This window comes from Notolepis coatsorum (assembly GCF_963971535.1).
Source record: "Notolepis coatsorum genome assembly, chromosome: 13".
Lineage (NCBI taxonomy): Eukaryota > Metazoa > Chordata > Actinopteri > Aulopiformes > Paralepididae > Notolepis > Notolepis coatsorum.
The window spans coordinates 8,038,054-8,182,232 of NC_140177.1; the positions used below are offsets into that span (position 1 = coordinate 8,038,054).

The 144,179-nt window shown below is 45.1% G+C and overlaps 3 protein-coding genes across 4 annotated transcripts in view; all 3 read left to right on the forward strand.

Moving 5' to 3' along the window:
• Positions 1-13,854: 13,854 nt before the first annotated feature.
• LOC311238881 (uncharacterized protein) lies at positions 13,855-66,509 on the forward strand (the record flags this gene model as incomplete). The annotated part of the gene is made up of 6 exons (XM_084327080.1): positions 13,855-13,936; positions 25,089-25,161; positions 30,827-30,894; positions 37,702-37,893; positions 44,272-44,378; positions 66,382-66,509. 5 exons carry the CDS (start codon positions 13,855-13,857, stop codon positions 44,319-44,321), a joined length of 465 nt encoding a protein of 154 aa, XP_084183206.1. The 3' UTR covers positions 44,322-44,378; positions 66,382-66,509.
• On the forward strand, positions 66,408-101,549 carry LOC311238754 (uncharacterized protein; the record flags this gene model as incomplete). Of its 2 annotated transcripts, XM_084326931.1 has the most annotated exons (15): positions 66,408-68,032; positions 68,214-68,387; positions 68,871-69,044; positions 69,179-69,352; positions 83,131-83,304; positions 93,091-93,264; positions 94,515-94,688; positions 95,796-95,969; positions 96,102-96,275; positions 96,361-96,407; positions 96,710-97,337; positions 97,455-97,628; positions 100,101-100,274; positions 100,360-100,406; positions 100,716-101,549. In XM_084326931.1, the coding sequence occupies 15 exons, from the start codon at positions 66,492-66,494 to the stop codon at positions 101,252-101,254; spliced, it is 4,542 nt and encodes a 1,513-aa protein (XP_084183057.1). In that variant the 3' UTR covers positions 101,255-101,549. The 2 variants fall into 2 exon arrangements, with proteins under 2 accessions (XP_084183057.1, XP_084183058.1); XM_084326932.1 differs by lacking the exons at positions 100,101-100,274; positions 100,360-100,406; positions 100,716-101,549 and having other exon boundaries at positions 66,492-68,032; positions 97,483-97,620.
• Positions 101,550-134,829: 33,280 nt separating this feature from the next.
• Positions 134,830-144,179, forward strand: part of LOC311238882 (uncharacterized protein) — a gene marked incomplete at its 3' end in the record, with an annotated part of 15,818 nt that continues 6,468 nt past the window's right edge. Inside the window, exons 1-3 of the mRNA XM_084327081.1 lie at positions 134,830-134,954; positions 141,044-141,121; positions 141,225-141,335. Coding sequence (XP_084183207.1) covers positions 141,091-141,121; positions 141,225-141,335 — 142 coding nt within the window. The 5' untranslated portion in view covers positions 134,830-134,954; positions 141,044-141,090. The remainder of the gene's footprint in view (positions 134,955-141,043; positions 141,122-141,224; positions 141,336-144,179) is intronic.

Sequence of the window (144,179 nt, forward strand, 5' to 3'; positions counted from 1 at the left end):
CGATTAGTAGCTAGCTAAGTTAGCCAACGTAGCCCAGCTCAGCCCGGCAGCCAGAACTCTAGAAACTCACAACAATGCCCGATCCAAAATGGTTATCTCCTCTTTGTATACCTTTGTCCTCACACGTATTCTGCCAGGGAACTTATGGACACGACAATAGTAGTAGTTATAAGGTGTTTGAGATTGTAACGTTAGTTAGCTCATAGCTATCGTGATTGACGCACCGAGTGGGGCTAAAATCGTATCAACATGCTGGGATGTGTAGCTTGCCAGCCGGCACGACGTGCGCCCCACAGGTCAGAGAAGAGGACCCGCACACCCCACTCGTTCCCCAAACTCCTCTGCATGGCCCGATTCAAAATGATTTTAGCCCCACTCGGTGCATCAGTCACGATAGCTATGAGCTAACCAACGTATACAAAGAGGAGAGAACCACCTCAAATCGGGCATTGCTATGAGCCTCGAGAACTCCGGCCACCAAGCCAAGCCACGCCAGCCAACCTAGCCAGCTACTAACACAATATGTACACATATGTAACACAATGATTTACATTATTACAAATAGTGGTTCGCTTTAGAGATGAATGGCTATGATCACGGAGCAGAGACTAGCTCCTCGGCTAGTAGTAACAAGAAGGCTCTCTGCTTCCTGCCGTCTGCCTGTGAGTCTCAGAGCCCCTGCTGCCCTGTACCCAGCGTGACGTCATCATTAAGAGGACACACGCACGTTATGAAACCATGGATTAAAATATGCATGTGCGTGGAGGTTGTGGTTTGGTCGACAAAATGTTTGATTAAAAACGCTAAAACTGAGTCAATTTCGATACTTTTTTCCCCCTCTTCATGAAAGTCACCGTTGCCCTAGTCACATTGTTTATTGAACAAAAATACAACCTGCAAGTTGGCCTTTAACCAACTTCGAAAGAGCGCCTAAGCTTAACCAGTGTAGACACTTGCGGTCCCACGATTGGGCGTACATGTCACATGACCAGAAATGACCTGGCCTTGGCCAATCAGAGACGAAACAAACATTTGTTGTCGAAAGTATTCAGGCATCCGGGGCTGCAGCCAAACGCTACGCTGCGTTATTTCTAAACCTAGCCGCATTTCTGGCAAGACGCTCTCTGATTGGCCGACGCCTGTTTCTACACTGGTTAAGCTTAGGCACTCTTCGAAGTTGGTTACGGTTAGAGTTTTTATTTTTAGAGCATGGCGATAGAACGCCAGGTAGTTTGCAGGCTGTTTGACGTAGAAATGGGCAAAGACACAGCTCGTCACGCGATTGGGCAAACGCGTCAGTGGCCAATCAGAGAGCGTCAGTCAGTGCCAATCAGAGAGCGTCTGCCAGAAATGCGGCTAGGTTTAGAAATAACGCCGCTACGCAGTGGCGGCCGGTACATTCTTCTCGATGGGGGGCGCTATACCAAACATTTTGCAAACATGTACCACGCATTGGCATGTCACTGGCAGCGGACAGCTGACCAAGCGAACACTGACTCGCCACAACACTACCAAACCACCAACAACACACAACCAGTCAAATAAAGTACAGTCTAATTCACAACTTGAAACACAATATATAAATAGAAAAGTTAGAAACAAACTCGCTCCGTCTCCAAACACACGCATACGCAGAGAGAGAGAGAATCACGTTAGTTAGAGAGAGAGAGAGAGAGAGAGAGAGAGAGAGAGAGAGAGAGAGAGAGAGGCTTTAGCTGAGTGGCTAACAGCGGCTAGCGTTAGCTGAGTGGCTAAGAGAGAGAGAGAAAGAGAATTAACTCACTTTGTTTAATTGAAACGTGGTCCAGCCGGAGGGCTTAATAAAGTGTATGTCCACTGACTGTCCCCCAGACTGTTGTCGATGTATATTCCACTGCCCACTGTCCAGACTCGAGACTGCATCACAACACACAGCATCGAACATCCGGAAAACTACCTGGCGATCTACCATCCACTTTTCAAAACCGAGAAATGCGGCTACGGAAAAGTACTGTCGTCGCCGCGTCGGCCAATCAGAGAGCGTCTCCGCGAAATGCGGCTACGGAAATAAAAAAAACTGCTAAGGCTGCTTGCCTAGACCGCTTCAAATCGCGCCCGGCTTCCATCATATACATCATATTTCAACGCACAGCGCGTTACGCACTGATTGGTTGCGACGGATACAGCGATGAAACAGTGACGCTCACTCAGAGCGCTATTGCTTCTAGCCCGGGCCAGTGAGTCACCGGGCCAGTGCGACAGTGAGTCACTTCATATTCAGGAAAACGATTTTTTTAATTTGATATATTAACGTTATATTGTGCATTGGAAACACAAACATACTTAAAATGAGTAAATATTATTCATTTTAAACAGGTTTATATTATTTATAGGGCTATAAAACAAAAATATATATTTCTTCTTCTTCTCTCTTTTAACAGGGAGGGCGGCGCCCTAGCACCCCCAGTGGCCAGCCGCCACTGCCGCTACGCTCCCTTGGTTGAAAAGAACCCGATGGTTGTTGACGTCACGTCAGTATCAGCGCTTCCTGAAATTATTGATTGATTGAAAACTTTATTAACAGATTTCAGAATGGGTGTCCTACAGTACAGTACAGCTCAATACATACAATTGTTAAGGGGATGCAGACCAGAGAAAGACTTTCGTCTTGTTTACATCAGGGTCCCCCATTTTCAATTCATCGTAACATATATGACATATATGACATACAGATAGACAGTACTGCTACACAGGGATGCAGTCGTGCACACACGCGGTTACACGGCGTGTTAGTAGGTCACTCAGGGCAGAAGTGCGCGCAATGATGTGCACGCGCGCACTCGTCGCGCCGTGTGATAAGTACCCGGCCGTTGTAGAAAGCAATGAAGCAAGCCGGCCTACCCGGCCGGCGGCCGGCACTTATCACCTAGACTTTGCATAATAATAGGATACCTACGAGAAGTGCCAAAACAAAATACAAGCCCTGGCTGTAGGCTACCAATTGGTGGGGGGCTGCTTGATCTCCAGACTGGAAGGATGTGCCGGATGTCCCGCGATGATGTCGGGGAGTTCGCGACCCTCTCTGCGCCACCCCCTATCTCCCTGTCTCCGGCTGTCCCTGAGCAACGACCGGAGTGTTGAATGTCCCGTGACTAAGACGGGGAGGACGTGACCCTCTTTGCGCCGCCCCTGTGCCTCAAATAGATCCGCTATCAACTCTATCTTTAATCTTTCAAAATGTTCAGTTGCTATCGCTATTAGCTCTATCTTTAATTTTTCAAAATGTACAGTTGCTATTGCATGCACTCATCTGTGTTTCACCACACACATGAGTGCATGCTTACCAACTGTCCGTCTGCAACACTACTATCACCAACATCTAAGAAGGGAGATCCCCCCTTGAATGGCCCTTCTAAGGTTTCTCTCCTCCACACTGCCTGTGGAGCATTTTCCCCTATTGTTAGGTTTTAATGAGTTTTTCCTTACCTTCGCGTGGGGTTTGATTGATTGATTGATTGAAAAGTTTATTAACAGATTGCAGAATGGGTACAGTACAGTACAGCTCAATACATACAATTGTTAAGAGGATGCAGACCTGAGAAAGACTTTCGTCTTGTTTCCATCAGGGTCCCCCATTTTCAATTCATCATATGACACACATGACATACAGATAGACAGTACTGCTACATCTATACATTTATGACATACCAGATTTTCAAATACAGTACTGTTTGTGATACTAAAAAAATCCAGAAGAAGAGTATATACATTTGACATAGAAACTGTGCATTGGGGGAGGTTGGGTAGGTGGGGTGGGGCTGTACATTGGAGGTGGGGGGGGGGGGGTTGGGTAGGGGGGGGGGACACTGTACATTGGAATACTGACATACATTTGACATAGAAACTGTACATTGGAGGAGGTTGGGTAGGTGGGGTGGGGTTGGGTGGGGCTGTACATTGGAATACTGACAAAGCCATGCTTGGTCTTTATTGTACAACTGGGTTAGGACATTTGTAGGGGCCAGTTTTGAATTGCAGTCTCCCGTAGATGTTCTTTGAGAGTGTTTTTGAAGGTGGGTAGTGATTTACATTCCTTTACAGCTTTGGGTAGGGCGTTCCACATTGTTGTGGCATAATTGCGAAACGTGTTTAGTCCCTTGTTTGAGCCGAATCTGGGTTTTACATGATTTGTGGAGCTCCCTCTGGTGTTGTGATCGTGGTATTCACTGACCTTTGGGAAGTATTTTGACATGTACATGGGTACCTTGGTCGTGTAGTTTATCTTGTAGACCAGGCCCATTGCAAGTTGCTGTACTCTGTCGTCTACTCTAAGCCATCCTAGGTTGGCAAAGTGTGCAGGGGTGAGGTGGGTTCTAGGAGTCAGGTCAAGCAGTAGTCTGACTAGTTTGTTTTGAGATGTTTGTAATTTGGTTTTTAGTGCCTTTGAGGTGCTTTGGTACCATGAGGTGCAAGCATAGTCGTAGTACCCTTGAATGAGTGCTCCTGCCAGAGTCTTCAGGGTATTCTTGTTTACCAGGGAGGAGATCCGGTACAAGAATCGAGTTCGTTGATTGACTTTTTTTATTACATTGGATGCCATTTTGTCACAGGAAAGATTAGCCTCTAGGATGGAACCCAGGTAGGTAATTTCATCTTTCCTTGTGACAATATTGTCACCCACTGTAACTGAGAAGCCGTCTGTTTTGCTGAGTTTGTTATTTGAACCGAAGAGAATGGACTCTGTTTTGCCCATGTGTAATGATAGTTTGTTGTCGGCGAGCCATATGCAGATTTTGCCTAGTTCCGAGCTGAGGGTTTTTTCAACCTGTAACTTGTTCTTGTCAGAGACCAGCAGGGCTGAGTCGTCCGCAAACAGGAACAAGTTGCAGTCACAAGCTGACGACATGTCATTTGCATAAATTAGGAACAGTAGTGGTCCTAGTATGCTTCCTTGTGGAACACCACTGTTGCGGCAGTAGACTGTCATAGACAGATAGTGCCGAGGGGCTGAGCGATGGAGTTCAAACAATTGACGCGCGACATGAAATAACTCCGTTCCACGTCCAGGAAATACTTTTAAGGCATTTATTCTTTCGCTTCATCATGAGACAAACAAAATACGATTTGCACTTTGCGGTATTGCGTTATTGCGGTCAAAAGATAATATGCTCTCCTAACTCTCACCCCCTCTCTCCGTGAGCTGTCAACCTCTGTGAACTGTCAACGTGAAAAGGTGAATGAAATTCCATAAGACGCTCCCGTTAGCGCCACACCCCCGTGAGCACGCCCACCACCTAAAGTGACAGTACAACTAATAATACAACAAAACTAGAATACTGAATCATAATAAAGAGACCTCCATTACGGCGCCTACATACCGGCCCCTAATTATTCAAATATAATAATTACACAATTGTAAAATATGTAGGTGCCTACAAGAAAAAACATAAAATTATTCAAACAATAGTTATTTTTCGTTACCGGCCCCTAATTACTCAAACAATAGCTTCTTTCGTTACCGGCCCCTAATTATTCACATGTAATAACTACACAATTGTAAATTATGTAGGAGCATACAAGAAAAACATTAAATATAAGGCACAATTATTGACAAATCGATTTTTTTTTATAATTTTCTCGCAAATGTCCTTTTCTTCTTTCTTAATCGTATCCTAGGGCCAGAGGTTACTAGCACATAGCCTTAAGGAGGGATCTTTATGATCGCTAGGTCAGTCAAGTCAGAAAAAACAAAAAACTGTAATCCAAAGTGGCAAAGTCAGTTTATGAGTGTATATCTCCATGTATCAGTCTATGGGTGTATATCTCCATGTATCAGTCTATGGGTGTATGTCTATGTATCAGTCTATGGGTGTATATCTATGTATCAGTCTATGGGTGTATGTCTATGTATCAGTCTATGGGTGTATATCTATGTATCAGTCTATGGGTGTATGTCTATGTGTCAGTCTATGGGTGTGTATCTATGTATCAGTCTATGGGTGTATGTCTATGTATCAGTCTATGGGTGTATATCTATGTATCAGTCTATGGGTGTATGTCTATGTGTCAGTCTATGGGTGTGTATCTATGTGTCAGTCGATGGGGTTCAATGAATATGAACATCCTATGTCCTCATGGCTCTTCCGCTTCCTGATGAAGTTCATTTTCTGACGTTCTCACGGCTCTCTATTCTTTTCACCTCTCTTTCCTGTTGAAGGCAAACCTTTTGTCTTTGAGCCGGCACCGCTTCCTCTTCCTTGGACATCTCTTCGTTTTAATTTGGCTCTTATAGCCACGGGGCATTTCAGAAGTAGTGTCATCGTTTGCTTTGTCCCTAGAGTCAGTTGTGTATGAATCTTCAACTGGCCATTTCGATTTTGGACTCGCCAGTGCTTCCTTCTTTGATTCTCTTTTAGCTCTGAATTTCTTTCCTGTATCGATGTTGTCCTTCGATTTTTCCTGGGACACAGGCTTGAAATCCATGTGATGGTCCTCAGAATTGTTGCTTTCAAACTTAATGTTATTGTCTACGTTTCTGTCACGCCGCCTCGCTCTCTTGGAAGCAACAGAATCGTCTGTTTGCTCTTCTTTCTTTTCCAATTTTCAATTCAAATCCTCTTGTAGTTCTTTCTCTGAAGTGGCAGCTTGTCTGTCCTCTGCTAGGTTTGATTTGTCTCTTGCCAAACTCCCGTTCTTTGGACGATTCTGGTTGTCCAATTTTCTTCCGAGAGGTCCGTTCACAGTCCAACCCAACACAGTTTTGACTGCGTATGGACCCTCGTCCACACTCCTTATAACTCGCCAAGGCTCCAATGCCTTGGGAACGTTGGCTCCTATCAACAGGTCAATCCCAGAGTCAATCTCAGAAATGTAAACATGTTCCAAGTGAGGCCATCTTCGAAGGTCTTTCTGTCTCGGAATGTTGCCTCTGTGGACTGGCATGCTTTCCTGTGTGTAAATGTCAGGGAGTTCATAAAACCAGTCACCATCTAACGCAGCCACTTCCAAGTCTGAAATAATGTGGCTTTCAACCACTTTCTCCTGGCCCATAGTCCTAAGGAGAATACTTGTTCTTCTTCCGGTGACGTTCAGCTTGCTCATCAGCCGCTCAGTGCAGAAAGATGCTGAGCTACCGGGATCCAGGAAGGCATAGGTAGTCATTGTAACATGTCCTTTTTTAGATTTGACCTGTACTGGTACTATAGAGAGTGTACAGTCCTGCTCACCGGCCCCTGTAAGACCACTGGATTGTACAGAGATCGGAGCACTGCCCACTGCTGTCTCCGATTCTCTTTTGGCTGGCCTTTGATCTGTTCCCTCCTCCTTGTGGTACATGTGAAGTACGCTAGGGTGCCTGAGATTGCATATTTTGCAATAGAGGCGTTGCCTACATTCTTTACTCAAGTGCCCAATGCACAAACAGCCAAAACACACATTATGATTCTTCAAGAAGCCAATCTTCTCGCTATGCACCCTCCTTTCCAATAGAGAGCACATATCCAATGTGTGTCCACCTCCGCAAAACCAACAAGTCGTTGTACTAGATGAGCTTCTCTCCATCTTTGTTCCAGGTTCCTCTTTCCTTTCAATTGTTGCAGTGGTGGTAGCATAGCTACTTTCCTTTGCCCTTGTATATGGTTGATTGCTGGACTTCCTCACATCCTTAGGTGCTGCTGCTGATGGTGTGTCCTGTATATTGCCAAACACTGGATCACTTGCAATTTTCACCTGTCGTTCAACGAAGTCAACAATGTCAGGAAATCTAGCTCTATGGCCACGCCTTTCCTGCAGGTCACAGGCCACAGTTCTCCATATGTCTCTGTGCTTGTAAGGTAATTTTCTAATGATGGCTAGCATGTTGGCAGACATGTCCAACTCGTACATCATTTCCACTTCTTCCATGGCGTTGCAGCATCCTCTCAAAAAGAGACTGTATGCTTGCAGAGCTCTGACATCTTCTGATTTTATTGGTGGCCATGAAAGAGCCTTTCCCATGTAGGCAGAAGCAATTCTATGTCCATTCCCAAAGTGCTCATGTAGCAAAGCCTTAGCTTTCACATACCCTCGGTCATGAGCCATATGCTGACAGCTTCTGACAAGCTCACGAGGCTGCCCCCTAGTGAACTGTTCAAGGAAGTACAGGCAGTCCATATGGTTGTCAGTCTTCTGTTCAATGCTGTGCTCGAATGACTTTATGAAGGTGTGAAAATGTAAAGGGTCACCATCGTAAATTTGAATGTCTCTTTTAGGCAAGAATGAAAGAGACTGTTGTTGGACTAGCAAAGCTGTTATTTCATTCTGTTTCTCTAAAACAGTGATTATGTTGCTGCTGCTGATTGCTTGTTGTGGTGCAGGGTGAACGCTTTGGTGCTGAATCCGTGGCTGTGCTTGAGGGCACTGTAACGTCCTTTGTCCCTTGACCCCTGTGTGTCTTGACAATTCGGGTTGTGGTTGTAGATTCTGATCTGTGGTTGTAGCGGTTTGTGCTTCAGTACTGAGTGTCTGAACATTCCTTTGTCCTCTTCGGAAATAAGAGCTCATGCCATCAGATACAACAGACATATTAGTTGAAATACGAGATCCTCCAGAGCCTCTTAGCACATTGACTTTAGCCTCTGCTGAGGCTATTTCCATGTCAAGTTCAAGTTGCTCCTTCTTCTTTCTTAGTTCCTCCTTTTTCTTCCTTAGCTGTTCCTCTTGCTCTTCTTCCTCTTTCCTTCTTTGCTCCTTTTGCTTCCTTAGCTGTTCCTCTTGCTCTTCTTCCTGCGTTCTTAATTGTACCCTTTTCTTCCTTAGCAGCTCCTCTTCTTCTTCTTCCTCTTGCTCTATTGCGTGCTTATCTTTTAATAGCCTTTGTTTTGCAATTAGAGCGGCCATGTCAGATTCAGCTTTGCGTGCGGAAGACGTGGTTGAGATGTTAGACCTAGGCCCAGCAGAGCTTCGATAGGCTGAACCTCTGCTTCCAGAATTTGACACACTGTCACTTGGTTTGATTTCATCATCATCAGCTTTAATTACATCACAGTGTTCATCAGGTATGGGGGAATCATGTACACAAACATTGGCACTTGTACTGTATTTTTGTCTCCCAGTTTCAGAAAGCCACTGCCTTACATCATCCGTGAATCCCTTTTTGCATTTTAATATTGTTTCAAACCATTCGTTTTGTTTTTCATGTTCCTCTTCAGAAATTAAAGAGATTACAGATTTGTGTAACAGAGTGGTATCTTCAACCATTTGGTTCAAATTGTCCAATTCAGACTGCACCTGTGAAGCATTGTCATTATCGTCCATAAGCTGCTTTAATACCTTCATAAGACCTTTCATTTTGCGAACATTTGCGTGACGTTCACTATGAAGTGTCTCCAATTTATAGGCCATGCCTTTGGCAGTGAGTTTAATTTCTCTTTTCTTCCCATCCGTTTTTGATGAGCCATTAGTATCAACAATTGATCCTCCCGATGCCATTTTTCAATGTGCTCAGGTGCAATTATTCAATAATCCACAGTCCTCTTTAATGAACAATCAATCCATCAATCAATTAGCTGCCGCTTAGGCCGCGCAACGTCCATGAGCGCAAGACGACGCAGCCAGTCAACAAACCGATCCCCAATGGACGAGCAAAGTAACTAATTCACACTGTGTTCTTTAACACGAAAGGCTTCACAGTTGAATAAAACAATTTACTTAGCTTCTTATTGCTGGTCTGCGTGTCAAGCATTCAGAAGTGATGGCGCGCTCCTCCAATGCAGCGATGATCCAAGCGTCTCAGTGATGCCCTCAAGATCAGCGCCCCGAGGCAACTCGAGGAATCCGTAATGTCAATATTGTCGATTTCCTTTTATCAACGCTTTTGTTTGCTTGCTTAATTATCTTTTGACTATGTTGCGGCAGTAGACTGTCATAGACAGATAGTGCCGAGGGGCTGAGCGATGGAGTTCAAACAATTGACGCGCGACATGAAATAACTCCGTTCCACGTCCAGGAAATACTTTTAAGGCATTTATTCTTTCGCTTCATCATGAGACAAACAAAATACGATTTGCACTTTGCGGTATTGCGTTATTGCGGTCAAAAGATAATATGCTCTCCTAACTCTCACCCCCTCTCTCAGTGAGCTGTCAACCTATGTGAACTGTCAACGTGAAAAGTTGAATGAAATTCCATAAGACGCTCCCGTTAGCGCCACACCCCCGTGAGCACGCCCACCACCTAAAGTGACAGTACAACTAATAATACAACAAAACTAGAATACTGAATAATAATAAAGAGACCTCCATTACGGCGCCTACAACCACAGTTCACTGTGAGGGGGGGGGGATAGGGTACCGTTTACCTCCACCATCTGTTCTCTCCCCTCCAGGTAGGATTGTATCCAGCTCACTGATAAACTATCAAAACCAATTGCTTTTAGCTTGTCAATCAGAATGGTGTGATTGACAGTGTCGAAGGCCTTTTGTAGGTCTAGCATGACCATGCCGCAGTATTTGCCCGCGTCCACCTCTTGCTTGATGTGGTCGTTCAAATAGAGAAGGCATGTGTCAGTGGAGTGGGATGTTCTGAAGCCAGATTGGAATTCGTAGATTAGATTTTTATCCGTAAGGTACTTTTCGACCTGTTCGTATACTATTTTTTCCATGACTTTCGAGATGGATGTAAGGATAGAAACAGGGCGGTAGTTGCCTGGGTCTAATTTGCTGCCCTTTTTGTGCAGGGGTGTTACTCTCGCTATTTTGAAGTCCTTGGGGACGTGTCCCTGTTTTATGGAGAGGTTTATTATGTGTGTGATGACTGGGGTGATGGCGGCTGCTGAGTCTCTGAGGAATTTGGAGGGGATGTTGTCATGGCCAGTGGCCTTGTTCGGTTGGAGGGCGCTCAGTTTATTGAGTACCTCATCTGTAGTTACCATTTCCAGTTTGAAATCGTCTTTGTGGACGCCTAGGTTCTTGTAGTATGCTACTATGTGTTCTACCCCATACTGCCCTGAGTGGGAGGGTAGTTTGTTTACCAGTGTTGTGGCTATGTTTGTGAAGAAAGTGTTTAAGTAATTGGCTACATCCAGTTTGTCTGTGATGAGCGTGTTGTCCGTGTTTATGTTTATGTTTGAGAACCTGGTTTTAAGTTTTTTACTGCAGCCTAGTTGATTATTGAGTAATTTCCAAAGTTCACATGGTTTATTTTTGTTTTCCTCAGTTTTGTCATTGATGAAATTTTTTTTTGCAGTTTTTATCATGGAGTTTACGTCATTTCTTAGTCTGTTTCTTTCTAGTTTGAGTTCAGTCACGTGGGCTTGGAGTTCACTGCTCGTGCTTTTGGTAAGCTTTGACTGACTTTTATGAAATTCAGAGCATTTTTTGTCTCTGGCTTTCATAGCGGTCAGTATTTCAGTGTGCATCCACGGCTCAGCGCGATTTTTTACCCTGGCGGTTCTTAGGGGCGCCATGTTGTTTAGTATTGTTGAGAATTTGGTTTTGAAGCTGTCGTGGAATATATTATCATGTCATTATGAGTCTCTGTTATTTTATCATGTCATACAGCTTGAGTTTCAGTCCAACCAGATTTACTGGTTAATGTGTGTATGTCTCTTTAAGATTACTCTATCATTCTCTCAGTCGTAACGAAGTTGCTGTTTCTACCAGCCATAGAGCCATAACCCAAGGTCATGGGAACTGTAAGATGGAGCTGTTTTTCCTTCCAGGCTTAGCCATAACATAGTCGTATTATTAATTTCTCTAACCAGCCATTTTGTTTTCTTCTATGTAATTTCATGTATTCAATTGTATGTCTGACGAGGCCTCTAGGTCAGTCCCCTGTCAGACGCTAGGGGGTAAACATGTCTGTCTCTGGCGGGTGACTGGCCTGGCAGCGTGGCCACGCTGTCATGAACTTTCTTTATTAAATAAACCTTCTTATTATTATTAATAATGACTCAGAATGATTAATGTAAACGGCTCATCGTTTGTCCTTTAATAATTCCCATTACAGATGGCGACGAGAGATGTTTTTTTTTTAACCGATGGGTGTCGAGGTCGGCCGCCAAACGGACTCTGCAGAAAGGGTGAATCCTGGAATTCCGGGGGAGCGCTGTCTCGAGGCTCCTCCGTGCGAGACACCGAGGGGAGAGAACCAGCTGCGCCGTCCGCTTGGCTGTCACCTCCGGCATGAACCTTGGGGACGCGTGATAAGGAACACTCGGTGAGCTGTTGACATTCTGATTTCTGTTTAAAACATTTTTTGTTTTTAAATTTATAATTAGAGGTCTAAACTAGAACATGGTGCCGGTCAGAGCTATTTTTTAAATGTATATTACTATGTGCTCTGCAGTGGTTGTTTTTTTTCATTGTATTGGTGTATTACTGTGCTTGGTAGACTGGCGATGGTTTTTTCTATAGTTTCTCAATCTTGGTACGTCCCGAATGTATTAGGCAGGGATTAGGCTCGTGCCTTATAGACGGGGTGCGGGGGCCTACCACGAGTATAATAAAATATGTTGACGACGAGAAGAATTATGGGGTATTTTCTTTAATTAGGTTAATATATATTTTAGAGCGATGGGGGTCGAGTTGGCCGCGAGCCGAGGCGCTATGCGGGCAGGTTGAAATCTTGGGTTTCAGGGAAAGCGCTTTCTTCTCCTCAATACTCCCCCGCATAAATTATGGGAAGGGAGTGAGGAACCGCCTGCTAGCGTCCGTTTGGCTGCCAACTACGGCTAGAATCCATGGGAGCGCGTGGAGCATTCTGTTTAGAAGCGGTTATTTATAAAGTAGCCATTCTGTTTAAAAGCGGTTATTTATAAAGTGGCCATTCTGTTTAAAAGCGGTTATGTATAAAGTAGCCATTCTGTTTAAAAGCGGTTATTTATAAAGTGGCCATTCTGTTTAAAAGCGGTTAAGTATAAAGTAGCCATTCTGTTTAAAAGCGTTTTTTGTTTCTATCTATAAAGTAATTATGTGAGTGGGGTATTGAATATAGGATAATGTGTGTAACCCCCCTGTGTTTCCTTGAGTACTGGGATTTAAGGGGTATGTTCGGGCTGTACGCTGTTTACAGAGCTTTTTGTCTCCGAGTGCTCAGGAGGAACCAATTTTTGGGGGCCACATAATTTGTACATAGTATTGTTTTTTTTTGGGTACCTTTTTATGGTTTTCCTCTGGACACTTTAAATTAAGAGGTATGTTCCGATAATTAGGCGTGAATTACATTTGTATCCGAAATAACAGGCGTGTGCAAAGTACTGTGGGTATAGTGGAAAGGGCAAATAGTTTTAGGCACTGATTCTGGGTTTTTTGGTTGTTGCACTGTTTTTGGGTTATCACAAAGAGGCGGGAAGAGGGTCCGTGCGTGAGGATACCAAGTGCGTGGGATGCCAAAAGATAGGGGGACAGGGCTTATGTCGTGTGATTAGTTTTCCACTGCCTTATCTGGTCATACTGCAGTTTTTCTGAAAAGAAATAGGATAGGGGCATTGTATCCGAAATAACAGGCGTGATACGTATCCGAAATAACAGGCGTGATACGCTACTCCACAGAGCTTTTTTCTCAAAAGTGTTCAGAGGAAACGATTTGTCTGCCACATATTTTATTGTGGGTGTTTATTTGTTGTCTTTTATTTTCTGTTTGGTTTGTGTTTACCTAGAAAATGGAAAATGTGGACAGTTTAGAGGGGCCAGAAAGGGGGGCCTGTGGGGTCATGACGGGAGAAGCTAAGAATCTGTTTTTCTGTCTTTTCTCCCACGGTGTGCCCGGGGCTGGATTTTGGGCTCGGTGTCTTTCCGTGTGCGTCACCGCCACCGGCCGTCCCGTCTCCTATCCGCTGGTCTCGCCGGCGACCATCAACTCCGGTGCGCCGGGCATTGGTGTAAAGAAAAAAGCACAATGGCGTGCGGAGGTGCAGGACGGGACGGGCCCACAGCGCATTGGCTGGACGCACGGCGGGGAGACATCGACCTGAGCTCAGGCAAAGTATAGCGCACACTCACATGCACGCACACAGATCGATGGAGATACAGGTACAGCAATATATTAAGGCCATGTGAACAAATCACTGACAATGGGCCTTCTGAAATTTGTATTAGTAGCTCCAAAGTGATCATAAAGTGTATAGGGTTTAGGTATACCTTTGAGACTGGGATTTAAATACATTTCAATATATACCCTGTTTTGAATCAACATAAAAAAAAAAAAAAAAGAGAGCAGCCATAAAGGCACAAATATGGGTAATTATTTTTATTAAATACAGGATAGAATAAAACAAGTGCATACTGTAGCACAGGCTGTGCACGCTGTTATATTACATAGAAATATTTTCCTCTGTCTGTGTAGGCACACACACACACACGTTTACATGCACGCACGCTGTGATAGGGGATAAACAATTTGCTATTTTATCTGCATCGTTTGTGTTTATCTGCATCGTTTGTGTTTATCTGCATCGTTTGTGTGTGTTGACATTGCCATGGGTGCATTTACGTCAGTTAGTATCTTGTTATTGACAGTAGAGCTGGACTGTTTTTGCTCATCATCACATTGTATCAGCCACCAAAATACTCATCAATATTTACATAGATTGACACTTGTGTCTGTGATCAATACATAGCTACTGCCGGAGAAATTGGGCTGCTAAATGAGGATTAGAGATCAGTAACGTTTTGGTGGTGTTCGTTCAGTGATAACAACATTGGCTAAATAGCTAACAAAATGAATACAACATATAGCGTGGCTAACGACACAGAATAACGTTAAAACAAGTGCATGCATGATTGTTTACAATAAGCGGGTGGTCAAAGGACTGACATAACGGGTAGATTGCCTGCACAACACGGGGCACACAGGGGTTCCGCGAGGTGCCTGATGGGAATGTTTCTTTAAGAACAACTATTGAACTAAACAAATAGTCTATCTAGTGCTTCATGTGTATACAATAAGTGCTTAATCTAATAACATGAACTAAAAAAAAAGAAGTCGATCAAAATGTCTTCACACGTTTCGTAAAGTTATTATAGGAACTTTATCAACTTGACGTCCGCGGCAGGCGTCATTGCTTTTACCAACAGGGTTCCCAACGCGGCTCTGGTTCGTTATCGTTTACAAGGGAATACAAAGCGGCTGTCGTGATAATCACACAACAATACTTCCGGTCCGGTCGGTGGGCTTCATAATAAAAGTCTAGAACACCGGAAAAGACGGAGCGGTGGGCTTCAAAATAAAAGTCTAAAACACCGGAAAATAAGTTTATTTTGTACAGCGTTTTCCTCCACGAGTACTCGAGTACATCATGTGATCAATCGATCTGGATTATTTTTGCCCATCCCTAGTTTATCCTGTGCAGCAAGTCATATTGTTTATTGTTGAAAAGGATCCCCATTAGCTGTCGCCTGAGCTGAAGTCTCCATTCCAATAGAGATAGTGTATATTTTGGTCTTTATTTTGCTATACATTGTGGCGAGGGGAAGCCACTGTATATATATATATGTATATATATATGTTATGTGTATATATATATATTGGGGGGAGAGACAGGTATAATGGGGGGGCAGACATCATTATCAACATCAGCTCACATATTTAAGTAGTGCATTCTTAGGTGGTATTTGAAAGACACTTTACTATTCAATTTACTTATGTTCAGTGGGCAGTTATTCCAATGATTGATGGCACGATGAACAACAGTCCTCTTTAAAGATTTTGGTATTGTATGAGAGGGCGCTGTCATCAGGTATCAGCGTAGTATGTGCGTTTCTCTTTAAGAGAGGCACACATTAGCCAGTCAAAACAATTTGGTTATGATCTATGTTGATCCTTGCTATAAGGCCATAAGTGACATTGTTATGGGATCCGTTCTGTTTTCCTTGTAAAGCAGCCATAATAGTCATTTCAGCCAATCCTCAGGGTGATGTTCCAGCTCCTTCCACGTCATATGTGTGTATTAACTGTCTTGCCGAACGAAAGATCGCTCTCACTTGGTGATCGGACATTTGTTTACATGGTCTGATTACCAACTGCGCATTCCTTATCAATTGATCAGTGTGAGGAATTAAAACTATCTTCCATTCCTTATTTCAAACTTTGGCCTCAGAACAAGTTATTGCTCATAGATCCGTTTTGTTTTCCTTGTAAAGCAGCCATAGTAGTCAGCCTTGCCCGCAGAACAGTACATTTGTTCCTATAATTTGCCTGAAAGAAAGCCAATGTTGAGGGTCTCCAGAACGAAGAAGGTCATCTAAAAAAATGATTCGTTGATAAAAGATTTAAAATTAAAACTGTGGGGCAATGGTCACTTATGCCTAGGTAGAGAACCCCACTAGCTGAGATCCTGTCATATTTATTGAAAAGGGAACTGGGAAAGCAGCAAAGGGCGATAGAAGGAGTGGTTCAGAGGCAGGATGTTTAGCACACTGCCAGCGAGAGTGGGTTTTTTATTTTTTGTTTATTTGGTTTGTCCAGTTCTATTCATATCTGATTTGGCATAGTATGGAATTTTGCCATAACAATGACTGAATGGAGTATATTATGATTTATGGAGTGATAAAAAGAGATATCCAAAATCCCCTTTGGCTCTAATATGTCGACAAAATGGAGCTATAATTTTGAAAATGGCTTTATCCAATGTTCAGATTTCTGTCCTGGAATTATATGCAAATTAGTGCATATTTAAGTAGATCAGGCCTCATGTGCATGTTTGAACATACAATTGTGATAAAAAAAAAAAAAGTAGTGTCTTAATGTAAGTAGTGAACTGGGGAAGTTTCAGTGTGATATATATTAGTTCACCTGCAGTGTCTCCCCTTTAAGTTCAGTTCAGTCTTAGACCTGTCCTCTGGTAAGGAGGTGAGAACTACAACATGTCACCCCTGAGTGACAGTGTGATTGAATGACCTTCGTCCAGCTTCAGAATACAGTTTTTTTTATTATTAATTCTTTATTTTCTTTCTCTCTTTAATCTTATTCGTATGTCACAGGAGTGCACGTGATTGTGTTCAGTTGTGTTTGAGCCATGTACTGATAACATTACAAGTTATTGCTCATATTATATTATAAATCTCCCATAACAATAAGTATCAGAAAGCCTAGGTCAAAAACCTCAGTTGTATTTGAGCTATGTACTGATGGTTTTTTCTTTCTTTTTTCTGTGGTGGGGTCGCGCTGAACGGTCTCTTCACTCTCCTTGCGGTCCGGGCACCCATCTCTGACCAAGAGGAGGACGCGCAGAGGACCACTGTCTGTACCAGGCTTCTGCAGTTACAGCGGTGACACATGGACAGTACTCCGTGACCATCAGATCTGTGAGACGGTTTCCAGCAGAACCTGACGGGGGAACCGACTACAGCTGATTACGGGGAGACAAGCTGGCCCAGCTAATCTACTGGACCAGAGCTCCACTCTGCAGCTACAGCATGGACACTGAGACAGTTTCTAGCAGGCCTGTTCCATCAGGGCCACAACCAAGGGCCTGAGTGGGGGGACCGACTACAGCTGGTTTCTGTGAAAGTAAGCTGTCCCAATCTGCTCCAGAACTAGGAGGCAGAGGGCCTATCGGCTAGTGAACGATGGGGCGCTAAGACCATCAACCGACAGCTGACTCCAGTCTGATAGGATCAGTGGTCCTGAGATAAAGATCTTAGAGACAGTTTCCAGCTGGTCTAAGCCATTCACCGGACAGGCTCCTTGCATCGGAGGGGAGGATCATCAGGACCGAGCCACGGCATACATGGACTGCAGAGGGGGGGTGCTTGGACCAGCGACCGGGGGAGGGAGAAGAGACCGTTTCCGGGATGAGGCAAGTTTTACCCACAATGCTTAGGTTTGAACCACAATACATGCAGATATTACAGTATCGTCCTAAAAGATGTTAGGTAATGGTGTAATGAACTTTCTTTGATTCAGGTGGAGATTTTTTAATGTGTTGTGCATTGCAATAGTAACCAGTTATTTTTTCATTCTTTGTGAGGAGTCTGCAAATTGTTTTTGTTTTGTTTTGGCTATCTCCCGGAGAATGCAGTCTGTATTCTGTTTTCGCTATGAGTTTTGTGAGAATGTTTTTGTCTTCTAGTAATGCACCCAGTGTTATATTTCGTGAGCGCAGTCTGTCTTGCAAGGTACTGCCCTGTGTTTTCTTTTGTGATTTCAATTTTTCAGCTTGGTGGTGGGAGAAGTATGGCCTTGACAAAACCAGAGGCTGGACTGTACCCTTGAATCCTGCAACCAGGGCCGCCTGGGAGAAATGCGAGGCCCTGTGCGAGATTTAACGCGAGGCCCCCCCCCCCCCCCCCCCCCCCAAGGTAAAAAAATAAATAAAAAATTATATATATATATATATATATATTTTTTTTTTTTTTTTTTTTTATACAGTCAACATATTCTTCAATAATAGCGCTGCCCGAGGCGGGGCATGATACAGTCAACATATAGCAAAAGAGAGAGCGAGAGAGAGCTCCCGTTCTACAGTCAATATACAGTGTACAGAGAGAGAGAGAGAGAGAGACACATTGGAAAGAAATTGAAATGCTATTTGGCCCTAAACAGAGAGTACACAGTGGCAGAATACCTGAGCACTGTGACTGAAGATCCTTGAGCACAGCCTAGCCATCGAGAAAGGCCGCCATAGGCAGACTGTGTGTGTTAGAAAGAGAGAGAGAGAGAGAGAGAGAACATGTGTGTTTGTCATGTGTGTGTGTGTGTTAGAGAGAGACTATAGCATGTATGAGAGATTCAAAAGGACAAAGATCAACACTTAAATCCAACAAGAAGAGGGTCAACAGAGAAACCAAAGCAACAAGGAGCCAATGGCCGACATCAGCTAAATAGGCTAGCCAGGTACTGTGACACCAGGCCACGTGACACACAGCTTTGGCCAACGGCCCAACGCTACCCAAGCTACACAAACGACCATTCACACACAGCACATGTCGTATCTCCAAATGTTGTGAAGTAGCATATGTTTTGCCTGGAAAAAAACATCGTTATTAACAAAACATTCGGGAGGGGAAGGAAGGAAGAGTGGGGTAATGTCATCATGACATTTTCATTAATCCAAGTTACCTGCACGATGAACGCAGGGCGAAAGGCCGCACAGGTCTCCACGTTGACGAAAGGCCTCTCGCTGGCGGGACAAAAAGAAGCTATGGCCAGAGCCTTGTCATGGTGCAGGCCCGACTACATCTTCTGTCAAAGGGCCTGCTATTCTCAAGGCTAACTGATAGCATCAAACGAACGTTCCCAGCTGACGCTAAACAGCTAACTGGCTAACAGTTAGCTCACACAGTTAGCTACTAGTAGTATTAGCTAGTCGACCAGTTTGGCTCCAGAGAGAGAAAGAGAGATAGGGTCAGGTGACTCAGGTCCACGGCGGGTATATAATCATAAGTTGACTCACCATAACGCAGTATCAACGTGGAAGGAGACTTTCTTGGCCCCACGGTGTAATTTCGGCGTATTGCTGCCTAACAGATTTATCTGCTCACAAGTTCTCTTCTCCTTCTTTTGAAAAGACATCCACTCGCCTCGCCTCGCTAGGTTAGCTAACGCTAGTTAGCATTTAGCTAAGCTAGCTACTAGCCGACATGGCTATACCATGAAAGGCTCTGGCCATTTGTCCCGTTAGCGAGAGGCCTTTCGTCAACGTTCCTTGCTGACCGACCGACTGATAATGACCGACCTCTTTCTTCGTCTTGGCTATTGGGCATAACTAAGCATAGTCAAAAGCTGCACGGGCGAAAATGTCAAACGCAGCCGACTCACGCTGCCGGCGTACTACACTGTCTACACATGATGTAAGTAAAACCACTCCCTTCGTTGAAACCAATGCTGCTGCAGAACTCCAGAGGCTGAGCTCCAATAGTGAGTATGTCTGCAGCTGCAGGACTGCAGACCCAGGAACAAGTCAGACACATTCTACAAACGTGTCTAATGTGAAATATATAAGCATATAAGCAAAACTAGATTTTAGGTCTGTGATGAAAAAGGGCCTCGCGGGAAGGGGGGCCTCGCAAAAAAAAAAAAAAAAAAAAAAAATAATAATAAAAAAAATGTATAAAATTTTTTTTTTTTTTTTTTTTTTTTTTTTTTTTGCGAGGCCCCCCTTCCCGCGAGGCCCTGTGCGACCGCACTGCTCGCACACCCCCTGAGGCGGCCCTGCCTGCAACCACCGTCTGGGCATTTGCAAAGAGACGCTAATGATGGCTGCTGTTATGACAACTTCTCTTTTGCACGTGACACGGGGTCTATGCAGAGGACCTTTTGTTTTTTAGATAATAAAAATAGTTTTTGCTGGGTTATTATAATCTGTGTTTGAATGATAATATTTTTTGTTGTCTTTATGAAATGATAATGATTGTGATTAATAATTATCAAGAGGAGGGAACTGTCGTGGAATATATTATCATGTCATTATGAGTCTCTGTTATTTTATCATGTCATACAGCTTGAGTTTCAGTCCAACCAGATTTACTGGTTAATGTGTGTATGTCTCTTTAAGATTACTCTATCATTCTCTCAGTCGTAACGAAGTTGCTGTTTCTACCAGCCATAGAGCCATAACCCAAGGTCATGGGAACTGTAAGATGGAGCTGTTTTTCCTTCCAGGCTTAGCCATAACATAGTCGTATTATTAATTTCTCTAACCAGCCATTTTGTTTTCTTCTATGTAATTTCATGTATTCAATTGTATGTCTGACGAGGCCTCTAGGTCAGTCCCCTGTCAGACGCTAGGGGGTAAACATGTCTGTCTCTGGCGGGTGACTGGCCTGGCAGCGTGGCCACGCTGTCATGAACTTTCTTTATTAAATAAACCTTCTTATTATTATTAATAATGACTCAGAATGATTAATGTAAACGGCTCATCGTTTGTCCTTTAATAATTCCCATTACAAAGCCAAGCCAGGTTTCTTCAACCAGTGTACCATTGAGTTCATCTGACCAGTCCAGGCTCTTCAGTTCAAGGTTAAAGGCCTCGCTAGAGTACGTTTTGAGGTCTCTAGATGTGACCGTTTTGTGACAGCCAGCCTTTTGCTTTAGCTTTTTGCGGGAACAGAATATCATATAATGATCACTTAACCCGCATGCTATCACCCCTTTATTGGAGATCATGGACTTGTCGGAGGTCAGGATGAGGTCAATGGTAGTCTGGGTTGATTCACACACCCTTGTGGGTTGGGTGATTAGCTGGCTGAAACCGTGCAGATCAGAAAATCTACTGAAGGCCTTGAAGACGGGTGCTGCTTTACGTAGCATATCCGTGTTAAATTTTTTCTATGCCCTCCACCCCAGTTAAGCACCCATCAAGTGTGTCATAAAAGCCACTCTGTTCTGGTGGTCTATAGATTGTGCCTATTAGTACTGATTTTGCCCTTTCAAATAAGATTTCAATCCATACAGTTTCAATCTCGTCATGGTTAAGGTCAGTACGGTTGCTGAATTTGGTATCTTTGTGTATATACACACAGACACCACCTCCATACTGGTTCCTATCCCTCCTGATGATTGAATCTCTTTGTCTGGGTATGTCTGGGAGTGCTTGCATTCTTTCATTTATTTGCATTAATCTAAAAATGTTTGGACCTTATGGTGTTCTTGTTCTGTTCTTGACTTATTGTTATGTTTTCTTCTTGACTTGTTTAAAGAAGACCTGTACGGCCCATGGGGACATTAACGTGTGTTGTCGGGCCCTATAAATAAATTTGATTTGATTTGATTTATGAGACAAGTTGTGCTTCAGTCTGTAAAATATCTCTAAGTTACATTGTTAATTTAGTTTGTATTTACTTTTCTAGTTTAAGTTAATTCAATTAAAGAAATTGTAACTACAATTACATTTAAAACATTGTTATGCATAATAATCATCTGTTCTGTGCGCAACTGAGGGCACGTGTATGCGCGTGCGCGGGAGCGCGCGTGCACGTGGCGTGTGGGCAGTTCCCATATTACGACTGCATCACTGCTGCTACATCTATACATTTATGACATACCAGATTTGCAAATACAGTACTGTTTGTGATACAAAAAGAGTCCAGAGAAAAAGTATATACATTTGACGTAGAAACTGTACATTGGAGGTGGTTGGGTGGGGGGGGGGGGGGGGGTTGGGTAGGAGTGGGGGGACTCGGGGGAGGTTGGGTGGGTGGGGGACACTGTTCAACTGTACAAGCAAAACTGTACATTGGAATATTGACAAGACCATACTTGGTAATTTTTACTGTACATTGGAGGGGGTTGTGTTAGGACATTTACAGGGGCCAGTTTCGAATTGCAGTCTCCCGTAGGTGTTTTTTGAGAGTGTTTTTGAAAGTGGGTAGTGATTCACATTCCTTTACAGCTTTGGGTAGGGCGTTCCACATTGATGTGGCATAATTGTGAAACGTGTTTAGTCCCTTGTTTGAGCCGAATCTGGGTTTAACATGATTTGTGGAGCTCCCTCTGGTGTTGTGATCGTGGTATTCACTGACCTTTGGGAAGTATTTTGACATGTACATGGGTACCTTGGTCATGTAGTGTAATCCATTGCAAGTTGCTGTACTCTGTCGTCTACTCTAAGCCATCCTAGGTTGTCAAAGTGGGCAGGGGTGAGGTGGGTTCTAGGAGTAAGGTCAAGCAGTAGTCTGACCAGTTTGTTTTGAGATGTTTGTAATTTTGTTTTAGCGCCTTTGAGGTGCTTTGGTACCATGAGGTGCAAGCATAGTCGTAGTACCCTTGAATGAGTGCTCCTGCCAGAGTCTTCAGGGTATTCTTGTTTACCAGTGAGGAGATCCGGTACAAGAATCGAGTTCGTTGGTTGACTTTTTTTTATTACATTGGATGCCATTTTGTCACAGGAAAGATTTGCCTCTAGGATGGAACCCAGGTAGGTAATATCTTCTTTCCTTGTGATGTCCGGAGGGGGGGTGGGGGATCCTTTGATCAAGGTGGGTGTCCCGCGACGGGAGGGGGGTGGCTGTGTTGTTATTATTTGGTCCGTGTGTGGGAGGGGGGGGGGGGGGGGGGTGGGTGTGATTCTTTGTCATGCCCTGGTTCATCTGCTAGCGTCTGTGTTGATTCCGTCTGGTGGTGAAATTCCGTGGGGAGGGGGCAGGGGCCAGGGGCTGTGTTGATTCCATCCCGCCGGCTCCCTGCTGTGGTAATGTCTCGCTGACCGGGTGGCTTTCGGTGGGGGAAGGGTCTCGGCTGCTGCCTCCAGTCCTCTGTGCTGCTCATGTCCTCTAGGTCTAGTGGGACTGACTTGTGAGCCCCGTCCTCCTGGTCAGTGGTGCAGTCGCAAATTGACAGTAGGTCAAGCGCTCCACGCGCGTGCGCGCGTGCGCGCGTGCGCATGCGCAGTTTTTTTTGGCACAGATTTTTTTTTTTTTTTATGCCTTGAAATAGAGAAGCTGAAAAAGGTAGCAGCGTATGAAACTTTTGTATCACAAACAGTACTGTATTTGCAAATCTGGTATATGTCATAAATGTATAGATGTAGCAGTACTGTCTATCTGTATGTCATGTGGGCGGCCCGGTGGTGTAGTGGTTAACACTGTCGCCTCACAGCAAGAAGGTCCAGGGTTCGATTCCCGCTTGGGGACCAGGTTTCCATGATGCCAGGTACTCAGGTGGGGTATCTCCCAGGCCTTTCTGTGTGGAGTTTGCATGTTCTCCCCGTGCTCGCAAGGGTTTCCCCCCTGATAAGATAAACCCAATGGAAAAACATGCACAACAACAGATCGCTAACGCTGTGGCGTCCTTGACGAAGACGGACAGAAGCACTTGGATTGGTCCCCTGGCGCGGCTCACGTTGACGCCTGTCTGCTCCCGGCTGCCCTTGGGGGGGAAGGACGACGGGATGGGTTAATCGCAGAGACGAATCGCATCGGCGATTCTAAAGAGACAATGCATGCGTGTGTGTTCCGGTGTGTGTGCTAAAAAATAAAAAATAAAACTAACCGCTGTGTGTACCACTAAAACATTGAGTGTCGTTGCATGCCGAATAAAGACCTCTGCAACAGGTCCTGCATTATATTATATGTATGTCATATATGTTATGATGAATTGAAAATGGGGGACCCTGATGTAAACAAGACGAAAGTCTTTCTCTGGTCTGCATCCCCTTAACAATTGTATGTATTTAGCTGTACTGTACCCATTCTGCAATCTGTTAATAAAGTTTTCAATCAATCAATCAATCAATCAATCAATCAATCAATCAATCAATCAATCAATCAATCAATCCTGCAGTGCAATACTCCAATTCAGCCATTGGGTGGGACGGTCATGTGACCCAAATCAGCCAATGGAAGCAAGGGTCCTAGTGTGGGTCCTTAAAGTGTTGCGGTCCTGAGAGTATTGGTGCTCTCGTCCTGCAGCTGGATACTATTGCCTCACAGCGCGGCCGTCAGCGCGCGGCCCAGAGAGCGCCGCTGGCTCTGCGGCTCTGCAGCTGCATGCTTCTCCGGGAGTCCGGTTGGATAATGCCATGTAAAAAGTCGCATGCCTGACATATCGGCATGTAACTCGAGAACCGAGGCACGGATTTTGGCGATCCAGATGGCATTCGAACGGCAACGAATAGCGCTTTATTCGGTAATTTATATGTTCGGCGAAAAATGCAGCCCCGAGCCTTCAGATGCTCGCAAAGGGCCGTGAAACTGAAACTGAAAAACAGTGAAACCCCGGACATTTCGATGAATTAATAAACCCCCCCCCGGACGCCCCGGACAGGGCGTGAAAAGAGGACATGTCCGGGCAAAAGAGGACGTTTGGTCAGCCTACAGTCTACCTGTGCTTTTGGTATGTAAAAACGGTGGCCGCGCCGAGCCGGTACTTAGTTACAACGAATGGGAACAGCGGATTTTTGTGTGCGTGACTGCGCGTACACGCGGGAACATTTCCGTGCGCGATTGCGCATACTTCAGCCTCAGTGAGCGAGGTATAACGCCGTTATACCGAGTTATACCAGCACTGCAACACTGCTCCTGGTGATGGAGGCTCGTCAGGTAGTGACTGACATGTGTTTTCTAGCTGCATGAGAGTGTTTGAGAGGAGTTCTACGCTCTTACTGCTTCTTTGAAGTGAATAGTTTTATCGCCGGCCACTAGAGGGCAGCGTCTCACTGCTATCGCTGACCGGATATGACGTGCTTGATCCAGTGTTGCCGAGCGGCCATTTTAGTTTTAATTCTTTCACTCCGCCTCGAGTCGAGACGTGCATTCACTCTTTCACGTGAGATTGTTTACATTACTATTTACTGTGTATATACTTGATATATCATTATATATGTGTGTTGTGTTAGTGATGACATGTATGTAATACGTTGTCAGCTTATCTGCTGTACTGTTCTGTTCAGGGTGTCCGTTTCAGGGCTGTACGTTAACTTTTTTTGCACATAGCTCTGGTGCTACAGAGGTTGATCGTTTAGTAGCACAGGCCAAAATCTTGTAGCACAAGTATAAAACGTGTTATATTTGTAACAGTCACAAATGTGCCTGTTGTATTTGTGTTGTTTAGTTGCAGTGCCATGTTTGGTTGTCATTTTCCTGCTGACAAGTTGACGTTACACACCCAGACACATTACGTGTAATTCGAAACTGGCCCCTACAAATGTCCTAACCTAGTTGTACAGTAAATGACCAAGTAAGGCTTTGTCAATATTCCAATGTACAGTGTAAAATGTGTGTGTGTCCCCTTCCCAACCCCCCCCCCACCTCCAATGTACAGCCCTCACCCAACCCCACCCCACCCAACCAACCTCCTCCAATGTACAGTTTCTATGCCAAATGTATATACACTCCTTTTCTGGACACTTTTGTATCACAAACAGTACTGTATTTGCAAATCTGATATGTCATAAATGTATAGATGTAGCAGACAGTACTGTCTATCTGTATGTCATGTATGTCATATATGTTATGATGAATTGAAAATGGGGGACCCTGATGTAAACAAGACGAAAGTCTTTCTCTGGTCTGCATCCCCTTAACAATTGTATGTATTGAGCTGTACTGTACTGTACCCATTCTGCAATCTGTTAATAAACTTTTCAATCAATCATAAGGAATTATGGGATTTGGTGTTGGATGTATGGACTCGAATCACCAGTTTCATCACGATACAATACGATATCGATTCTTTGGACAACAATACGATATTTGCCGATATCTGCCACGATACGATGCAGGTGCCTGCAATCGATATGAGATGATATCATAAGCCAATTTAACACAATCAGTAACATTTAGATCAACTCAAAAAAGGCAACGGAAATATCATTTGACATTTTTTTTACCTCTTCCAGACTTTTAAAGGAAAAACAATCTATTGTTTTTAATACAAATATACCTCCTGTTCACTGTAAAGTGCCACGTTTTGATATATTGAGCTTTAAACTTTAATTAGGTATATTTTCACTCACAACATGCAACCTAAAACCCCTTCCCCTCTCAAACCGTTCCTGCAATTGTTTTATGTTGCATGATGATCATGAATACATTTATTATGTATTGTATTTTTTATGTTTAAATATCAACATTATCTGTCCACCCATAGTACATTTACTATCAATATAATATACTCTGACTTCATCTGATCTTTCCAAACGCACACACACAAAGAAGGGAGAATGCCTGCCTCCTCCCCCCTCCTTCCCAGTCCTCACTCTGCCCGTCTGCTGTTCTCTCTATATGGCTCTGAACAGCTTGTTGTTAGTGCCTTACGCTAACGTAATGTTAATTTCGATCTTTAACACGACGTGGTCATAAAGGAATGGTGAGGATTGCAAAGCATGTTGGATGCATTTGACCCCCTTGCGGAATAAAACAGCAGGGATTTGTTTTGGGTCGCGAAATAGTCACACTAGCCTTGATATGTTGCAATGTGTGTTCCAGACGCTACTGCGCTGTGCTGTGAGCCGAGCGGATACGACTCTCCCATGGGATTTTTAAAATAAGAGTATTGATATGAACCAAACGTTGTTGGCTGCCGGAGCCATAGATATTATGGCTGGAGCTGCGCTTCTGCGGAGATGAGACTTGCCACAGGATTTTCAAAATAAGAGTATCGATATGAACCGAATGCCTATCGCACCAGTGCTACTGAAGTAAATCCATTTATCGCACAGACCGATGTTGCTGTAGCACGTGCAACATATATCTCGCACTGTACAGCCCTGCATTGAGGAGTGTTTCTTAAAAAAGGACCCTAAAATATCATTTGACATTTACATTTTTGAGCTCTTCCAGGCATGTAAATGAGAATCTATTTTTTTAATACAAATCGACATTTTAAAGTTAAATGCATCAATCTGGTGCACTTTGAGAGCAAAATAAAGAGGCTAGATCTTTGTGCTCAAAACACAAAATCGACTAGACTTTTGCTTCCCAATCCTCTCCTCGAAGCACCCCAGCCGTTCAATGTATTTGTTAAATTGAATTCCACCACCAGCACCAGCGTTTCCGTTAGCCGGTAATTACCGGTATTTGGCCGGCAAAATCTGTTGAAGTCCGACATATTTAATCTCTCCGGTCATAGTGTCCGGTGAAAATAGTTCCCTCTGGGCACAGTTTGATTATTTGAATTGTATTTGGATGGGCTGGAGTTGGGTGAACGAAACAATCATTGCGTTTGTTGTCGTTGCTTCGCTCAGCGAGAGCTTGCTGCTGGATTTGCGGAAGGCATGCAGCTGCAGACCCACATAACCCACCAGCTTTGCTGGCACAGTGCGGTCCCCAGACCTGGAAAGCTGCTCTGCGGGTCTGCAGCTGGATGCTTCTTGCAAACTAACTGCTGCCGGCTCGCGCTGATAACAGCTTTCATTGTTGGACCGGCTGCTTGGTGGAGCAACGATGAAACGAATGTAATGAATCGTTCGTCGCATGGGCTATTTAATTTTGGCCTGTTTTGGTACGGTTCGGGTGATCAAGTTGTGCTTGGAGGGAGTTGTTTTCACCGGACATTATGACCAGCACCAAGTCGTTGGGAGGTGGAGAAATACATCACGCAAACCCGGCCACGATAACGTTGCCGTCTCTCTCTGCAAAATTTCTGTTCTTCGCTTGATATAATTAATACAAATGTCCAATATAACGGAATTCGTTAGCTCATAAAAATGTGATTATAACAGACTGCTGTTTAGTGTCGGACCGACTGCCCACATACGCGGTCTATTTTATTTCAAGTCAGCAGCAGCACGGAGTATCGAGGGACTTATTTTATTTGGAATATATTAATGACTGTATACGCAAAAGTAGCCTAGTTTTAAATAATAATATTATAAATCTACATGCCTTGAGGATGACATTCTTTATATAGTCTGCCTATAAATTGTTTTAAAGCTCAATAAACTATGACCGGAATTAATCTCATTTGTCCGGTAGATTGAAATCTTGCAGGTCACGGAGACCGGCAACAATTTTTTCTAACGGAAACCCTGACCAGCACACCTGATTCAACTTTACTAGCCCTTTATTAGTTGAATAAAGGTGTGCTGGTGGTGGAATTTAACAAATACATGGAACGGCTGGGGTGTCTCGAGGAGAGGTTTGGGAACCACTGGACTAGAGCATACATTTGAGCCATCAAAGAAATTAAGCAAAAGTGGTTACCTGTGTTGAACTGGTTATTATTATTATTATTTTTAATAAATTCCCTTCCTTTTTCCGATTTTTCTCCCATCCCACTGTTAGTCGTTATGCCAATTCCCAACCCCCTTCCTGGTTGTTGCGCACTCCCCCCTACTGTTGGTCCGGGAGGCCGGAGACTGTCACATGCTTTCCTCCGACGCATGTGCAGCCAGCCGGCAGCCAGCCTGGCAGCGCAGATTCTCACCGGGAGAGTGTAACGTGTGGAAGGTCACACTACCTCCAGATCCTACCCTCGCTGTGCAGGCGCCCCTACCGAACTGTAGGGGTCGCTGTCCACAACGCCCAGAACCCACCCATCAGCTTTCCCACCCCTAACACTGCCAATTGTGTTAGTATGAACGACCAGCCAAGCTGATAGCAACACCGAGAGCTGGACTCGAACCCAGCGTCTCCGGCGTTGATGGCGAGCGCCTTGCCCACTACACCACCTAGCCGCCAACTGGTTTATTTTTTAGAAAATAAAAAAATATAGTGGATTACTATTACGACTACTACCACTGCCAATACTACTGATAGAAAAAGGGGGTAACCACTGCGCTCAGACAGGTGCGTAGTCCAACATTAATTAAGTTGCAAAAAAAGGAGGTAGGGACCGCACTCGGAATATCGTTGTTTTTATTTTCAAGTTGTTAAAGGGCACAGAACTTTTTCAGCCATCCGGCCTTCATCAGTGTGCAAATGACAAATGTGACAAACACAACTTAAATAGGCTGTACTTGACAACAGGTGGGAACAATCGGCAATCAGTTAACAGGCTAGGTTGACGTCATGATTAGTAGCAGGGCTAGATTGACAAGTAGATATCACAATATCACATAAATGTGTATGATGGTAATATATGAAAACAACAAATTGATACATATTACAATATTTACAGACCTGTATGGAATAAAAAAAGACAGTACATTGGGGTGCATCAGGTTGTTAAACCGTTCATTAAACAGTGTACTAGTTTCTCTCTCATACAGTAGATAACTTTGGATAGTACCTAAATAAATGGAGCTCATATAGTAGATAACTTAGGATGGCATCTACAGGAATGGAGCCAAACTGGACTCTTCATTCATCCCAGATGGAACACATCGATTTGAGCCGATGTCAATACAATATATAATTTACAACTCTGTATGGAACAAAAAACACAGTACATTGGGGGTATCAGGTTGTAAGACCGTTCATTAATCAGTGTACTAGTTTTTTTGTTTATACAGTAGATAACTTATGATAGCTAAAGGAATGGAGTCAAGTTGAACTCTTCATTCATCCCAACTGGATACATATCTACTTGTCAATCTAGCCCTGCTACTAATCATGACGTCAACCTAGCCTGTTAACTGATTGCCGATTGTTCCCACCTGTTGTCAAGTACAGCCTATTTAAGTTGTGTTTGTCACATTTGTCATTTGCACACTGATGAAGGCCGGATGGCTGAAAACGTTCTGTGCCCTTTAACAACTTGAAAATAAAAACAACGATATTCCGAGTGCGGTCCCTACCTCCTTTTTTTGCAATACTACAGTACTGATACATCCATATTGGCAAACTTTATATTAAAAAAAAAAAAAAAATTAAAGGAAACTTGAAATTGGAACTCACAACCTAAAACCCCTCCCTACTTCTCTCCCAAACCGTCTCTACAACAATTGTTTTATGTTGCGTGATCATGTATATCATGTACCTGCACTTGTCCAGAAGCTTATGGGGATAATCCCCTCAATAATCAAATGGTTCTGTGGCGGCTACGTGGCGTAGTGGGCAAGGCGCTCGCCATGAAATGCTGGAGACGCTGGGCTCGTCAGTTCGAGCCCAGCGCTCCACATTTGCTTTCAGTTTAGCTGGTCGTCCGTACTAATACACATTGGCCGTATTAGGGGGTGGGAAACTGATGGGTGGGGATCGGGCGTTGTGGACAGCGACTCCTACAGGTCGGTTGGTGCGCCTGCGCAGTAGAATCAGGAAGTGTCGGGGGGGAGCGTGAGCCTCCCACACGTTACTCCTCGCCACTGAGAGATCGAGCTGCGCAGGTGAAAAGATGCGACTGCTGTTACCTTGAGTACCGGAGGGGACTTGTGCTATGTATGACTTAGTCCACATTGCAGCCGGCTTGTGGGAGGCAAGAAACAGCGTCCGTGACAGGGGAGGGTTGAATTGGATGATACGAAATTGTGATGGGAGAAAATATAGAAAATGGGAGAAAAAGTGGATCAAAAAAAAATAATCAAATGGTTCTATTCTCTTCTTACCAACAGGACACAACAAGTCAAGGTGAATGACACACTCTCTGAGGTCAAATTCTGCAGCACCGGGGTGCCTCAAGGTGCGGTGAGCTCCCCTCCTATTTACACTGTACACCAATGAGTGTAGCAGCAGTCGGCCTAACAATCATGTCTGGACATTTTCAGACGACACACTTACCGTAATTCCTCTAATAGTAACCGGGTCTCAAATACAAGCCGGGTCTCTATTAATGGCCGGGTGCGCTCTTGAGCTAAGCAATTATAAGCCGGCCTCCTAATACAAGCCGGGTTACTAATATACTGAGCTGCATACTGAGCTAGTTACTTGATTTCACTTTGAAAATGTTGAAATGAGCAGTGACCACCTGTAATTGCACTGTTTACTATTTCATACAGTACTTGCTTTCAATAAATGAATCCAGTACATTTTACTGGGTTCAAACTGACACAAAATGTTGATTTATTCATTATGATCCGTTTGAAAATTTGAAATATAGGCCTCCCTCTTATACAGGCCTCCTCCTAATACAAGCCTGGTACCCGCTACAGTTGAAACAAATACAAGCCGGGGTTACTATTAGAGGAATTACGGTATTCTAATCCTATTGAAGGCTGGCGACTGCCCCTCTACCCTCAGATCTGAACTAGGCAAAATCTGCACCTGGTTCGCTGATAACAAACTATCATTACACCTGGCTAAAACAGAGTCCATTCTCTTCGGTTCAAATAACAAACTCGGCAAGACCGACGGCTTCTCAGTTACAGTGGGTGACAATATTGTCACAAGGAAAGATGAAATTACATACCTAGGTTCCATCCTAGAGGCAAATCTTTCCTGTGACAAAATGGCATCCACTGTAATAAAAAAACGAACTAGATTCCTGTACCGGATCTCCTCTCTGGTAAACAAGAATAGCCTGAAGACTCTGGCAGGAGCACTCATTCAAGGGTACTACGACTATGCTTGCACCTCATGGTACCAATACCAAAGCATCTCAAACGTGCTAAAAACAAAATTACAAACATCACAAAACAAACTGGTCAGACTACTGCTTGACCTTACTCCTAGAACCCACCTCACCCCTGCCCACTTTGACAACCTAGGATGGCTTAGAGTTGACGACAGAGTGCAGCAACTTGCAATGGGCCTGGTCTACAAGATACACTACACGATTAAGGTACGCATGTACATGTCAAAATACTTTCCAAAGGTCAGTGAATACCACGACCACAAATCATGTGAAACCCAGATTCGGCTCAAACAAGGGACTAAACACGTTTAGCAATTATGCCACATTAATGTGGAACGCCCTACCCACAGCTGTAAAGGAATGTGAATCACTACCCACTTTCAAAACCACTCTCAAAGAGCACCTACGAGAGACTGCAATTGGAAACTGGCCCCTGTAAATGTCCTAACCCAACCCCCTCCAATGTACAGTAAATGTCCTAACCCAATAATACACGAGACCCTCTTCTTGGGACCAAGTAAAGTTTCGTCGCTAATCCAATGTACAGTTACCCCCCACCTACCCAACCACCCCCCCCCCCCCCACCCACCCAACCACCTCCAATGTACAGTTCCCCACACCTACCCAACCCCCCCCCTCCCACCTACCAACCTCCTACCTACCAACCTCCTCCAATGTACAGTTTCTTCGTCAAATGTATATACTCTCTTTTTTAGACTCTTTTTGTATCACAAACGGTACTGTATTTGTAAATCTGGTATGTCATTAGGGATGGGTACCGTACCGTTACCGGTACCTGTGAATCGATACCGGTACCCAGCGGTACCTTTTTTCTGTACTTTAGTCTCTAAAAATGTAATCTACCTACCTCAGTCGTAAAAAAAAAAATCCAAACTCAAATAACTACACTTTCGCCCGTTTTCGGCTTGCCATTGCCCCGACTGCTTTGTTGTTGAATCAAGTCAAATCCTAGGTAAGCGTATATTGTGCGTGTGAACGTTGACATGAAAAGAAAAAAGGTTTAAAATATCTATATTTGTTTCTCTCACGTGAATCGATACTCTGTAGTAGGGCTGCAACGATTAGTCGACATAATCGACGATGTCGATTATGAAAAATCGGCGACGAGATATTGTTGCGTCGATTAGTCATTTTTTTTTTTTTTTTTTGCACTACCTATCTTTGTGAAAGTGGCTTCTCAGCTCTGGTCCAGCCAGCTGAAGACTTCTTAGCTTAACATAACAGACCGACAGTAAGTTTGGGGGAACTAATGGGATAACTGGGCCGGGATGTTGTTTGGTCCTGACAAGAGTCTCAAAGCAACTCTGAGGTCATGCTCAATGTCCAATCTGTTCCTCTGCTCTCTTCAGCTGGACCAGAGCTGAGAAGCTAGGTAGTTATAAAAAAATATATATATATATATATTTTTTTTGTTGTTTATATAATTGGTTTTCGATTAGTCGACTAATCGAAAAAATAATCGACAGATTAGTCGACTACCAAAATAGTCATTAGTTGCAGCCCTACTCTGTAGTACCGACGTGTTTCGGTAAGTACCTTTAAAAGTACAGAATTCGGTACCCATCCCTATATGTCATAAATGTATAGATGTAGCAGTACTGTCTATCTGTATGTCATATATATGTTATGATGAATTGAAAATGGGGGACCCTGATGTAAACAAGACGAAAGTCTTTCTCTGGTCTGCATCCCCTTAACAATTGTGTGTATTGAGCTGTACTGTATTGTACCCATTCTGGAATCTGTTAATACAATTTTCAATCAATCTACTTACTTTAAAGAGATCATTCCTTTCAGGTCTGGTGTGAGAGACATCATCTCATTCTCAATACGACCAGAACTAAAGAGATGATATATGACCCCAGAGAAGTGAGTCCATGACCCTGTGGTAATTGGCGACTGTGATTATAGAGCAGGTTGCATCATATAAATACCTAGGAATCCACGTAGATAATCGACTGAAATGGGATGTACATGTTGATGTTCTGTGTTCCAAACTAGCCCAACGACTGCACTTCCTCCGTAGTCTCAGACTGTTTGGTGTGTGAGCACAGCGATCGTGACCACATTTTATAAAGCTGTCCTAGAAAGCCTGATGAGATATGGGATGGCAGCATGGTTTGGTACACTCGCAGTACAGTGTAAGTCGAATATTGAAAGGCTAGTGAGAGCAGCTATGAAGGTGACCGGAAACACCATGTATTAGGGGTGTAACGATGCATCGATTAATCGAAATGCATCGATTCTAATTAGGGCTTATCAGTCAGTTTATCGCGTTAATTAATTACACAGCAAATTATCGCGTTATGAAAATTAACTCAAAATTAATTGCAAAATATATATATATATTTAAAAAAAATTATAATATTATTTTTTTTATCATTCATACCATAAGAACGTAGAATACACATTTACAGACTTTTTTTTTAAATGGTCCATTTGCATGTTCTTGGTATCTGATTCTAGGGACATCTATGGATCTCAGGGAATGTATTCCCAGTGTCAGAAATACTGTGTCTGTTACTAGGCTTGAGTAAATTGTAATGAACCAAATGAGAATATCAATAAAAATATTTTTATCTTTGACTGTGAATAACACCATGCTCAAATTGACCAGACCTGAAAAATAATTTGTTTAAAATAAATCAGAAAAAAACGAATGTAATCTCTTTGAAAGAGATGTCCTTTAAAGGTTCATGCTTCTCCCCATCTCTGGCTGACATCACCATTGTGATGCATAATGGTTCGGCGCTTTGTGTTTTCCTCAAGTGAGGGATTCTCTTTTGTCAGGTCAGCAGCGTTTTGTACTTGCTGAAGCTTCTCTCTGTATAATAATTTTTTAAGTTTAAATATTATTATTTTTTAAGTTTACAGGGGTGCAGGCCTCTTATCCTGGCTCCGTGATGGGGTGGTAGCCCACAGGGGTGCAGGCCTCTTATCCTGGCTCCGTGATGGGGTGGTAGCCCACAGGGGTGCAGGCCTCTTATCCTGGCTCCGTGATGGGGTGGTAGCCCACAGGGGTGCAGGCCTCTTATCCTGGCTCCGTGATGGGGTGGTAGCCCACAGGGGTGCAGGCCTCTTATCCTGGCTCCGTGATGGGGTGGTAGCCCACAGGGGTGCAGGCCTCTTATCCTGGCTCCGTGATGGGGTGGTAGCCCACAGGGGTGCAGGCCTCTTATCCTGGCTCTGTGATGGGGTGGTAGCCCACAGGGGTGTAGGACTCTTATCCTGGCTCCGTTATGGTGTGGTAGTCCACACGGGTGCAGGCCTCTTATCCTGGCTTATCCAGGCTTGCAAGCCCCAGGCCACCGCCCCGCGAGACTTGTTTCCCGTGCGACTAAAATTCTACCTGGTCTCGTCCCGTGGGGCTCGCGGGGCGTGGTCTGGGGCATGCAGGACGGTGGTCTGGGGCTCGCGGGGCGGTCCACACACCGCTATCAGTGTTCTTCTTCCCCGCCAATGAAGTATTCACCCAAAGACCCAATACCGTGGCAACAACTACCGCACTACCGGTAGAATAAGTGCCGAGAACCGTGGGAAGTGATGCAAACATACATGACATCATGACATAGGGACATACATGACATAATAGTACTGTTACATTTGTGACATATACGATAATATGCAAATATTAGGGATGGGTACCTTTCACATTTGAACCGATACCGGTACCGGTACCTGTGAATCGATACCGGTACCCAACGGTACCTTTTTTCGGTACTTTAGTCTCAAGAAATTTAATTTACCTACCTCAGTCGTAAAAAAAAAAATCCAAACTTCAAATAACTACAATTTCGACAGTTTTCGGCTTGTCATTGCTCCGACTGCTTTGTTGTTGAATCAAGTCAAATCCTAGGTAAGCATATATTGTGCGTGTGAACGTTGACATGAAAAGAAAAAAGTAAAGAAAAAAAAAAGTTAAAATTTTTTTTTATTTAATTTTCTTTTAATTTTTTTTTCGGTTTCTCACTTGATTCGATACTCGGTACTACCGACGTGTTTAGGTTCGGTACCTCAAAAGTACAGAATTCGGTACCCATCCCTAGCAAATATACAGTACAGTACAGGGGGTTTGGATGGTGGCCAGTTTCAAATTGCAGCCTCTTAGGTGCTCTTTAAGAGCGGTTTTGAATGTGGGTAGGGATTCACATCTTTTTACGGCTGTGGGTAGGGCGTTCCACATTGTTGTGGCATAATTGCGAAATGTGTTTAGTCCCTTGTTTGTGCCGAATCTGGGGTTGCACGTGATTTGTGGAACTCCCTCTGGTGTTGTGGGCGTGGTATTCACTGACCTTTGGGAAGTATTTAGACATGTAGTACATGGGTACCTTAAGAACCTTGACGTAAGTGGTTGTAGCTACCATAGATGATCCAATATACTTTCATAATAATCTCCTGAACACGGAGATACCAATCTCATGTCGATCGGCACTTTCTCTATTGGATCATGTCTCCAGCACCCCCACAGCCGTAGCTACAACCACTTAGTTAGGTTAACTTACCACCACCGTAAAGCGGACAAAGGGCACTAGAGAACACTTATAAATCCACACACTTTAATGAAGCAAACAAATGCCTTAATAATCAAACTTTATTTGTATAGAACCTTTCATACAAGAGTTGCAGCTCAAAGTGCTTCACAGCAGTAAAAAAAGACAGGCATAAAATTGGCAGATCAAGAGCAATGCATAACGTGCAGACTAGGCCTGCCGCGATAAGCAATAAATCGATTAATTGCCGCGATAATTAAAATGAATGCAATGATTTTGACGGGCGCGATTAATTGCTACTGTATTTGCGCGTTTGTTTGAGGCGGAACCAGTGCCCCTTCTCAGTCACTGTCCGTGTTGGGAGGCGGGCCGCTGGCTTTACTACAGAGCACAGCACAGGATGAATTAATGAATGAAAACTTTATTTAACAGATTGCAGAATGGGTACAATACAGTACGGCTGCTCCGTGGGGCTAACGTTACCCCTCATTGTGTCTATTCTACTAGCATTAACGTTACTCATACAAACAATCAATAGCGAGTTATATTGATCACGCTATGTACGATAGCCATGCTAAAACGCTAGCACAACATTAGCACCTAACCTAACAACAAGCCTTAACAAGTCAGCGATCTTTTTGCGAGACTAAACTCTCCGCTCGGTGGCAAATTGTGTTGATGTCGGTTTTGTTTAATCAATAAATGAGGCAGAATACACAGTGACTGTATCCTTTGTTTATTGCACTTGTGCCTGCTGCAAACATAATGATTATGAAATCCTATGCGGCGTTCTGTTTTGGTTCAGACTCCCTCAGACTATCCAACGAGCGACGCGTCTCTATTCTGACCAATCAGTGGTCTGCAGTGTTTCACGTGACTTTTCTGGTACCACTTCTACCAATAAGATGCATGCATCTCACTCGCTTGGAACCACGACAGAGCAGGGACTAAAAAAGTACCTGATAATTACAACAATACTTCCGGTCCGGTCGGTGGGCTTCAAAATAAAAGTCTAAAACACCGGAAAAGACGGAGCGGTGGGCTTCAAAATAAAAGTTTTGGGAAATAAATTTCTCAAAAAAAAAATTATCTAACCGGTCGCAATAATATCGCTTATCGCGATATTTTCGGTGGCAATTAATCGCCCAGCAAAATGTGTTATCGTGGCAGGCCTAGTGCAGACATAAAATAAGCATAGATTAGTTGATTAATCTAAACCATTAATTTACCAGAAAAATCAACAACAATTGATTATATTTGCAATTTAATATTTCAAAATGTTTAATGAGTAACAGCCTAGGGTGTAGGCAATGGAGTCAGAGTTTAGAGTTTGTATGGTTGCAGACGAGCGCAAAGTGCCCATAGTGTGTATCTGTTCTATCTGTGATCGTCTGTCTTTGTTCAGGTTCCATCAGGAGAGACCAGTCTCCCCTGTACCCAGCTGTGTTCATAAAGAGAGACCAGTCTCCCCTGTACCCAGCTGTGTTCAGGTTCCATCAGGAGAGACCAGTCTCCCCTGTACCCAGCTGTGTGTTCATAAAGAGTGACTGGTCCATGGATAAACCAACTTCAAAGATGGACACCAGTCACAAGAGAGGTCAGATCTCATGACATATTCAGTCTCTCAGTTCCAGATGTATTTCTATAAGGGACCAGTGCTCTGCATGCTGTACTGTTTACCATGTCTGTTTTCTGAGAGTTTCACATCTGTGATTGAATTGACACTTTCCTCAGATGTTGTTGATATAGTGTATTAGTAGTAGGGGTGTAACGGTACGTGTATTCGTCACGTGAATTTACGGTATGGCATTACGGTACATCCAGGCATACGAAGAATACGTCTCATACCACTAGGTGAAACTAGGGTTTCACATTTGACAAATGTATGCTCAATGGGCCTCATTCAACAATACTCTTATTATTTTTCTTATATTCTTGCTTACCTGTCTGTTAAGAGAACAATAAGAAAAGCCACCGCCACATTCATCAAGCCGTTCTTAACGTGGAAATCTGTGCGTCCCCAGGAGATTTGCATGATGAATCCCACTCATTCTTAAACTCAAAAGCGCGTGACGTTACTTAAGTAAACATATTAGGTTAGTTATCTTATACACAGTTTGCTGAATGGAGAGAAGACGGTGAAATAGGCTTTCCCCCCAAGACTCCTAGTCAGGGGGAAAATGAGTTGGTAGTCTACAACAGATATTGAATTAACCCATTGTTTTATTTTCTGAGGCCCAAGCGGAGAAGAGGAGCACAATAATAAAGGGATTAATCATTTTGACAATAATGAATACATGGTTTCTGATTATCTGGTCCATTAAAATGACCTCACACTACAATACATTCAAAGAAGATAGTACTCACACATAAATCACATTGTCATCTGAAGAAATGGTGGCGGAGGCTCAGAATCTCGTCTGGCCTCCAGATTTTTCCCCTGTCTGGCTTTTTATAAGAGAGATGACCTCACTGAGTTGCCTGTGACTTGGCCAATCAGAGATATATCCAAACATTGTCTCTACCAATCATGTGGTCAAAACAGAACATTGTCTTTACAGCCTTGATGTCCATATATAGGCGTATGGGGATCTTCACCTCAGGGGGTCTCCTGTCCCCTTCTGTGGCATCTGGCTGAGGTGGCATCCGGCCCCCCGGAGCCACTCCTCTCTCCAGTGTTTGACACAATATAACATCTTCTCTTAGTGTTTTTGCTCTATATTCAGAATTAAACCAGTTCTATTTCAAGGGTTCTAATGTAATATTAACCGATATATTTAAAGCTACAGTTCTTACAAGCTCTAATGGCATAGTGTGAAATACGTGATAATCAGTTGAAACGGTTAATACCCCAGAATCTAACACTTATAGATATGTATATTCTACATGTATATTCTCAGAGAGAGATAGACAGAAAGATCACACCTATATTAAATTATATTTTAAGAATAGCCTTTGTCCAATATTCACAGTATGCTTTAAACCCTGTAAAGTACTGAGCTTTATAACTAAAGAATACCTGTTTAACACAGATTATCGTTCTCAGTTGTCTCCTTTGATAGTACAGTTCTACACATTAATGTCCTGTTCCAAAGAGGCACGTCAGTTCCATTTGGCCTCCCGTTCACTGATGCAACGCTCACACCCCGGAATGTGGTCACTGCTTACACAAAAGAGCAGTTGCTGCTAGGGATGTCCCGATCACATTTTTTTCCTCCCAATCCGATCCCGATCATGTGATTTTGAGTATCTACCGATACAGATCTTTCCCGATCCGATCAAAAAAAAATTAATTGTATTTTTTTATTTTTTTATCCCAATTTCTCACATTACATTCACCCTGAATGTTGACGTTATCCGAGTGAAAAGTTAACTTCATTCAAGCGAGGCATTGCAATCCTTGACATAAATCATTTGATGTATAATTAAATCAAAGGAAATGCGTTTGGGTCTGAGAGTGTGGCTGGTCTGCCGTTCTGCAGCTGGATACTACTGGTTTGTTTTGGCAAAATTCTTCTGCTCTGTGTGACAATAAATAAATGAATGATGATATGCAATTTAAAACCAAAACTAAGGCTTCAGTATGAGTTTAAGACGTGAACATGGTCATGTTTGTTGAATACATTTTTTTTTTAACACTTTAATCGCCGAAAACGTCTTTCCTAGCCATGCTCATTCTGCCGAAGACGCCGTAACTCGTCTTTGATATCAATATTTCAAAAATCTGTGATCGGAATCATATTTCCCCTCCGGAGCCCTGACACACACTGCTGATCTCCTCTCAACCCTCTAGCGCAGGGGTGGCCAACCCGCGGCTCGCGAGCCGCATGCGGCTCTTTGCCTGTCAATGTGCGGCTCTTCCATCCAAAAAAAAAAAAAAATTACCTTTTTTTTTTTTACTTTTTTTTTTATGTCACTCATTCCATAAGGACGTATAATAAACATTGATTTTTTTTAAATGGTCCATTTGCATGTTCTTGGTATCTGAATCTAGGGACATATATGGATCAGTGTCAGAAATAGTGTGTCTGTTACTAGGCTTGAGTAAATTGTAATGAACCAAAGGAGAATATCAATTCTATTTAAAAAAAAAATTATCTTTGACTGTGAATAACACCATGCTAAAATTGACCAGACCTGAAAAATCTAAGCAAATGAATACAGGGAAGATGATTAAACAGGTTTTGTAGATACAGTACTGAATTCTGCCATCTTTTTTATAATGTAAATTTCTCCACCATTTTTCATCATATTGCAACACCGTTTTTTGCAAGACGTTCACAGAAAGGTAGAGAAACTAACTGCGTTCTGTTTTATGGCAATAACGTTCAGGTTTGTGGGAGATAATCCCAAAAAATAAGAGAAATAAAAAAGTAAATCCAGAAGTCAGATGATTGACAGGGGCTGGTGTGCCCTGAGTCTCTTCCTTCAAAAGACTACACTCACTTTTGGATGTGCCACTTCCTCCTGTCAATATGCGCCGGTTTCCGACTCAATGCCCTGAGATTTCTATAATCTTATATTTCACTAATAACAGTTAAAATAATTGGTAAACAAACGTAATGCTGAAAATATACACTTTTACTGTATATCTCGGGCTTAAGAGGTTAACCCTGTGAGGCCCAAATTAAAAAGACATTAGCAACTTCAGAGGCCAGAGGGTGGGACATATAAACACATTTACTATCAAATAGCATTGTGAGGCTGAACAACAGGACCAATTGACTATACATGTGCTTAAAGGGGAACTATCTTATAAATGGCCTTTTTCAGTGTTTACCATTGTTTCTTAGCTATGTGGACTTATACATGCATTAAAGCATTCCGTCTCCAGACGGATTTCCGTCAATTTGATTGGGGAGATCCGTCCATTTGATTCGCAGTCTGACGGAAGTATTTGCATGATTTGTAGATGCATACAGATTGAAACAAAATTGAGCCAATCAGAGGCGCCAAATATGGAAAAGGGCTTTTTTTTCCTATCGCGCCAAGCAGTCATCATCACTCAGCGACTCGAGAGACAGGTCGCCTTTTTTGCAGCCTCACGCGTCAACTGCTTGTTTACCAACGTCACAGCCACCACGCTGCTTGCACTCGCTGCTATATACCGATTAGCTAACGTTAGCTTAATAGCGTCTGTTAAATGGAAGGAGTAAGCCGGCCACTAAAAAGAGAACCCACCGCGGGGTTCTCAGATGAAAAGGATGAGCGGGACCACCTAACAAAAAGTTTCGAGAGGAGAGGACGTTTGAAGAGACTGGCTAGGCAGCGCTACTGGGGGCTGTAGTGGTGAGTTAACTTGTTCCGTGTGCCGCAACGATGTCAAAAAGAAAAACAGAAACAACACGTTTGTCATTGTCGTGTTACTTCACAGTACAATATGTGAGTCCCCTGCTGTGGTTGTGAGTATACGTTTATTAGCTTAACTCCGTAGCAACATCACACAGGTGTATCTGTAGTCAGTCTCCTCCCCACCGTATATATTCTCTCTGTCAGGATCTATGGGTAACATTACTGTATATTTGCATATCGTATATGTCACAAATGTAACAGTACTATATACCTGTAGTATGTCCCTATGCCATAAATGTCATGATGTCAATGTCATGCATGTCATAAATGTCACTGAATTGAAAATGGGGGACCCTGATGATGTAAACAAGACAAACGTCTTTCTCTGGTCTGCATCCCCTTAACAATTGTGTGTATTGAGCCATACTGTATTGTACCCATTCTGCAATCGGTTAAATATTGATTGATTGTTATAACGGATTGCAGAATGGGTACAATACAGTACAGCTCAATACACACAATTGTCAAGGGGTTGCAGACCAGAGAAAGACTTTCCTCTTTACATCAGGGTCCCCCATTTTCAATTCATCATAACATATATGACATACATGACATACAGATAGATAATACTGCTACATCTATACATTTATGACATATCAGATTTACACAGTATTGTTTGTGATACAATAAGAGTCTAAAAAAGAGAGCATATACATTTGACGAAGAAACTGTACATTGGAGGAGGTTGGGTGGAGGGGGGGGGGGACTGTACATTGGAGGTGGTTGGGGAGGGAAGGGTTGGGTAGGCGGGGTGGGGGGGTAACTGTACATTGGATTATCGACGAAACCGAAACAAGTAGGCTCCCTTAAAACGCCAACGCTATTAAAAAGAAATACAGTGGAGGTTAAAATAAGAATATGACTTGGCCTGAAAAAAATTTCAGTCAGGAGATTTTTTTTTGCTTTAATCCCTGCTTATATTAATAGGATCTATGTCTCTAATTCTCATATTGGCGCATTCTTCCAATTCTCCTCTCACAATATTCACCCTCACTGAACTGAGTCATCTGAAAATGTGCATATCTGTGATGTCAGAGATTTCTCAGCTGCATAATAATGTGGCAGTTGATGTGGCAGTTGGCACCAGGCCACACAGTGGTTGGAGCCCAGCCTCAAAACGGCTTAAGATCTTGAGGTTGAAAAATGCGGTTTTTGAGTACTTGATTAGAAATACAAAACAATGCATTTTAATTTTTTTGAAAAAAACCTAGGTGTTCCATAGACTCGCAGGAATTGTGTAAAAGTGCCCAAATAGTGAAAGAAATAGTCAAATAGTTCCCCTTTAAATTTTTTTAAATAAACATTCTTTTTTTAAATGGCTAGAAGTGATTTTGTAATTTTGCAACCGTGGGTCTCACAGGGTACTTTTAACCCTGTGAGGCCCAAATAAAAAAGACATTAGCAACTTCAGAGGCCAGAGGGTGAGACCTATAAACACATGAAGGGTGCCGTGACTGAAAAAAAAGGTTGAGAAATGCTGGTATATGGTGTGGCTCTTTGTGATACCACAGTAATTTTTGTGGCTCTTAGTCTCTGACTGGTTGGCCACCCCTGCTCTAGCGGTTCAAGAGCGCCATCTGGTGGCCGATCGGCAGATCGAAACCGGATATCAACCTTTGACCCGGCAGGACTCACTCCATATGGGGTCCGGGCACTCGCTAATGTTAGAGAGACTCCGTCTTCACACAGTGAACATCGATCGGTGGAAATAACTCGAAAAAACAACATGATTTGGACGTATATACTATTATACAACCTGGAAATAGATCGGGCATTTCAACATCCCATAATCGAAAACTGTCTACTCCACGCTGATCGCCCAACGGCCCGAGGAGACTGGGGTGAGTTTTAGCGTGTAGTATTACCGTGTTCGATATAAACTGCTATGATGAACATATGACCCACAGTTGAAATTTATTATCTGGCACCGATCGCTACCAAACTGTATTTCATCATCAATATAATGCATTTGGAGCTATAAATCAAGTTCTGGAGAAAGCTGCAGAAAAAGATAAAAACATTCTTATACTTTAGACCATATTTTAGTATGAATATGTGAATGAAAAAGTTTAACGTTGATACACCCTGAACAATACATATAGGACATTGAATGGGCCCTAATAATGGCAATCTAGCAATAGAATTTAAAAAGTTATAGCCCTGCAAAGAAGGGGAACTTCTCCATGTTAAATAGAGCTGGCAAGGGATGGTATATCATGAATTTTAATGATGGCGATCAAAGTGTTAAATAAATAAAATATCCCGATAATTTTTTATTTATTTTTTGCCGATCCCGATCTTCGGAAAATCACGTGATCGGGGCAGCTCAAAGTGCTTCACAGCAGTAAAAGAAGACAGGCATAAAATTGGCAGATCAAGAGCAATGCATAACGTGCAGACATAAAATAAGCATAGATTAGTTGATTAATCTAAACCATTAATTTTATCAGAAAAATCAACAACAATTGATTATATTTGCAATTTAATATTTCAAAATGTTTAATGAGTAACAGCCTAGAGTGTAGGCAATGGAGTCAGAGTTTAGAGTTTGTATGGTTGCAGATGAGCACAAAGTGCCCATAGTGTGTATCTGTTCTATCTGTGATCGTCTGTCTTTGTTCAGGTTCCATCAGGAGAGACCAGTCTCCCCTGTACCCAGCTGTGTGTTCATAAAGAGTGACTGGTCCATGGATAAACCAACTTCAAAGATGGACACCAGTCACAAGAGAGGTCAGATCTCATGACATATTCAGTCTCTCAGTTCCAGATGTATTTCTATAAGGGACCAGTGCTCTGCATGCTGTACTGTTTACCATGTATGTTTTCTGAGAGTTTCACATCTGTGATTGAATTGACACTTTCCTCAGATGTTGTTGATATAGTGTATTAGTAGTAGGGGTGTAACGGTACGTGTATTCGTCACGTGAATTTACGGTATGGGCGTTACGGTACATCCAGGCATACGAAGAATACGTCTCATACTACTAGGTGAAACTAGGGTTGCACATTTGACAAATGTATGCTCAATGGGCCTCATTCAACAATACTCTCTTATTATTTTTCTTATATTCTTGCTTACCTGTCTGTTAAGAGAACAATAAGAAAAGCCACCGCCACATTCATCAAGCCGCTCTTAACGTCGAAATCTGTGCGTACCCAGGAGATTTGCATGATGAATCCCACTCATTCTTAAACTCAAAAGCGTGTTCGTGCTAAATTCATTTGCATACAGACACGCCCACATATCTCCTTATAAGGCGAATGAGGCTGGTGTAAAACAGCAGAGTTTCGCCATCTGATCCCTGTCTGATATATTCAACAGGAAGCGCTTTGCGATCTCAAAATGACACACACACGTCTCACGACTTGCAACTCAGTGCATGTGTGTGTGTTCCTGTGGGTCGCTCATCGCATGTGTGTGTGTGTGTGTTAATCTGATGACAAATAAAGACTTATACTTGTACTTATACGTACTGTATAGTGCGAAATAAATCTGTCAAAAGTAGGCTTTGTCAATACTGAACGACTGGCTGCGCGCTTGTCAAGAACCAATCACGGCGCACAGTATACTGATATATATATGCCGCTGATCCATATGCTCTCTCCTTTCAGAGAGAGATGTCATCTCTCTCTGAAATGTCCGTGGCTAAAACTCAGAGTGCGCTCAGAACTTTAGGTGTGGAGTGGAGCAGAGTTTTGATTGATTGAACATTTTATTAACAGATTGCAGAATTGGTACAATACAGTACAGCTCAATACACACAATTGTTAAGGGGATGCAGACCAGAGAAAGACTTTTGTCTTGTTTACGTCGGGGTCCCCCATTTTCAATTCATCATAACATATATGACATGCATTACATACAGATAGACAGTACTGCTACATCTTCATCTATACAGAGGACAGGTTGTAAATATGCGTTATATGCGTACGGCCTGGGCAGCCAGCATCTAACTGTTCTAACAGCAATATATAATCCATTTCAGAAGCAGAACGCACGCAATAAGTTATAATAATAATAATTATTGAAAAGTTCAGCATGGGTTTATAAAGTCGTATTTGGGGGTACTGTATTTGGGGGCAATTGACCAATGGTTTGCTTTCAACCCATGAACTCCTTCCTCTCTCACCATTTTATATATATTTTTTTATTTTATCTACTAAAACTGTATTGTATTATATTGTTTGTTTTTGTAAGGTGTCTTTGAGAATTACCAAGTGTTACCACGTCATTCCTCGCCATGCGTAATCTGCCAATGACGTTTTACAGTGTCTTTGAGATCAATATTTCAAATTTCTGTCATGGTATTCATATTTCACCCACGGATCCTTGACTGGTGCTGTAGATCTCCGCTCAACTCTCCAACGCTTCAATACCGCCACCTGGTGGTCGATCGGCGAGTTGCCAAAACCGGAAGTGGCCGGAAGTGCTTGGTGTTTCCCCTATGCCGTCCGGCCACTTGCTATCGCTCGCGGGACTCCATCTTGACACACTGGATAGCAATCCGTTGCCATAACTCAATAAACAACATTATTTGGACGTATATAGTATTATACAACCTGGAAATGGATCGCATAGATCAACATCCCATAATAGCGATCTTTTTGCTCCACGCTCATCACCCAATGGTAAGAGGAGACCGGGGTGAGTTTCAGCGTTTTTGTTTACCATTTTCGATACAAACTGCTCTGATCTATATATCACCCATACTACCTAATGCTTTAACGTGGGCCACGGAATTATAAATGACCCCCCCCCCCCCCCCTCCGGTCAACATCAGATGATAAGTCATAACGTCTAGGACCATGTACAGTTGACATTTTTAATCTGGCGTCAATCGGTATCAAACTGCATTTGATGATCTAATATATGCATTATTGCTATAACTCACGTTCTATGAAATACTGCAGAAAACGATAAAAACATTTATACTCTAGACCGTATTTTTTTGTGTGAATGAAAAAGTAAAACGTTCCTACATCCTGAACGATAGATAATTGATGTTGAATGGGCCATAGTAATGTCAATTTAGCAATACAATTAAAAAGGTTATAGCCCTGCAAAGAAGGTGAACATCTCCATAGACAAATAGAGCTGGCAGAGAGGCTACAAGGATGAGAATAAGCTCCGGCAGATAAAGGGTTAAGAACAAAATCTGTTCTTATATCGCTTCATGCATGAGGCCCAATATCTTTACTTTTACACTGGCTTACTAACAGTCTTAACACAGAAGGTCATTAATTTAACGTTGAATATCAAGCTTGTATTGCCACATTTAGATGATGAATAAAACGTTGAAGCTTGTAAAGGCAGGATGACAAGCCGACATAACAAATTAACCGCACACTCTGCACCAGTGGAGGTTTCTCTATAACAACACGTGAAACACAAATTCACTCATAATTCATCATTATTATTAATTTACATATATATATATTTTTATTATTTATATATATAAAAAAAAAAATTATTATTATTTTATATTTTTTTATTAGAAAAGTTTTCATCTGTAAAAGAAATGCCAGTGAATTATTTTTTCTTCAAAAATGGCCAAAATTGACAGCTCTGAGCAGGCCTGCACTGCAGTAATGACTGCAGTAATATTCGTGCAGAATACTTCACAGGTTGACCCAATGTTAAATAAATAATAAATAGCAGCCAATCAAAATAGGCTATTAACTTCATCTAAGCACGGTCTGTGCAGTTAAACTCTTGCCATTGAATGGAGGGTTGAATGATTGAGCCTTTGACATCCAATACACGGAGGTTGAATATGCTTGGCAGCCTTGCAAATCCAATCAAAGATTGCTGCATTGCAAAGTCAAAACGGGTCCAGCTGCAGGTTCGGAGGATTGGTTTAGCTCGGGCCAATCTCAAGTTTCTTAAGTTTCTTTATTAGTTGTCATACAGAAGTACAGAATACTTTTATACAAAATGTAACATAAAGAAGCATTTTGTATAAAAGTATTCTGTACTTCTTCTGTATGACAACTAATGAAGAAACTTGAGAAACTTGAGATTGGCCCGAGCTAAACCTATCCTCCGGACATGCAGCTGGACCCGTTTTGACTATGTGAAAGGGCAAGCTAGAAGTTTAGTTGTTTAGTAGTTAGTAAGCTGTACAGCTATAACAAGTCAAGTCAGGCTAAATTAAACTTTGCGCCAACATTAGGACCGAAGTATAAACCAGCAACTGAGCAACATGAAGAAGTGGACTTATGCATCTGGATCAGAAAAAACGTTGTGGATGAAAAAGTAAGTAGGCTACAGTGTTTGTGAAAGCTTGTATGCTAACAGTAGCTAGCCACCTTAGCCTACATCACAATGATAATCACCAAGCTAACTTACTGTACACACTGTAGGGCTGGGCAATTAATCGAAACAGAATCGTGATTTCGATTCATAGACCTATGCAATCTCATTTCTAAGTTATGACTATTTTTCTTTTATTAATTTTTTTTTTTTTTTATAAACTTTTTAAATTTTATCTGGGTTGAACATGATTTGTGGAACTCCCTCTGGTGTTGTGGTATTCACTGACCTTTGGGAAGTATTTCGACATGCACATGGGTATCTTAGTGGTGTAGTGTATCTTGTAGACCAGGCCCATTGCAAGTTGCTGTACTCTGTCGTCTACTCTAAGCCACCCTAGGTTGTCAAAGTGGACAGGGGTGAGGTGGGTTTTAGGAGTAAGGTCAAGCAGTAGTCTGACCAGTTTGTTTTGTGATGTTTGTAATCTTATTTTTAGTGCCTTTTGAGGTGCTTTGGTACCATGAGGTGCAAGCATAGTCGTAGTACCCTTGAATGAGTGCTCCTGTTAGAGTCTTCAAGGTATTCTTGTTTACCAGAGAGGAGATCCGGTACAGGAATCTAGTTCGTTGGTTGACTTAGTTTTATTACATTGGATCCCATTTTGTCACAGGAAAGATTTGCCTCTATAGGATGGAACCCAGGTAGGTAATTTCATCTTTCTGTAGCAGTCTGGAAAATATGGTATATTATTCAGAACTGCTGACTGTGTTTATATCCCTTTTTGTACACAAAGACATTCTAACTAGTGTCATTGATTCACACGAACAATGACACAAACGTCCCCGGCCAAAGAGCATTGGAACACGGATTATGAATTACAGTATTGATTCATAATATTCTACAGTGCGTCCCCCTTGTGACTGGCAGGCGGGACCAGCAGGGGGCAGTAGCAGGCAGAGAGTGGCGGAGAGAGCTGAGAGATGATAAAGGGAGGAGGCCAGCGGAAGTCGCTCTCTTCTCGGCAGTGAACTTGACCACGAGAAGTCACGTCTAACGGGGGAGCTCTAGACAGCCCCGTTGCTGACGTTTATGCCGGAGTGCCCCGGGAGAGGACAACGGGTGATAGGAAGTACTGGCTAGTGGATACGATATCCTAGCAGTACCAGTGTTATGACATGAACAATAAGTGCAGAGTCAGGCACTAACAGTCGAGTTATACCTAGTTACAGTGAGCGGTATAGGTAGCGTGCGGCTAAGGATCACAGTAGCATTGCTCGTGTTATACTTAGTTACAGTGACGGTATAGTCTGCGTGCCAGAGACGTGCAGGACCTCCAAGCAGTCTGCCCGGGCGTCAACAGCTGTCTGCACCGGAGAGCAGCAGCACACCTGCTCCAGGCTGCCTGCAGGACACGGGGAGTTCTTTACCACCAGCAGAGTTCGCCCAGCACCAGCTCAGCCAGCACTGCCTCTCTGCTATAGCTCCGCCTGCTAGCACCTGCGGCGCGAGTGTTCGACGCCATCTTGCCACCAGGACGGTGGTGGAGCGGCGCGGCCGCCATTTTGGTAGAGTAAACATTAGGGCTTCGGCGCCCAGGATCCTATCGTACATTACACAGTGTGTCGCAGCCTACGGGCGAAGCTGGTGTTTGCTAACCACAGTGCATAGGGGTACCCCATAAACATTACATGCCGGCATTAGCATAGGGCTTTTGTTTTGGTAATTGTGGGCCCACACTTTTGGTTTTATTTCCTTTTCTTTGAGCGTGATACAATGTGTGTGTAATATTACTTTCCCATCTATTTAACTAGGGGTGCACCGATATGAAAATTGGCCACCGATACCGATACCGATTGTTCAACTAACACAATCGGCCGATACCGATACCGATACCGATAATTGTGGCAAAAAACAAGTATTTTTAATTTTTTTTTTAATTTTTTTTTTAATTTTTTTTTTTTTTTTTAATGAAACTACTGTATATTTGTATGTGTGTTTGTATTTGTAGGCCTCTTTACTTACTTAAAAAAGGAAACATCAAGAAATATGTTTATGGTATCACTGATCCCTCTCCCAGTATCGTCTGGCGGCCTGCAGAGGGATACTATTTTCTCAACCAGAGCTTTCAACCAATGCAATGGAACCATTCTGGCGGCCTGCAGCGGGATACTATTCTCTCAACCAGAGCTTTCAACCAATGCAATGGAACCATTTTGATTGACAGTCGATTCGGCCAATTACGCCACACCGCTAGCACCCACCTCCTGCTTACCACCAAGCGTTTATTCATTTTTCTACTTCGGGGCATGCCGCCATTGATCTGCTTGCGAGAATGCGAGTCAAACTTAGAACCACAACAAGCTAATACGTTAGCTGCCCGGCAGTGCCCGCCGACCAGCGCGCTCCACAGGATGGCCAAACGAGACACAATGATTTTACTGCAACAAATTTTATAATAAAACAAAGCCTTTCTATACATTTGTCTGGTTGAAAACTTTATTAACAGATTGCAGAATGTGTAGTTGGGTACGGAATGAGCAACGGAATGTAACCGAGCTATGCACGGCTTGCTTGCTATCTTCGGGTAAATACTATGCTGATGTAATTGAACGTGTAACTAACTATAATAACGTTAATGCCACAAAACGAATGTTTGTGTCATTTTAACAGCAGATACTTTCTTAAATGCCATCCTCCCGACAGAGCGGTGTTGATGGGGAGCTCTGATGGATTCGCTTGGTTGTGTTATTAACATTGAACAGCTAACCGAAAGCTAGGGTTAACTAATGTTAAAGGTTTAGCCATAACGTTACGTTGGCTAAAGTTGGGGCTATTCTTAATCCAGTAATAATGGCTGCAGACCTGCAAGCAAAGTACAGCAAGTTGGCAAAGGAGTATTCCAACGTAAATCACATTTTCACCAGTAACGTTAGTCTTCTGCCTCCCGGCTATGAACGGACTCGGAGTAATGCCTTGCTGCTATGGGTAATAATAATATGCTGATGTTATTGTCCGTGTAACACTAACTATATAACGTTAATGCCACAAAACGAATGCCTTGTTAATCATAAATAGTAACTTTGATGCAGTAGCTTGTGTGTGTGTGGGGGGGACGGCGGGCGTTGTGCAGGTAGGTCGCGAGTGAATTTTTTTTTTTTGCCTTTTGACGCTACACAAATGGATGGTTAGTTATCGGCGACTGCTATCGGCACATTTGAGCTTATCGGCCGATAGGCCGATAGCAGTCAACAAGGCACTTATCGGCCGATACCGATACCCGACCGATATATCGGTGCACCCCTATATTTAACCCTTCCCCTCTTGGGGGTAAACGTAACGCTGCCATATAAGTAAAGCCTAAGAAGAGGTATTATTATTGGTACTAGCCCAGACGTGGGTAAGGAGTCAAGTATATTGAAGTCTACAATATCTGGGTCTATTAACTTTGGGTCTGCAATACCTGAGTCTATACTGTGTGGGTGTACAATATAAGTGTTTGCAAGGTATTGAATTACAACTTGAGTAATAGTAGAACTACCTTCCGTGGACCCATTGCTATTAAATATTTGTAGATGACCAGTCTTTAAATAACAGTAAAGGATGTAGATGGGAGTCTTGTGTGTGTGTCTTTCATTATTTCTAACCCTAACCCTAACCCTTTGCTACGGGTAATATATGTAATCGTAACCCCTTGCTATTCTACCTTTTCCATTTCCATTGTAAGGGTTCTGGTCGTCTCACATAAGGGAGGGTACTGCTTGCGGGGGGAACCCAGTTATTTCTCTACCATCCGGTCAGTAGGTGTGGGAGGGAAAAAGGGGCAACTGTGGAGGGTGAGGGTGTGTTGGGGAGTACTGCGGACTACTCCAGAGAGAGGGAGGAAGACCAGAGTACCGGACCAGGTTTGTAAACCCTGGGCCTCATTCACCCCCACTACCAGCCTCCAGTTGACGCTCCGGACCCCAAAGACGGAGGTGCAGCTGGCCAGGGTGCTACTGTGTCTCGCTACCTATTGACCGCACCCCACAGTTCCCACGAAGCAGGGATAATCCACCCTGCTACATTTGGCGTCACGAACAGGATCAACATCCTACTCCACTCCCTTGTAAGTGACGACCCAGAGACCTGAGATGTCGGACAACGACACCCCGAAGCCCGATGCCAAAGCCGGGCCGTCCCGGGTGACGCAAGGAGGTGACTCGCCGCCCCCGCCCAAAGAGGAAGAGAGGGGAGCCGAGACGGTGCAGACCTTGACCGCCGAAGTGGAGTTCCTAAAGGGTCAACTCCAAGACCAGGCGGAAGCCCTAGACCACCAACACGAACAACTGGAGCAGGCCAGGCACCGAGAGTCGCGTGCCTTGGCCCAAGCCATGATCCAACAGCTTCCTCCAGCGCCCCTCCCAGTGGTGTACGTCCAACGAGAGCGGAAGTGCAGCGAATTTGGAGGGGGGAAAGAGAGAGGAGAGCCGCTGGTGGACGACTGGATCCGAGACATGAAGGTGCATTTTCGGAGCAGCAGAGTGCCCGGTGACGAACAGGCGGAGTTCGTACAGCAGCATCTAAAGGGCGCGGCTAAACGGACAGTGCGCTTCGTGCTAGAAGGGACCGCCCCGGAGCCGGACGCCGTGTTCCGGGTGCTGCAGGAGACGTACGGAGACAAGACCTCGGTCAGTGCCCGCCTGAGAGAGTTCCTCGACCGCCGACAAGGAGATGGCGAAACCGTGAGGGAGTTTGCGTATGATCTACAGGAACAGATGCGTCGCATACAGGGCCGGGAACCCCAACGAGTCGCGGATCCTGCCGCCCGGCTCCAGGAGCAGTTTGTGGTAGGCCTGAAGGATGGGATGCTGCGACGGGAGATGAAGAAGTCCATAAAAGAGAACGGGGAGCAGACGTTTCTCGAATTGATGATGGCGGCGATAGACTGGTCGGAGGAGGAGATGGTCCTGCCCCTCCCTAGGGGTGGCGCCCAGGCCCTGGTCCACGCTGCAGCCGCAGAAGGACAAGAGGCCCCGATGAGCGGAGACGCAATACAGGGAGCTTTTAAGCGGCTCTTCGCAGGGCAAGAGCGGCTGGACGCACGTCAGGAGCAACTCTTCCAGGCCGTCCAACAGACGCGGGACACGACCCAGAGAGGCGGCCCCGGACGGCGACGCAGAGACGACGCGCCCGCCGCTAAACGGGAACTGCCCCGCCGGGACGAAGAGGGCAGGTTGATTTGCTATGCCTGCAATCAGCCGGGCCACATCAGCAGGGATTGTCCCCGCCACGCCAGCGAGCCCCACCCAGCCCCTGGCCCCACCCCCGGAGTTCCGGGCTCGCCAGGGTACCGAACCGGATCCCGAAGGGCAGTCAACGGCGTCGTAACCGGAGTCGCCGACTCGGCCGCAGGGGGCACTAAGACGCAAGACATGGGGGAATGTCTCACCTTAGACGTCCAGATTGACGGGGTCGAGACCTGCTGCCTCTTCGACACCGGCGCCGAAGTCACCACCATGACCGAAAGCCACTTCCGCAGACACTTCCCGCGGTCGCGGTTGACCCCCTCCAACTGGATCACTCTCTTCGCCGCCAACGGGTTGGAGATCCCAGTGGTGGGGTGCCTCTACGCCGAAGTGAAGTGCCTGGATATGACATTTCCGGGGAAATGCATATTCATACTAAAAGACGATCCAGGCCGAGTGGCCACAGGAGACGCTATCCCGGGACTTCTGGGCATGAACGTGCTCGGCGGGGTAGATGGCCTGTTCAAGGGGATCAAGGGGATGCGGCCGGCGACGAGAAGACGTGTCGACGCGGGGAGCGTCGCCATCCGCCGTGTGGTCGCCGCCATGGCCCAGGAAGCCCGAGAGTGTATCGCCCCGGGGAGGATGGGGTACGTCAAAGTGGCCGGCAGGGAACCAGTGGTCATTCCCCCGCACAGCGAAGTGGTCGTCTCAGGCCGTTGTGAGACGACAGCGGGGATGCGGCGTCCCGTGATGATAGAGCACACGCCGAGGGCCAACCTGCCCCCCGGACTATTGGTGGCGAACGTGGTGGCATACGCCCGACAGAGGAGAGTGCCTGTGCGGGTATTGAACCCGACCAACGTCGAGATGGTGCTCTGACCCCGGGCCAGGTTGGCAGAGATCCACTGCCCCCGTCAGGTACGGCCTAAGGAGAGAGTGACCGTGAAGGAAGTGGACGGAGGCGTCCGAGTGACGGCGATTGAGACTCGGGACCGCCCGCCAGAGGCGGAGCCGGACGGGAAGACCCGCGGGCTCGCCGTGGACGTACAGGCGAACCTGCAGGATCTCACACCGGCCCAAGTGAGCCGGCTGAATCAAGTATTGGAGAAACACAAGGCGGTGTTCTCCGTGGACGACGGGGACTATGGCTACACAACCACGGTCACACACTACGTTCCCACTGGTGACGCACACCCGGTCAAGCAACGGCACTGCCGAATACCGCCCCACGTGTTCCAAGAAGTAAAGAGACACGTGCAAGATCTGGTGAACCTGGGTGTCCTGGTAGAGAGCTGCAGTCCGTGGGCGTCACCAGCCGTGATCGTCATAAAGAAAGACGGCTCCGTGCGGTTCTGCTGCGATTACCGCCGCCTAAATAACGTGACGCACCGGGATGCCTACCCCCTACCTCGTATCGAGGAGTCCCTAGACGCCTTGGGGCAGGCCAAGATCTTCTCCTCGCTCGATCTCACCGCCGGCTACTTCCAGGTGGCGGTGAAAGAGGAAGACCAAGAGAAGACGGCTGTCACAACGCCCTTCGGCCTCTACCAGTGGACTCGTATGCCCTTCGGACTGTGTAACGCACCCGCGACGTTCCAGCGGTTGATGACCGCCGTGCTGGGGGACCTGGCCTTCGACGTCCTACTCGTCTACCTAGACGACGTCTTGGTGTTCGCCAGCGACTTCGAGAGCCACTGTCAGAAGCTGGACCTGGTGTTTGGACGGCTTCGGGAGCATGGACTCAAACTCAAGCCCCGGAAGTGCTTCCTTCTGAAGACCGAAGTCAAGTTCCTGGGACACGTCGTCTCCGCGGCCGGCATACAGGTCGACACCGACAAAGTGAAGGCGTTGGAGGACTGGCCGGCGCCACGCTCAGCGAAGGAAGTGAGGCAGGTGATCGGGTTCCTGTCCTATTATCGGCGGTTCGTGCCCCACTTCGCCCAAGTGGCCCAGCCACTGCACGCCCTGATGGGGAAAGAAAAAAAGGGGTTCGCCAAGGGCCGGCCCGAGGCCTTCAAGTGGACGCCGCAGTGTCAGACGGCCTTCGATCATCTGCGGCAGTGCCTCTTGACACCCCCGGTGCTGGCCTACCCCGACCTCCAGCTCCCCTTCATAGTGACCACCGACGGGAGTTACTTGGGACTGGGAGCGGTACTCAGTCAGGAACAGGAGGGCGTGGAGCGAGTCATCGCCTTTGCGAGCCGAGGCCTGCGTGGGTCCGAAAGGAATGACCAAAATTATAGTGCGTTCAAGCTGGAACTCCTCGCCCTGAAGTGGGCGGTCACCGAGAAGTTCAGAGACCTCCTGATGTACGGCCAGTTCACCGTGATCACCGACCACAACCCGTTGAGACACCTTGGCACGGCCAACCTGGGAGCAGTGGAGCAGCGGTGGAACGCTCAGCTCGCGGAGTATGACTTCGTGGTGCACTACAAACCTGGTCGACTCAACCAGAACGCAGACGCTCTGTCTCGCATGCCGATGCGATCAGAACCTGAAGTGGAAGACACTGAGAAAGACTTCCTAATGATAGCCGCGGCTGGCACCCACACCCGTCAGGGTCTCCAGGAACGGGCCGCTCCATTGTCCGTCCCCGCCCCAGTCGCCCGCGAGGGCTACGTCATGGTCCCAGCGGAGGAAGTGCGGGCCCTGCTGTGCCCTGGGAGACCGACAGAGACGCGGGAGGTCTCGAGTGTCGGCGCACGACGGATAGCGGCACAGAAGGGGAACAGCGGATATGACTGGGCGGAAATGCGACAGCTCCAGGCGGACGATCCCGAGTTGGGTCCGGTGTGGCGGGCGGTGGCACAGGGGGTCCCCCCCACTAAAGTACAGCTGAAGGAAGGAGACCCGAAACTCCGCAAGTTATACGGGCAGTGGGAACGATTCCGTCTGCATCAGCAAGTGCTGTTTCGGCGCGTAAGCGATCCCCGGGATGGAGAGGAGGTTCTCCAGCTGGTGGTGCCCACAGCCCTGCGAAGGAGGATCTACGAGACCCAGCACGAAGACGCGGGACACTACGGGGGACAAGGGACGGTGGTCCTGATGAGGCGAGGTTACTACTGGATCGGAATGGCAGAAGAGGTGAAGCAATGGGTGAAGCAATGCAAGCGATGTGCATTAGCCCGCGACGTGTTCCCTAAAGCCCAGGCACAGATGACCTGCACTAACGTGACGGCACCCATGGAGGTCCTGGCCATGGACTTCACCGTGTTGGAGAGGTCGGTGGGTGGCTATGAGAACGTACTGGTGCTGACCGATATGTTCACCAGATTCACTATTGCCGTACCGACCAAAGACCAGACTGCGAAGACCACCGCCGCTGCCATCATCAAGTACTGGTTTGTGTACTACGGTTGCCCTGCCCGACTCCATGCCGATCAAGGGCGAAATTTCGAGTCGAGCGTCATCAAGGAGCTCTGCCGACTGTATGGGATTTCGAAGAGCCGCACCACGCCCTACCATCCCCAGGGGAATGGGCAGTGCGAGAGGTTTAATCGGACAATGCACGACATGCTGCGTAGTCTGCCCGCAGAGAAGAAGCGGGACTGGAAGGAGCACCTACCCGAGTTGGTACTTACGTACAACTGCCACGAGCACTCCTCCACTGGATACTCTCCCTTCTACCTGCTCTTCGGGAGGGACGCTAGGATGCCCCGAGATGTCCTGGGGGGCAGAGACGTCATTGAGGAGGGAGCGGCGGACCTAGACGAGTGGGTGCAGAGTCACCATGAGCGACTAAAGGCCGCCACGGAGGCCGCTGAGGCCACGGCGAAGCAGGCGTCCCATCGACGCAAGAGAATTTACGACAGGAAGAGCAGAGGTGCACTCCTGCGGGCCGGAGACCGGGTCCTGATACGCGACCACCGAATCCGGGGCCGTAATAAGATACAAGACAAGTGGGAGCCTACGTCATATGTGGTGGTTAAGCAGAGCCACGAAGGGACGCCCGTGTTCACGGTCAGGCCCGAAGCAGGGGGTCCAGAAAGGACCGTGCATTGAGACCAGCTCAAGACCTGTCCCTTCCCGGCTTCTGACCCGGAAGTGCGGGGGAGGGCCCCTCGGCAGATCCCGGTGGCACCGCGGAGCTCGTCCGAATCAGACATCGGAGGTGCTTTCGGGCACCGGCGGGAACCGCATCCTAGGGCGTGTAACCACCCCGGTCCCCTGCGGGACGCCCCTGAGGAGGCCGTAAGCGCCGAGTCAGAGGTGGAGTCGACCCCTTCAGGAGAGGAGGGGGAAGGCGGCGGAGACGGAGTCGAAGAGGAGGCCGCGGGCGGTCCATCGATGGCCCCGGAGGGTGAGGCCGTGGTCCAGGACCCGCCGACAGACACTGAGGAATCCGACACGGAATCGGAGGCGGGGGAGGTGGAACCCCCCAGAGTGGAGGCCGCTCGGCCCCAGAGGAGCACCAGAGGTCGGCTACCCGCTCGGTATCGCCAGGACTACGTGCTCAAGAGCGTGTTCGCGGAACAGTGTGTCCAACTCCTGAGGGAGTGTGTAAAACTGTTGGCATAATGTGTAATTGTCAACCGATGTGTGAAACTGTTGGTCTCAGGACCGTTTTCATGCATGCGTTTGTTTTTGTTGTTTTGTTGTTAACTTGCAGAGGACTTAGCAAGTTCAAAGTGGGGGGAAATGTAGCAGTCTGGAAAATATGGTATATTATTCAGAACTGCTGACTGTGTTTATATCCCTTTTTGTACACAAAGACATTCTAACTAGTGTCATTGATTCACACGAACAATGACACAAACGTCCCCGGCCAAAGAGCATTGGAACACGGATTATGAATTACAGTATTGATTCATAATATTCTACAGTGCGTCCCCCTTGTGACTGGCAGGCGGGACCAGCAGGGGGCAGTAGCAGGCAGAGAGTGGCGGAGAGAGCTGAGAGATGATAAAGGGAGGAGGCCAGCGGAAGTCGCTCTCTTCTCGGCAGTGAACTTGACCACGAGAAGTCACGTCTAACGGGGGAGCTCTAGACAGCCCCGTTGCTGACGTTTATGCCGGAGTGCCCCGGGAGAGGACAACGGGTGATAGGAAGTACTGGCTAGTGGATACGATATCCTAGCAGTACCAGTGTTATGACATGAACAATAAGTGCAGAGTCAGGCACTAACAGTCGAGTTATACCTAGTTACAGTGAGCGGTATAGGTAGCGTGCGGCTAAGGATCACAGTAGCATTGCTCGTGTTATACTTAGTTACAGTGACGGTATAGTCTGCGTGCCAGAGACGTGCAGGACCTCCAAGCAGTCTGCCCGGGCGTCAACAGCTGTCTGCACCGGAGAGCAGCAGCACACCTGCTCCAGGCTGCCTGCAGGACACGGGGAGTTCTTTACCACCAGCAGAGTTCGCCCAGCACCAGCTCAGCCAGCACTGCCTCTCTGCTATAGCTCCGCCTGCTAGCACCTGCGGCGCGAGTGTTCGACGCCATCTTGCCACCAGGACGGTGGTGGAGCGGCGCGGCCGCCATTTTGGTAGAGTAAACATTAGGGCTTCGGCGCCCAGGATCCTATCGTACATTACACAGTGTGTCGCAGCCTACGGGCGAAGCTGGTGTTTGCTAACCACAGTGCATAGGGGTACCCCATAAACATTACATGCCGGCATTAGCATAGGGCTTTTGTTTTGGTAATTGTGGGCCCACACTTTTGGTTTTATTTCCTTTTCTTTGAGCGTGATACAATGTGTGTGTAATATTACTTTCCCATCTATTTAACCCTTCCCCTCTTGGGGGTAAACGTAACGCTGCCATATAAGTAAAGCCTAAGAAGAGGTATTATTATTGGTACTAGCCCAGACGTGGGTAAGGAGTCAAGTATATTGAAGTCTACAATATCTGGGTCTATTAACTTTGGGTCTGCAATACCTGAGTCTATACTGTGTGGGTGTACAATATAAGTGTTTGCAAGGTATTGAATTACAACTTGAGTAATAGTAGAACTACCTTCCGTGGACCCATTGCTATTAAATATTTGTAGATGACCAGTCTTTAAATAACAGTAAAGGATGTAGATGGGAGTCTTGTGTGTGTGTCTTTCATTATTTCTAACCCTAACCCTAACCCTTTGCTACGGGTAATATATGTAATCGTAACCCCTTGCTATTCTACCTTTTCCATTTCCATTGTAAGGGTTCTGGTCGTCTCACATAAGGGAGGGTACTGCTTGCGGGGGGAACCCAGTTATTTCTCTACCATCCGGTCAGTAGGTGTGGGAGGGAAAAAGGGGCAACTGTGGAGGGTGAGGGTGTGTTGGGGAGTACTGCGGACTACTCCAGAGAGAGGGAGGAAGACCAGAGTACCGGACCAGGTTTGTAAACCCTGGGCCTCATTCACCCCCACTACCAGCCTCCAGTTGACGCTCCGGACCCCAAAGACGGAGGTGCAGCTGGCCAGGGTGCTACTGTGTCTCGCTACCTATTGACCGCACCCCACAGTTCCCACGAAGCAGGGATAATCCACCCTGCTACATTTCCTTTTAAGATCTTGGACTTCCTGACGGGCAGACCCCAGGTGGTGAGAGCAGGCAACTGCACCTCCTCATCCATCACCCTCAACATAGGGGCCCCCCAGGGCTGTGTTCTGAGTCCCCTCCTCTACTCCCTGTACACACACGACTGTGTGGCTCAGCGGAGTAGCAATACAATCATCAAATTTGCTGACGACACAGTGGTGGTGGGCCTGATCTCTGCCAACGACGAGAGGGCCTACCTGGAAGAGGTCAAGGTCCTGGCGGGATGGTGCCAGGAAAACAGCCTCTCCCTGAACGTCAGCAAAACAAAGGAGATGATTGTGGACTTCAGGAGGTCGGGGGTCAAGGACTACAGCCCCCTCAGCATCGACGGGGCACCGGTTGAGAGAGTCAACAGCTTTAAGTACCTCGGAGCCTACATATCCGAGGACTTGACATGGACCACACACATTGACAGTGTTGTGAAGAAGGCACGACAACGCCTCTACTTCCTCAGGCGCCTAAGGAAGTTCCAAGTCAGTCAGAAGATCCTTAAGAACTTCTACTCATGTACAATAGAGAGCATCTTGACTGGCAACATCACCTCCTGGTTTGGGAATAGCACTGCACAAGACCGAAGCAGACTACAAAGAGTGACACGTTCAGCCGAACGCACAATTGGAGGGGGGCTCCCCACCCTCCAGAACATTTACAACAAGCGTTGCAGGGGCAAGGCTAAGAGAATCATTAAAGACTCCAGTCACCCGAACAACTGCCTCTTTGAACTGCTGCGGTCAGGCAAGCGATACCGGAGTCTCAAGGCGAGCACAGAAAGACTCAGAAGAAGCTTCTATCCCCAGGCCATCAGGCTGCTAAACGAACAATGAACACTACACAACAACAACCATCAAACGCACATAGCACACACATCCACACGCACACACTCACTTTAAACAAACACACTGTAGCACCCACTCCACACACTTTATAGCACACACCCACTTTAAACAAACACACTGTAGCACCCACTCCCCACACTTTATATTTATTGATGAAGGATTGCACTACAACTCGTACACCTTACTGTAAATTGTACCTAAATTGTACCTCATCCCATTTCTGCTTTGCACTATATAGTACTGTACATTAGTACACTGCATAGTATTGTATATTATATGGTAACTCAGTTACGTCTATTCTGCATCGAACATTGTACACAGGGTACAAAATAGTTACACGCCCAGCGCCACAGGCGTGTAGATTTAATGTTTGGCCGTCATAAATTAAGGCCTGGGCGCCATCTGGCGGCCAACAAAATCCACTGCATGAGTCGGCATTAATATGATGCAGGGAGTAGCCTCCAGCTGAGCGAGAGAAATGTCGTGGGAGCGGGTGGAAGTTGCCCAATCTGGAACAATCTCCGGGGCTGCAGCTGGACCCTATTGGATGCGGGCGTGGTGAGTTGAAACGAAAGTGAAACTGTGTGTGTGTGTGTGTGTGTGAGATGCGCTCTGCTCACGAGATCAAGTTTGTAACATTAGACGCACATGAGATCTGTCTTCATCCGTTCTTTAGCCTACAAAAAAAAAACTGCAATCGCGTTTTTGATTGTGCTCTGATATTTAATTTTGCATTTGATTTGACCAAATATGTGGAGGCATATTCCCGGAGTAGCTCCCCCGGGTCCCCCCTCAAAATTAAGAAAAACAGGCGACAACATTAACGTTGACGAGTCCGTTGCTACCACCAGCTTGGCTTAAATTTGAGGGGGGGGGTAATGTTTTGTATACCATGTCGTGCCAAAGCAACGGATAAAAGAAAACGAATTTCATTTGTCATCGGGACGTCGGTGATGAAACTGGAAGCCATCAAAAGCCACGAGACGTCACGCTGTCACAGGGACTGCTCTGTTAGATACAAAGCACAGTCTACTCCGCTCCTGGCTGCTCCGACTGTACGACTGTTGACCAAGCTGTCAGAGTCGACTCTGGCTAAAATGCGGATACTATTCCGTAACGCCCACGCTATAGCGAAAAAATCAAGACCATACAGGGACTTCGCCTGGATGTGCGAGTAAGTTTATTGTGTTTTTTTTATAACGTTAGTCCAGCATGTTCATATAGGTGTGTCGGCTTTCACTTTCAGCTAATTATTTATGGTTGTAAAGCCTACCCAGTGGAATGCATGATCACCAAGACAAAAACATTTCTCAATTAAATTATGTTGTTTATGATATTAATTGAAAATAGCATACGAGAGTATTATATAGTAATAATAACACATGGCGATATACTAAAAAGCTATTTATAATTTTTGGCTGGTAAAAAATCTGGATGGCTAGTAGTTTTTAAAATCTACCAGCCAAATGGCTGGTAAGTCAAAAAGTTAAGTTTGTTCCCTGATTGTACATATGTCTATACTGAACACTGACCTCATTTTCTACTTCTAAATTACATGCTATACTATGTTATTTGATACTATCTTGTCTAGCACAGTCTCTGGAGCGTAACAGTAAGAAGCATTTTGTATGAAAGTATTCTGTACTTCTGTATGACAACTATTAAAGAAACTTGAAGATAAGATAAGATATTCCTTTATTGATCCCCTTGGGGAAATTCAGGCATCATAGCAGCATGGGGGAAGGGGGGGGGGTACAGGTAGTGAAAACAACACAAGCAGTGTAAACAAATAGGTCAATATAATTTACTATCTAACTAACTGAAATATACATTATTCATTATTCACAGTATCACAGTATCCACATACGGTGCAGTATGCATAAGGTAGTGTTATTGTCCTACTTGGGTTCCTATTAGTTCTAGGTCGATGTCTGGCAGCAGTCGCTGCCCACTGTTGTGGAGCCTGATGGCCACTGGTATGAAGGACTGTCCGAGGCGGTTAGTTGAGTGTCGGGGGGGTATGAGTCTGTGGCTTCCTTGTCACCTTCACCTAATATGTTCTGATCTGGTCAGGTGCGCTGTCACCTAAAATGTTTTGATCTGATCAGGTGCGCTGTCACCTAATATGTTTTGATCTGGTCAGGTGCGCTGTCACCTAATATGATTTCATCTGGTCAGGTGCGCTGTCACCTAATATGATTTCATCTGGTCAGGTGCGCTGTCACCTAATGTTAATATGTTTTCATCTGTGTCCACTGACCACTGACACACAGTGGGGGATGTTTTAAAAATATTATTTAATATATAATATAATAATTTGTGCTTCACCTAAAAATTTGGTCAGCAGCCTCCACTGCTCTGCACTGGGCTGTTTCCTCCCCTCCCCCCCTCCCCCTTACTACAGGTGTCACTGAAAATAAAACCATGAATAGGGTTGGGCACCGAAAACCGGTGAATGATATGTTTGTAATGTAACACAGCAGCAGGGTCATTACACAAGGCTGAAAATTCATTATTTTCTTGTTCGCCTAATAATGTTAACCAATGGAAAGACACACACACACGTGCACACACACTAACGTGTGCCAACGCTACTTTCCCTTCACAGTTGATTCGAGAGAGAGAAAAATGCAAACATGCTTTTTCTGATCTGGACTGGTCCTCTGAGCTCCTCCAGTTAAGCTGCAGTGTTTAAATCCAAAATATTGATAAATCCTCTGCCATTGTTGTGTAACAATGTCTCTGCTTCACGTGAAGTAAAATGTACTCTAGAAGTGAAAGTATAGACCAGTGGGGGGAGGGGGCACTAGGCAATTCATTTACTCAAGTGGATTCCTGAACACAAGAATGACACCGTTATCACTGACTGACTACCGCGGCAAGCCTAGGTGGAACTAAGTATAACTTAATACAAAAATATTATATTTAATAATAATAATAATAATTATAAATATATAATAATCATTCTATTTTTGTCCTGTTGTACCGAACAGTGACCCCAAAACCGAGGTACATACCGAACCGTGGCTTCTGTGTACCGTTACACCCATAATTAGTAGTGTAATAGAATAAACATGGTCTTAACCCCGTAACGTTAATACAATTACATCCATCATTGTTTGCAGTCGAAAGGACTTGCAGGGCTCCAGACTCACTTTTTACATTGGTTGCACCAGCACATCATTTGGGTGCACCAAAAAAATTTCACAGCGCCTTTTGCCGCTGCAATAATGCATTTTAAGTGTTACCTTTACCATTACCTTTTTTGTCAGTTCCCATACACATTAGTAATTTCTTAAGATGTTATGTAAATGATTGTAAAAAAATAACATTGTATTACAGTTAGCTCGCAAAGTCCAATCCTTCACTTGTTTATGTCTATTTTAACACATTCAACTCAGCTCCAGTTAGAGCTGTCCCCAAGCCTGTTTTTGGGATTCGAACATTCGCCAGGGTTTTTCGAACGGATGTTTGAACCATCGTTTTTAACCATGCAAATGTTGATGCTTTATTTGTTTTAAACTAGACTATTTAGAAATGGCCGGAAATAGCAATCATGTAACCACTACATCTCCCTATACTACTAGTCTTTCGGGTATTTTATTTTGGAGAGCAGTAAGAGACTGTCTTCACTAGTTTAATATGATGATATGTCTCTGGAGAGCAGTAAGAGACTCTGTCTTCACTAGTTTAATATGATGATATGTCTCTGGAGAGCAGTAAGAGACGCTTCTTCGCTAGTTTAACTTGTATTTAACTTGTATTTTTTCCTTTTTGATTTAAGTTTAACCACAAAAAAAAGAATACAAAATTATGTTTTTAACTACCGGTAACTTTAATAACGGCACATATGCCGTACAACAGTGCCAGTGCAGTTCAATTAATTTTTTTTGTTCAGTTCAATGCAGTTAAACTGCCAGTGCAGTGCAATAACTAAATAATACAAAATAATAATTTGTTTAAAATAAATCGGAATTAAACGAATGTAATCTCTTTGAAAGCGATGTCCTTTAAAGGTTCATGCTTCTCCACATCTCTGGCTGACATCACCATTGTGATGCATAATGGTTAGGCGCTTTGTGTTTTCCTCAAGTGAGGGATTCTCTTTTGTCGGGTCAGCAGCGTTTTGTACTTGCTGAAGCTTCTCTCTTTTTTTTAAGTTTAAATATTATTATTTTTTAAGTTTAAATATCAACATTATCTGGCCATCCTCAGTAAATACTATCAAACTCCTCTGACCTCATCTGCACACACGCTATAAAAACAAACTGGATATTTGGACTAACGTTTGGCTACTTGAGAGGGAGGGAGAGAGCGAGAGAGACGCAAGTCTGACTATTACGGAGCGAGCACTGCGTTCTAAGGCTGAGCCCGAACGTTCGAACGTTCGTTCGTTACGCTGACATTCGGACTTTAATTAATAGGTTCGAACGTTCGGTGAAAAAAAAATAAAGGATGCGCACGGGGTTGAGGTGATGTGAATGCGAGGCGCTCGGCTCAACCAGTATGGTCTGCCGGGCTGCAGCGGGATACTATTTCTCAACCAGAGCTCTATTTTGATTGACCGGCGATTCTGCCAATTACGTCACACCGCTTGCACCCGCCTCTGCTGTTACCACCAATCGGCAAGCCTCAACAGACTTACCGTAGCTACCGGGGAGCCGTAGTTAGCTCCCCGCCGAGGAAGTAATCGGTAACAAGGTTTCCGTAGGTGAACCTGCAGATTAGGATCATTAATGAATACCATCCTTTTTCGGCCACGGAGCGCGAGCTTCATGGCGGGAGGTGGTTGCGTTGGAAACAACAGCAGGCGCACGGTGGACAGACCCGTCCACCGTCTACCTCGGAACGGTGGTAGGGCGGACGGGCGGCAGGCGTGTTGGGAGCCCGGCCGTTCCGAGGTAGACGGTGGACGGGTCTGTTGAGCCGAGGCGTGCGCCTCTCCTCCCGGCTCCCCTCCCCGTCGACCAAGAGTGAATACCTGTTATTGAACGTGTAACACTAACTATATAACGTTAATGCCACAAAACTAATGCATTTGTTTATCTAGCCCCTTACGTGACTGCAAGGGCTATTGTTTATCATACTTTGATTCAGTAGCTTGTTTATTTTCTTCTGAGTGCTTTGTTTAATTACATGTTTACATGAACAGCCACCACTGTAAACAACATGTTTTTCACCAATAGACTATGCAATGCCGCCCTCCGTAGGATCTATAATAATACAATAAAAAAAAAATTATTATTAAAAAAATGAAAAAAACAATTTATTAAAAAAAAGATTTATTAAACATTTAAAAAAAAAACGAACGTCCGTTCGATAAACCCTGGCGAACGTTCGAACCCTAAAAACAGGGTTCGGGCTCAGCCTTACTGCGTTCTGAGAGAGAGAAAGAAAGAGACTCATTTACTGCGTTCCGTTGTCCCGGAATGGATTTGGTAGCTGTCATTTCATCACTCCATGCAGTAGACCGTGCAGCGTCACCGTCTTAGAGTCGTAGTGAAGATTGATTTATATGAAAACCGATTTATGTATAATTTAAGCAAATTCCACACCATTCCGCGATAATTCCGAATTCTGTGAAATCCTCCGTGATTCTGCGATTGCGGATTCCATAGGGCCCTACTTTACACCTGTATCACTGTACATTATAATAAAACACAAGATACTTGTGCCCTAATTATGACGATAAATTAACGCTCAATTAACGACCGAATTCAGTCTTATACATTCAAAACATTCTTGGTAAATGTATATATTCCCCAGTTAGACATGGACATTTCCAGTGGTTATTCTGATAAAGCTAGATTAGTTAATGTAGGTATAAAAATGCTTAGCACTCAAATCTACCATATTATTCATTAATTGATGTCCTGTTTTCTATCTTCATTCAGAAACTCTTCGTGTGAAGTGTCGTCGTAAACTCAAATCTAGGTTGAAGACGAGGTTCCAGTGTTTGTTTGAGGGAATCGCTAAAGAAGGAAACCCAACCCTTCTGAATCAGATGTACGCAGAGCTCGACATCTCAAGGGGAGGGAGTGGAGAGGTCAACACTGAACATGAGGTCACACAGATCCAAGCAGCATCCAGGAAACCAGTGAGCCCAGAAACGCTGATTAAAAGTAAATACATCTTTACAGCCTTATCTGGACAGGATAAAGCAAACCGAACAGTGATGACAAAGGGAGTGGCTGGCATTGGTAAAACAGTCTTAACACAGAAGGTCACTCTGGACTGGGCTGAAGGAAAAGCCCACCAGCATGTACACTTCATGTTTCCATTCACGTTCAGAGAGCTGAACCCACTGAAGGGGAAACGATACAGCTTGGTGGAACTTCTTCATCACTTCTCCTTGGAAACCAAACAAGCAGGAATCTGCAGCTATGATGAATTCACAGTTGCGTTCATCTTTGATGGTCTGGATGAGTGTCGACTTCCTCTAGACTTCCACCACAATGAGGTCTGGACTGATGTCACAGAGCCAACCTCAGTGGACGTGCTGCTGACAAACCTAATCAAGGGTCATCTGCTTCCCTCTGCTCTCATCTGGATAACTTCCCGACCTGCAGCAGCCAATCAGATTCCTCCGGAGTGTGTTGACATGGTAACAGAGGTACGGGGGTTCACTGACCAACAGAAGGAGGAGTACTTCAGGAAGAGATTCAGAGATGATGAGAAGCTGGCCAGCAGAATCATCTCGCACATCAAGACATCAAGGAGCCTCCACATCATGTGCCACATCCCAGTCTTCTGTTGGATCACTGCTACAGTTCTGGAGAACATGCTGAGAACAGATGAGAGAAGAAAGCTGCCAAAGACCCTGACTGAGATGTACGAACACTTTGTGGTGTTTAAGTCCATACAGGGGAATAAGAAGTACCATGGGAGAGTTGAGACAGATCCACACTGGAATGAAGAGAGCACTCCGACTCAGATCATTCTGTCTCTGGGAAAACTGGCGTTTGAACAGCTGGAGAAAGGCCACATGATCTTCTATGAAGCAGACCTGACAGAGTGTGGCATTGATGTCAGAGCAGCCTCGGTGTACTCAGGAGTGTTCACACAGCTCTTCAGAGAAGAGAGTGGGCTGCACCAGGAGAAGGTGTTTAGCTTTGTCCATCTGAGCATTCAGCAGTTTCTAGCTGCTCTTCATGTCTTTCTCTCATTCATGAACAGTGGTGTCAATCTACTGTCTGAACCAGAGTCAACCTCCTGGTGGTCGAAGCTGGTAAAACACACATCTGCTGTGGACAAGGCCTTACAGAGGGAGAATGGACACCTGGACCTGTTCCTCCGCTTCCTGCTGGGTCTCTCACTGGAGACCAATGAGCTGAATGACCACTCTCTAGTGAAAGAGATCCAACAGTACCTGAGCTCAGGAAGGCTCTCCACTGAAGAACTCTCCCCTGCTCAGTGGTCAGCTCTGGTCTTTGTGTTGCTGACATCAGAAGAGGAGCTGGATGTGTTTGAGCTGAAGAAATACTCTGCTTCAGAGGAGGCTCTTCTGAGGCTGCTGCCAGTGGTCAACGCCTCTACTATATCTCTGTGGGTACATTTATATGTTAATACATTGTATTCTCTTAATGCTTATTATTATTATTATTATTATTATTATTATTATTATTATTATTATTATTATTATTATTATTATTATTATTATTATTATTATGTATTAAGAAATAATACACCACTTTTCAACAATTAATTGTATCTATTGCATATCCAGACTTGGTGACTGTAACCTCTCAGAGAGATGCTGTGAAGCTCTGGCCTCAGTTCTCAGCTCCAAGTCCTCCAGCCTGAGAGAGCTGGACCTGAGTAACAACGACCTGCAGGATTCAGGAGTGAAGCTGCTCTCTGCTGGACTGGGGCGTCCACACTGTAGACTGCAGACTCTCAGGTCCGTTTAAACTGTTCTATTCCATGTTGATCTTATATGATTATATTAGTTTCAAGTTTCTTTAATAGTTGTCATACAGAAGTACAGAATACTTTTATACAAAATGCTTCTTACTGTTACGCTCCAGAGACTGTGCTAGACAAGATAAGTATGAAATAAAATAGTATAGCATGTAAAATAGAAGTAAAAATAGGTCACAGTGTTCAGTATAGACATATGTACAATGTTCGATGCAGAATAGAAGTAACTGAGTTACCATACAATATACAATATACTATGCAATGTACTAATATACAATACTATCTAGTGCAAAGCAGAAATGGGATGAGGTACAATTTAGGTACAATTTTAGGTACAATTTTACAGTAAGGTGTACGAGTTGTAGTGGAAGATTTATGCTGTTCTCTCTGGTCTGTGTTCTTCCTCGTCATATTTGTAGCCATATTCTATTATATTCTCTACTGTTCTATTATTCTTCTTCAGGTTGAAGCAAAACAGCCTCACAGTGAAATGCTGTAAGGAGTTATCATCAGTTCTCAGCTCCAAGTCCTCCAGCCTGAGAGCGCTGGACCTGAGTAACAACGGCCTGCAGGATTCAGGAGTGAAGCTGCTCTCTGCTGGACTGGGGAGTCAACACTGTAGACTGCAGACTCTCAGGTCAGTGTTCCTGGACCAGTTCAACAGACAACCATTTAAAACATCTTTTAAAAACATCAGATTAAAAAGAAATATGTACATTTGGTGTGTTGGTTGAATAATTAGTACCTGTGTATCTGAATGTGTGTGTGTAGACTGTCAGGCTGTCTGGTCACAGCGGAAGGCTGTCTGCATCTGTTCTCAGCTATGAGCTCCAACCCCTCCCACCTGAGAGAGCTGGATCTGAGCTACAATCACCCAGGAGACTCGGGAGTGAAGCTGCTCTCTGCTTGTCTGCAGGATCTACACTGGAGACTGGAGACTCTCAGGTAGGATGTGGCACTTTTTAAAAACATTTAAAAACATCAGATGAATAGGAAATATGTACATTTGGTGTGTTGGTTAAATACTAGTACCTTTGTGTCTCTGTGGTTTTAACTTATGTGTGTGTATAGGCAGGGCTCGAAATAAACTTTTTTACTCTGTAGCACTGGTGCTCCCAACTTCAAAAAGTTTGGAGCACCAGCAAAAATTTAGGACCACCCATCAAAATCTAAGGAGCACCAACAATATATATGTAATAGATTTTTTTTATTGATAGAAACGACTATAACTACTGTAATGCAGTAAAACAGTGGAAGTAGCCTTAAACTATAGTATAGTGTAGACCTAGTAGTGTAGCCTGTAGGCGTGTATACTTTCCGCAACAGAGTTTGGTTTCCGGGTTCCTCTGATTCGCCGCAACCCCCACGTGACCCGCCCCCCTATCCACCGCTGCCGCGCGCGGCAGAGCGAGCGGCCATGGACTCGCTCGCTTCCTGAGACGTTTTGCTCGCTGCTGTTTAATAATATTGTCGCTTTTCACATTGCGTGCTCTTGTGCAGTCATCTAGTTAAAGACAGTAGAGGTTGCCGTCAGTGTAAGTTAGTGTTGTGTTCATTCATAGTTAAAGACAGTAGAGGTTGGCGTCACGGTCTGTAAGTTAGTGTTGTGTTCATTCATAGTTAAAGACAGTAGAGGTTGAGTATGTTTTTTTTTTTTTAACAAATGTTTTTTATATTCCCTTTTTTTTTTTTTTTTTTTTTTATACATGAAACAAGATAAACAATACAGTAACTTTAATAATCAACGATGAATCACAGGACAATAACAGAAATAATAATAACAATAATGACAGTCCAGTAATTAAATCAGAATGAAACAAACGACACACTGCAGCACCCACTCTCCACACTTTAGATCACCTAAACACACTTTTAGGTCAACTTGTGCACCTTACTGTAAATTGTACCTAAATTGTACCTCATCCCATTTCTGCTTTGCACTATATAGTATTGTATATTAGTACATTGCATAGTATATTGTATGGTAACTCAGTTACTTCTATTCTGCATCGAACATTGTACATATGTCTATACTGAACACTGTGACATCTATTTTTACTCCTATTTTACATGCTATACTATTTTATTTCATACTTATCTTGTCTAGCACAGTCTCTGGAGCGTAACAGTAAGAAGTATTTTGTATAAAAGTATTCTGTACTTCTGTATGACAACAATGTATGCCTTTCAAATGTTAAATGATAAATGATTAAATGATACACACTGAAATCTACGCTCTCTCATCCTGCTTTCCACAACTCCTATACTTCCTGAGTAACGCGCCCAACACTGCTTAATGGTTGTTTAAATATTTTACATGTTTTGATGTGGTGCATAAGCAGCATATTAAGATGACTGCGTTTCTTGAACAGCTGATAACTGCATAAGCAGCACATTAAGATGAGTTACCAACAGCGCGTTTCTTGACTGCAGAGTGGCGCATTTCGCGACTCAGGAAGCGAGCGCTCTGCGCTGCAACACAGCGGCGAGCGGCAGCGGCAGCGATAAGGGGGGCGGGTCACGTGGGGGTCGCGGCCAATCGGAGGAAACCGAACTCCGTTGCGGAAAGTATACACGCAGCCTGTAGTGTAGACTAGGCATGTGCCGATATGACATTTTGAGGGTACGATAACCTTTGGCGAAAATACCACGGTTTCACAGTATATCACGGTATTCGGTACATAACTTTTTTTTTTTAAACAAAACATCTTTTATTACAGTGCACAAACACGCACATCAGCTTTTCTGTAAGTGTTATTTAAGAATGTGTGAAGACTGTCTGTATTACACACAGAGGGAACTGTCTGACCACTTGCAAACTAAGTACAGAATAAAAAATACTTCCAAATAAACGTTCATGATCATGAATATGGAGGCTACATGTCGAAAGGGCAATACGTTTTGTTAATGTAACTTGCACAGATGTGTGTTATATAGCCTAGTACTATTCTTACTGGATTAAACATACATTTAAACAATTCATCTTTTTTGGTGGCTCAACATAATTCACACACAGAACTATGTGTTGGGGATAAGGGTTCCGCATGGACCATATTGTTTTTTTTTTTTTTTATATATATATCTTTTATTGGTGAAACATAGGTGGTACAGAGAAGCAAAAGTTAGTTATCAATGTATAACATATCACCATGTTTCTTTTTTTTCTTTTATGGGACATGACGAGACGGACAGGACTGAAATTGAACAGGGACGACGAAAAACAATAAAGACAAGAACTATACAAGGCAAAAAAAATATATATAATGATAAGTTAAAAATAATAATGGTGATGATAATAATAATAAATAACCAGGATAGAATATACAGTGGGGCGGAGTTTACAACAGGGTATCTAAGGTGCTCACCTCAGAGAAGAAGTATTTCTTTAGGATCAGTATTTCTTTAGGATCAGTCAGGGCCAAGGGATGTGAGAGTGTTTGTGAATGTGATTAGAGGTTGCCATCTGTCATAAAAATTGGCCTCTTAGAGAGTACTTTACCTTTTCCGATGAAAGATATGACATCAAGTCCTTGAGCCAGAAGGTGGTGGACGGTGAGCTTGGGCTTTTCCACTGCAGGAGGATACGTCTACGGGCTATGAGTGAAGCGAAAGCTATGACATCTAGTTCCAGCAGGTGTAAGGGGCACCCCAAAGATGGCTACCAAGGGGCATGGCTAGAGCTGCCGCGGTATTGATTATTTCCTTACCGCACAAATTTGCTAAATATTTCCTACCGCCGCGGTTATTACCGCACACACACAAAAAATTAAAAAAAAAAGTTTGAATGCATTTTTTTTTAGTAGTAGTCTACTCTTTATAGCATATAGCCTGCCTCTAGTCTAAATGTCTATCTTTAGAGGATGACTTTGCAGCATGAATATTGTTTGGGATTCGGCAAGCACGCATTAGTTATTGAAAGTGAAACACGGATTCGAAGTTTCCCCTCTGGTCGTGCGCAGTTCACTCGGTGTCGCGGGCAGGGGTGGTTACCCCTAACCCCCCCGACCCTTTCTTATTATTATTACTATAAAGTTACTACTTTATAATAAAGGCATTCGTTTTGTGGCATTGACATTATATAGTTATACGTTCAATAACATCAGCGTATTTACCGGACCATAGCAAGCCAAGCAATACTCTATTCATATCTCAGTTCCTTTCTTTGCTCAGAGCGTGCTGAGTTGTCCCATTCTGCGGTCTGTTAATAAAGTTTTCAATCAGACAAGTGTATAGAACGAAGGGCTTTTATTATAACATTCGTTGCAGACAGTAAAATCATTATGTCTCTTTTAGTACTCCTGACGAGCGATGGTAGTCCACTCCGGCGGAGAGTTAAAGCTAACGTTATTAGCCGTGTTGTGATGAGCTGACATTCAGGACGTAAAAAACTAATACGCGCTTGCCGATTGGTGGTAACACACTGCATGACGCTACAACGCGTGACGCGTCTCTCTTCTGACCAATCAGTGGTCTGCAATGTTTCACGTGACTTTTCTGGTACCCAATAGGGTCGCTTGGAACCTCGACAGAGGAGTAGGGTATATCTGCAGAGCCGCAAGCCCAACGAGAGGAGGGTAATTTATTATTATTATTATAAAAAACAGCAGTGACGCGGTATTCAGCCTACTCTGCGGTGGCCGTGATGTAACAGCGATACCGCGGTAATGCGGTAATCGCGGCAGCTCTAGGCATGGCTCTAGGTTGATGTTTAGGGCTTTGCCTAGCGTATCGAAAAAACAAGACCAGAACTCAGCCAGCTTGGGGCAGGAGAAGAACATATGGGTGTGATTGGCTGGTGACAGGCCACACCTGTCACAGATATCGGGTGTGTCTGGAAAAAGGTTGTTAAGTCTAGCTTTTGTAAAGTGGACCCTGTGCAAGATCTTAAACTGAATTAAACTTAGACGAGCACACGATGATGTGTTATTGACCCTAAAGACTGCCTCGTCCCACTGTCCATCAGCCAGGTCGAGCTCAAGCTCCGCTTCCCATTTACCTCTAACCCCTGCAAGTGAGAACACTTCCAGTGAAGATATGAGATCGTATAGGGTAGAGATCCCGCCTTGTGCCTTAGGAAGAGAGAGTATTTTGTTCACCACTGAACCCGTTGGGGACTGAGGAAAAGGTACAAGATGGGTACGAGCGTAGTCACAGGCCTGAAGATAGCGGAATAGGTGAGAATGGGGTAAGTTAAACTTAGCTTGGAGATCTTCGAAAGAGGCAAATGAGCCCTCTAGATATAAGTCTAAAAAATACATGTTTAGCGTTGTCTATCCTATATTAACCTTCGGCACTACACTTTCATGATTATGAATATGTAACGGAACGTAGGCCAATCTCGCTAATGTTATTCGACCGAAATCAATTGGCAACATATCACCGTACTACTAGCTAGCTGGCTAACGTCAAAACGTTACGTTATTTATACTTGACATTGGCTATTTATGGGTGGAATATTCCGATTCTAGCTCACTAGATCAGTCACATTAAACTTTCTTTTTGTATAGCTTACTAGATATTAGGGCTGGGCGATATGGCCTAAAAATAAAATCCCTGATAATTTTTTTTTAAATCCGATAAAAACGCGTCTTTATTTGACACAAAAAAAGTATCAAACCAAGATGAATGTCCCTATTGGGATTGAAGTGCAAACCTAACTTTCACCAATCTCCACTTAAAAATATTTTTTATAATAATATATATAATATAAAAGGTTACTCTTGATCAAACAAAGATGAATGTCCCTTTTGGGATTAATAGTGCAATAACCTGCTTCTTCACCAAACTTCACTTAAAACAAATAAAAGGTGCCTCTTGATCATCAAACAAGAATGAATTTCCCTATTGGGATTAATAAAGTGCAAATCTAACTTTCACCAAGCATCACTTTTTCTAAAATAAAAGGTGACTCTTCGGTACGGGTTTTCAGTACAGTGGGGGAAAGTTTGGCTTTCCATGTTCCACTCAGGGGTGATCTAGTGTGCAGTAACTAATTGTACTTGTAGGGCTGTCAATGAATATTCTATATTGAAATTAATAATCGACTTGTACATTTCTTTTTAAATAATAATAATTATATTAGATTGTGAAAAAAACAGCTCCCGTGGGGTGTCTATCTAGGTCGTCCTCGGACGGGCCCTCCATCGGTGCTTCCAGTCATCCCGATCCTCCATGCATCTGGCTAGCTTGCCGGTGCATTCTGTTCCCGCATCTCTCCTGAGTACGTCCACGTATGTTAATGTGGGACGTCCTCGTGATCGATGCCCGTGTGTTGGTTCTCACAGCACAAGTTTGCTGGTTGGCATCTCATGGTGTCTCTGGCAGTGACCTGCCAGCCTCATTCTCCTGACTGCCACTTTCTTGCTCACCCTTAGCACCCCCCCATACAAGTTTGCATTAGTGACATGCTCATCCCTGTTGATGTTGAGCACCACACGCATCATTCTGGTGTAGCACCCATCCAAGGACTTCTGCAGGGTGGGCTTCAAGGTCCAGCATTCACTGCCATACAAAAGGACAGACTCAACTGTTGCATGAAAGAAGTTGAGCTTGATTTGACGGGGGAGGTTGGATTTCCACACACTGGTCATGCCGTTCAGAGCCCTCCACGCAAGCGCCTTCCTGACTTTAAGGTCTTGCTCGGACGAGTTGACCCACAAGCCCAGGTATTTGAAATCACCGACTTCCTTTAGAGCAGAGCCTCCTGTTGTCCTTAGAAGTGGATGATCTGGGAGGATGTTATACATTATGACCTCGGTTTTCTTGGCATTTAGCCTAAGGCCAACCTTGGCGCACTCCGTCTCCACTCTGCACAGGAGTTCCTGTGCCTGCTCCACATGGTCAGAGAGCAGGCTGTCGTCCGTGTAGTCACGGTCTGTTAGGACTATGGTGGGGTGTCGTCTCGATCTCCTTGGGGTTATTGTGAGACCAAGTTCCTGCTCCCGTCCATTGATGGCCTTCCTGAGCGCATAGTCGAGGACTATGACGAAAAGGAAGGGGGCAAGGGTGTCCTCTTGCATCACTCCAGCCAGGATGTCAAATTCTTCACTGTTGCCGTCTGGGGTTACCACCTTGGCCCTTGTACCCGTGTGCATGGTCCCTATGGCCCGGAGTAGATTTGGAGGGACTCCGTAGGCCTCGAGTATCCTCATCATCACGGCTCTGTGTATCGAGTCAAAAGCCTTTTTTAAGTCGATAAAGCACAGTACCGCTGTCAGGTTGTTCTTCTTCACCTCCTCGATGATTCTTCTCAAGGCCAAGATCTGGGCCACAGTGGTCCTCTTCTCTCGGAAACCATTTTGGTTCTCCCTGAGGTGGGGGTCGATGGCATTCCTTATCCGGTTTAGTATCATGCGATTGTACATCTTTGCAATGACACATGTCAGACTTATGCCACGGTAGTTGTCTGGCTTCGAGAGATCTCCGGACTTAGGCACTGGGATGATGTTAGAGAGAGACCACATATCAGGCTGGTTGTTTTTCATCAGGGCCGTTAGTGGTTAACATACCGTTGTATTAGTTCGGTACACTACACAGCCGTTCGGTACGGTATGGTACACACTGAAACTGTTCGGTTCGGTACGGATGCGCATACCTTTACACCCCTAGTGTATAGTGAATACAGCAGGGGGCTCAGGACACAGCCCTGGGAGGACCCGATACTCAGGGTGATAGTGTTGGAGGTCTGACCCCCCACCCTGACCGTCTGGGGCCTTTCACTCAGAAGATCCACTATCCAGGCGCTCAGAGCGGAGCTCAGACCCAGCTCGATCAGCTTGTCCACCAGTCTGGTGGGGACTGTTGCGGCAGTAGACTGTCATAGACAGGTAGTGCCGAGGGGCTGAGTAGAGAAGTTCAAACAATTGACGCGCATCGTGAAATAACTCCATTCCACGTCCAGGAAATACTTTTGAGGCTTTTATTCTTTCGCTTCATGAGACAAATAAAATACACTTATTTACATACACTAATATACTGATACTGATGCGTTCTTGCGCTCTTGCGGTCAAAAGAAAATATGCGCTCCTAACTCTCACCCCCTCTCTCCGTGAACTGTCAACAACATGAAAAGGTGAATGAAACTACATAATGCAATGCATGCATGCATTTATTTTGAGCTTATGGACCTTATGGTATTCTTGTTTTTTATTGACCTACTGTGTTACTGTTTTTCTTTCTTCTTGACTTGTTTAAAGAAGACGGGTCTCTGTTAAGCACTTTGAGCTGCACTCTTGTGTATGAAAGGTGCTATATAAATGAAGATTATTATTATTATAAGAACACTCCCATTAGCGCCACACCCCCGTGAGCATGCCCACCACCTAAAGTGACAGTACAACTAATAATGCAACATAAATATAATACTGAATGAGAATACTCGGACCTCCATTACGGCGCCTACAGGGGGGACTATGGTGTTGAACGCTGAGCTATAGTCAATGAACAACAGTCTCACATAGCCCCCCTTCTGACAGTCTAGGTGAGAGAGGGTGCTGTGCAGTACTTGGGAGACCGCAGTCTCCCGTTTGGCCTGTATGCAAATTGAATAGGGTCCATATCGCTGGGGAGGGAGGCACAAATGTAATCCTTGACCAGCCTCTACATTTCATGGCCACAGAGGTGAGTGCCACCGGTCTGTAGTCATTAAGACCTGTTGGGGAGGATTTCTTTGGTACCGGGATTATAGTAGACACCTTGAAACAGGCAGGGACCACGGATTCCGCCAGGGATAGATTAAATATGGTGGTGAACACTGGGGCTAGCTGGTTAGCACAGGACTTAAGTATACGTCCTGTTATCCCATCTGGGCCAGCTGCCTTTCTGGTGTTCACCCGCATAAATGCTCTTCTCACACTGTGTTCCGTCAATGAGAGTGCCCCCGCCCCTCGCGGATGCCCCCCCCCTCCACGACGGCCGGCGCGTCAGTGGCGTCGTTAGCCGGTGAGCTAGCGTCGCTACTGTCTGCACCAAACCGAGCGTAAAAGGAGTTGAGCTGGTCCGCGAGAGAGGCGTCGGCACTCCCCATTGAGGTGGCACTGACTTTGTAGTCAGTTATCGTCCGTAGCCCTCGCCATAAGCCTCTTGTGTCCTTCTGTGCCATTTGTGCCTCCATCTTGTCAGCGTATGACCTCTTAGCAAGCTTTACAACCTTGCGCAGAGTATAGACTGTAGCCTTATACTATTCCATGTTTCCTGACTCTCTGCCCAGGTTGTAAGCAGTGGTGCGAGTTTTCAGAGCCGCTCGGATAGTACTGTCAACCCACGGTTTCTGGTTTGGGAAAACCTGCACCTTCTTTGTGAGGACAATATCAGCTAGTCAAGAGTCAAGTCAAGAGTTTTATTTGTCACGGCATACGGATATACAATGAAATGCGGGTGGTCTTGCCCGCAACGATGTGCAATTGGTACAACATATAACATATAATAGAATCCAATACAAAAAAAATTTGCAATAAAATTGTGCAATAACAGGTAGTAGGTAACAATAAATTTGTGCAATGACGGGTAACAGTTGACAGTTAACAGTAGTAGTAATAGTAGTGCAATACACTGTTACTGTTGCTAATACTAATTTAAAGTGGCCTTTCCTTTTGGCAATAAGTGAGGGTGCGTGCGGCCTGAGTGTGTGCCCGCTCATGCTAAAGTGTTACAGTGGTACTCAATGTTCATTGTTCAGGACTCTGATGGCCTGGGGGAAGAAGCTGAGCCTAAGCCGCTCTGTCCTAGTAGCTGGGGTTCGCAGGCGTCTGCCTGACCTCAGCAGCTGGAACAGGCTGTTATTGGGGTGGTGAGGGTCTTTCATTATCCTGCAGGCTCTGGATTTGCACCTCTTGTTGTATAGAACCTGCAGGGGAGGTAGTGCAATACCCGTGGTACGCTCGGCTGAGCGCACCACTCTCTGTAGAGCCTTCTTGTCTTGTGCCGTGCTGTTTCCATACCAGGCAGTGATGTTTCCGGTCAAGATGCTCTCTACAGCTCCTGAGTAGAAGGACTGGAGTATCTTCCCCGATACTCTGAACTTCCTTAACTGTCTCAGGTGGTAGAGGCGCTGTTTCGCCTTCTTTACTACTGTGTCTATGTGTGTTGACCATGTCAGATCCTCTGAGATGTGGACCCCCAGGTACTTAAAGCTGCTCACCCTGTCCACGGTAGCCCCGTTAATCATCAGTGGTCTGTGTGTCTCCTGCTGTCCTCTCCTATAATCCACGATCAGCTCCTTGGTTTTACCAATGTTCAGGAGCAGGCTGTTGTCCTGGCACCAGCGTTCCAGTACCTCAACCTCCTCCCGGTAGGCCTTCTCGTCGTTGTCCGAGATCAGCCCCACCACCACCGTGTCGTCGGCGAACTTCACTATGGAGTTGGAGCTGAACTTGGCCACACAGTCGTGTGTGTAGAGTGAGTACAGCAGGGGGCTTAGAACACAGCCCTGGGGGGACCCGATGCTCAGGGTGATGGTGTTGGAGGTCTGACCCCCCACCCTGACCGCCTGGGGTCTTTCACTCAGAAAGTCCAGTACCCAGGCGCTCAGGGCGGAGCTCAGACCCAGCTCGATCAGCTTGTCCACCAGTCTGGTGGGGACTATGGTGTTGAACGCTGAGCTGTAGTCAATGAACAACAGTCTTACATAGCCCCCCTTCTGACGGTCAAGGTGGGAGAGGGTGCTGTGCAGTACCTGGGAGACCGCGTCGTCAGTGGACCCGTTTGTCCTGTATGCAAATTGCATAGGGTCCATATCACTGGGGAGGGAGGCACAAATGTGGTCCTTGACCAGCCTCTCAAAACATTTCATGACCACAGAGGTGAGTGCCACCGGTCTGTAGTCATTTGGACATGTTGGGGAGGGTTTCTTCGGTACAGGGATGATGGTAGCTAGTGTTGCTAGAAAGCTAACAGCATCCGCAAATTTGCTGACGCCGCTGGAGCTAGACTGAAACATACCCCAGTCGACGTCATCAAGTGCGTCCTGTAGCACTGCCTCTGATTCGTCGGACCACATCTTTACCTCACGTGACACGACAGTTCTCTTGTGGAGGGATGTACACCGCCGTCATGATAATGGCGGTGAATTCTCGGGGGAGATGAAACGGTCGACATTGAATGGACAGATGTTCCAGGTCCGGGGAGCATGAACTGGAGAGTATCTTAATCTCCTTTGGGCTTACCCAGTCGCTGTTTGTGAGGAGACACACCTCCTCCAGAGCTCTTACCGGAGGCTACTGTACGATCCGCTTGGAAGACGGAGAAGGAGTCCGAAGGAGAGACGCGGTGATCCGGAGTCGCTGGTTTCAGCCATGTCTCCGTGAAGCACATGATGTTACAGTCTCTCACCTCTCGCTGGAATCGAACCCTCGCCCAAAGATCGTCCATCTTATTTTCCAGTGAACGTACATTTGCCAGTAAAATGGATAGAATCGCCGGTCGGTAAGCAGAACTTTTTAGCCTAATTCTGATTCCGCTCCTCTTTCCCCTGTGTTTCTTCCTTGTCCCACCGCCGCCTTTGTCCCCTTCTTTGCCTTTGTCCCGCCTGATCTCCGATGGCCAATCTTGGCATAAAGTGACGTATGGCGTATGACGTCCCCGCCAGTGTAGTTTTCATAAAAAAGGTATTAAAAATAAACATAACAAAGTATGCACAATCTTCCCGGAGCAAAACCGACGGCGACTGACCTGGGTTGCGCCATCTCAGTATTTGTAGCCATTAGGAGTGGGACGGTATAGAGCTGCCATGGTATTGATGTTTTCCTTACCGCACAAATTTGCGAAATATTTCCTACCGCTGCGGTTATTACCGCACACACACACAAAAAAAAGTTTGAATGCATTTTATATATTTTTTTGTAGTCTACTCTTTATAGCATATAGCCTGCCTCTAGTCTAAATGTCTATCTTTAGAGGATGAATATTGTTTGGGATTCGGCAAGCACGCATTCGTTATTGAAAGTGAAACACGGATTCGAAGTCTCCCCTCTGGTCATGCGCCGTTCACTCTGTGTCGCGGGCAGGGGTGGTAGCGGCGCGCCCGGCGGTTACCCCCCCGACCCTTTCTTCTTCTTCTTATTATAACGTTACTACTTATGATTACAAAGGCATTCATTTTGTGGCATTAACGTTATATAGTTACACGTTCAATAACATCAGCGTATTTACCGGACCATAGCAAGGCAAGCATTACTCAATTCATATCTCAGTTCCTTTCTTTGCTCAGAGCGTGCCGAGTTGTGCCCATTCTGCGGTCTGTTAATAAAGTTTTCAATCAGACAAGTTTATAGAACGAAGGGCTTTTATTATAACATTCGTTGCAGTAAAATCATTATGCCTCGTTTAGTACTCCTGAGGAGTGACGGTAATCCACTCCGGCGGGAGCTAACGTATTAGCCGTGTTGTGAGCTCTGATCAATGACTGACATTCAGGAAGTAAAAACCTAATACGCGCTTGCCGATTGGTAACACACTGCAGGACGCTCCAACGTGTGACGTGTCTCTCTTCTGACCAATCAGTGGTCTGCAGTGTTTCACGTGACTTTTCTGTTACCCAATAGGGTCGCTTGGAACCTCGACAGAGGAGTAGGGTATATCTGCAGAGCCGCAAGCCCAACGAGAGCAGGGTACTTTATTATTATTATAAAAAACAGCAGTGATGCGGTATTCAGCCTAACTCTGCGGTGGGCCTGATGTAACAGCAATACTGCGGTAATTGTGGCAGCTCTAGGACGGTACGCATTCGAACCGTGTACCGTACGGTACGACCCCCACGGTTCGGGGCGTCTGTGTATCGTACGGTTCAGATGACGCGCAAATAAAAAAAATCATTTGGCGGAGCCGGGAGAGGTGAGCGCTGGCTGCAGGCAGCAGCAGCACTGCAGCCAGGTGCTAGTCAGTTTGTGTAAAAATGGCAAGCACAATATAAATCAATCTTCTTTACGACTTTAAAAACATAGCCATTAACATTACATAGGCCTACACACATCTTGCCATAGCGTTAGCAGTTTGTACAACACAACGCACGTTTTAACTATGGTAGCACTAGCCCCAGCTAATACAGTCAACGAAATGTTACCGTAGCTACTAGCTAGCAGAGGAGGGAATGAGAGTCTGAGAGGCAGGGTTTTTAAAGACAATGATGGACTATTGCCGCTTTCGTGCTGCTTGTTGATGTTATGATCTCCTAACGTTACCGGAGCTGAAGGTGCCACACGCTAAAATGTCCATAGATAGTTCCAACTCACCGAATTACGCAATCCACCACAGTTGCACTCAATATTTAAATAATGTTAGTCTAAATAAATGTTGACAGATGATGTACGTATTTTAAAAATAGAATGAACAGAGCATTGTTGTTTTTAAACGGTACAGTGTGTGTGTTAGTTTGATGTATGCTGCCAGTTAATACTTTGACAAATGTAGCCTATATTTTTCAGTCAGTTCGGTCTTTGTGTGCCAAACATTATTTAAGGGGAGACACTGCAGGTGAATAGGGTAAAAAAATTAACTAATAGATATCACAATGAAACTTCCCCAGTTGATTACTTATATTAAGACAAGACTTTTTTGTATTACAAGTTTTCTGAAATTGTATGTTTAAATATGCAAATGAGGCATGATCTACTTAATTATGCACTAATTTGCATATAATTCCAGGACAGAAATCTGAACATTGGATAAAGCCATTTTCAAAATTATAGTTTCATTTTGTTGACATATTAGAGCCAAAGGTTATTACAGAGGGGATTTTGGATATCTCTTTTTATCACTCCATAAATCAGAAAATACTCCATGCAGTCCATTTTTATGGTAAAATTCCATATTTCGCCATGTTTTTAGGAATACAATGTGATATAAATCAGGGTATGAATGCGATATCAACAAACCCTTCTGTAAATACCTTCAGAACATAGATATGAATAGAACTGGAAGTTTTGGTGTATGTGAGTGCTACTGAAGTGGAGATTTCTGGCTCAGAGTATGAGGAAAAACTCTTAAAACTCATTTTCGGGAAAACGCCTTCAAAGTTCTGTATTGTAAAATGCCATACTTTTTTTTTTTTAAACAGATATTTACAAACACAATACCTAATCAAACCATTAGTAATAGACAACCTAAACACATGCCTGATAACTGAATAATAATAATAATAATGATGTTATTGAACTGAACAGAACTACACACAGGCTACAAACAGTGTAGTACCCCCTAATAGGCAAAAAATATTTGAATAGATATCACTATGAAACTTTCCCAATTTGTTATGTACATATAAACTAAGAAAAAATATATTGCAAGTTTTCTGAAATGTATGTTTATATATGCAAATTAGGCACTTCCCCATTAAATATGTGCACATTTATGGATGCAATAAGGCAAAATGATGTAAAATAAACAACTAAATGTGTGTTATTGACGTTTTATTGTCACTAGTTTCATAGAAGACATGTTTAGGAAGCAAAATATAACAAAATCTCAAAATCAACAAAAAAAAGTATATTTGACTATTCACCTGCTGTGTCTCGCCTTAAGGCTGTAAACACTGTAACACTGTACATTTTTTATTTATTTTTTTGCATGTTTAGATTTTTTAGTGTTCAATTTTCTTTTTAATACAAATTAACGTATATCGAACTGAACCGAAAACCATGATACGAACCGAACCGTCCATTTTGTGAACCGTCCCACCCCTAGTAGCCATATTATATTATATTCTCTACTGTTCTATTAATCTTCTTCAGGTTGAAAGAAAACAGCCTCACAGTGAAATGCTGTAAGGAGTTATCATCAGTTCTCAGCTCCAAGTCCTCCAGCCTGAGAGAGCTGGACCTGAGTAACAACAACCTGCAGGATTCAGGAGTGAAGCTGCTCTCTGCTGGACTGGGGAGTCAACACTGTAGACTGCAGACTCTCAGGTCAGTGTTCCTGGACCAGTTCAACAGACAACCATTTAAAAACATCTTTTAAAAAAACATCAGATGAATAAGAAATATGTACATTTGGTGTGTTGGTTAAATACTAGTACCTGTGTGTTTGTGTCGTTTTCACTTTGTGTGTGTGTGTGCTTGCGTGTGTGTGTGTATATATATATGTGTGTTAGGGCTGTCCCCGACTAAGGATTTGGATGGTCGACTAGGATTGGCCAAAATTTGCCGTTAGTCGACTATTGGTCGACTTAAAAAAAAAGTATAATATTTAAAAAAAAAAAAAAAAAAATTATCATTCCATTTGGGCTGTGGGGGTGCTTAATGTCTGAGGGAGTCGACTGAAGGCTTCTTGTCCTCTGCAAAAGCATGCAATTGGTCCACTGATGGATACATCTTGATATTTGTCTAGTCTAGTGTGTTCATTAGATGGGTGAAATCCTCTTTCAGTGCCTCTGTGCCTGTTTTCATAGGCAGTTAGCCTCTGGTATGCGTGCCATTAGCGTTAGCCACGCTTCTAGGCCTCTTTTCTTTTGGAAAGAATGATAAAAAAATATATATATATTAGTGCTGTCAGGCGATTAAAATTTTTAATCTAATTAATTACAGGTTTTGTAATTAATTAATCTAATTAATCGCATTTTAATCGCATATTTATATTTCATATTCATATAAATATTTAAAATTCAAGGGCATTACATTATTGTGGCAGGTGACTGATCAATTAAATACACCAAGAAGAATGCTTTAGAAATCAATTTTATTAAATAAATAAAATAAATAAAATGAAAACATACCTCTCAATAAGGTAACATTTGTTGCTGATACAGCTAACAGTTTACACTAAGCTACAGTATCCTCAAATCAGGGTCTACTGCAGGGTCTACTGCAGGATCTAGTGCAGGGTCTACTACAGGGTCTACTGTATGCATGACATCTATTCCTTGAGCCAATTGCTAAGACAAACAAGCTTCAGCTTGTTTACATTGTCTGAGTGTAAGGCTGCCCTCTTCTTTTGGACTATGTGACCTGCAAGTGAAGAATGCTTTAGAAATCAATTCTATTAAATTGAATAAATAAATAAAATGAATGAAAACATACCTCTCAATAAGGTAACATTTGTTGCCGATACAGCCAATAACAGTTTACACTAAGCTACAGTATCCTCAAAAATCAGGGTCTAGTGCAGGGTCTACTACAGGGTCTACTGTATGCATGACATCTATTCCTTGAGCCAATTGCTAAGACAAACAAGCTTCAGCTTGTTTACATTGTCTGAGTGTAAGGCTGCCCTCTTCTTTTGGACTATGTGACCTGCAAGTGAAGAATGCTTTAGAAATCAATTTTATTAAATTGAATAAAATAAAATTGTCTGAGTGTAAGGCTGCCCTCTTCTTTTGGACTATGTGACCTGCAAGTGAAGAATGCTTTAGAAATCAATTTTATTAAATTGAATAAAATAAAATGAATGAAAACATACCTCTCAATAAGGTAACATTTGTTGCTGATACAGCCAATAACAGTTTACACTAAGCTACAGTATCCTCAAAAATCAAAACAGCCCACAGCAAGCTACAGTGTCTGGGGGCATGACTACAGAGTCTAGTACAGTGTCTGGGGCATGACTACAGTGTCTACTACAGTGTCTGGGGCATGACTACAGGGTCTAGTACAGTGTCTACTACAGTGTCTGGGGCATGACTACAGTGTCTACTACAGTGTCTGGGGCATGACTACAGTGTCTACTACAGTGTCTGGGGCATGACTACAGGGTCTAGTACAGTGTCTACTACAGTGTCTGGGGCATGACTACAGTGTCTACTACAGTGTCTGGGGCATGACTACAGTGTCTACTACAGTGTCGGGGGCATGACTACAGGGTCTAGTACAGTGTCTGGGGGCATGACTACAGAGTCTAGTACAGTGTCTACTACAGTGTCTGGGGCATGACTACAGGGTCTAGTACAGTGTCTGGGGGCATGACTACAGAGTCTAGTACAGTGTCTGGGGGCATGACTACAGGGTCTAGTACAGTGTCTACTACAGTGTCTGGGGCATGACTACAGGGTCTAGTACAGTGTCTGGGGGCATGACTACAGAGTCTAGTACAGTGTCTGGGGGCATGACTACAGGGTCTAGTACAGTGTCTGGGGGCATGACTACAGGGTCTAGTACAGTGTCTGGGGGCATGGTCTACTACAGTGTCTGGGGGCATGACTACAGGGTCTACTACAGTGTCTGGGGGCATGACTACAGGGTCTAGTACAGTGTCTGGGGGCATGACTACAGGGTCTACTACAGTGTCTGGGGGCATGACTACAGGGTCTACTACAGTGTCTGGGGGCATGACTACAGGGTCTAGTGCAGGGTCTGGGGGCATGACTACAGGGTCTACTACAGTGTCTGGGGGCATGACTACAGGGTCTAGTGCAGGGTCTGGGGGCATGACTACAGGGTCTAGTACAGTGTCTGGGGGCATGGTCTACTACAGTGTCTGGGGGCATGACTACAGGGTCTAGTACAGTGTCTGGGGGCATGACTACAGGGTCTAGTACAGTGTATGGGGGCATGACTACAGGGTCTAGTACAGTGTCTGGGGGCATGGTCTACTACAGTGTCTGGGGGCATGACTACAGGGTCTAGTACAGTGTCTGGGGGCATGACTACAGGGTCTAGTACAGTGTCTGGGGGCATGGTCTACTACAGTGTCTGGGGGCATGACTACAGGGTCTAGTACAGTGTCTGGGGGCATGACTACAGGGTCTACTACAGTTTCTGGGGGCATGACTACAGGGTCTACTACAGGGTCTGGGGCATGACTGCAGGGTCTAGTGCAGGGTCTACTGTATGCATGACAAATCTATTCCTTGAGCCAATTGCTAAGACAAACAAGCTTGTTTACATTGTCTGAGAGTAAGGCTGCCCTCTTCTTTTGGACTATGTGACCTGCAAGTGAAAATAGCCTCTCACATGGCACAGAGGTGGCAGGAGTAGCCAGATATTTGCGAGCAAGAGGAGACAGCTGTCCATAGGCTTTTGCGTGAGCTGCCCACCACTCCAGTGGACAGTCATTCATTCCGATGCTGGGCTCAGCTTTGTAGAGGTCTAATTGTCCTGACAGTACCCTGACTTCATCTGAATCAGAGTCTGAAGACAGCAGGAGGAGGGTCCTCTTCGCTGGTGGCTCGTCCTCTGTGGCTTGTGGAGCAGCTTGGTCTGCTTCTGGTCCTGGCAGCATCTCTTTAAGCCAGGTCCACACCTAATAAGAGGGACAATTAATTAGTTGCATAGGACTTTTCATGACAGCCTAAGGACTTAACACTGGTCTTCTCATTCACACACACACCTCATCCCTCTCGTCCTTTGGTACGCTCTTCAAGTCCTTGAATCGCGGGTCGAGGGCTGTAGCCAGCTTCAGCCATCTGTTGTTGAGGGTCGCTTTGCGTGCGTCCAGGTCCTTTGTGAAGCTGGCCTTGAACTTTACCATGTAGCCCGGATCCTCCTCGTTGAGGTCCATGATGCGGTTTAGGTGGCAGAGTGCGGGGAGCACCACAGAGCATGAGACGTAGGTTTCCCCTCCAAGGAGCTCAGTCACATACCTGCAGTGAAACAAGAGAGCGAGAGAGAAAGAGGTGAAGGTGTGTGTATGAGAGGGAGATAGGTGTGTGTATGGGGGAGAGAGGGGGGGGTGAGGTGTGTGTATGGGAGAGAGATAGGTGTGTGTATGGGGGAGAGATGGGGGGGTGAGGTGTGTGTATGGGAGAGAGATAGGTGTGTGTATGGGGGAGAGAGGGGGGGGTGAGGTGTGTGTATGGGAGAGAGAGAGTGGGGTGTGAGGTGTGTGTATGGGGGAGAGAGAGAGAGGAGGGGGGTGTATGGGGGGAGAGAGAGTGGGGTGTGAGGTGTGTGTATGGGGGAGAGAGAGAGAGGAGGGGGGTGTATGGGGGGAGAGAGAGAGGGAGAGACACTTACCTGCAGGGCTCAAGTACAAGCTCCAGCTTCTTCAGTTTGTCACACTCTGTGGGGGTCAGCATGGACAGCTTGTGGTTCTGTTGGGCCAAAGTGGCAGTCACAGCCTCCTGGTTCCTCAGGTACCGTGAGATCATGGCCAGTGTCGAATTCCACCTTCCAATTCAATAAAATAACTATTAGTCCCACTGGGGGTTGTTAATGCAGCATGATGCAATTGTACAGAACACAAAGAAATAAACACACACACACACACTAAATGTACCCTAAGCCTACAACAGGTAGTTAAACAGTCTCACCTTGTGGATACATCTTGTATCATGGGCTCTTTTGCTTGTCCGAGGGCAGTCTGCTGCTGCTGCAGTTCTTCTGTACTGGCAGGGCTGTGCTTGAAGTGGCCTACAATCTTGCGGCACTTTGCCAGGGTGGCGTCGAGGCTTCTGTCCTCAAGGGAGACTGTGATGGTTCTTTGCAGCACGTGTGCAGCACATGGCATGTGCTGGAACGGCATATAGCGCGCTGCTGCTATCATATTACGGGCGGAATCAGTCCCAATAGATGTGACTTTATCTTTTATATTCCACTCCTCTATTACTGTGTTGAACTGTTCAGCACACGCATCGGCGAAATGGCGGCCCACAGTTTTGGTCACCGTTAATGCAAATGATTGCAGTTTCCACTCAGTATCGATCAAGTGCACTGTTACACCCAAATAATTATGATTGCCCACCGACGTCCAGTGATCACCCGTTAGGGCCATTGGGCCAGCCCGTGCCAACACTTCTTCCCTCGCCTCCCTCTCTGTGTCATACATGTTGTGGATCCTTTTCATCACTGTAGCTCTCGAGGGTAGCTTGTAATTTGGGTCAGACGACGCTATTCGAAATGACTCCGCTAAACCCTTATCTTCCACTATAGCTATTGGCCTACAAGATTTTGCTATCCACTTCGCGACGCTGTTGGTTAGTTTGTCTGTGGTGGATTTACTCAACCGTTTGCCTAACGGTAATTCTCCAAGAGTGGTTTGACGAAGCGTGCGAGTTGCTCTGGAGCTAACGTTAGCTACACTGGAGCTGCTCGAACAACTTGCCTGGACATGTTTAGCGTTCATGTGATACGTTAGACTAGAGCAGCTTCGGTGATACGCAAATTCTTTTTGACATAAGCTACATATTACAATGGTCTTGTTTACTGTCCCATCTATATTCTTTTTGAAATTGAACTTGCCGTTCATAGGTCCCAGGAGTATCGCCTCGGGTGATGCTGACATCTTGTTCCAGCTGAGCTAATTCCTTTGTGTGTTTGTTTTGTTTGATAGACGACGCATGTGTGAAGTGACGATCAAGTAGGCTACGGGTCATTCAATGGGCCAAGTTTAATACGCCCAACTCAAGCGTGGATTTCAAAATAAAAGCGCACCGATTTGCCACTTGTCTAAAGTAAATATAGGTCGGCTGTAATTAATTTTGCGTCAATTTTCATAACGCGATAATTTGCTGTGTAATTAATTAATCTAATTAACGCGATAAACTGACAGCCCTAATATATATATATTAACACTTTGGTTGCCTAAGGTTAAATTAATGATATACCATAGATTGCCAGCGCTATATGTCTATGGAGAAAGTCCCCTTCTTTGCAGGGCTATAACTTTTTAAATTCTATTGCTACATTGCCATTATTAGGGCCCATTCAAAGTCCTATATGTATTGTTCATTGTGTAGCAACGTTAAACTTTTTCATTCACATATTCATAGTAAAGTATGGTCTAATGTATAAGTATGTTTTCATCTCTTTCTGCAGCTTTCTCCAGAACGTGATATATAGCCCCAAATGCATTATATTGATGATGAAATACAGTTTGATGGCAATCAGCGCGATATAAAAAATTCCAACTAGACGTACTTCTAGAAGTTACTACGCGTCATCTGATGTTGACCGGATGGGCGAGGGGGCGTTTATAATTCCGTGGGCAGCGTTATACCAATCATCTAATGTGGGTCAAATGTTGATAATATCAGTTATTATCGAAGACGGTAACGTTACACGCTGAAACTCACCCCAGTCTCCGCGCGCCGTTGGGCGATCATCGTCGAGTAGAAATTTTATCATTATGGGATATATTATTACTCGGTCCATCTCCAGCTTGTATAATGGTATATACGTCCAAATCATGTTGTTTATCGAGTTATTGGCAATCGATCGCTATGTAGTGTGACGAGCTAGAGTGCCGGAACCTATACCGAGTGGCCGGAAGCAATACGGACGTCTAGCAAAACCTCTACTGCGCTTCCTGTTAAGCGGTTGCGCCGATCGGCCACCAGATGGCGCTCCTGAACCGCCAGAGAGCTCAGTGGGTCCTGCTGGTGGATCTCAGGCCAGCGGAGGGACATTATGAATCCGATCGCAGATTTTTGAAATATTGATATAAGGACGCTGTACAGCGTCCCCCGGCAACTTTAGCATGGCCAGCAAAGACGTCTAAAGACGTGTCCCGGCAGTCAAAGTGTTAACACTTTGGCTGCCGGAAAACGCCTAAACACGTCATTCCCGGCCATGCTCAAGTTGCCGAAGACGCTTTACAGCGTCTTTAATATCAATATTGAAAAAATCTGGGATCGGATTCATATTTCCCCTCCGCTGGCCTGAGATCCACCAGGAGGACCCACTGAGCTCTCTGGCGGTTCAGGAGCGCCATCTGGTGGCCGATCGGCGCAATCGCTTAACAGGAAGTGCCGTAGAGGTTGTGCTGGTCGGCCGTATTACTTCCGGGCACTCGCTATAGGTCCCGAGGCTCCATCTCGACACACTACATAGCGATCGATTGCCAATAACTCGATAAACAACATGATTTGGACGTATATACCATTATACAAGCTGGAGATGGACCGGGTAAATCGACATCCCATAATGGTAAAATTTCTACTCTACGATGATCGCCCAACGGCGCGCGGAGACTGGGGTGCGTTTTAGCGTGTAAAATTACCGTCTTCGATACTAACTGCTATTATCAACATTTGACCCACATTAGATGATTGGTATAACGCTGCCCACGGAATTATAAACGCCCCCTAGCCCATCCGGTCAACATCAGATGACGTGTAGTAACTTCTAGAAGTACGTCTAGTTGGAATTTTTTATATCGCGCTGATTGCCATAAAACTGTATTGCATCATCAATATAATGTATTTGGGGCTATAGATCACGTTCTGGAGAAAGCTGCAGAAAGAGATGAAAACATACTTATACATTAGACCATACTTTACTATGAATATGTGAATGAAAAAGTTTAACGTTGCTACACAATGAACAATACATATAGGACTTTGAATGGGCCCTAATAATGGCAATGTGCGCACAACAGCATACAACACCGGGCTGGTGACAGGCAACATGGAAGAACACAAGATGGCAAGATACAACGTCAGGAGAGCAGTAATAGAGGCAAAACGGCGTTACAGGGATAAAGTTGAACTTCAGTTTGAACAGGCTGACTCTAGAGGCATGTGGCAGGGCCTCAGAACAATGACAGACTACAAAGGAACCCCCCTCAAACTGAACAGTGACATCTCCTTAGCAAATGATCTCAACTCCTTCTATGCGAGGTTTGAGGCTGTGAATAACAACACCAGCCTACAAACCACGGCAATGGGGGGGGGGGGGTCTGCTGATGGAGACTCAGGGTTCAGGGTAACAGAGCATGAGGTGAGACGGATCTTTAAAAAAGTGGATATCAGGAAGGCAGCAGGACCGGACGGCATCCCCGGCCGCGTCCTAAAAGTCTGTGCCGACCAACTGGCCCCGGTATTCACTGACATCTTCAACCTGTCCTTGGAACAGGCCGTCATCCCCACCTGTCTGAAGAAGTCCACCATCATCCCTGTACCCAAAAAATCTACGCCCGCTTGCCTCAACGACTACCGCCCTGTAGCCCTCACCTCCATAGCCATGAAGTGCTTTGAGAAGCTAGTGAAGGGCTACATCTGTTCCTCCCTCCCCATCAACCTGGACCCTCTGCAATTTGCATATCGCCCCAACAGGTCCACGGAGGACGCCATAGCCCATGTGCTGCACACAGCAGCATCACATCTGGACAAGAGGCAGGGGAACTATGTGAGAATGCTGTTCATCGACTACAGCTCAGCATTCAATACCATAGTCCCCTCCAAACTCATAGCCAAGCTCAGGGACCTGGGCTTGAACTATGACCTGTGCCAGTGGGTCCTGGACTTCCTGACGGGCAGACCCCAGGTGGTAAGAGCCGGCAACTGCACCTCCTCATCCATCACGCTCAACATAGGGGCCCCCCAGGGCTGTGTTCTGAGCCCCCTCCTCTACTCCCTGTACACACATGACTGCGTAGCACAGCGGAACAACAACACCATCATCAAATTTGCTGATGACACAGTAGTGGTGGGCCTGATCTCTGCCAACGACGAAAGGGCCTACCTGGAAGAGGTAGAGAACCTGTCACAGTGGTGTCAGGAGAACTGCCTCTCCCTGAACGTCAGCAAAACAAAAGAGATGATTGTGGACTTCAGGAGGTCGGGGGTCAAGGACTACAGCCCCCTCAGCATCGACGGGGCACCAGTTGAGAGAGTGAACAGTTTCAAGTACCTCGGAGCCCACATATCCGAGGACTTGACATGGACCACACACATTGACAGTGTTGTGAAGAAGGCACGACAACGCCTCTACTTCCTCAGGCGCCTAAGGAAGTTCCAAGTCAGTCAGAAGATCCTTAGGAACTTCTACTCATGTACAATAGAGAGCATCCTGACCGGCAACATCACCTCCTGGTTTGGGAATAGCACTGCACAAGACCGTAGCAGACTACAAAGAGTGACACGTTCAGCCGAACGCACAATTAGAGGGGGGCTTCCCACCCTCCAGAACATTTACAACAAGCGGTGCAAGGGGAAGGCTAAGAGAATTATTAAGGACTCGAGCCACCCGAACAACTGCCTCTTTGAACTGCTGCCGTCAGGCAAGCGATACCGGAGTCTTATGGCGAGCACAGAAAGACTCAGAAGGAGCTTCTATCCCCAGGCCATCAGGCTGCTAAACGAACAATAATCGCTAAACGAACAATAATCACTATGCAACAACCATCAAATGCACACAGCACACACACCCACACGCACACACTCACTCAAACAAACAACACACTGCAGCACCCACTCTCCACACTTTAGATCACACAAACACACTTACACTTTATATTTATTGATAAAGGATTTGCACTACAACTCGTACACCTACTGTGAATTGTACCTAAACTGCACCTCGTCCATTTATGCCTTGCACTATATAGTATTGTATATTAGTACACTGCACAGTATTGTATATTGTATGGTAACTACGTCTACGAACATTGTACATATGTCTAAACTGAACACTGTGACCTCTTTTTTTACTTCTAATTTTTAATATGTCTTTATTTCATACTTATCTTGTCATGCACAGTCTCTGGAGCGCAACAGTAAGAAGCATTTTGTACAAAAGTATTCTGTACTTCTGTATGACAACTATTAAAGAAACTTGAAACTTGAAACTAGAATTTAAAAAGTTATAGCCCTGCAAAGAAGGGGACTTTCTCTATAGACAAATAGAGCCGGCAACCTACGGTTGATAATGAATTTAACCCATGGCAGCCAAAGTGTTAATACGTTTTTATATTATATTCGACTAAGAGGTTGGCCAGTCGACTACGGCCCCTTTCGACCGATTAGTCGACTAATCGATTAATAGGGGTCAGCCCTAGTGTGTGTAATATATATATAAATGTGTGTGTATATCTGTGTGTAGGCTGTCATGCTGTCTGGTCACAGAGGAAGGCTGTGCTTCTCTGGTCTCAGCTCTGAACTCTAACCCCTCCCACCTGAGAGAGCTGGATCTGAGCTACAATCACCCAGGAGACTCAGCAGTGAAGCTGCTCTCTGCTGGACTGGGGAGTCCACACTGTAGACTACAGACTCTCAGGTTAGTGTTCCTGGACCAGTTCAACAGACAACCATTTAAAAACATCTTTAAAAAAAACATCAGATGAATAAGAAATATGTACATTTGGTGTGTTGGTTAAATACTAGTACCTGTGTGTTTGTGTCGTTTTCACTTTGTGTGTGTGTGTGCTTGCGTGTGTGTGTGTGTATATATATATATGTGTGTGTTAGGGCTGTCCCCGACTAAGGATTTGGATGGTCGACTAGGATTGGCCAAAATTTTAAGTTGACCAATAAGTCGACTATTGGTCAACTTAAAAAAAAAAGTGTAATATTTAAAATAAAATAAAATTATCATTCCATTTGGGCTGTGGGGGGTGCTTAATGTCTGAAGGAGTCGACTGAAGGCTTCTTGTCCTCTGCAAAAGCATGCAATTGGTCCACTGATGGATACATCTTGATATTTGTCTAGTCTAGTGTGTTCATTAGATGGGTGAAATCCTCTTTCAGTGCCTCTGTGCCTGTTTTCATAGGCAGTTAGCCTCTGGTATGCGTGCCATTAGCGTTAGCCACGCTTCTAGGCCTCTTTTCTTTTGGAAAGAATGATAAAAAAAAAATATATATATATACCGTATTAGGGCTGCACGATTTTGGGAAATAATCTAATTGCGATTATTCTGACAGATATTGCGATTTGCGATGCGATTATAACATATTTAAAAAAAAAATTACAAGAAGAATGTTGCTGCTTTCTGTAGTCGGGTCCCAACTGCAAAATTACTGTATTACCCTGTATTATACACTTTTACTATCATGTAGACTATTCTGCTTTGTGTTTACATGTGATGTATTGTATACATGCACATTTATTATGTTCTTGTGTGATGTATCGCACATTTTATTGCTGTGTGATGTATTGCAAATGTTATTGCTGTCATCTTGGCCAGGTCTACCTTGCAAAGGAGATCGTGTATCTCAATGGGACTTCCTGGTTAAATAAATTTTTTTTTTTTTTTTTTTTTTTTTTTTTTAATTGCAGGCTTGGCGATTTGATAATTGCATCATTCCAAATCGCGATTTCGATTAAAAAACGATTAATCGTGCAGCCCTATACCGTATATATATATATATATATATATATATATATTTTTTTTTTTTATAATTATATTCGACTAAGAGGTTGGCCAGTCGACTACGGCTCCTTTCGACCGATTAGTCGACTAATCGATTAATAGGGGTCAGCCCTAGTGTGTGTAATATATATATAAATGTGTGTATATCTGTGTGTAGGCTGTCAGGCTGTCTGGTCACAGAGGAAGGCTGTGCTTCTCTGGTCTCAGCGCTGAACTCTAACCCCTCCCATCTGAGAGAGCTGGATCTGAGCTACAATCACCCAGGAGACTCAGGAGTGAAGCTGCTCTCTGCTGGTCTGGAGGATCTACACTGGAGACTGGAGACTCTCAGGTAGGATGTGGTACTTTAGGGGTTAATGGATGGTCAAAGACTAATATATCTCTGTGGGTACATTTATATCTTAACACATTCAGCGCCAGATGTCTCTGTGGGCCGTATGGCCGTGTATGCCAGCGCTTTAATGAATGGGGCTGCATGCCGGTGTTTGCAGGGCTAAAACTATATTAAATATCATAGCTATGGATATAAAACTATTGCTCATTTGACATCGAGTATCTATTGTTCAATTTGTGAAAAATAAATATTTTTTCATCCATACATTCCCGTTTTATACCGTGGTGAATATGAGTATATTTTTAGAGTAATTCTGTGTAATCCCAGGAAACGCTGCTAAGCAGCATTTAGTGCATTTCACTAGAAACCGTGCCATTCCTCGCCTGGATCAACAATCAATCTGAAATCAACGCTATATTATCGGTATTATGTTTCATCATGCATGCATGAAAGGGTGGGGGGGGTTCTATGCTTCGATCGTCACCAACGGCATACGTTGTGGAGTAACGTTACAGGACACACAGATCACAACGAAGGCATGCTCGGATCAACGCAAGATTGATACCATATAGCACTTACCTTGACTAGGATGTACTGCAAAAAGAATATTCCAATTATCTGATCGCCATTCCAAGTATTGATGTCGATCGTGTTGCCAACAGAATCCACCAAATAACATGAATCGGCGGTGCTTGATTCTCCCCAATCCATGTGTTATAAACGTTACTACTGCCCGACTAGGAAAACCCGGACCGGACTTTTTAGATCGCCGTACAGGCTGAGCCAGAGAGATTCCAAGGATGTGCAATACCGGCCGTAAGGCGTTAGTCAGCGGTATTGGACGCTTGCGATCTCAGACCCATTCCCAATGATAACATCAGGCTGGAGGGATGGATTATGAATGGAAATAGCGAATAAAAGAAATAACGACCAAAACCTGACTTTTCTCGGGTTTGGCGCTCAAGCGATGGCGAATTAACCCGACTTATCTCGGGTCTGGCGTCCAATGTGTTAATACATTGTATTCTCTTAATGCTTTTTATTATGTATTAAGAAATAATACATCACTTTTCAATATAATTAATTGTATCATTGCATATCCAGACTTGGTGACTGTAACCTCTCAGAGAGATGCTGTGAAGCTCTGGCCTCAGTTCTCAGCTCCAAGTCCTCCAGCCTGAGAGAGCTGGACCTGAGTAACAACGACCTGCAGGATTCAGGAGTGAAGCTGCTCTCTGCTGGACTGGGGAGTCCACACTGTAGACTGCAGACTCTCAGGTCAGTGTTCCTGGACCAGTTCAACAGACAACCATTTAAAAACATATTTAAAAAATATCAGATTAAAAAGAAATATGTACATTTTGTGTGTTGGTTGAATAATAGTACCTGTGTATCTGAATGTGTGTGTAGGCTGTCAGGCTGTCTGGTCACAGAGGTAGGCTGTATTTCTCTGGTCTCAGCTCTGAGCTCCAACCCCTCCCACCTGAGAGAGCTGGATCTGAGCTACAATCACTCAGGTGACTCGGGAGTGAAGCTGCTCTCTGCTGGTCTGGAGGATCCACACTGGAGACTGGAGACTCTCAGGTAGGATGTGGTACTTTAGGGGTTAATGGATGGTTGTGTGTGTGTGTGTGTGTCTCAAGGTCTCTTGTGTCTACCTCTCCTACAGTGTTGACCATGGTGGAGAGTGTTGGTTGAAACCAGGGCTCAGGAAATGTAAGTTGAGCTTGTTGTTCTGCACATTTACAGACTGAGCTTCCCTTCAGGATATGTAGGCATTTCATTAATAACAGAAGAGCTCAGCTGATCAATTATACAATAAATAGAACAGGTTTATTCAGTTGATGAAGTTAAAGCTGCATTAACTGTTTTTGAAACGAGGACCATGTAGACTCAACCACATATCTTCTACATGATCCTCGTGTCAGAAACGGTTGATGCAACTTTAAACATTCTAATGTGAATGAAGATTATTATGATGTATTGTGTGATAAATCGTGTCATGTTCTCTCCATCAGATGCCTGTGAACTCACACTGGACCCAAACACAGCACACAACCGCCTCTCTCTGTCTGAGAGGAACAGAACGGTAACAAGGGAACAACAGAGTCAGTCGTATCCTGATCACCCAGAGAGATTTGACTCCTATCCACAGGTGTTGTGTAGAGAGGGTCTGACTGGACGCTGTTACTGGGAGGTAGAGGGGAAAGGAAGGGTTCATATAGGAGTTACATATCGAGGCATCGGAAGGAAAGGAGCGGTTGCTGACTGTATTCTTGGATTTAATGATAACTCCTGGTGTCTGGTATGTCATGATGATGGATACACTGCCTGGCAGTGCTGGCACAAGGACAGAGGAACAAACATACCTGCCCCCCCCTCTGGCTCCACCAGAGTAGGAGTGTATCTGGACTGTCCTGCTGGCACTCTGTCCTTCTACACAGTCTCCTCTGACACACTGACCCGCCTACACACCTTCCTCTGCACTTTCACTGAGCCCCTCTACCCTGGGTTTATGGCTTTGTGTGAAGGCTCCTCTGTGACCCTGTGTCAGAAAGAGAAGCTGGACGTGTTTGAGCTGAAGACATACTCAGAGGAGGCTCTTCTGAGGCTGCTGCCAGTGGTCAAAGCCTCTACTATATCTCTGTGGGTACATTTATATCTTAATACATTGTATTCTCTTAATGCTTTTTATTATTATTATGTATTAATAAACAATATACCACTTTTCAATATAATTAATTGTATCTATTGCATATCCAGACTTGGTGACTGTAACCTCTCTGTGAAGCTCTGTGAAGCTCTGGCCTCAGTTCTCAGCTCCAAGTCCTCCAGCCTGAGAGAGCTGGACCTGAGTAACAACGACCTGCAGGATTCAGGAGTGAAGCTGCTCTCTGCTGGACTGGGGAGTCCACACTGTAGACTGCAGACTCTCAGGTCAGTGTTCCTGGACCAGTTCAACAGACAACCATTTAACACTTTCAGCGCCAGCCATTACCCCTATCCCTGTAGCTAATGTGCCAGCTTTCCAGGGGTGGGGGGAAATATCGATACATAGTAATATCGCGATACTTTGCGTGGCGATACTGTATCGATACAGGGACGCCAAGTATCGATATTTAATTATTTATAAAAAATAATTTCTTTTTTGTATATATATATATTTTTGTATAAGGAAGTTGCATTGTTCATTTCAATACCTGTAATTGTACAATAGTCCACGCACACGTCAGGGTTTCCGTTAGAAAAAATTGTTGCCGGTCTCCGTGACCTGCAAGATTTCAATCTACCGGACAAATGAGATTAATTCCGGTCATAGTTTATTGAGCTTTAAAACAATTGATAGGCAGGCTATATAAAGAATGTCATCCTCAAGGCATGTAGATTTATAATATTATTACTTAAAACTAGGCTACTTTTGCGTATACAGTCATTAATTAATATATTCCAAATAAAATAAGTCCCTCGATACTCCGTGCTGCTGCTGACTTGAAATAAAATAGACCGCGTATGTGGGCAGTCGGTCCGACACTAAACAGCAGTCTGTTATAATCACATTTTTATGACCTAACGAATTCCGTTATATTGGACATTTGTATTAATTATATCAAGCGAAGAACTGAGAAAGCAGAGAGACGGCAACATTATCGTGGTTTGCGTGACGACTCTCTCCACCTCGCAACGACTTATTTGCAAAGAGTATGGCGCTGCAGAGAAGCTGATTTAGCTGTTATTGGCTCTTTTCTGGGAACCGCACAGCAGCGCCCCCCACCCAACATTGGCTGAAAATGGCTGAATTGGAGTACTGCTGGAATACTGCATTGTGCTGTTGCCTCTCTGGCTCTGCAGCTTCACAAAAGTTCGCACACCCAGCACTAAGCTCTCGCTGACGACGTCGTTGTCATTATTAGAAGCAACGAGGAAACAAATGTAATGATCGTTTCGTTCATCGCATAGGCTATTTAATTTTAGCCTATTTTAATACAATTCAAATAATCAAATTGTGCTTAGACTCAGGGAATTATTTTCACCGGACATTAAGACCGGAGATATTAAATATGTCGGACTTAAACAGATTTTGCCGGTCAAATACCGGTAATTACCAGCTAACGGAAACGCTGGCACACGTGTGCATTCAGTTAAGTTGGAATATGACTAATACAAACAGTTCAGTTTGTCAGGTACATGCAACACAGATTATAGTGTTTACATCTGTCTGCTTGAGAAAATACTATGTTCTGCAATAAAAATGATTGAAGTGAGATGAACAGACTGAACTTTATTTTATTAGATAAAACATGTTGACAAAGTTTTACTTTGCAGTTGAAAAAAGGTAATAAATCGCAATATATCGCAATATTAATATCGCAATACTCAGCACATCGCAATATATTTAGTATCGCAATACTATCGTATCGTGACTCAAGTATCGTGATAGTATCGTATCGTGAGGCCTCTGGTGATTCCCACCCCTACAGCTTTCCATTGCCTAGTTTCACTGCGTCACTGTTTCGAGAGCTATATATTCTATATTATAGCTATGGAGACAATACTATGGTCATTTGACAGTGACTTTCTCCCGTCGAACATGCAAAAAAGAGATTTTTCATGTATACGTTTGTGCGTTATCCCGCGGTGAATATTGTATAGTTTAGGAGTGATCCGGGCTAATTCCTGAAAAGCTGAGTTATAGGGCGCTACGTGAATTCTGCTATACGCGTTGGCATTTCTCGCCTGGACACGCTACTATTTCCAAATCAAATGTATATAATAGGTATTATGTTTCTGCATGAAAAGGGGGGGGGGGGGAGGGTTTGATGCTTTGATCGCCAGTAATGGCATTCGCTTTGAACACCACACACGCTGATCAGCTGGATCGACATGAAATCATTGTAGGATCAAGGTGGAATTGACGTCAGATAGTCCTTACCTTTGATCGGGGGTATTCCAAAAAGAATATTCCAATTGTCTGATCACGATTTCCAGTATTGGTCCAGTATTGGTCCCCGACATAATCCGGCACAACGCATGCATTGAGTGTCCTGGACCCGTTCCAATGTGATCGAGTGAACCGCTAGACTTGCCTGTACCAAAATTATCTGACCGGAGGAAATTAGATGTAACACACGGTGTGAAATAAGGTTTCAAATGGTGGGTGATACTGCCACCTAGCAGGATGCGGCCGGTATTGCACTCTAGCGATCTCAGAATGATTTCCTATGGTAACACCGAGGTCCATGAACCTGTAATGAATAAAAAAAATTAATAAAGGTTCCAAAAACTAGTTAACTTGTCCTTGGCGCTGAATGTGTTAAAACATATTTTAAAAACATAAAAAGAAATATGTACATTTGGTGTGTTTGTTAAATATTATTACCTATGTATCTGAACGTGTGTGTGTGTGTGTAGGCTGTCAGGCTGTCTGGTCACAGAGGAAGGCTGTGCTTCTCTGGTCTCAGCTCTGAGCTCCAACCCCTCCCACCTGAGAGAGCTGGATCTGAGCTACAATCACCCAGGAGACTCGGGAGTGAAGCTGCTCTCTGCTGGTCTGGAGGATCCACACTGGAGACTGGAGACTCTCAGGTAGGATGTGGTACTTTAGGGGTTAATGGATGGTTCTGTGTGTGTTTGTGTGTCTCAAGGTCTCTTGTGTCTACCTCTCCTACAGTGTTGACCATGGTGGAGAGTGTTGGTTGAAACCAGGGCTCAGGAAATGTAAGTTGAGCTTGTTGTTCTGCACATTTACAGACTGAGCTTCCCTTCAGGATATGGAGGCATTTCATTAATAACAGAAGAGCTCAGCTGATCAATTATACAATAATAGAAACGGGTTTATTCAGTTGATTAAGTTAAAGCTGCATTAACTGTTTTTGAAACGAGGACCATGTAGACTCAACCACATACAAATTATCTTCAACATGATCCTCGTGTCAGAAACGGTTGATGCAACTTTAAACATTCTAATGTGAATGAAGATTATTATGATGTATTGTGTGATAAATCGTGTCATGTTCTCTCCATCAGATGCCTCTGAACTCACACTGGACCCAAACACAGTAAACCGCTTCCTCTCTCTGTCTGAGAGGAACAGAACGGTAACATGGGAACAACAGCATCAGTTGTATCCTGATCACCCAGAGAGATTTGACCTCTATCCACATGTGTTGTGTAGAGAGGGTCTGACTGGACGCTGTTACTGGGAGGTAGAGAGGAAAGGAGAGGTTCATATAGGAGTTACATATCGAGGCATCGGAAGGAAAGGAGTGGCTGCTGACTGTTCTCTTGGACTTAATGATAAGTCCTGGTCTCTGGAATGTCATGATGATGATGGATACACTGCCTGGCACAACTCAGGAGACACAGACATACCTCCCCCCCCCTCTGGCTCCACCAGAGTAGCAGTGTATCTGGACTGTCCTGCTGGCACTCTGTCCTTCTACACAGTCTCCTCTGACACACTGACCCACCTACACACCTTCCACTGCACATTCACTGAGCCCCTCTACCCTGGGTTTAGGGTTTGGGGTGAAGGCTCCTCTGTTACCCTGTGTCAGATAGAGTAGCTTCCTGTGTCAGATGGAGTAGGTAGAGTAGCTTCCTGTGTCAGATAAGAGTAGCTTCCTGTGTCAGATGGAGTAGGTAGAGTAGCTTCCTGTGTCAGTGCCCCCCCCCCCCCCCCCACACACAGGAAAGTGAGAATATTGATGTGCATATATGTAAAATGATTTACTACTTATATATTTAAAAAATGTAATAAATTAGATGTTTACACAGTGTATTTACAGAATCCAGTTATTGTTGTTCAGCTGAGCGTTCATGATATTTGTGATTGACTGATTAAAATATATTTTCTTTCAACCTTTGTTTTATTAGGTATTTTTCACCCAAGTATCTCTTTATTTCTAGAATAGTTTCCCATAATTACATGTTTAAAATAACAGAATGGACATAACGTTTACCTACTCATAGCTGGATGTGAAGTTTATGTGAATTAAGGCTGAGCCCGAACCCTGTTTTTTTTTTTTTTTTTTTTTTTTTATATTATATTATAGATCCTACGGAGGGCGGCATTGCATAATCTATTGGTGAAAAAACATGTTGTTTACAGTGGTGGCTGTTCATGTAAACATGTAATTAAACAAAGCACTCAGAAGAAAATAAACAAGCTACTGAGTACTGCATCAAAGTTAGTGTTACACGTTCAATAACAGGTATTCACTCTTGGTCGACGGGAAGGAGAGAGGCGCGCGCCTCGGCTCCTTCCACCGTCTACCTCGGAACGGGGGACGGCAGAGAGACAGAGAGACACCGGCGCGGGGGTCCCGCCGGGCTCCCAACACGCCTGCCGCCTCGGCCAGAGTTGTTTCCAACGCAACCACCTCCCGCCATGAAGCTCGCGCTCCGTGGCCGAAAAAGGCTGGTGTATCATTAATGATCCTTCCGCAGGTTCACCTATGGAAACCTTGTTACGACTTTTACTTCCTCGGCGGGGAGCTAACGCTATGTTAATGCTTCTCGCAAGCAGATCAATGGCGGCATTGCCGGAAGTAAAAAAAATAATAAACGCTTGCCGATTGGTGGTAACAGCAGAGGCGGGTGCAAGCGGTGTGACGTAATTGGCAGAATCGCCTGTCATTCAATCAAAATTGTTCTATTGCATTGGTTGAGACTAGAGCTCTGGTTGAGTATCCAGCAACAGCCCGGCAGAGACCATACTGGTTGAGCCGAGCGACTCGGGGGACGCGCCGCTTCACATCGCCTCACCGTCATTGCGCCTGCTTTATTTTTTTTCACCGAACGTTCGAACCCATTAATTAAAGTCCGAATGTCAGCTTAGCGAACGAACGTTCGAACGTTCGGGCTCAGCCTTAATGTGAATACATACCAGAGGTGGGACCAAGTGTTTACACTCAAGTCCCGAGTCAAGACTGGCAAGTCTCAAGCAAGTCACAAGTCTGAAACGTTGGGTTTCCAGTCCTAAACAAGTCCTAATGCATTCTTTACAAATGTAATGCCATTTCCAAACGGTAAGGTAAATTTGTATAGCGCTTTACAGGCAGTAAAAGGTTAATCAAAATAACATAACCACAATATGTTACACGTTACATCACATATAATATCAATTGAAAACTTGTAAAAAATACTTTACAATAAGTTAATTAAAAACAACCACATACACAAATGTTACACCAAATACATGATCAATTATAGGCCTGACTATATCGAAAGGTTTTAAGACTCCGTTTAAAGGACTCCACACTATCGGCAGACCTCATTCCACAGTTTAGGTGCTACGGCTGAAAGAGCCCGCTCACCTTTGGTCTTAAGTTTGGTCCGGGGGACAACGAGCACCCCTTGGTCTGAGGAGCGGAGAGCCCCACTGGGGCAGTAGGGGCTTTATGATGAGCTCACTAATGTAGCTTGGAGCTTCACCCTTTAAAGCCTTGTAGGTGGTGAGCGCCATTTTAAAGCCAACAGAGTAATGGTTAGTATATCAAATGTAAGTGATTCTGCATTGATTCACAACTTCCTTCTCTGCTCACACAACCTGATTGGCAGCTGGTGGATTGGTCCAAAGTGGAACTGTAATCAGGGACATTAAGTTGACTAGCTTTATACTTATTATGGCATAATTAATTAACATTTTGGGCGTAGGGAGTGTAGCTGTGGCCATTATATGGTTTCATCATTTATATGTTATTTCAGTTTGTAAGTGTAATATTTGAGAATGTATTTATGTTTCATTTCTTATTTTCTTTATTATTTAACACTATGGTCGCCAAAAACGCCTTACCACGTCATTCCCCGCCATGCTCATTCTGCCAAAGACGCCGTACCACGTTGTTGAGCACCGGTCGTAAACCGAGGTCATATTGATTATCCCATAACTCTTTAGTCCGAATCCCAGCTTCAAGCAGCGTCCCGCGAAGCGTGAGACCTCTAGGACTCAATTTGTCTATAACGTTCAGGGCTTAAACTCAGCAGACCTCGGCTCACACACAGGAACCCCCCGTCCCCTCCAGTAATACAGTTGATTAAATGGAGTTGCGGGGTATATTTTTTATTCTATTTGCACTGGGAAGGACTCTCTTTACTTAGATGAGGTCCATTTTCCCTATCCTATGTACACGTATTCTCACTATATGGCTTTACTTGATAATCCCAGTATACAGAATGCACCTTTAGTCCTTAATGCATAATCATAAGTCTCCTTTTACTCCGTAGGGATAAAGCCTATAGTTATAGTTATATCCCCATTATAGCTAGGGATAAAGCCACTTACACATCTTATCACTATATGGCATTACTTGATAAAACCAGGCTTGCCGAACCCACCTTTCTCCTCCTCCTCCGTCTGGGGAAAAAGTTCTTTTTTATATCATATATTAGGCACAATACAGGCACATTGGTGCACATTATCATTATTATTATTATTATTATTATTACTGGTAAAGTTACAATGCAAAAATACATCTCCATCCTTACCCGTCTTTTTGGGAAAAATAGAAGCAAAACGTGGTTTCCAAAAGAGGATTGTTTTTATTTTTTAACAGTAGAAAATTACATTTAAGGGTTCAGTTTCATTTATAAAAGTACACAGGTTTTTCAGCTTACTATATATCTGGTTTCAGTCATCTCCTCAAAATCTCTCAAAAAAGTCTGCCTCTTGCCTCCGCAACAGTCTCTTTTATTTGACATTATACCATATTCCTGATTGGTCGAAGAACATTGATGTCACAGGATCGTCATTTAGTTTAGCAAACCAACATACAGTACATAATTCGTTATGAACTCCTCCTTCTTTGTATTACTGTTAGTTATCTAACAGTAACAGAAAGTCCCTTTTCCCTTCAAAACGTACAACGGCTTTGTCTGGGGGAACCACGTGACTGGGGCCCTTCATAGTATCTTCTTAAAGAATCCCTCCAGACAAATCCCTCCTTTTTTACACATAATTCTTTTAGTATTTTTCTTTACTGACAGTCAATTATAAGCATGCCATTTTGAAAACTCTTACTGTACACATTTTAAACATTTAATTGTTATATAGTTTCTTTTCTTTCTTTAAGATCTCCCCACTAGTTCCCGGACTCTGTCTTTCAACCCTCAACCCTTAATCCCCTGGTCGTCTGAAAGGGTTAAGCTCTTACAGCTCTCTCTCTCCCTTCTGCAGAGGCCCACATTCCTCAGGGTTCCTCCCTTCTCACAGACACCCGGGACCTTGTCTGCAGATATTAAAGGCTCATTTCCATTTTTTATAAGTAGAGCCAGCTATCCTCCAGAGTTCAGTTTAAAGATTATACTGGTCACATAGGAACGACTCAGGATGTCATTGTCCAAAAGTGTCGCTTGTTTTGTGACACTTCACACCCACTCTGCCATCCTGTGAGGTCTTTGTCCATTGTTAATTGAATAATTGAAAAATAAAGCATATGATTACATGTGAAAAATAGGTATATAGGGCTGTATTGGAACGACTCAGGATGTCTATTTCAAAATGTGTCATTTGTTTTGTGACACTTTACACCCACTCTGCCATCCTGTGAGGTCTTTGTCCATCGTCAATTGAATAATTGAAAAAATGAAGCATATGATTACATGTGAAAAATAGGTAAATAGGGCTATATTGTTACATAAACAACAACAAAAATTCAAAATAGAAATCACTGTTCTTCTTTAGAGAACAGGGCTTTTGCTTTTAAAAATAGTAATCACTGTTCTTTCTCAGAGAACAGGGCTCTTGCTTCTTTTTTGATTATATTTCTACCAACATTTTTATGTCATTGGTAAGGTGATTTTGATGACTTTCGTGCTTTCTTCGGCCTCTCGTAGTCCGCCCAGCCTCTGGAAGATGGTGGCGATGTACTTGTACCGGGGACTTCTTGTCTTGACCCCCCGGATCGAGAGGCCAGGGATCTTGGGTCTGGCAGGCCTTGACCTTTTTCACCTCCCCTGACTTCTTGACCGACCACACTACTGTGCTCGGTGGAGGGCAGGACAGGATAAATCTTCGGATCCCTCCGCGCATAACGGATTCCAGATTGAACTTTGATGTTGGACGTGCTCATCTTAGGGTAAAAGATCAAATCCATTCTATAATATTCGCAGCTGTTTCCCCAGCTCTTGACGGTCGCCCATGTCTTGCCGAAATTTGTGTCACCCTCTCGGGTAACCATGTAGATCTTCACCCAGGCCGGGAGGATACCGGCCCAGTTACCTCCCACCAGAACATGGGCGACACTGGATCTCTCTTCTGACGCAGCGTCCAAGTAGAAGAAGTCCTCGTACTGCATCCTGGTGAAAGGGTCAGAATAAGGTCTTCTCCCGGGTTTTATTCCCACTATGTCAGGCCAACTGGCAGGGGACTTAAGTTCTTCATTTGTCATTATTCTGCCAGTTCCTGTATATAACTGAGATCATTGGCCGTCATCTACAGCGTCCCATTTTCCTCTCTGGAGCGTTATTTTCTTCATCCAGGTTACTCCTAGGCCCAGAGACAATTTATCCTCCGGTGTTGTCATCGCAGTTGCTGTCTGGCCCTGGTCAGGCATTTTTGGTGAAACCAGACTTGGTGATGATGACACGAGGGCCGCTCTCAATCTATCAAGGGGGTCTTGATCCAAAATACTCAATACGCTATCACCATGTAACATAAGTTCGTCTGAGATGGTATATCCCTTAACCGCCATTCTCCGGTGGTGTCTGTTCGTTCCAGCGTTTCTGACTAGTGTGTGAGAGAGACAACACTGGTCCTTTTTTATCTTCATTTCAGAAGAGGCTCCGTCATAGTTGAAGGCCAAATTCTCTTTTTTGCATAATTTACGGCCCTCCCTGACCGGGAGAGGAGGCCCATACGACGTAGTAGATTTATTGTAATAATGACCCCTATTATCACAATGCAGGGGAGGGCCCATCTCACTATCCCCATCACCACCGCCCTGGCTGTCTGTACCATGGAAGTGGCAAAATTCCAAACATCACCCACTCCATCTGCCACGGCCCCCCCTATATCTTCAGCTGCACGCCCGATAATGGTACCGAGTACTATCGCAAATTGAGTTATGTCTCTCCTCCTGCTCCATTCGTCCACATGCGGTGCCCGATCCTGTGAACAGGACCCGTTTGTCATGTTGTTAGCATGCGAAATGGGAAAAACACCATCCAGGTAGAATCCTCTTGTTGTCCAGCCAAACCCCGGACCCAGCCCTCCTCCCGTTTCCAAATAATCAGATATGGGTTTCCATGGGGATACAAAGTCAAACAGGGCCTTGTTGCATCCCGTACAGGTGTTAAACAGATGGTGATTGTTTCCCCGTCTGTTATTGCAGTACTGGGTATTGATGAAATTCCATCGGTTCAACAGGTATGCCTCCGGTGGCCAATAGTAGGGGAATCCTCTATCCAGGGTGTGTTCAAACAGCGTTGCTAGGGGTCCGCATTTTGAAGTTTTTGCCTGCCATGTGGCTTCATTCTGTCTATCTCCCCATTTCGCAGTGGGAGAAGAGCGGTAGCAGTTAGCCACTATCAAGGGGATGCTCACCTGCCGGGGGAATTTTGAGTCATAATACAGTGTTCCACCCTCCCCCGAAACTGCCCTCCATCTCATTAGGTCACTGGTGTCCCGTGAGGTTGGAGAGTCAAACCAGTGCATATTACTCCATGCATGTTCCTGCGGCGGAGGGTTACGCACAATGTAGTACCTTTCTACCATTCTTCGAGGGTCGCATCCTATCTCCTGAGCCTTAGCCAGAGGGAGAGTGCCCCAATGGATCCACGTACTGTTAATCCCATCCCGGGATCTCCCCCTAGTCAGGGTCCTAGTAGAAGCTAGGTCCACCATAGCTGAGGTAGCTTCCTCCACATGTAGGTGCGGATAAGTATCCTTCTCTGTACACAGACTCTGATCATTCTGCGTACAATACTGTTTCCCCCATTTACCATAAGTTGTTCCGGGGTAGGCCCCGAGCTGGGCCCCCGTCGCTCTGAAGCTTGGTTCCAGACCCCACCTCATTATGTAGCCACTAGAGGTCTTTCTAGTGAGAATAAGAGGTGGGGGTAGTAGGATTTCGCCTAATTGTCTCTCTTTAATGTTTACCATAGTGAATGGTAGCTGTGGATCCTTTTCCTTCCAATCCTGTACCCACTCCAATATATCCTCTTTTTCTGATCCATCGGGATTGAGGTTTGGATTAGGTTTGCTTTCTTTTGGGGGATCTTTGTTATTGCTCCCCACCGCCACTACCAATGCTCCGGGGTATGGGGTGCTGGAATTTGGGTCTATATGCCTACCCACATTTAGTTGGAACCCCAAAACCTGAGCAGCTAACTGTTGGTGGATGAACAGGGTCAACTTGGTCTCTTCCGTATCTGGCTCCTTCTGCCAGCATGCCGCCACCAGGTTGACCTCCTCATCCGTGAGGCCTATTCCTGCATAGGCCCTCCATTCATTGAGGGGCCGTTTTGCCCACCTGCTGTGGTATCTGTCGAATTTTGAGGGTTCTGGGTATACTCTATACCTCCTCAAATAATTCCTGAAATTCACACGACAGGTGGCTTCCTGGCCCAGAGTTCCATTCGAGTATGGGCGTGGGACCCCCATATTCCGTGCTTCTCGGCATATAGGGACTAATTCACCCGCTTCTCTCATCATTCTTTTTCCCACTTCAATGGTGGTAAGACCCCTCCATACCTCGTCAGTTTTTGCCAGGTTATCAGATAGGCAATCGAGGAGAGAGTCTAGTATTTGCGTGCCCCACTTTCCCTCGAGTTTCTCCACCTGGCTCGGGGTCAAGGTTGGGACGTCTGTGTACCATAAGGTCCTCCCCCCCGCCAGGGGGAGACCGCGCACCCATGGAAGTGTAGGTGGGTATGGTTTGATTTTTACCCGTCCTGGGTTGGTTACCGCCACAGTCCATTTGAACCATGTAGCGGTAGTCTGAAAAGGACATCCTCCTGCTTGGTCAGTAGCTGTGAGAGGTATATCCTGTTCAGGCCGTTCCTGGACCTGAGCCTCCGGCAGAGTGTCTTGTCTGGGGGTCAAGAACCCAAAAAAGGCCTCAACCTCTCGTTCCCATGCCGGGGGCCATTTTGTATACAGGGTCACCTTGGTCAAGGTAGATTCTCCTGTGTCATCACTGGGTTTCCTGCCCGGGGTCACTTCTACTGCTCGGGTCCCATTCAGTCTGGTAGTAGAACAGTTAGATAATTCCTCCCAAGGCCCCCACTCCGGGTCACCCTGATACCTGGAGTGTGCTCTGACCCTGATGCAGGGGTATATCCGTGCCTCTCCCTTGGCTAGTTTCAATTTGGTTGAGATTTCGCCTCTGGGGCTAGAAGGGTATACTGCTGTCACCTCCGCTCCTGCCGCACCCAGGCATATCTCGTCCCTCTGAGCGGCCAAATCTTTCCATGTCATGTATGGATTACATCCCTCCTCTGGGTTTAGTAACCAGCATTGTGGTTCCGGATCAGGCAGTGAGCAGTCAGGGAATTGTTCCTTGGCCTGACCTGTGTCACTAAAAGAGGTAGATATATAGTCCGACCAGGCCTCTCATCTCTCTGATGCGTTTCTTGGTTCACACGGGACCTGAGTGACCATCCTATAGTGGGTCACTGGTATTCCTCTATGGTCCTTAATCATTGGTTCTTCAAACTCCCATTCAGTACGAGTCCTGGGATAATCAATTGCCCTTATTAATCCCAGGGTTAGTGTGATGACAAGTACTACCAGAGTCACTCTGATTATCCATTTACTTGCCACAGCCTTGGCGGATTTCTTGGGTTGAGTCGCCAGGCTTGGCGATATCTCTTCTATGTTGGGAGCGGCCCTGTTCTCGGATTCATTGTCAGAATCTGACTGCTCCCATTCCCGATCTATATCCATTGTCAAGCAGGTCATGATCTCTCTTCGAGCGGATTCATCATTTGGGCTGGGCACCGCATATGCCCCTTTGTTTAGACAGGTCATGTGCTCATATATATAGTCCCTGCCCATATGCGTTGGTTGTCTGCTTATGACTGGCAGGTCATGGTATTTTGGGTTGGGTGGTGCCCAATATTCTGATGTCTGGGTACTGGGCCCCAGTGTGTCTTCGGGACTAGGCCCACTGCGCATGGGTATGGGTTGTTCCCCGTACTCCGGGGCTACCAGGTTATAGGTGTTTGTGGGGTTCTTCAGGTAGGCCATATTCCTCCCTCTCGCCTTTCCTTCGCTGCCTGAGAAGAAAAGGTGAGACGGTTATCGCCCGTGCGCATCGAGCATGTACTACTTGGTCAAGGCTTCTGATCTTCGCCTGATGCGATCCCATATACTGGGCGCCCTCGAGCCTGGTCCCATTCCGTCGGGGTAGTGTACCCTCTTTGGTTTGATCATGGACCCCTTCCTAATGCTTCCGATCACAGGAGTGTCTTTCCCCGGGGCAATCTCCACAGAGAGGCCTCTGATAGGATGTGGCATATGCCCCACACTCAGCGTGACAGAGAGTATCACCCATTGGTATTCTTTTCCATTCACGGGTCTCTCTGTATCTCCTGGGGATATAGACTTCCCTTTCGTGCCCGTTTTAGTTACTCCAGGCCCGTCCCTCACCAGTAGTTCTAGTGATAGGGTTTCACGGAACCCTTCTCTGAGCTCTCCACTTATAGTCGTCAACCAATCGAATTCACCACCGTGTCTGTGTCCAGAGCTGGGGAAGGGCAAGGAGATCAGTCCCGAGGTTAGTAGCACAGCCCTTTTAGCCAACATCATGCGCACCAGGCTGGCTACATCCAGTAGAAGGTCATTTCCTTTTAGTCCATCATTGGTCATGACCTCCTGTCCCTTGGTGAACAGTCTTGACCTCTCCTCCGTATCCTTCACCCAGAATGTGTCTGGTCCTTTCACCAGGAACATCTTATCCCCCCTTGAAGGCATTGCCCTGGGGAAACAGGTGGTTATGGTTTTCTCAAGATAGGTTTCCATCAGGCTGGCCAGGTTTTCCGTGCTGCCCTTGAAGGCTATACCTCCTCGACCCGCGGCCCCTTTGCGGACTGGAGCATCCCCATCTTGCAGGTATCCACTGCCCTTTGTCAGGTATATTCCTGACCCTAGTTTCACTTCCGTATGGTCTTGGCATTTGGCTAGAGCATAACCCAGCCATGAGCACCCGCACTTGGATGCTAACTGTGGGGTCATAGGAGGGTACGCTGCCAGTACTATACGGGGTCCATATTCCATATAACATGCTTGGCAGACAATTATTCTGCATCCCCTCGGGCCCTCTTTTGGCCCAAAGGTGTAGGTATCATCGCCTGGGCGATATAGAGGTTTGTGATCCGTGGGGACCTGTTCTGGACGATTCCGTGATGGTCCTTGCCATAGTAGGTTAGTCACCTGGACGAGGCACAAGGTGCATTTATCCAGGTTGTGTCCCCATTTCGTCCATCTGATTATACTTCCTCCTGGTCCCTCCACAGGTTCTGCTTCCGGGGTGTCGGGGTGACGTATTAGTGATCTGTTATCCGACAGATACCCCTTTTTCGCCGCCTTAACTGCTCCATCAGCCACACCCATAAAAACGCTGGCGCCTCGTATGTTTCCAGTGTCCCCGTTCAAAGGGGACAATCCTGGCGCCATACAGATCAATATTTTGTGCCTGGCGCACTCCAAGGCGAAAGGCATGGATTCTCTAAGTCCCGGTACACCCCTTTGGGCCATCTTACTTCCCGTTTTCTGTGGCGTAGAGCTTGAGATTCCAGCCATCTTTCCCTTTCTTCACCCGGTCTTGCGGACTTGATTTACGTGCACTATACCTAGGTTCTGTAATCTAAATCGCCTGGGACTAAGTATTTCAACGATGGTATCTTTGCTTTCACACTTCTTGCTGGGATTTCCTGCCAGGGGTTTTCGGAGCACCCACACGGCTTCACCTAAGGAGAAGGGAGAAGAGACAGCCGTGTTATCTTCTGAAACACATCTCTTATCCTCTCTTCCCAAGTTCACAGCTTGGTGTATCCTAAGGAGAGAGATTGGTTCATCCCAGGATCGCAACATATCCTCCTTGATTATCTGCTCTTTTATAGAGCGCACAGCCCTCTCGGCCACTCCGTTCGTATTGGGCTGGTAGGGCACCGAGTATTGGGCCATTACACCCGCTTCCTCCAGTAGTGTCTTCACTGTTCCGTGAGTGAAGTAGGTGGCATTATCCATCCTGAGCGATGTAGCCCTTGGCTCTTCCCTTAGGAACTGTGATATGCAGTTGCATATTACTGCAGCCGTCGGAGTGGGTATAGGGTACATTCTGAGTCTAGTCCCTGCCTGTGTTTTTTTTTCGTCCCCTCCGACATGGGTCCAAACACGTCGGCGGAAAAATGCAGCCCTGCTTCCGATACTGCTATTTGTCCCAGTGGCACAGGCTCAGGTTTCGTCCCTCTCACCAGCGCACATTGTTCACAGGCCTTCCGGATTGTTATCGCTCTTTGTTTCGCTTTAGGTATGTGAATGTGGTTGGTTCTTAGGTATACCAACATCCTCTTACTTCCAACATGTCCAAGGTTATCATGTACCAGTCGGATCATGTGAGTAGCCTCGTCCTCCGGTACTCTCACCGTGCCGTTGTCTTCCCAGGCAGTGGGCGTGACTAAGGCCAGTCTTTTGAGTTTTAGCCCGCTGACCTCAGGGCGGTTTTGGGCCAGGGTGTCGACTTCTTTGTTTCCCTGGTAGTGGACCCCGGTTTCCTCCGTATGGCTTTTTAGCCATTTCCAAGCTATTTTCATGCCTCGGAATTGTTCCACTATGAGGGCCCAGAGGTCACCATGGGCCATTGGTCTGCCTGTGCTGGTTTCATATCCTTTCGCTTTCCAGTACTCCAGGTTCTCTGTTCCTCCGTTGTAACAGTATTGGCTATCGGTTACAATAAGTAGTTTCGGTATGTGCTTCCCTTTGGCCATTATTATGCCCTCCAGTATAGCTGTTACCTCTGCCGTTTGGGCTGATCCCTCGGTCCAGCCACTCGCTGTTTTGATGTTCTCATTGTTGTGTTTTAGAACATAGGCCCACTTGGCCTTTGTTCCGTCCTGTTTGTGCTGACTTCCGTCCGTGTAGAGTACCCAGTTGGGTTCGGCCTCAGGCTCGGTGAGCTTGGTTTTCGTTTCTAGGGGACACTTGGTTCCTGTTGTGATAAATCTCATTTTAGGATCTGTTAACATCATTGACCAATGTCCCCATCGTGAGGTCATGGCCCTCGAGCCTGTAATAGTTCCCTTCGAGGCACTCTGCAGGGCAGGAAATTCGGTGGTTACTATTATATCTTTGTCTTGAGCCAAGTCCTTCAGGGCATTCCAGAATCTAAATACTCCACATAGGATTCGTTCTTCTTCTGTATACCGCTCCTCCGTATTGGTGAACTGCATGGATAAAAGTAGACAAGGGGTCTTCCCCTTTCTATTCTGACATTTCAGAGTTATCCCTTGCGTACCCTCCACTTGTGGGAATACTTCTAGATGTTTGGTGGGGTCTCTTTTTTCCAGATCTTTGCAGTTTTCCAGCACATGGGTTTTGAACACCGTCCAGCCTGGCTCCACTTCCTCTATGGGGATGTTCCTATTCCTAGGGTTTTTTCCCTCGAGAGCTTTGCCTTTCAGTTTGTGGAGCGGGGATGCTTTTGTCGCATAGCCAGGCACATGGGTCATAATGTGGCCGCATTTTCCCATGGCAGAGTCCAGCTGACTCAGGGACACAGGCTTCTCAATGGCCGCTACCTGATCCAGGTATTCCCTGCTGACTGACTTTCCGGTGTCCGTTATGTTGAAACCCAGATACCTCAGGGTATGTTTCGCGATCTCGCACTTCTTGAGGCCTATCTTTAACCCGGCCCTGGAGAGGCGGGTCACTACCTGGTCCAGTAGTTCCAAGTGTTCTTGTTCCGAGTCATTGGTCCAATACACATCGTCGATGTATATGGTGACGTCCAGGCCTCTCAGGATGTCCTCTATGACTCCTTGGAACACATTCGGGGAGTTTTTATACCCCTGTGGTAAAACTGTCCATCCATAGGACAGCCCGTTCCAGGTGAACGCCGTCTTCTGGGTGGATAGGGGGTCGATAGGTACTGACCAGAATCCATTAGCCAGGTCAATGCTAGACTTCCAACGTTTGTTGGGCAGATTCCTGGTTGTCTGTGCTATGTTTATCATTGTCCTGGTATCTGAGCATGTTCTAGCATTCAGGGCAATTAAGTTGTGCACTAATCTCCATGACCCATCAGGTTTGGGGACTCCCATTACAGGGGTATTTGTTAGAGCAGAGTCCAACATAGTCAACACGCCCATTTCTTCCAATTCCGCGATGGTTTCTGTCAGCTCCTTTTTGCACCTCGGGTCCACCCTGTGCTGTGCTTGTCTCGGTGGTATGGTCCCCTTTATAGTGTGTGTATACTTGGGGTCCACCCTTCCCACGTCGTTCTTGTGGGCAGCATATAAGCCTCTCTTGAGTATTTCTCGTATGAGGATTTTCTCGTGGCTTTCGGACTCTTCCACAACCTTTTCCATTTCGCCCCGTATGTCCACTGGCTTCATATATTTGACACGGACTCCGTGCTGTGTCCTTTGCGGGTCACCCTTGGGTATGAATTTTTCCTTTTCGTACAGTAGTATCAAGTCTTTTGGGGATAACAGGGGTTCCGAATTAGGTGGTCCTACCACTCCTGATATCCCATGCTTCTCCCCTGTTCCCATGAGGGCTCTGGTCCCATTACCTAATTCCACTTCTATGGATCCGGTAATGGGTGTATTTACATGCAGGGAAATTTCCGCTCCGGTGTCTACTAGGTATTGGTCGTTTCCCACTTGACACGTTAACTTCCCATCCGTCTCCTGTGTCTTGAGTGCAATAGCATTCAGTAGGGGCCTCTCCTGGGGATCTATATTGAGGGTTAATAGACTCTCTGTCACTCTGTCTTCTTCCCATGTTCGAGTGTCATGTGTCACATCACCAGGAGGCCAGGATTCTATTCTCTCTCCTTCCGGGATTTGAATTCCTCCCTTGTTGCCCTCCTTTCTGCTTGCTTTTCTGGGGTTAATGCGGCCCACTCGTCGGGAGGTAGGTACATGTAATTCTTCTTCTCTTCCTTGTCCTTGGTTATCCTCGGGGGGAACTCCTTGGAGCCCCCCCTTTTGTCGTTTTTTGAGTAGATAGGTTTAACGTTAGCCGCTGGCTGTTGCTGGGCTCTGGGAGGCCGAATTTGAGCCTTCTCCTCTCGTGGGTTCTCCCCTTTCCTTTCACTTTTATTGTATTTGGTTTGAGAAAGCATTTTGACTTGGTCATACAGCATGCATTCCGTCCGTAACTGATCTCGGGACCATGCTGCGCATTTGGCTGCAAGACGGTTACCTCCTGGTACTCCTATGAACAATTTTTCAAGTAGTAAGCCTGATCCTTGCACAGGTCCTCCACGTATGACTGATTCCGCTGCAACAGTGAGAGACACACTCCCGTCTCTCACCTGTGGGATTAGTTTCTCCACCATATTTTCCCCTGGATCTTGACCGGGGGTTCTCACTTCTATTTCCATCATTTGGGCCATAGACGCCCCTTCGGGGATCTCCAGTCCTTTGAGGTGTCGCAAAATGCGAGCGGCATCCGGGTCATCGTAGAGAGGGGACCCATGAAAAATCTGAGCAATCCTATGGATATAAGCAGCCTGGGTCTCCCCATGATTCATTTCTGGGGCCAGTTTCTTGAGCACTTGGGTTTTGCTCAATAATTCTTGTGCTTTGTTGCTTTCTCCATATTGGGCACTGTCATACAGACTCCTGTCGGTATGTAAACTCTTTCCTCTTGGTCGGTATATGTCTCCGGGAGATTGGGCCAGTATGGAGTGAGGGCTTACCTCCGGGCGGTGTTCCCCTGTGCCGTGTCCCAGGGCTCGGATTGGGCTTATGGACGGGGCTTTGTTCAACCAGTGTCTTTCTCTCCTGGCTATTTCGGCCATGGCCCTGTCCCGTTTGTACACTTGTTCGCGCAGTACGTCATAGCCAGCATGTAAATATGCATGCTTGTATGGTTCCGTTATTCCCGCGTGAGACAACACTTTCTCTGCCTCAGGTGACCGTGCTAAGGCCCGAGCCTTCCTCCATGTCACGGGATATGCTGGCATAATATCCCCTGTTTCTTCTCCTGCCAATTCTCCTTCACTTTCGTCGGAGACGTCCTCCAATCCTGAGCTCCAGGTCAAGCCTGAAGGTGACTGGAAGGCGGTGCCCTTCAGGGGGGGCCCGGGGCCTATAGGTCTCAGTTTGACCGGTTTGGCTCTCTTGTTCCGAGGCCTAGGAGGTTCGCCCCTTGGGTACCGAACTCTCTCCCTAGATCTTGACCTAGATGAGGACATTGAGGAGGCTCTGGAGCTTGACCGATCCAGGTCTCCCTCTTCTCCTGAGTCCTGATCTGAATCAGTATACTCCGGTCCGCTATCTGTCGGGTCGTCCCCTGACTCCTGGGGACAGCCTAGTCGTCTAAGAATACTCTTAGCCCGGGATTTGACAAGTCCATCCCTTTCTGGTTCAAACTGTACTGTTGGTTTCCGGGGAGTGGATGATCTCCCTCTTTCTGTTGTTCGGGAGGAGCTCTGGGAACTGGACTTTTCCTTCCTGGGTCCAATTCCCGACCCCTCAGTGTCTGGAGGGGGATTGAGGGGTACCGATGCCGGTTCACTGTCCTCATCCTCCTCACTCTCTCCTGCTTCAGTCAAGGCCTGGGTTATTCCCTCATGGTCCTTGGGTTCTACCATGAGGCAGATTTCCGTGTGTTTTGCACTTCTTATGGTTGAGATTGCGTGGACTACTGCCTCCCCCAACCATATGCCTCTTTGGCCATATACTCGAGACCTGCCCCACATCAGGTTTATAGCTAGTCGGTAGGGCATGTCCTTGGTACCATGGCCAGCATAGATTTCTCTTCTCTGTAGTAGATCCTTCATCCGGGACACCAGATTGTCCCAGTTCTTTTGTGAGGACTGTATTTTATTGTACCTGTTTTGGCTCAGTGTCACATGGACAACTTTCTCCGCGTGAAACACATTATAATCACACTCAGTGATTACTGCCTTGCCCGGTTTTAGGGGTTCTTTGGTCCTTATTTCCATCACCTGTTTCCTCAGGTTCCGGTAATAAGCGCCTCCTGCCGCTACCATGCTCGTTTCCCATCTACCATAGCTCGTCAAAGATGGTCCAGTGAAGGTGAGAATTGACCATGGTGCGTCAGAGTTGTCGGTCCAGACTGGGTAGTTAGTGACTGTTATGTCTGGTGTTTCTTTGTGAGAGTCGGTAGATATTCCTCTCGCCCCGGAGTGTTCACCACGGCGAGAGGTGTAGGCTGCTCTCGCTTGTTTCACTTCCTCGTGAACACGTGGTCCTGGGCTTAAGTACCCCAGGGAGTAATCTCGCCCTGGGGTTGATGTAGCCATTGGTGTAGCTGATCCCCCCAGCGTCTGTAGTTGTCCCCCGCTAGTAACTTCCCTCATTTCACATCCAGAGGGGTCACTAATGGAGCGGGGATCCCTCTGGCTGATGTACTTGTGAGGGGGTACAGGCCGTGCTTGGTCTGCGTCTGCTCCTGAGTCCTGACTACGTTCCTGCGTCACCCCCTCCTGGGTGTGCCTCGCACCGGAAAACTGGAGTGCAGGGCTTCCAGGGTTAGTGAAACCCCCTGAGCCTTCTCTCTCAGTGCTGGGAGGCCGAGTGTCTGGTATTTCCTCATACATCCTCCCGGGTCCAGACGGGGGCCACGTGATTTGGGCCCTCTGTTCTGAGTGACTCGCTTCCCGTGGTGTTCCCTGAGGACCAGACCATGTCTGGTTTCTGTATGCCACCTCGTTCATGACCTGTGTGAGGTCTCCGACCATAGTGGGCTCAATTTCTTCGAACAGATTTCCCCAGCCATTTCGGTAATGTGATGGCCATGCCTCCATTTGAGCTCTGCGCACTGTGTTTGCTTGGTATTTGTCCGGGACTAGCAAGACCACTGCCATGGATGCAGCCGGTATTTCTTGGTAGGCTTCCAAGAAGCACCATATGCTCGTGTTGACGTCATAGTGCCAAATCCCTGTTCCGAACAGTGTCATGACTAGGCTTGTTATGCCTACTCTCTGGGCTTGTCTGAAAATGCTCCTGTAATATGCCAGGAGTACTCGGGTTTGGCTTTCAAGGTCTGTTCCGGGCAGTATGTCTTGCATGGCAATTGTCAGTATCCCCTCGTAACCCTTATTTTTAAGTAGGTAGGGGACTCCTACCAGCACTGTGCCATCCTTAAGGAGGTTATGAGGTTGTCTGGCCACTTCTCTTGCACACCAGTCGGCGTAGCCGGGTCCTGCCATGTCCTGTATGGCTTTTGCCATTCCCCCCCCATTACGTAGGCCTCTGTTGGCTGGGTTAACCACAAATGTGTGGTTTCCTTTTGGTACAAAATTTTGTAACCATATGGAGCAGACCCATAGGTGCTGTATATGCTTAGGGTTTCCTGGTTGAGATCTGGGTTTGATAGTACATGAGATTTCATTCAACCTTGACATGCCAGGGGGCATGGTCTGCTCCTCTGGCGTAGAGTGTGTTGTAGGGACCTGGGGCAGGGGGCTCCACTGTCCCTGAAGTCCCAGGCCTTCGGGCCAGTATGCAGGGGCCGTAGCCTTCGGAACCGTTCGTGTTCCAATTACGGCCTGCTGTACAGCTGGCAGCTCTGGATATAGGGGTTCGCTTGGTTCTGTGAATTCCTCACTTCCCGCAAACGTATCAGGGGACTCAGGGCGGTCCTCCCGTTCTCCTGGGTAGTCCAGACCCAGGTCGGGTATAAACACTCCCAATCTCTCCTCCGAGGGTAATTCCTCCTCTATGGTGTGGGAATGATTGTGAGACATCGTGTTAGCACTGGTTTGTTAGCCGATGGTGAGCTAGTTAGCTTCCGTCTGGCTTCGTGTCACGTAGCCTCGGGCTAGGTAGCCATCCAGTTAGCATTCAGTACACTCCTGGCTTGTTGGCGGATGGCGAGCTAGTTAGCTTCCAGTTCAGTGAACGGCCGTTTTGGCTTCGCTCCACATCCAGTCTCCCCTTACAAACAGTGTCTTTGGGCTAGGGAGCCCTCGCCTTTCTGTGAACGGCCGTTTTGGCTTCGCTTCACATCCAGTCTCCCCTTACAAACAGTGTCTTTGGGCTAGGGAGCCCTCGCCTTTCTGTGAACGGCCGTTTTGGCTTCGCTTCACATCCAGTCTCCCCTTACAAACAGTGTCTTTGGGCTAGGGAGCCCTCGCCTTTCTGTGAACGGCCGTTTTGGCTTCGCTTCACATCCAGTCTCCCCTTACAAACAGTGTCTTTGGGCTAGGGAGCCCTCGCCTTTCTGTGAACGGCCGTTTTGGCTTCGCTTCACATCCAGTCTCCCCTTACAAACAGTGTCTTTGGGCTAGGGAGCCCTCGCCTTTCTGTGAACGGCCGTTTTGGCTTCGCTTCACATCCAGTCTCCCCTTACAAACAGTGTCTTTGGGCTAGGGAGCCCTCGCCTTTCTGTGAACGGCCGTTTTGGCTTCGCTTCACATCCAGTCTCCCCTTACAAACAGTGTCTTTGGGCTAGGGAGCCCTCGCCTTTCTGTGAACGGCCGTTTTGGCTTCGCTTCACATCCAGTCTCCCCTTACAAACAGTGTCTTTGGGCTAGGGAGCCCTCGCCTTTCTGTGAACGGCCGTTTTGGCTTCGCTTCACATCCAGTCTCCCCTTACAAACAGTGTCTTTGGGCTAGGGAGCCCTCGCCTTTCTGTGAACGGCCGTTTTGGCTTCGCTTCACATCCAGTCTCCCCTTACAAACAGTGTCTTTGGGCTAGGGAGCCCTCGCCTTTCTGTGAACGGCCGTTTTGGCTTCGCTTCACATCCAGTCTCCCCTTACAAACAGTGTGTTTGGGCTAGGGAGCCCTCGCCTTTCTGTGAACGGCCGTTTTGGCTTCGCTTCACATCCAGTCTCCCCTTACAAACAGTGTCTTTGGGCTAGGGAGCCCTCGCCTTTCTGTGAACGGCCGTTTTGGCTTCGCTTCACATCCAGTCTCCCCTTACAAACAGTGTCTCTGGGCTAGGAAGCCCTCGCTTTTCTGTGAACAAAGCATGAAAGTGATTTTTGCATTGCAACTTCACCCATCAGAATTTTCACAGTAATCACAAATATTTACTCTAAATGCGACTCTTTCTTCGAGTAGAACTTTCTACTTTTTTTTACTAAGAAAACATTACGTAACTTTTTAGTCATGAGTAAACCTTTTTACCGTAATCACAAAAATATACTTTAAGCGTGATCCTTTCTTTAAGTAGTACCTCCTACTTTTTTTTGACTGTAAGAAAACATTACGTAACTTTTTAGTCATGAGTAAACCTTTTTACCGTAATCACAAAAATATACTTTAAGCGTGATCCTTTCTTTAAGTAGTACCTCCTACTTTTTTGATTTTGCCAAATCTGTAATTTAACTCCAGAGGATTTTGACAGTAGTCCTGTCTTCTTCTGCCGTTTTAGCACCTATTTTGGTCAGTATAAATGCCCATCGCCAGGGACGCCATGTTGAGCACCGGTCGTAAACCGAGGTCATATTGATTATCCCATAACTCTTTCGTCCGAATCCCAGCTTCAAGCAGCGTCCCGCGAAGCGTGAGACCTCTAGGACTCAATTTGTCTATAACGTTCAGGGCTTAAACTCAGCAGACCTCGGCTCACACACAGGAACCCCCCGTCCCCTCCAGTAATACAGTTGATTAAATGGAGTTGCGGGGTATATTTTTTATTCTATTTGCACTGGGAAGGACTCTCTTTACTTAGATGAGGTCCATTTTCCCTATCCTATGTACACGTATTCTCACTATATGGCTTTACTTGATAATCCCAGTATACAGAATGCACCTTTAGTCCTTAATGCATAATCATAAGTCTCCTTTTACTCCGTAGGGATAAAGCCTATAGTTATAGTTATATCCCCATTATAGCTAGGGATAAAGCCACTTACACATCTTATCACTATATGGCATTACTTGATAAAACCAGGCTTGCCGAACCCACCTTTCTCCTCCTCCTCCGTCTGGGGAAAAAGTTCTTTTTTATATCATATATTAGGCACAATACAGGCACATTGGTGCACATTATCATTATTATTATTATTATTATTATTACTGGTAAAGTTACAATGCAAAAATACATCTCCATCCTTACCCGTCTTTTTGGGAAAAATAGAAGCAAAACGTGGTTTCCAAAAGAGGATTGTTTTTATTTTTTAACAGTAGAAAATTACATTTAAGGGTTCAGTTTCATTTATAAAAGTACACAGGTTTTTCAGCTTACTATATATCAGGTTTCAGTCATCTCCTCAAAATCTCTCAAAAAAGTCTGCCTCTTGCCTCCGCAACAGTCTCTTTTATTTGACATTATACCATATTCCTGATTGGTCGAAGAACATTGATGTCACAGGATCGTCATTTAGTTTAGCAAACCAACATACAGTACATAATTCGTTATGAACTCCTCCTTTGTATTACTGTTAGTTATCTAACAGTAACAGAAAGTCCCTTTTCCCTTCAAAACGTACAACGGCTTTGTCTGGGGGAACCACGTGACTGGGGCCCTTCATAGTATCTTCTTAAAGAATCCCTCCAGACAAATCCCTCCTTTTTTACACATAATTCTTTTAGTATTTTTCTTTACTGACAGTCAATTATAAGCATGCCATTTTGAAAACTCTTACTGTACACATTTTAAACATTTAATTGTTATATAGTTTCTTTTCTTTCTTTAAGATCTCCCCACTAGTTCCCGGACTCTGTCTTTCAACCCTTAATCCCCTGGTCGTCTGAAAGGGTTAAGCTCTTACAGCTCTCTCTCTCCCTTCTGCAGAGGCCCACATTCCTCAGGGTTCCTCCCTTCTCACAGACACCCGGGACCTTGTCTGCCGATATTAAAGGCTCATTTCCATTTTTTATAAGTAGAGCCAGCTATCCTCCAGAGTTCAGTTTAAAGATTATACTGGTCACATAGGAACGACTCAGGATGTCATTGTCCAAAAGTGTCGCTTGTTTTGTGACACTTCACACCCACTCTGCCATCCTGTGAGGTCTTTGTCCATTGTTAATTGAATAATTGAAAAATAAAGCATATGATTACATGTGAAAAATAGGTATATAGGGCTGTATTGGAACGACTCAGGATGTCTATTTCAAAATGTGTCATTTGTTTTGTGACACTTTACACACGTCTTTGAGATCAATATTTCAAAAATCTGTGATTGCAATCATATTTCTCCCCCGGAGACTTGAGATCTACTGTTGATCCCCTCTCAACTCTCCAACGGTTCAAGAGCGCCATCTGGTGGCCGATCGGCGGATCGCTCAAACCGGAAACAGGAAACGGAAGCTGGTGCTCATTCCAATTCGGTACGATCACTCGCTAATAGTCCCAGGACTCGAGCTAGACACAATAGATAGCAATCCGTTACCAATAACTCGATAAACAACATGATTTGGACGTATATACTATTATACAACCTGGAGATGGATCGCATATTTCTACATCCCATAATAGGAATATTTCTGCTCATCGCCCAACGGCCCGAGGAAGCTACGGTGAGATTCAGCGTTTTTTTTTAACGTGTTCGATATAAACTGCTCTGATGATGGGTGACAATATTGTCACAAGGAAAGAAGATATTACCTACCTGGGTTCCATCCTAGAGGCAAATCTTTCCTGTGACAAAATGGCATCCAATGTAATAAAAAAAGTCAACCAACGAACTCGTTTCTTGTACCGGATCTCCTCACTGGTAAACAAGAATACCCTGAAGACTCTGACAGGAGCACTCATTCAAGGGTACTACGACTATGCTTGCACCTCATGGTACCAAAGCACCTCAAAGGCACTAAAAACCAAATTACAAACATCTCAAAACAAACTAGTCAGACTACTGCTTGACCTGACTCCTAGAACCCACCTCACCCCTGCACACTTTGCCAACCTAGGATGGCTTAGAGTAGACGACAGAGTACAGCAACTTGCAATGGGCCTGGTCTACAAGATACACTACACGACCAAGGTACCCATGTACATGTCAAAATACTTCCCAAAGGTCAGTGAATACCACGATCACAACACCAGAGGGAGCTCCACAAATCATGTTAAACCCAGATTCGGCTCAAACAAGGGACTAAACACGTTTCGCAATTATGCCACAACAATGTGGAACGCCCTACCCAAAGGTGTAAAGGAATGTGAATCACTACCCACCTTCAAAAACACTCTCAAATAACACCTACGGGAGACTGCAATTCAAAACTGGCCCCTACAAATGTCCTAACCCAGTTGTACAATAAAGACCAAGCATGGCTTTGTCAGTATTCCAATGTACAGCCCCACCCAACCCCACCCCACCTACCCAACCTCCTCCAATGTACAGTTTCTATGTCAGTATTCCAATGTACAGTGTGTCCCCCCCCTACCCAACCCCCCCCCCCCACCTCCAATGTACAGCCCCACCCCACCTACCCAACCTCCCCCAATGCACAGTTTCTATGTAAAATGTATATACACTTTTTCTGGATTTTTTTAGTATCACAAACGGTACTGTATTTGAAAATCTGGTATGTCATAAATGTATAGATGTAGCAGTACTGTCTATCTGTATGTCGTGTGTGTCATATGATGAATTGAAAATGGGGGACCCTGATGGAAACAAGACGAAAGTCTTTCTCAGGTCTGCATCCTCTTAACAATTGTATGTATTGAGCTGTACTGTACTGTACCCATTCTGCAATCTGTTAATAAACGTTTCAATCAATCAATCAATCGCATGACGAGCAGTGTCTTAGCCCATTTCCGCGGCTGCAAACGACCTAACGCCTAGTTTATCACTGGTTAAGCTTAGGCGACTCTTTCGCAGTTGGTTAAGGTTAGAGTTTGGAATCAGGGCTGGCGTTCTATCGCCCTGCTCTAAGACAAACTCTAACCTTAACCAACTTCGAAAGCGCCTAAGCTTAACCGTCCAAAGAACTTGCCATCACACGATTGGGCGCACATGTCACATGACCAGAAACGTGCGTGGCCAATCAGAGCAACGCGGAAGGACAACTTACTTGTGGGAAGTATAGAGGCGTTCAGCGTTTGTGACGGTGAGAGGAAGTAGAGGAGAGGAGATAGCGTGATAGGTGTGCCTTGTTGACGACCCCTGGAACGGCTAAAGAACCCCCCCTGTGTACTGACCTTGTTTGGACCGGACGACGATTCTGCTGGACAATCCCCCCTTCTGTAGGCAAGCCTGATTTCGTATATCGACCCGGAACGGAACCCGACTATTCTACTGCTTAACCCTCTGGATTACTGCCTAAATCAATAAATATTCTTATTGATTGATATTGCTCTTGTGTGGACCTTCGCTTTTGTTTGTATTTGAACCTGCATCCTATCAGGTTCGTCACAATATGTTAAGGCTGTCAAAGTTAACGCTGCATTAACGCACAATTCTGTTAACGCCACTATTTTTTTAACTCATGATTAACGTTTAAAATAAATAAATTAAATTTTTTTTTAACTAGACTTCACTCAGGTGTATTATTGATACTATGTTTCTTTCTGACTCAAAGTGTGTGAGAGAGAGAGAGAGAGAGAGGGAGGATGAGAGAGATGAGGAAGGGGCAAGAGAGAGAGCTGGGAGTGAGAGATAGAGGGGGGATGAGAGAGCTGGGAGAGAGTGTGAGAGAGAGGGGGGGTGAGTCATCAGCCCTCCCCTTGTGGGTGAATGTAACAAGTTCCTAACGTTTTCTTTTCCATATTATTTCTTGCACACTTTATTAAATAATTATTTTCAGTTATTTTGTGCATCACTCTGTTTTGAATTTGATGCAAATTTTCAATGCATGAGGGTCATCCTTTTGTGTTAAATGGCTGCATAAAGCAAGCATTTGTTGACTCATGTTGATAAGAGTATTAAAACTTGAAAAAGATCTGTTTATGGTAGATTTAGAAAAGAAAAATGTGATTAATTTGCGATTAATCGTGAATTAACTATGGACAATAATACGATTAATCAGATTAAATATTTTAATCGCTTGACAGCACTAATATGTATATTGATTGACTCACTTTGTTTACATACTCTTGACTTTTTCTATTTTATACTTTTTATCTATTTTTATCTAGCACACTCAGGAGCTCATACAGAAAAAAGCATTTCATGGAAAAGTATTCTGTATTTTACTATGACAACTATGGGGGTAGATTTCTATCAAAAATAAACAAACGCAAAAGTAGAATCCACAATCGTAAAGTAGAATCCACAATCGTAAAAACTATCCACACACACCTCAGAATCCACAATCATAAAAACGATCCACACAAACACACCTCTCAATTTGTGTTTCATAAATCATAAAAACACGCTTGATTTGTTTATATTTACGTACGGAATTCTAAAAACAGCTTGATCTGCTTAGATTTATATACAGAATTCTAAGGACACACTTGATCAACTTGGAGTTACATACGGAATTTTGAGACAAATATTTTGCTGTTTTCCCCGTGGGGATTCGTGTGTGACGCTTCTTCTTCTTAGAGGTCCATCAAAAATAAACAAACGCAGAAGTAGAATCCACAATCGTAAAAACGATCCCCACAAACACACCTCTCAATTTGTGTTTCATAAATCATAAAAACACGCTTGATTTGTTTATATTTACGTACTGAATTCTAAAAGTTACGGACAGAATTTTGAGACAAATATTCCACTGTTTTCCCCGGCGGGGATTCGTGTGTGAAGCTTCTTCTTCTTCGGCGCTACCGAACACGGCCCGAGGTGTCTCTGGCTCATGAGCGCTACCAGTGGCCAAAATCGCACATTATCTTTAGCCATCATTAGGCATCAACATTTCATTATGAAAATGAATGCTCAAAGTATATATAGTACCATTTTGAAGATAACAAATAGGGCTTTCAAATGATATAAAATATCCGTATGATTATCATGATTATTATTATTAATATCTTTCATATTTGATACAGAAATTATTACAAAAATCTTGCCCGGGGCCACCACATTTAACAAACTGCATTTTCAACCACTTTACTGACAAGCTAGCAGGAAACTTAGATGGTAAGGGATATAGACAATTATGTGGGCAATATAGAACAGCTGACAGATTAGAAATATAATTTATTGTTCAAAAGTTATGATAATTATAGTGATAGTAATAAAACAATTCCGTTTGTATTTACCTATATATAATCCCTTCTGCTTGAATGAGGGTAAGCTAATATTAATATGGCTCTCCAACAATAATTTACAATCTGATTAAGATAAGATAATCCTTTATTGATTCCCTTGGGGGAAATTCGGGTGTCAAAGCAACATGGGGGGGGGGGGGGGGGCATACAGGGTGGGGGATCCGGGGATGCATAGCTTCACAATACAAATACAATATAGTAATATAAAAAGTACAAACACAAGATAGTCCAGTGGTGAGAGTCCAGTGATATGAGTCTCTAGTGCAAAGAAACAAGATAGTCGGTACGGTGATGTGAGTCTCTAGTTCTCATACATATAAATAAAGTCATCCACCCCAAATATTTCCCTAAACGTGTATAAATTATTAATCTGAATCCATTTAGCCTTGTCGTTTTCTAATCCCATAGTTTATTTGTTCTATTTGTGTTGATTAAACATAAGTCAGTTACTGTACATGACACTGTACAGTACATGTCAAATATGCTAAGGTAATTAGCTTTAACGTATTGCATACAGTTATTGTGGGCTACACCTGCATGCTATTGATTGATTGATTGATTGAAAACGTTATTAACAGATTTTCAATTCATCATATGTGACCAGCTAGCTACACAATTAGCTAGCTGAAGCTACCAATGTAGGTATTCATATACCCTGTTTGCCCATCATATATTTACTGTACTTACCCATCCAGCTTGCTGGTTCCTGGCACCGTGCTCCATTACAGCATGGATTCTATACCTGTATGAGTACCGAAGACGTCACTTCCGGAATGCCAGCCGCCATCTTTGTGACCTACTTTATTAGCGACATCAACACAGCACATCTTAATGACACAGAAAGACAGCGATATTTGGAGAAGACGTCGATTATTGGTTGCGATCCATATTTATTACCTTCAACTTTATTTTGTCCCTTAAAATCAGCTGAACGTCTGCCCCAACTTACTTTTCCCGACATCTACATCTATCTTGTACATAATCCATCCCCATTCACCGGAGCCTGAAGGCTTTCCAGAGAATGAATGAATGAATGAATGAAAACTTTATTAACAGATTGCAGAATGGGTACAGTACAGTACAGCTCAATACATACAATTGTTAAGGGGATGCAGACCAGAGAAAGACTTTCGTCTTGTTTACATCAGGGTCCCCCATTTTCAATTCATCGTAACATATATGACATACATGACATACAGATAGACAGTACTGCTACATCTATACATTTATGACATACCAGATTTGCAATTACAGTACTGTTTGTGATACAAAAAGAGTATATACATTAGGCGTAGAAACTGTACATTGGATTGGGTAGGTGGGGGTGGGGGGGGACTGTACATTGGAGGTGGTTGGGTGGGTGGGGGGGTTGGGTAGGAGTGGGGGGGGGGGGGGTTGGGTAGGAGGGGTGGGTGGGGGACACTGTACAACTGTACAAACAACACTGTACATTGGATTATTGACAAGACCATACTTGGTAATTTACTGTACATTGGAGGTGGTTGTGTTCGGACATTTACAGGGGCCAGTTTCGAGTTGCAGTCTCCCTTAGGTGTTTTTTGAGAGTGTTTTTGAAAGTGGGTAGTGATTCACATTCCTTTACAGCTTTGGGTAGGGCGTTCCACATTGATGTGGCATAATTGCGAAACGTGTTTAGTCCCTTGTTTGAGCCGAATCTGGGTTTAACATGATTTGTGGAGCTCCCTCTGGTGTTGTGATCGTGGTATTCACTGACCTTTGGGAAGTATTTTGTCATGTACATGGGTACCTTGGTCGTGTAGTGTATCTTGTAGACCAGGCCCATTGCAAGTTGCTGTACTCTGTCGTCTACTCTAAGCCATCCTAGGTTGTCAAAGTGGGCAGGGGTGAGGTGGGTTCTAGGAGTAAGGTCAAGCAGTAGTCTGACCAGTTTGTTTTGAGATGTTTGTAATTTTGTTTTTAGCGCCTTTGAGGTGCTTTGGTACCATGAGGTGCAAGCATAGTCGTAGTACCCTTGAATGAGTGCTCCTGCTAGAGTCTTCAGGGTATTCTTGTTTACCAGTGAGGAGATCCGGTACAAGAAACGAGTTCGTTGGTTGACTTTTTTTATTACATTGGATGCCATTTTGTCACAGGAAAGATTTGCCTCTAGGATGGAACCCAGGTAGGTAATTTCATCTTTCCTTGTGACAATATTGTCACCCACTGTAACTGAGAAGCCGTCGGTCTTGCTGAGTTTGTTATTTGAACCGAAGAGAATGGACTCTGTTTTGCCCATGTGTAATGATAGTTTGTTATCAGCGAGCCATATGCAGACTTTGCCTAGTTCCAATTGAGGGTTTTTTCAACCTGTAACTTGTTCTTGTCAGAGACCAGCAGGGCTGAGTCGTCCGCAAACAGGAACAAGTTGCAGTCACAAGCTGACGACATGTCATTTGCATAAATTAGGAACAGTAGCGGTCCTAGTATGCTTCCTTGTGGAACACCACAGCTCACTGTGAGGGGGGGGGGGGATAGGGTACCGTTTACCTCCACCATCTGTTCTCTCCCCTCCAGGTAGGATTGCATCCAGCTCACTGATAGACTATCAAAACCAATTGCTTTTAGCTTGTCAATCAGAATAGAAGATACAAGATACAAGAGTTTTATTTGTCACGGCATACAGGTATACAGTGAAATGCGGGGGGTCTCGCCCGCAACGATGTGCATAATACAATAGTAATAATAATAAGAGTCCAACCAATAGAGCGACATAGTGCAATAAACAAGTAAACAAAGTAGGCATATCGGTATCTGTACATGAGTTATTTACAGAGCATGGTAGGACATGCTAGGTCCTGTGGTAGTGCAATACACTGTTAGCTACGGATGAGGCATGGGGTCTTTATGTACACTGCTATACAATGCTATATTATACAATCTCAAGCTATACTATTCTTAAAGTGACCTTTCCTTCTGTAAAGTGTCCATAAGTGTGAGCGTGTGCAGCATGAGTGTGTGTGTGCTCATGTTAAAGTGGCTGCTAGTGTGTGAGCGTGTACAGTGTGTGTGTTGTGTGTGTGCTCATGTGTGCTTGTGCGTGGAGAGTTCAGTGTTCAAGGCTCTGATGGCCTGGGGCAAGAAGGTGAGCCAAAGTCTCTCTGTCCTCGTTACTGGTGTTCGCAGGCGTTTGCCTGACCGCAGCAGCATGAACAGGCTGTTGTTGGGGTGGTGAGGGTCTTTCATCATCCTGCAGGCTCTGGATTTGCACCTCTTGTTGTATAGGACCTGCAGGGTTGGTAGTGCAATACCCGTGGTACGCTCGGCTGAGCGCACCACTCTCTATAGGGCCTTCTTGTCCTGTGCCGTGCTGTTGCCATACCAGGCAGTGATGTTTACAGTCAAGATGCTCTCTACAGCTCCGGAGTAGAAGGACTGGAGTATCTTCCCAGATACTCTGAACTTCCTTAACTGTCTCAGGTGGTAGAGGCGCTGCTTCACCTTTTTTACGACTGAGTCTATGTGTGTTGTCCATGTCAGGTCCTCTGATATGTGGACCCCCAGGTACTTGAAGCTGCTCACCCTGTCCACGGTAGCCCCGTTTATCCTCAGTGGTGTGTGTGTCTCCTGCTGTCTCCTCCTAAAATCCACGATCAGCTTCTTGGTTTCAGGAGCAGAACGCTGGTGTCCTGGCACCAGCGTTCCAGTACCGCAACCTCCTCCCGGTAGGCTTTCTCGTCGTTGTCCAAGATCAGCCCCACCACCACTGTGTCGTCCGCAAACTTCACTATGGAGTTGGAGCTGAACTTGGCCACACAGTCGTGTGTGTATAGTACAGCAGGGGGCTCAGAACACAGCCCTGGGGGGACCCGATGCTCAGGGTGATGGTGTTGGAGGTCTGACCCCCCACCCTGACCGCCTGGGGCCTTTCGCTCAGAAAGTCCAGTATCCAGGCGCTCAGAGCGGAGCTCAGACCCAGCTCGATCAGCTTGTCCACCAGTCTGGTGGGGACTATGGTGTTGAATGCTGAGCTGTAGTCAATGAACAACAGTCTCACATAGCCCCCCTTCTGGCGATCCAGGTGAGAGAGGGTGCTGTGCAGTACTTGGGAGACCGCATCATCAGTGGACCTGTTTGGCCTGTATGCAAATTGCATAGGGTCCATATCACTGGGGAGGGAGGCACAAATGTGATCCTTGACCAGCCTCTCGAAACATTTCATGGCCACAGGAGGTGAGTGCCACCGGTCTGTAGTCATTGAGACCTGTTGGGGAGGGTTTCTTTGGTACAGGGATGATGGTAGACATCTTGAAGCAGGCAGGGACGCCTGAATACTTTCGACAACAAATGTTTGTTTACGCGTCTGTGATTGGCCAGGTCATTTCTGGTCATGTGACATGTACGCCCAATCGTGGGACCGCAAGTGTCTACACTGGTTAAGCTTAGGCGCTCTTTCGAAGTTGGTTATGGTTAGAGTTTGTCTTAGAGCAGGGCGATAGAACGCCTGCCCTGATTCCGACGTTAGAATTTGTCTTAGAGCATGGCGATAGAACGCCAGGTAGTTTGCAGGCTGTTATACCCGGAAATAGGCGCAGAACCTGCTGTCCCACGATTGGCGCACATGTCACATGACATGGCCAATCAGAGCGCAAAACTCGAACGTTCGATTAAATATGGCGGTGAACACAGGGGCTAGCTGGTTAGCACAGGACTTAAGTATGCGTCCTGTTATTCCATCTGGGCCAGCAGCTTTTCTGGTGTTCACCTGCATAAATGCTCTTCTCACACTGTGTACCGACAACGAGAGAGCGTCCCCGCCCCCCCGCGGTTGCCCCCCCCCCCTCCACAATGGTGTGATTGACCGTGTCGAAGGCCTTTTGTAGGTCCAGTATGACCATGCCGCAGTATTTGCCCGCATCCACCTCTTGTTTGATGTTGTAGTTTAAATAGAGAAGGCATGTGTCAGTGGAGTGGGATGTTCTGAAGCCAGATTGGAATTCGTAGATTAGATTTTTTTCCGCTAGGTACTTTTCGACCTGTTCGTATACAAAGAGTGCCTAAGCTTAACCAGTGTAGAAACAGGCGTCACACGATTAGGAGCACCAGAAACGTCAGTGGCCAATCAGAGAGCGTCTCCGCAAAATGCGGCTACGGAAAAAAATAACGCGTCTACGACTGAGGTGTTATTTTTTTCCGTAGCCGCATTTTGCGGAGACGCTCTCTGATTGGCCACTGACGTTTCTGGTTTAGTTTAGTTTATTCGGATCCCCATTAGCCATTGCCACAGGCATAGGCTACTATTACTGGGGTGACTGGGGTCCACACAAATCAATACAATACAATAAAATCAATACAATACAATTAATACAATACAATAAAACAATACAATACACCTCAATAACACCTACAAATATTATATAATAAAATATCTAAGTTCACCAATGACACATACCCATCTACTCAATCATGTTTCAAGGCATATATATGTTCACTTAAAGCATAACAATACATCTCAATACAATATACAAATATATTAAAAATCTAAGTTCTCCCAATCGTGTGACTCCTGTTTCTACACTGGTTAAGCTTAGGCACTCTTTCGAAGTTGGTTAAGGTGAATGAATGAATGAATGAAAACTTTATTTAACAGATTGCAGAATGGGTACAATACAGTACAGCTCAATACATACAATTGTTAAGGGGATGCAGACCTGAGAAAGACGTTTGTCTTGTTTCCATCAGGGTCCCCCATTTTCAATTCAGAGTTTGTCTTAGAGCAGGGCGATAGAACACCAGCCCTGATTCCAAACTCTAACCTGTCCTTAACCAACTTCGAAAGAGTTGCCTAAGCTTAACCAGTGATAAACTAGGCGTTAGGTAGTTTGCAGCATAGATATATAGAACTCTATGGTTTGCAGGTTGATAGACCCGGAAATGAGCAAAGACACAGCTCGTCACGCGATTGGGCGCACATGTCAGTGGCCAATCAGAGAGCGTCAGTTAGTGGCCAATCAGAGAGCGTCTCCGCAAAATGCGGCTACGGAAAAGAATAACGCATGGCGCAGGGCAGGAGTCTACGGGGTCACCGAAGCGAGTTACCAGGGGCGTGACGTCATCTAAGATGGCCGCGCGTCGCTGTTAAAACCAACTAGCAGCTAACGTTTCTGCAGCCAGACTGTTTACATTGAGGAGCTTTTAACTCGCTTCTCTGCTACAAAACCCTGATCAAAGGACCAGTTAAACACAACACGTGTGATCGGGTTAGGGTTAAGTGTGTTACTTTGTTGTGAGTCGGAGCAGAGACAAAAAATCGCGCTGAGCCGTGGATGCACTCCGAAATACTGGCCGCTATGAAAACCAGAGACAAAAAATGCTCTGAGTTTCGTAAAAGTCAGTCAAAGCTTACTAAAAGCACGAGCAGTGAACTCCAAGCCCACGTGACTGAACTCAAACTAGAAAGAAACAGACTAAGAAACGACGTAAACTCCATGATCAAAACTGCAAAAAAGAATTTCATCAATGACAAAACTGAGGAAAACAAAAACAAACCACGTGAACTTTGGAAATTACTCAATAATCAACTAGGATGCAGTAAAAAACTTAAAACCAGATTCTCAAACATAAACATAAAAACTGACAACACGCTCATCACAGACAAGCTGGATGTAGCCAATTACTTAAACATTTTCTTCACAAACATAGCCACAACACTGGTAAACAAACTACCCTCCCACTCAGGGCTTTATGGGGTAGAACACATAGTAGCTTTCTACAAAAACCTAGGGGTCCGCAAGGACGACTTCAAGCTGGAAACGGTAACAACAGATGAGGTACTCAATAAACTGAGCGCCCTCCAACCTAACAAGGCCACTGGCCATGACAACATCCCCTCCAAATTCCTCAGAGACTCAGCAGCCGCCATCACACCAATCATCACACACATAATAAACCTCTCCATAAAACAGGGACACGTCCCCAAGGACTTCAAAATTGCGAGGGTGACCCCTCTGCACAAAAAGGGCAGCAAATTAGACCCAGGCAACTACCGCCCTGTTTCTATTCTCACCTCCATCTCGAAAGTCATGGAAAAAATTGTCTACGAACAGGTCGAAAAGTACCTAGCGGAAAAAAATCTAATCTACGAATTCCAATCTGGCTTCAGAACATCCCACTCCACTGACACATGCCTTCTCTATTTGAATGACCACATCAAACAAGAGGTGGACGCAGGCAAATACTGCGGCATGGTCATGCTGGACCTACAAAAGGCCTTTGACACGGTCAATCACTCCATTCTGATTGACAAGCTAAAAGCAATTGGTTTTGATAGTCTATCAGTGAGCTGGATGCAATCCTACCTTGAGGGGAGGGAACAGATGGTGGAGGTAAACGGTACCCTATCCCCCCCCCTCACAGTGAGCTGTGGTGTTCCACAAGGAAGCATACTAGGACCGCTACTGTTCCTAATTTATGCAAATGACATGTCGTCAGCTTGTGACTGCAACTTGTTCCTGTTTGCGGACGACTCAGCCCTGCTGGTCTCTGACAAGAACAAGTTACAGGTTGAAAAAACCCTCAGCTCGGAACTAGGCAGAATCTGCATATGGCTCGCTGATAACAAACTATCATTACACATGGGCAAAACAGAGTCCATTCTCTTCGGTTCAAATAACAAACTCAGCAAGACCGACGGCTTCTCAGTTACAGTGGGTGACAATATTGTCACAAGGAAAGATGAAATTACCTACCTGGGGTCCATCCTAGAGGCTAATCTCTCCTGTGACAAAATGGCATCCAATGTAATAAAAAAAGTCAACCAACGAACTCGATTCTTGTACCGGATCTCCTCTCTGGTAAACAAGAACACCCTGAAGACTCTGGCAGGAGCACTCATTCAGGGGTACTACGACTATGCTTGCACCTCATGGTACCAAAGCACCTCAAAGGCGCTAAAAACAAAATTACAAACATCTCAAAACAAACTGGTCAGACTACTGCTTGACCTTACTCCTAGAACCCACCTCACCCCTGCCCACTTCGACAACCTAGGATGGCTTAGAGTAGACGACAGAGTTCAACAACTTGCAATGGGCCTGGTCTACAAGATACACTACACGACCAAGGTACCCATGTACATGTCAAAATACTTCCCAAAGGTCAGTGAATACCACGATCACAACACCAGAGGGAGCTCCACAAATCATGTCAAACCCAGATTCGGCTCAAATAAGGGACTAAACACGTTTCGCAATTATGCCACATCAATGTGGAACGCCCTACCCAAAGCTGTAAAGGAATGTGGATCACTACCCACTTTCAAAACCTCTCTCAAGGGACACCTACGGGAGACTGCAATTCAACACTGGCCCCTGTAAATATCCTAACCCAATCATTCCAACCCCCTCCAATGTACAGTCATTTACCTAGTATGGTTTTGTCAATAGTTCAATGTACAATTGTGTTTGTTTGTACAGTGTCTCCTCCCCCCCCCCCTCAATGTACAGTGTTACTTGTTTATACAGTATGCCCCCCGCCCCCCCCCCCCCCCCCCAACCACCTCCAATGTAAATTACCCAGTATGGTTGTCAATATCCCAATGTACCCAACCCCCCCCCACCCAACCTCCAATGTACAGTTTCTACGTCAAATGTATATACTCCCTTTTCTTGACTCCTTCTGTATCACAAACAGTACTGTATTTGCAAATCTGGTATGTCATAAATGTATAGATGTAGCAGTACTGACTATCTGTATGTCATGTATGTCATATATGTCTATATGAATTGAAAATGGGGGACCCTGATGGAAACAAGACAAACGTCTTTCTCAGGTCTGCATCCCCTTAACAATTGTATGTATTGAGCCGTACTGTATTGTACCCATTCTGCAATCTGTTAAATAAAGTTTTCATTCATTCATTCATTCATTCATCATGTTGGAGACAATGAAACACGGAGTCTCTTGCTAACGTCTCTGGAGAACAGAACTATACCGGAGCAAGTGACGTTCTTGTGGAAACAGATCACACTGTGGACAGGACACCACAACACCTGTAAGTACATTATATTTACATTGTTTTCCTCTTGTTGCTCCTTCCTTGCAGCAGCAGCTCGAAAGGAACCTTTGACACAGAACAACATAGTTATCTAGGATGGCTGACAGGACAACATGGTTATCTAGGATGGCTGAATGAATGAAAACTTTATTTAACAGATTGCAGAATGGGTACAATACAGTACGGCTCAATACATACAATTGTTAAGGGGATGCAGACCTGAGAAAGACGTTTGTCTTGTTTCCATCAGGGTCCCCCCTGACAGGACAACATAGTTATCTAGGATGGCTGACAGGACAACATAGTTATCTAGGATGGCTGACAGGACAACATAGTTATCTAGGATGGCTGACAGGACAACATAGTTATCTAGGATGGCTGACAGTAGACGGCAGAGTACAGCAACTCGCAACGGGCCTGGTCTACAAGATCCACTACAGCAGGGGTTCTCAACCTTTCTGCTGCCAAGGCACCCCTGTGTTCAATAAAATATTCCAGGGCACCCCTACATACGATAAAGACTTTTCCGGTACTGTCTTTTTTGCTACAATGATGACAAAAGTGCTTGCTTTCAAAATAATGTTTATTTAAGAAACCGGGAAACACATTTGTGTGTATATGCAGGCTATATGCATTATTATTAACAGGTGTTTCAGGTATAAATGGCTTTGTACTGTTGACATTACACTGCTTGTAGTAGTAAATCAAATAGCATATTTCTTTAAATAAAATTACAGAAAATGATCACTAAAGTGCCATCTGTTGCAGCTGCACACTTTTCCATAAAAATAGCATATCAGGATAAGTGTGACCATTTCTCAAACTGAAAATCATGTATTTTTTTTTTAAATACAGAAAAATATCACTAAAGTGCTATCTGTTGCAGCTGCACTGTTCTCCATAAAAAATTGCATATTTGGATAAGTTTGACCATTTCTCAAAAACAGAAAATCATGTATTTTTTTTAAATACAGAAAAGGATCACCAAGTTACCATTTCTCAACAAATATAAATAAATACAGAAAATAAGCACTCGTTCACTCAGTGGACATTTCTAGCTCAATGCGAGGTCTGCTGCTGCTGGCTAATAATACGGTCACTACGTGGGGAGATCTTTGACAAGGCAACACGCATGTCATCCTCAAGGCTCAACTTGGCCCTATATTTTGTTTTCGGAGCTGTCATGGATGAAAAGCCAGCTTCACACAGATATGTGGTGCTGAATGGTATCAACACCTTAACTGCTGCATCATGAGATACTTGGTACTCAGCACCACTCTGAAACTAGCTCTCCAGGTGGTATCAGATGAGATTTCAATGAGTTCTTCCAAGAGTTTGCATATCGCCCCAACAGGTCCACGGAGGACGCCATAGCCCATGTGCTGCACACAGCAGCATCACACCTGGACTAGGGCTGCACGATTTTGGGAAATAATCTAATTGCGATTATTCTGACAGATATTGCGATTGCGATTTGCGATGCGATTATAACATATTTAAAAAAATATGTATTACCCTGTATTATACACTTTTACTATCATGTAGACTATTCTGCTTTGTGTTTACATGTGATGTATTGTATACATGCACATTTATTATGTTCTTGTGTGATGTATCGCACATTTTATTGCTGTGTGATGTATTGCAAATGTTATTGCTGTCATCTTGGCCAGGTCTACCTTGCAAAGGAGATCTTGTATCTCAATGGGACTTCCTGGTTAAATTTTTTTTTTTTTTTTTAAATTGCAGGCTTGGCGATTTGATAATTGCATCATTCCAAATCACGATTTCGATTAAAAAACGATTAATCGTGCAGCCCTAACCTGGACAAGAGGCAGGGGAATTATGTGAGAATGCTGTTCATCGACTACAGCTCAGCATTCAATACCATAGTCCCCTCCAAACTCATAGCCAAGCTCAGGGACCTGGGCTTGAACTATGACCTCTGCCAGTGGGTCTTGGACTTCCTGACGGGCAGACCCCAGGTGGTAAGAGCAGGCAACTGCACCTCCTCATCCATCACGCTCAACATAGGGGCCCCCCAGGGCTGTGTTCTGAGCCCCCTCCTCTACTCCCTGTACACACATGACTGCGTGGCACAGCGGAACAACAACACAATCATCAAATTTGCTGATGACACAGTAGTGGTGGGCCTGATCTCTGCCAACGACGAGAGGGCCTACCTGGAAGAGGTAGAGAATCTGTCACAGTGGTGTCAGGAGAACTGCCTCTCCCTGAACGTCAGCAAAACAAAAGAGATGATTGTGGACTTCAGGAGGTCGGGGGTCAAGGACTATAGCCCCCTCAGCATCGACGGGGCACCGGTTGAGAGAGTGAACAGTTTCAAGTACCTCGGAGCCCACATATCCGAGGACTTGACATGGACCACACACATTGACAGTGTTGTGAAGAAGGCACGACAACGCCTCTACTTCCTCAGGCGCCTAAGGAAGTTCCAAGTCAGTCAGAAGATCCTTAGGAACTTCTACTCATGTACAATAGAGAGCATCCTGACTGGCAACATCACCTCCTGGTTTGGGAATAGCACTGCACAAGACCGTAGCAGACTACAAAGAGTGACACGTTCAGCCGAACGCACAATTGGAGGGGGGCTTCCCACCCTCCAGAACATTTACAACAAGCGGTGCAGGGGGAAGGCGAAGAGAATCATCAAGGACTCCAGCCACCCGTACAACTGCCTCTTTGAACTGCTGCGGTCAGGCAAGCGATACCGGAGTCTTAAGGCAAGCACAGAGACTCAGAAGAAGCTTCTATCCCCAGGCCATCAGGCTGCTAAACGAACAATAAACACTATGCAACAACCATCAAATGCACACAGCACACACACCCACACGCACACAAGAAACTTGAAACTTGAAAACTTGAGTTTGGATGGAGATGTGTCAGGAAGCTTTGTCTCATTGTTGTCTGTTGTTCTGTTTAGAGTTGTTCCGATACCGATACCAGTATCGGAAAAGCCGCCGATACTGGCTAAAATGCTGGTATCGGTATCGGCGAGTACCCTCTAATGCTGCGCTCCGATACCATATGACGTAATTTATCAACAGCACTGTGGTCTGTTGAGTAAGCATTATAAAACAAACGGGTGCTTAATCGATTAAAGTGTCAATGCCATTTGTCATTTTAACAGCAGATACTTTCTTAAATGTCATCGTCCCGACAGAGCGGTGTTGACGTGGAGCTCATGGGTTCGCTTGGTGGCTGGTGTTATTAGCATTGAACAGCTAACCGAAAGCTAGCTTTAACATTACCTTGGCTAAAGTTGGGGCTATTCATATAATCCAGCAATAATGGCTGCAGACCTGCAAGCAAAGTACAGCAAGTTGGCAAAGGAGTATTCGTTAAATCACTGTCACCAGTAACGTTACAGTCTTTTCATATACCGGCAGCTCATCATGCTATGCTAACTTAGCTCACGTCGACGTCGTCATTGAGACCACCTCGCGTACACAATTAATGACATGTTGCGGACAGCCATATCGGTGACAATGTTTAGCTTTTAGTGCCAAATGATAAGAGTCTGAGGCGGAGTCTCAAAAGAGAATGTTGAATATTTATTGTGCAAAAATCACAACAGATCCGACTGCTACTGAAACGGAGCCTTGTAGACAGACTGAGTAGGGTATATCTGCAGAGCCAGTGGGTAGCGAGTGCAGCAACGTATAATGTCCGTGTGGATCATTGGAGTAGGGTATATCTGCAGTGCTGAAGCCCCATACTCATTGATTAATGATACTAATACAAATCTATACAATCACCTGTTGTTGAATAAATACCATTACTTTCTAGTTATTACTAAAAAACAGTATATATAAAACAGTATTTGTTAAAAAAAAAAAAAAAAAAGTATATTTATAAAAAATTTATATAATATCATTTTATTTTTATTTTATTTTTTTATGTATGCAGTGGCACTGGTATCGGATAAGTATCGGTATCGGCCGATACCCAAAGCTTAGGTATCGGAATCGGATCGGAAAGGAAAAAATGGTATCGGAACATCTCTAGTTCTGTTCCCTGTTGAGAACCGCTGCACTACAGCACACAGGTGTTGTGTTGCTTCACACTGTAACTAATACCTGAGTCCTCTGCTGTGGTTGTGAGGATCTGTATTAGCTTCTCCGTAGCTCCATGACACACACTGTGTTCTTCTTGCCTCTCTCTCTCGTACACTACTCTGTACACTGTAGTGTGCTATAATGCACACACGTTCACATAACACCACATCTCCCTTTCTACAAGCAATGGGTAGACTGCCATTGATTCCCCAGGGGGGGGGTTGTACATTGGAGGGGGTTGGGTTTGGACATTTACAGGGGCCAGTTTTGAATTGCAGTCGCAAGCTTGTGAACAAACAATTGATTATGCACTAAAAACTCAACTATTTGAGGGCAAAGAGGATTTTGACCAAATGTGGTGAGTTTTTCCGAAAAGATTAGAAGAGAGTCATTGCCTCCAGGCGGGTCGTGCCCGCTTTTGAAGTGAACCAGTCCTGACTCTGTATACAGTCCCTGTTAGCATGCTGGTGGCTAGCTGACTGTAGGTTAGCATGCTCGTGGCTAGCTGACTGGAGGTTAGCATGCTGGTGGCTAGCTGACTGGAGGTTAGCATGCTGGTGGCTAGCTGACTGGAGGTTAGCATGCTGGTGGCTAGCTGACTGGAGGTTAGCATGCTGGTGGCTAGCTGACTGTAGGTTAGCATGCTGGTGGCTAGCTGACTGGAGGTTAGCATGCTGGGGGCTAGCTGACTGGAGGTTATCATGCTGGTGGCTAGCTGACTGGAGGTTAGCATGCTGGTGGCTAGCTGACTGGAGGTTAGCATGCTGGTGGCTAGCTGACTGTAGGTTAGCATGCTGGTGGCTAGCTGACTGGAGGCTAGCATGCTGGTGGCTAGCTGACTGGAGGTTAGCATGCTGGTGGCTAGCTGACTGGAGGTTAGCATGCTGGTGGCTAGCTGACTGGAGGTTAGCAGGCTGGTGGCTAGCTGACTGGAGGTTAGCATGCTGGTGGCTAGCTGACTGGAGGTTAGCATGCTGGTGGCTAGCTGACTGGAGGTTAGCAGGCTGGTGGCTAGCTGACTGGAGGTTAGCATGCTGGTGGCTAGCTGACTGGAGGTTAGCATGCTGGAGGTTAGCATGCTGGAGGTTAGCATGCTGGTGGCTAGCTGACTGGAGGTTAGCATGCTGGTGGCTAGCTGACTGGAGGTTAGCAGGCTAGCTGACTGGAGGTTAGCATGCTGGTGGCTAGCTGACTGGAGGTTAGCATGTTGGTGGCTAGCTGACTGGAGGTTAGCATGCTGGTGGCTAGCTGACTGGAGGTTAGCATGCTGGTGGCTAGCTGACTGGAGGTTAGCATGCTGGTGGCTAGCTGACTGGAGGTTAGCATGCTGGTGGCTAGCTGACTGGAGGTTAGCAGACTGAAGGCGAGCATGTTTGTGGCTAATAGGTCAGTGGTTAGCATGTTGTTAGCTAGCTAGCAGGGTACTGTGAGGCAGGCAGGTCGACTGGAGGTCCTGGACAAGGAGACAGGCAGAGGTTTAGGACATGGCAAACAGAACAGAACAGAATAGAATATTCAAAATAGCAGGGTTAAGGCTGGAGTCGCCACTAACGTGTAGTTAAGTCGAACGACCAATTGAAAATGGGGGACCCTGATGTAAACAAGACAAAAGTCTTTCTCTGGTCTGCAACAATTGTGTGTATTGAGCCGTACTGTGTTGTACCCATTCTGCAATCTGTTAATAAAGTTTTCAATCAAAATCCTATGCTGCCTGGCCACGCCCCCCACTAAATGTATTGACAGAAGATTATGACAGAGGAGGTGCCGGATCCGATCAAATAGGTGCCGGTCCCAATCTGGCAGGTCCTGGCACAATTTAAGTCCTGCATTTATGTAATCGGCTTTGAATAAAAGCATGCCAACTAATTGGCCTACAGTTCTCATTCTTTTCCCCTCCATACTGTGATGTGATGGTGGATAGAAGCCTCTATATATGTCCTGGCTGACCAGTCAGTTCCAGACTCTACAGTATGGGCTCTCTGTGACCATCTGCATTTATCCTTGTAGCAAAACTCCAGTTCCAGTAGAAGACGTCCAAGATCACACCTGCTAGAATGAAGGAGGAATCAGACCAGCAGTACCTCTGTAAGTCAGAACAAGACCTCCTACTGAAGATACTTTAGTTTACTCTCCAGACCCAGGAGTAAATAAAGACTAGTATGTTGAGTTGTGTTTCCCTCTGTCCCAGATCCACCCAGAGACCTACTGATTGTTAAAGAAGAAGATCAGGACGTGCTAGAGCCGCCCAAGGAGACTTCCTTTGAGATGAAGGAGGAGCCCACAGACCACCAGGAGATCAGTATGTTGTTTCTTTCTCTTATCTTGATTTTGTCTTCTCCTTCCTCTGCTCCAGCATGTTTGTATGTCTCAGTCTTTGTCGCCATTGCTTTCTCTCCTCTCATTCTTTAATTTGATCAAACTCAGCCTAACTCTTTGGAGCACTTTATTCTGGTATCTCTTTTATAAATGGAACAGCTTTGTCCTGTTGCCCTGCTGGATTGAATAGCAACCAGGAGAACTAAGCTGATAGAAGCTTTCTACGCTCTGTTTGGTGTAAACAGTGGCGCCGCTAGCTCAACGGCTAGTGACGTCACTGGCGCGCCGGCTGTTGTGGAGGGGGGGGGGGGGCATCCGTGGGGGGGCGGGGACGCTCTCTCATTGACGGAACACAGTGTGAGAAGAGCATTTATGCAGGTGAACACCAGAAAGGCTGCTGGCCCAGATGGAATAACAGGACGCATACTTAAGTCCTGTGCTAACCAGCTAGCCCCCGTGTTCACCACCATATTTAATCGATCCCTGGCGCAGGGCTCGAGACTAACGATGTCCCGTCGTCCCGGGGACGATCAAATATTGATTTGGGACGAACAGAAATCTTTGCTGGGACGCAACCGGGACGGAGAGGATTTTTTTTTTCACAGGAAATGTCAATTGGCCGACTGTCAGTGCGCGCATATATTGCTGTCAAATGGTGAATGTCTCGTGCTGACTAAGTTCACTGAAGTCTAAACGTAGCGTGATTTGCCAAATCCAATGACTATCTCCGCCTCCCAACGCAGCGATACACTAATCCAGCATCAAGTTCCTACCCACCTCTCATCAGCCAGTCGCGCTGCAGCAGCGTCACACCCCAAATTAATCTTGCATCGAAAAAGAAAAACAGGTGAGGGAAATCTCTCTTACCTAGGCTTTCTCCACTGGTATTTAACCCTGGTTGACACAGTGAATGACAGCTGGTAATTGACAGTCGCACGGCACGAGACCACTGTACAAGAACCGCGGAAAGATCAGAATGTTATAAAAAAAAAAAAAACGCGCGCTATACTGTGGCATCCTCTCAGTGACGAGAGCACCGCAAACATGCTGCGCTATTTGAAGAGGATAAACACAGACCCAAAATGACCAACAGGGAACTGCATCCAGCAATACTACCCCTGAGTCTAAGGTGAGGACACATTTAAATCACAGAAGTGTAATGTTAGTCTATTGGAACTGTATACAGTTATCGACGCGTTCTAGTTATAGCTGCTTATTGCTAGCTAACGTTACTGACTAACGTATCAGACTGCCACTGATTAATCCATAGTTCACACTATTTTATTCTTATTTTTAATATTATTATATTGTTATTCCTATTTTAGTCCTATTGACCTAAATGTTTATTGTTGTTCAATGTGAGCGATACATAGTCTGCTCTGTAGTGCCGAATTTCCCTCGGGATTATTAAAGGATTTCTATTTGATTCTATACTAACGTAATGTTACTACCATTGTGAGTTAATTGGCATAACGTTACATTTATCTAAACGAACGCAGAGAAATAGACGACAGGCTATAGGCAAACTTCACTTCAGCTACACAATTAATCCATATTCAGTGAGGAGGGCCCGCTGGAATTTAGCAGCAATTATCAATATCGACCAGGAGGACAGCGCGATCTAAGGGACATGTTTCATTACTAGTCAAGTGTCATTACTTTAGTTATCAAAGGTGGAATCTCTGGACGCAATGACATTATGTAGTTTAAAGCTAAACTACGTTTTTCTTTCTTGTTAGAAGAGGGATAACTTATTCAGTTAGATTTGATTTGATCTTTATTTATCTCTAACATTTTCAACCATAAACACACATTTGTAATAACAAAAAAAACTAAAACGAAATAAAATACATTTAAATATATTTTCCTATGGAAGGAATAATCAACATGGCTCCAATTGGTTGACTATAACAGCACCGTGACCAAATATCCCTATACTAGCACCTTGTTAAACACTTTTTTTTTATATTTATTTTTAATCATAATTATTCTTGTGAAATCTTTCCACCATGGGAGCCTTTTGACTAAATCAATGTATTCTCCCCTTCTCTGAATGGTGTTTCTTATGGCAATAACAACTATAGACGACAAAACCAAAGTAAAGAAACTACATTTGATTTTTGGGACGGTTACATTCACTTTGGGACGGTTAAAATTGTATTTCGGGACGGTTCTGGGACGGTGGTGAAAAAAGTTAGTCTGGAGCCCTGCCCTGGCGGAGTCAGTGGTCCCTGCCTGCTTCAAGATGTCTACCATTATCCCGGTACCAAAGAAACCCTCCCCAACAGGTCTCAATGACTACAGACCGGTGGCACTCACCTCTGTGGCCATGAAATGTTTTGAGAGGCTGGTCAATGATCACATTTGTGCCTCCCTCCCCAGTGATATGGACCCAATGCAATTTGCATACAGGCCAAACAGGTCCACTGATGATGCGGTCTCCCAAGTACTGCACAGCACCCTCTCTCACCTGGACCGCCAGAAGGGGGGCTATGTGAGACTGTTGTTCATTGACTACAGCTCAGCGTTCAACACCATAGTCCCCACCAGACTGGTGGACAAGCTGATCGAGCTGGGTCTGAGCTCCGCTCTGAGCGCCTGGATACTGGACTTTCTGAGCGAAAGGCCCCAGGCGGTCAGGGTGGGGGGTCAGACCTCCAACACCATCACCCTGAGCATCGGGTCCCCCCAGCGCTGTGTTCTGAGCCCCCTGCTGTACTCACTATACACACATGACTGTGTGGCCAAGTTCAGCTCCAACTCCATAGTGAAGTTTGCGGACGACACAGTGGTGGTGGGGCTGATCTCGGACAACGACGAGAAGGCC